This window comes from Rissa tridactyla, chromosome 2, assembly GCF_028500815.1.
Source record: "Rissa tridactyla isolate bRisTri1 chromosome 2, bRisTri1.patW.cur.20221130, whole genome shotgun sequence".
Taxonomy (NCBI): Eukaryota; Metazoa; Chordata; class Aves; order Charadriiformes; family Laridae; genus Rissa; species Rissa tridactyla.
Window position 1 is genome coordinate 115,247,514 of NC_071467.1, and position 144,179 is coordinate 115,391,692.

The window sequence follows — 144,179 nt, forward strand, 5'->3', positions numbered from 1 at the left end:
TCTCCAAGGTATTTTTTTTTTAGTGACATTTAAAGCTATAAAATCTGAGTACTTCACAAATATTAATGTATTTTTTCATAAAACTCCAAGGTGAGTGGATGAAAAATGGGAGAAAAGATAAATTAATTTTTGGCATCCAAACCTTATCATTCTAAGCATTGACATTACATTTTTTGTATATACTAAAAACATAGCCCCTATGGACTTTAGTTATAGCTCTGAACACTCATCACTTTCTCACATTTTGCATCACGTTGCTCACTAAGGAAATGAGGAGCTTCCAGGTAACCATATGCAAAGTTTGCCTGGTGTGCAAGGAGTTCTGGAGCAGTGGGACAGAGTCCAAGGGAGCATATAAACCCCAGGGGCCAGTTATCCGCACCACATCTCCTTGCCCTCAGCTTTAACTCCTGTACCTTTGATTGAGCCAGTCCTCACCTCCACTCCGTAAACTTCCTACCCAGTCCTAATCTTCTTGCTCAGCAAATCCTAGGCCCTAGTAAATCCAAGATAAGTGGACTGCAGACAACAGCCCCACGCACAGCTCGTGTCCTGGACCAGCGCCGTTATTCTCTCCCTGGCTCAGCATCGCTGTCCCTCTTGCCTTTCTGCTTTTCTCCAAGACCACTTCAGGAGGGTTCAGCCCCAGGCTCTCCTCGTGGGTACTTCCCAGGTCCCCCAGCCCTGATGCTCCCTTCCCAGCTCCCATCTGACTTCTGCCTTGCAGTTTGCTTCAGGCACCAGCTTTCTGCCCCATCTCTGCTGCCAGTTTAAACTTTTCGCCCTTCCTCCTGCCACCTCCGGGTCCAGTTTCCACTGCTCTGAGGCTCCTTGCCCCCAGCAGCTTCCCCTCCCCTCCCCAGTGCCAGCCAGGGGATGCTGTCTGGAAACCAGGCTGTGCCCCCAACTCATTAAGCGTGACCTGCCACAGGGACCCATAACAACTGTATGGGGCCGGGAGGAGAGGGGGGAATAAGTCTTAAATTTGGAATGGGGTGTGTTCAAGGCAGACAAAATCATTGGGCAGGTTAGCAGCTAAAATTGTAAAGGTTTCTGTTGAACACGTGTGAGCTGCAGACTTTCAAGGGCCTCTCTGCCTGAGCTAACTGTGGCTGAATTTGCTGAAGGAGTGTGAAAGAGAGAGCCCTTTCAGAAAGACCACTTCCTCCCTCCTCCCCCCACGCCTCCTGACTGCAAAGGCCAAATCCTCACTCCAAACCCCTTTGACCCGAGCAAGAAACACGTTTTCACTTTTATCCTGGATCTGAAAAGTCCAGCCCCGTGTACATACGTGTACCCAGTGCCGCCAGACAGGTCTGAATGGCTCAATTCTAGGAGCTGGACTCAGACGAAGTTATAACCGGCTGGAAACAGGGCTCTGTAATGAGATGTGCAGACAACTTTAATAATACCTGGAGCCACGGGCCTCACCACCAACAACCGATTTCATTTGGAGAAATCTGTACCAAAACTGTTTTGGGGAAGCCTACAGTAAAGAGGCTTTTGTTTTATCCTCCTCCTCCCCATGTTAATTGTGACAGATACAGCCTGACATCATTGTAATCTGGGAAACAGATAGTTAGGAGGGGAATTACAGTCGCACCAGCACCTAGCTTTCATCTGACGACTTTTTGCTCTTTGATCTCTTTAGCTGGATAATTAAGAAGCTTGAATCAGCACGCTGCCGAAATATGTTATGCCTTTTTCCATACCTGTGACCCTCAGGAAGAGCATCCAGTCTACTCGCGTTCAGTAAGAAATTTATCACTTGCGAGTCTTTCGGCTCTGTTCATTTAGGTGACCATATAAATGTGCTCTGTGTTCTACTACGGACCCTCCTCTTTCTGCGTTTCCTATTTCAAGACGAATTGAGGGGGGAAAAAAATATAAGCCTTGACATCACATTTTGCAAAGGAAGCAAATGCACTCCTCCCTAAAGTCTAAATGAATGGCCTTTTAAGGTGACTGCTGAATTAAATTCCTGAATGATGAAATCAACGGGCATGAGAAGGTTCTTATTTCCGAAAAAGAAAAAAGCTGCAGGAAAAAAAAACCCACCCAGTAGTGTGATTGCAGGGCTGAGAGCTGAATAGGGGCTGTTTGCACTGCCTCAATAAAGATACTTTACTCAGCTTTGGTAGTAATGCAGCTTCACAGGCTGAAGGGAAATGGGGATATACGTATTCTGAGCCCGCTAAGCTCCTCTAATGTAAGACATGTGCATTTAGTTGAAGTCCTGAAATACCTCACCAAGAAGAAAGATGATCGAAACCCCAAGCACATCTTTCTGTTTATCATACGTTATGTATTTCTGACATATTTTAGGCAGTACTGTACGCAGACAACATTGGTCGTTATATATATATGTAACATGCCTGTAAGGTATGCAGCTAAAACCCAGTTTCTGTGAAGACCTAAAATACCCTTAAGACAGAGTAAAAATAATCTCATTAGGGGTATGGGGCATGTCTGGACATTCTCAGGATAGAAGCTCTACCCAGGCACAGCCTGTCGCTCTGCCCTTTCAGGGGGAAATCACAGTGAATCAAACCACCATGAAAGACAACAATGAAACAATCTCCCTGTAATCTTGAAAAAAAGAGGTCTCTACCTCTGTGAAAGCCTTAAATTCCCTAGGAGCCCATTAGTGGTTGATTAGCACTACCTGCTCACTTTTCTATCATTTTTCACAGGGATATCGGAGAAAGACAAGAACACAATGGACATGACAGCTAGTTCCAGTTTTTTTCCACTCCTTATTCCTGCTGCCCCAACATAACTCCAAAACCTGAGTCTCCATCAGACTTTCTTCCATAACATCTTCCATTTTTGGGGCTTCGCCTGTGGCTGGAGTGTCGATAGCAATATGAGCTTTAGGGCAGGAGAGGTACTGTTAGACATTGGTTGCTTTGGTTTTTTTATTACTACATCAACCAGACTTGCTTTAAGTAAGGTTAGACCACACAGTGATAAAACACTGATGTCTTATCTTAATTGTTCTCAGTGCTGCTACAGGCGACCGTGCTACACCAGTGATAACTGAATGTTAGGGGAGGGTGGCTATTTTAGACAAGCCTCCATCTGCAGGAAGGAAGGGAATGTGACACCTCTGTAGGACTTTAGTTTTAAGATAAATTAAGCAGAAAGCAGCAATTTTCCTTTTTTGAACATAATTCCTCCTACTATTGCAGATTTACAGGTGGTAAATGAATTCCTTAGTTCAAATAGGGAATGAAGAGGGAGATGAATGATGGCTTGAAGACCTTACGTAGTTTAGTCACTTCAGTGGACTAGAAGGGCGTTAGGGCCAGATTATTATGACAGGCAGGGGAACGCTGCAGTCAAAGCTACTTTCTGTGTCATAATCTGGAGCTAACCCTGAACTGGATGTCTCAGCAGGGGATGTGACAGCACTACACTCTTTTAACTTCTTCTGTCTTCTTTGCTCCCTATCTCCTAAAAGAGTGAATTCTGAGTTTTGGACCCAACATATATTTTATCCATAGCAACCACAACACTTCCCTCAGATTTGCTAAAACGCAAGTCTTTAATTTAGAACAAGGAAGATGGATCTTCCCCCTGATACTTACTTCTGAGCTTGCCTGAAATTTAGAAGTAAGCATCTTTGTCAGCATCAGGCCTTCCTGATGCCCCTTCCCATCTTAGAGCCTCCAAACTCTGGCTTAGCAACCCATGACCTTTGCTAGCAAGCACTGGGAAAGCACTGAAGAAAAATTGTTGAGTGATGACTCACTCTACCACAGTTTGGTTGCTTTATCATTTTCTAATGCTGCTGATGGGAAGATATTTTCTATTGTGAGAGGCTTGTTTTCCTGCTCCATAGGAACAATGATCCATAAGGATTTCCTGAGGAGTGACTTCTCCTTAGAGTGAGATTTCTTGTCTCTCAGCTCCTGGAAGGCTAACTGAATTAACCATCACCCAGTTACTTATTACCTTCCTGTTCCCTCTCGCCTTTTCAACACCTACTTTAATGCAGAGGGCTCCTCATAGTATGCAGGCACTTGGAAACAGGGTGTGACTAATGAAAAACCTTCATAAATCAGCAGTGGAGGAGGAAACGCGTAGGACCAGGCAAGAGCAATCAGGGGCCGCATGTGGACGACAGCATGGGGGATTGCACATGGAAGGGAGCAACGCTACGGGTTCAGTCCTGGCTCTGCTGGCCTTCAGTGTGAACGGCCACAGCCGATGATGAGCATCACAGCAGAGGACTTTTTTCTCCTCTGATCAGAAACAGCACTTGGGGCTTCTTAAGAAAGCAAAGGCGCAACAGCAATCAAGGTTTATCTGCTTGGGCAGAAGGCCCAAAGCCTCTACATTTTTCTCCGTTTATTTACAGCCTTCGGCGAGGACTCATCTCCCCTGATGATCACAGACCGTAATGTTTCAGTGCGAGCACAGCTGGCTGTTTTGGGCGGTTTACAGGCAGAGCTGCACCTGCTAGACTGGATGCTAAGAAAAAAACACGTGTTCTGACAGATACAGGGAGATTGTCTAATCAGTGATGGATTGCGTGGCCAAAAGAGTATGTTAATACCATCCTGTGTGACCTCCTGCATTGACTATCCGTTGACTACTGGCTGGGCAACAGAAAGTCTTTTAAGATGGCACCAAACCTACAGAAATGACTCTGATCTGATGGTGAGTAGGGGTAAATATGCGTGTGTGCCTTTAGGTTGGTGGGGTAGAAGAGATGTCAGTGACGCTGCGTAGCTTGCTATTGTCCCTTTTTCTGCTCCCAGGAGGCCGGGAGAAGCAGCTGTATTGCAGGGATGCCAACCATCAGCAAAATACAGCAATTGTTTTATGAGTTTAATGCTCTTTATCTCCTAATTTATTTACCAGGGGCATGTGTAATGCTCAGTGAGAGCCAGTTTGCTGAGGAGAACAGTCTTAAAAACACCCTTCCATTTGCTAATGTGTTTTTTCTTATTAAATAAAATTGTTGTGTTTTCAAAAATTAAAGCTTTATTTTAAAAAAAACAAATAACAGAGGGTGAAGTACCTCCCAGCTCATGCTGAGAGAAGGCAGCAGCAGTTAATGGAGAGCAGGTCAGCCAGATCTTGTCTTCTTTTTCTAATTACCCCAGCGAGGATGGGGACCCCATTGCCCTGGGAGTGTACAGTCCCTGCCCCAAAGCTCACACGCCAAAGGGTGAACGGTCACCTTGTGAAACCATATTCTGAAGGAGTTCAATCTGATCTTCATGCAAATGCGAGAAAGCTGCTGGCTTGGTATTTGCTAGCTCAGGTACCGCTATCTCCTTCGTGTCTACGTACAGGTATCTGGAATGGCTGGGACCCCACGGCGAGCGCTGCCAACCTCTGTACCAACCAGAATTAATTACAGGATAGGGGCCCACTGTGGAGCTGATAAGAGGGATCTAGAAATGCAACAGCGGCCAGACAGCATTAGATAAATGGTGGTGAGAAAGCCTGCATTAATAGCACTAATGTAGCTGTGTTTCCTGAAAAGAAATTCCCTAGTGTAGACATACTTCTTGTTGGCCAAAAAGCATTCTGAATTCCTCAACAATCAGGCAGGAAGTGGTAAAATCCGTCACACAAAATGACCAATATGTTATTTTTTCCAATATCAAAAATATATTTTAGGTCATAACTATTAGAGAAACACATTTTGTGGCCAATCAGATTTATTTTTTCAGCCATACTAAACTTGTCAGTGATGTACAGCAAATGGAATTTCTGTACACAAAAATGTATTTTAAGAACTTTGTTTCAGTCCAGACCAGTACTTTACCTTATAGGTGCATTATTTGTAAGCACTCACTGCCCTTTCAAAAATTTGCACAAACAGAAGTCATGTTTAGGTATTTTCCCAGTCAAGTAATCGGAGAGAAAAGCAGCATTATAATAACCCTGCAGTTTGTGCTGCCAACAAACAAACATCTGGAGTTTTTATCACAAACCGACACAAAACATATAAGGTAATTTCTGATTTAACGTCATTGCTTTGTGTGATTACTTCTGTTTAGTTTCCTCCGTGACCAAAGTCAAAGTGTTGACCCTGTATCCCAACAGGTCTGGAGCCTAGTACCTAGCTTCATTTCGGTTGGCCGTTCTGAGAACCTCCTACCAAGATTTCCCGTTGTCTCCATTTTAGAGGAGCTCTGTCTCTTCTCTGAGGAGTGGAAGTCAGTAAGACCCCCCCAGTGCTGCTGCCTGAGTTCAGTCAGCAGAGCAACACCGTGGTTCCTTCCAGCTTCTTTCCTCGTAGATAAAGAGGAAGGAGGATGCTAACTTAATAACTTCTCCCCATTGTGCCCCAGAGGTTAGGCGCCTTGCCAGATACAGATGTTATCAAAAATGGAATCATTTTATAAATAAACTGTGAATTAACAGCAGTCTGGATAAATGTATGCTTTGGTTCAAGACTGATGTATTCCATTCTTTGAGAACATTCTCTAAATAAACGGAATGTTTTCATTTTGTACTTTGTTATGATTTATCACATTGTGGTTTATTTAAGTCTTTCAATGCTCTCTCTTCCATTTGCTGAACTTTAGATATGGAATTAAAATACCCTTGACTGCACTGTCTTCCCTCTGTGTTTGAAGGAGAAGCCATGTAGCTAGCACAATGGATTAAGATGTCCTACACTAAAAACCTGTGTCACTATTGCAACTGTGTGCATTTATGTAACAAGACATCAGTAGCTAATGGGTCCATCTAAGACACTAACTTGAATGGACACTTTTTTCATAGCTGTGGTAATTATGAATACTCTGAAAAAGGCTTCTTTGCCAATTGTAGCCTCAGAAAATCGAATCCTGTTTTCTTGCAAAAAAATGCTCTGCAAGTATTCAGCCATCTTATTCCATTACACGCCATTACAAAAAGCAGTGGCTTGTTTATTCATTGGAAGCTACATGCACATACACTAGATCTTTTGAAGGACGATAAATGCTGCTTTAGCCTGCTTTCTGTCAAAGGCATAGGCTCAAACTAAGAACCTTTCTAAAGGGTTACTTCTCCATTTATCTGCTATGGACAGTCCATCGCACTAATAGATCCATAATCATGAAAATTCTATGATCCCCAATTCTTTCATAGTGAATTACAACAGCCACCTTTGCTCTCTGGACTCAGCCACAACAGAGTTATGGATGATCCACCCATCTACAGGGAAAGGGTTTCTTTTGGGCAACATCCCCCAAAACATCAGGACCAAACTCTCAAATGTGCCCAAACCTACTTTTTTTGAGAACTAGGGCTTTCCAGGAAAGAATATTAATAGTGTTGAGGAATATTCACAATAAATACCTTCTGCTGTTATCAAACATATCAACTTCCATTTGGTATTTAGTTATGCCTTAACCATTTATTTACTGTCTAGTTATGATTCATATAACTATACATTGCTGCCAAGTGAATTCCATTACCATGGGGATATTTGCAGACATTTTAAATAGTTGAGATAAATACAATAAACTAGAAACACACCGAGAAATAAATGGATATAAAATGGGAGACCGTTGGCTCGCAAACTGGAATTCAATACACTAAGTTTTTGGACCAGCTAGACAACACAGCAGTAACTGCATGAGCTGCATAATAATATGCTACAGGTAGAACAATACTATGATTCTTTTTGCAATAAAAGTAGTCAAAACACTTTTTAAAGAAGGATAACCTAGGCAAATATTTGCTTCCTACACAACTGAACCCTCTTTCAGTAATAATTCTTCAGCTAGGTATTTCAAGGAAATAAAGAATGCACGTAAAGGTAAATGTCATGTCCAATATAAACGTCATGTCCAATAGACTACTTCTATCACAGTGTCTTTGCTGAAGATGAGTAATATCCGACAACAGGCACGGGCATTACCAATACTAGTGTGTTCATAAAACATGAAGTCATGCAACTAGTCATTCCAGGTATTAAAAAAAAAAAAAAAGTGGTTTTATTTAGTATATTATATAATGGAGGTGTTCCCGTGCACTCTGTAGAGCACAAGATTAACTATCAAAAAATGCTATCAATGTATAACCACACAGTACATGCTTCACGTATATTCATCCACCGTTTTTAACCACATTTTTTACAGAACACTGGGCATTACATTAGACTGTTAGGAAAAAAAAAGAAGAAATGTTGGCGAGGAGCTCAGAAACATCCTGGGTTGGAAGAGTCCATGCTGCCAGTTAGTCCAAGGACATTTAATGACCCCATGATCCAGAAGTGGGAAAAAACTGTTGTTTCATAAAACATATCTATGATATTATGCAGATAACTCCAACCCTAATTTTTCTACACTAACACAGATTATGTATGTTGCATTAAAATGTATACACTGGAAGAACTGAGCCTGAAGTCTGGCTCTGTAACAAGCATATAATTTCTTCAAAAAATCTCTAACACTCTAACTTTCTGTTATTACAATAATACAAGAACTTTTCTTATCTGTAAGACCAAGGATATGTCTTGGGTTATGCTAATGGATCTACTTTGAAATAAGCTCTTGAAATATTCTTGGCTTATATAGTAGATTCATCATCAAAAAGACCATTATCTTCCATTATGAATCCCAAACGTCTACATAACAGATTCTTTCAGAACTGTGCTCTGTTTCTAGTATTGCTCAGTCATCATAGCAAAATCACTAAGTACTGTTCTCCTTATGTAAAAAAGCAGTTCAGCATGATGTAATTCAGAATACAAATATGAAGAAGTAATCTGAATTAAGTTTCAGCGCTTTCCACTTACGCACCTATAATTTAACTAACTGGATTGAACTATAATGTGTTTTGAGTACTTCTGTACTGTCACATTCATATTTTAGCTGTTCATGGTTTTCTTAGAAAACATAGTTTTGAGATTTTTTTCCTGATAACAGACAAATCTGACTTGTAGGAGATTGTATAACCAATTGCAAAATTCCCACTGGCAACAGTGGCAGTAGGCTTCAGTCCCACGTTTAAAAAGACACTAATCCTTACACGTGGCTTAAAAAAAAAAGGTTTTGCTTTTTCACTTATTCCTAAGTGTTTCCTATGACCTTTTGTTGCAAGGGATGAGTACTTCTATTGCATTAACTAGGGCTCCATGCCTAGGTGTGTTCAGCCTAATGGTTGCTGCTAGATAAACTATGACCAAAGCCCAAAAGACAGGTACAAATAAACCATATTCTGACAAAAGCAGGAGATGAAGTGGTGAATGTAAAGATTGTATTCATTGATTCCAGACCAAGGGATCAACAACTGTTTTTAAGCTGGAACCTAAAGATCAAAAGCACATGGAATATCTGAAATTGAAAAGCGCAACTGAGTATCTGAAATGTGACTTTCAAGAAGTGTAGGGTGGATGTTCTGGTGCCAAGGCACCAATAATTTTGTTCATGCAAAGCAGCTGGTCAGAAAAAACAGGAAGGATAATCTGACAACCTTGGGCGAACAGGTGTGGAGGTTCAAGTCCTCCTCTCTGTGAAGTGCTGCACTCCTGGTATGGTCGTGATAAGCAATTCGTTTTGCTTAATCGATTCACCGAAGTGCCAGATGCAGCCTCAAAGGGTGGATCTGGGAGCCAGGTCACATGCAGGTAAGAAGAGTAAGCACAGTGGGTGGACTCGGGACCTTCCTACCCAGAGGGAGCAGGGTCCAGGCTGGTCCAACCTGCAGTACGAAGGGATGAGTTTGGAGAGGACTCCAGTTTGTAGGTAGCTCAGTAATCATGTCAGAAGCTAGAGTCACATTTTCACAGGTAAAGGAACTGGAACACAGTGAAAAAGTTATTAAAATGCCAGTAAGTAGCACAATCTGCAACACTTCGTTTCAGTTGTTCAACATCTGTACCCAGGGCCTTGATGTGGCATACTGCTACCTCAAGTCTAATGTCAAGTACTAATCACTTCAGTGTTTGCAAGGACAAAGCCCAATTCATTGTTCCTAGGGTGATGCAGATGTCCTTTAATCGAAAGGGGACAGCTGGAAAGTACAAAGACGGACTGCTGGGACTGCAGTGGCACAGGGTACACAGTACTTCTTTCGAATCAAATCCGGCATTGACTTTACTTTTTGTAGAAACAATGTTCAGATATGAGTGAAGAGAATAAAGAGCTGACTACTGTATGTACAGTATTCATTTGTTTTCATTCTGTAATATTTTACTATTATTTATTCCATAATATTTTACTTCTGGAATGAAAAAAAACCCTGCGAGCATTTATGCAGGAAAGTAATTTTAAGCTCATTGGTTCATTTTAAGAAAAATTATTTTTCTTTTGGAGGGCCTAACTTCTTTCCTTAAATAATAAAAAAATAATGTAATAAACATCACATTGCATTAAATGCTTAGTATTTTTTTTTCTAATGTAATATGCAAAGTATGACAGCAGTACTTTATGCTACGCTAGGAAGCACTTGCTAATGTAAATAGGCAATAAGCCTGATGCTCTGAAGGCCTTGCTCTTGCAGTGGTGACAATTTGAGTAGACCCTTTTTGCCCATGGGACTCTGCTCAGACGCAACGGTTCGTCGGTATATGTCCGGCTGCAGCAGTGGTTATTAATGATTACACATCGGGATATACAGAAACCCTCATAAGGATTTACCGAGACCTGCCCAACCCCAATGGGGTTTACTTATTAACAAATAAACAAACGGAGAACTGGAATTACAGGACGCGCGCTGCACACAATCACCTTGCTCCTGGTCCATCTGAGCAGCCGCTGCCTGCAAGTGGAAGGGTAAGAGGGGCCTTTTGCTGAAGGCTCCGACTCCCTGGCGCAGGAAATAGATCTTTCAATCTGACAGCTCAGCGGCTTGTGCCTGTGAATGTTGCACAAGCGACGTATTAGATGGAGCATTTTTCAAAAAGTTAAACATTACTGGAAATCTGCTGTGTTTCCCAAGCCACGAGTCCTTCTCGCGAGGATGAGGGAAACTGCCATGAAGGTTCTATCTCACCTCTCTTAAGGAAGTAATTGTTATTGGTATGGGTACATGACTAAGGGTTAGGCAGCCTTCCCGCTTCTACTGATCTATATTCTCTGCTACACAACTGTAACTGCACAAAGCAACCATTTTCTACCTTAAACAATAAGTGCATGTGTGTGCCTCTCACAAAGATCACATCATTGGGTCATAATCTATCAAAGCCTCTTTCTTTAGATAATTGAAGTAATGGATGTATACCAGGACGATACAGTAAACACACTACAAAACAAGAGATGCTGTATTTTTCCCATAGCAATTGTTCAATAGAAGCCTGTGTTCATAACTTTTACAGCATTTTATAAGCATTTGCTGATGAATGTAGCTCTTTCTGATTGTTGCAGAGCATTTTTTTTAACAGCAAATGGCGACACTTAAAAGGGAGCCAAGAGGTATACATTTTATGTTGCTTCATTTGCATATTGGTAGAATAATGTTGTAGGTAGTGGCCAAAGACAACAGCTGTGATGGCAGGGACAATGATTGTTAGGATAGTTGGTTATTGTGCCGCTTGTGAATTTTCAATGTTTTTCTGCTTCCTGACAGCCCTCCTCTGAATACAGAAAATACAGGCCTGATTCTGGAAACCTTTATTCAGCCAAGCAGCCCTACTGACTCGGTATAGCTCAAAATAGGAAAGGGCTGATGGACAAGAAGACACCGGCGTCCAATTAGATGTGACACCAGATGCCTCATACTATTGTTAGCATTTGTGTTACCATTGTGTCGGGCTGCTTCTTGTACTAGCGAACACAGCAAAATGGCAGCATTTACAAAAAGATCATCCAATGTAAAGGGCAACAGATGTCCAATAGGCAAAAACTACATGGACAGGAGACATTACTGGTCAGCATGACAAGCAGTGGTCAAAGAGTGGTCAAGACGCTGGCAAGCATTACTGCAAAGCTGATTTAAGGATGCATTTGAAGGAGGATCCTGTGCTTATTATTCACTGTTGAGCATCCTCAGCCTCCTACCTTGCAAGAGATAGATTATTTACAGGAGTGGGAGTTCAGGACTTCACACAGGTAGAATGAAACTAGTTGTTTTGGCAAGCCATCGCTTGGTATGCAAAGATCTGTTACACTTGCACAGCAGCTCAAAAGGATGCTGCATACATTAGACTGACTGAGCAAGCACGATTTAGTCTGGAGATCACCACATGCCCTACAAATCCACGAGGTATTGGAGTTTCTGTGCAGGAGCAAGTCAACAGGGTACAAACACAGTAATTCCACCACGTCCCATGCTGGAGCTAATGCTATGTGCAAATTCACCTAGTGAGTCACGTCTGCTTGCATTAAAAAAAAAAAAAAACAACAAACCAAACCCAAAATAGTCTTCATATGTCTCACTGGCAAGAAGACACTGAAACTGGCTTGGCTGGTTGGGAACCAACCTGGCGGCAACCCTAGTTAGCAGATTTTGTAAATAAGGTGAGTGGGTTTTGTTTCTGCATCTGAAGACAAGAAGGACACAGATGGGTTCTGAGTTGTGGCAGGTAGCGCTCTACATTTACCTTTGCAAAGCTTTTTATTAATTTTACAAGAAGCAGTCACAAACTGCATCTTCTTTCAAAATCATCAATTTAAATAACATCTGAAGAGTCTTGAAAAGTACTTGCTGAGTTCAGTTTTTTAAAGTTTAGTAACAGATTTAGTCAAGTCTCTTCCTTTTGAAAGACGAACAGCAGATCGCTACAGGAATGGAAAAGTTTGGATTTATTACATTGTACACAGAACACAGTATTCTTCAAACCTTGGGGACCCATTTGCATTTGCTTTATTTCTTCTCAAAATGCACAGAGTTTTGCAGAATCTTCCTAACCCCATAAATTACCCTATGAAAGGAGAACCCCCCCTGCTATTCACAACACAGAAAAATGGGACATTAACCTCACATAAAACCCACTGGCTTGTATCTTGCTTCCTCATTTAAGCCTGTGCCAGTTTTGCAGTAGATTTTAAAGGTGCAAGCTCACTTTTGTTTTTCCGATGATCAATCAACAAAGTAATGTCTTGCTTAAAAGGAAATTACTTAAAAAGCATGATTCCCATTTTGAAGATATCCTCATCAGTTACATACTATTTTCTCAACATTGCATATCTGAAAACCAAGATAAATGTTTTTGAGCAACTTGAGCCCTTACTACAAGACAGAAAACAAGTATTCTTCTAATTGTTTATTTTCCCACAATGTATTTTTATGGGAGAGCTGCAGGGACCATATTTTGTATTCAGTGAACAACTTCTGTGGTGTAAAATGTCTCTTTTTGGTATTCAAATAACCACGAAAGCAATGTAGCTATATCTTATTGCCATGGACATTACCACCTAAACCAACCAGAATGAAAAAAGAGGTTATTTCTTACCTCATCCATTGTGAGAGACACAGATTTATGAGATAACATTTGGCAGTCCTGTGACCAACGATAATAAAAATCTCTTTCCCTTGGGCATCCGAGAACCGCAGTATATTGTAACGCCACCACTTCTTAAACAGTGCTGAACCACATTGTGCAGCGCTACATACCTTTCTGAAAAGATGATGCGTTTTCCTTGTTGTTGCGAAAAGTATTTGTTTATCAAATGCACCCGAAAAAGGAAGTCAGACTTAGACAAGAAAGAATTGGGTGGAAATCGAAAACAAGGACAATCTTAGCGTCATCATTGTTGCTTCTGTCTGTCTTGCTATGACTCTACCTACTGAAATACTGCATTATTGAAAGTTTTCCTTTTGCTGCTGAAATTAAAACCACTATTTTCATCCTTCTAGTACCAGGGAACGCTCTTAAAATGTACTCTTAACAATGGCAGAAACAAATTATATCATAGGCACAATAAATTTATATAGTTTTCCCTTTTTGCCAAGTACCTTTCCCTGCTAGAGAAGTATGCTGTGCCTTGTGTGAAATAAAAGGGAAAGGAACGGACCACACTCGGAAATCCCTAACACAAAAGAAAGTATGCTAGATTTCAAATCACACATCATAAATACAGGCATCCAGTATTTCAGTTGGAGCATAAAATATCCCAGAGTTTAAAAGGCTCCAAAGATACTTGTCCCAAACATAAAGAGGAAATACATGTTGAGAGCTGTATCGGAATAGGAAAGGCAAAATTCGTTTTTCTGCCTCCCTTGGAGTCCATCCTTTTCCGGTGTCAATTCTTTACCACAGTGGACGCTTACCCCAACTTGTAGCAGCATTTCAGAGGAGCCAACCCAGGGTCTCGGGAACGTGCCAGACCAGCCCAAGCGGTAGGGCTTGTCATGGTGATTCCCAGGGCGTACGAGCAGCCCTTTGGCCTCCTAGACGGATTTTATATGTGGTGCCTGCCAACAGCAGCATTCAAATGGCATTTTATTTTTTTTTTTAAATGAGTTCTCATTCATTTGGGAGGACTTGGGCACCAAATTATCACCTCCTGATGGCAAGAAGGGCCCGCTCCCCCCAGCCCCGGCGGGCACAGGCCGGGGCGTCGGCAGCCGGGGAGCGCACGGCCGCGGCGGGAAGCGGCTCCGCGATGAGGCGGCGGTTTCGAGCGGGACCCAAACGCCTCATTCAGGGGCGGGACGGCGCCAGGCTCTCCCCTACCACGCCGCGGCGGGGCTCTCTCCTCAGCCGGGCGGACGTAATGGGGAAGCAGAGGGACGGACCGTCAGCCACAGCCGGAGCGTTCGGTGGGGATGAGGGAGGCCGGCGGGCCCTCGCCCCAGCGCCCCCAGCCTAAAAGCTCCCCCCGGCCCCTCTCTTCCCGTTGCCGGGTCTCCCTCTCCTGCCCGCCTCTCGCACGCCAACTGCGTGGGCGGGCGTGCGGACGGAGCGTAAGGCGCCGTAGTCCTTAATGGGCTCCGCAAGGCGCGTACGCACTAGCCATGCTCCGAGAATAACGCCGGGGAAAGAGGGGGCGTTGTAACCGCTTCGCTCAGCCCGTCAGCGCCGGCAGCCATCTTTGTTCCGGGCAAAGCCCTGCGGCCGCCGTGAGAGCTTTGGCGCTCCCTGAGCGTGCCCGGTTCCAAAATGACCACCGAGCGGTCCCTTTTTTCTCTGACACGGAGCGGGAGGAAATAACAGTTCGATCTCGGGCTGGGCTGGGCTGGGCTGGGAGGGGGGCGGGGGATAGAGACGTGGGGACCACGGCGAGACCCACGCTGAGCCGGAAGCCGCCGCCGCTGCGTGCTCGGGGAGGCGGGCAAAGAGCGAGAGTGTGAGGAGCGGGGTGGAGGCGGCGAGGGAGAAAGAGGAGGAGGAGCAGGCGGTGGAGCCGAGCCGCTGAGTCCGTCTATCCGGCCCGCCAGAGCGTAGGCGCTGTGCGGAAGGGCCGCGGCCCCTCGGCGCAATCGGCGTAGGGGGCGTTGGAGAATCGCCGCGGCGGCCGCCGGGTTGGCTGGCGGGAGGCGCGCGGGGAGGAGGGGGCGGCCCGCTCGCTACCGCCGCGACTGAGGGAAGGCGGGGAGGGCGGGAGGCAGGCAGGGAAGGAGGGCAGCCAGCCGGAGCCCAGCGTCAGCAGCGGCAGCGACACCACCGCCGCCGCCGGCCAGCGCCATGGGTGAGTCTCCAGCCCGGGGCCGAGGCGCGTGTGTGTGGGGGGACGTGACAGTCCGAGGCGGGAGGCTGCGGCCGCGGGGTCTCCATGATGGGTGGGATGGGAGGCGGCGGGGGGGTGCACCGCCGAGACCCCCCCCATCCCCGCGGCGCGGACCGGCTGCCAGGCGGAGCGGCGGCCCCGCTGCGGGGCCCCCCGTCCCTCTCGTCTCCCTCCCCCCCCCCGCCTTCCTCCTCCTGAGATGCGGCTCCAGCGCCCCTCACCGCCGCCTTCCCCCCCCCTCCTTCTCCCACTCCCCCCCCCCCGCAGTCACTTCCTGCCTCGCCGAAATTGTATAATGCCTGCGCGGAGCCGGGGAGCCAGGCGGCCAGAATGCCGGAGATGTTTCTTCTCCCTGGCTTTCTCCCGTTCCTTCCCTCCGCCTCCCCCCCCATTCCCCATCCCTCCTCCCCCTTTTCTCCTTTTGCGCCCAAATTTGGGAGGGAGGAATTCGCTGCAGGAATTAAAGCAGCCTTCAAATATGCGGGAGAGGAGCGGGTGGGACTGAAATCACGGCGCCGAGGGGTGGAGGAGGAGGAGGACCGGGGAGGAAGGGGGCGCCTGTGCGTGTGCGGCGGCGGGAGAGGGCCGGAGGCACCGCGCCGTGCCCGCCCGCCCGCCTCGGTAGCTGCTTTTCTTTTTTTCCCCCTTTTTTTTAAGTTTTGTTGTTGCTCCTAGGGCTTTATGCCGCTCGGGTCTGGCTTTTATTTGGCGTGCACGGGGCTGGTCGCCGCCTCCGCGGGGTGCCCGGTCCGCGCCCGCTCCGGCCCCTGCCGCAGGAACAGGGCCTCGGCCCGTCGCTTTTAAAACAAAATAAAGGTTAAAAATTGCGACTTGCGAGCATCCGTATGCAATGCTTCCTGAGCGGTTTCCGTGTGATCGCCTTGCTCGGCCACCCAGTCCTGCGGCATAAATTAGAGGGGGGGGTCAGTGTTTCGGGAGGGTGACTGGGAAAAGGCGCGATTCCATACGGAAATTTTAACGAGCGGCTTAAGGAAACGCAGCTCAACTTATTTTAGCGTGAAGTTGTTCGGCTTCACGCTGAACCAGTTACGTACAAATGTTATTCTGTGAAAGACAACGTTCAAGAATCTTCTGCGTGCAGTTTGTGTGCCGCCTCCTGCAGATGAGAAAGCAGTGAACAGAAGACTGTCAGAAGTACCCATTCACTGAATGTTGTTTTTTTTTCTTGGCCGTTGGAATCTCTCTCTGACTGACAGTGGCTTTAGGTTATGTTCAGTGAAAGAAATGCTTCCGTATGTAGAAATACCTACGATCTGTATAAAAATCGGGGCCAAAAAAAATGCCAGCTTGTGTGAGTATGCAGGCTCAGCTCCCATGAAAGTTAGATGGGCCACTGCTGTATCTTTCAGCTAAAAGGTAGACCATACCTTCTTATGCAAGATTTTTTTTTTGTAGTAGCTTTTCAGTGCTCAGTGATAACTTAATTTCCGACTAGAACTTTCACTGAAATATCAAACTAATATTATTGTGAAGTATTTCTCCTTTATAATTCCTTCCATATATTTGAAAATTCTTGCCTGCTGAAACATTAGGAAATTGGGGAAGATGTATTTTTGTGTAGTGTTTAACATCTTTCACTTGATACCTGCTTAGTTCGTAGTGTTGAATTTTGTTTGCTCTCTGAGATTGCTAGCATCTTTGACCGATGACTTGTGAACATGAGAGCATTATTTCCTTCTGGCTTCAGATGACCGCATTTTTTAATTTTTTTTTTTATTTTTTCTTAAGCTAACACTTGAATAACAAAACCCAATAAACAGAAATTTTATTTAGGAGAGCAGACTTCAAAAAGCCATTGCTTTAAACGTTGGTTACTGCCTTGTCTGTGTTGAAACCTGAATTGAAATGCAAGGGCATCACCTGTTCTGCATTTGCTACTGTGGAAGAAAGGGTTGTTATTTAGTCATTATGAAATTGAAGCAAATGCACCCAGAACTGCGCATATCAGTCTATGTGCTGATAATAACTCACAGCATTTCCTTCAGTTTACCCACAAGGACAAGCGACTAGTCTCAGTTAAAATGGTGCTTCAGATGTATACTCAGTGTGACAAACAAACGTGGGTTTGTTTATAAAGGGATAAAAACTTGATTGTTTATCTTACATGGAAATAAAGGATCAAATTTGTTTTCTTTGTAAGCTAAAATGCAATAGATTTTGCTTTCTTTTTGCATGAAAATGTCTAAACGGGCACAGTAGTACTATCTTCCTTTTTTTTTTTTCCTCTAACTGACTGGCATCTTAGTGGTATTACTGTCTTCCATGGGTCAGGCTCATACTTCTTGTACTTAAATTTCTGCAGTTTTAGTAGCTTACCCAATGGTGCAGTAGTGGTGTTCTTAATACTATCTTAAAATACCCATTAAGACAACAAATAGTTACAAAATACAGTGGCTATAGATTCAAAACCTCTTTTTAAAGATAAAGTCAGTGAAGGAAAATCTGCCTCTGAGAAGGTGTAAGAGAGAGGTTTCCACTTGGAACTGTAGTGTGACATACATTTTTAGCTTTAATTTATGGCCAGACTATTCACTTAACCTGTCTAGACCAGAGATGCGTATGTATGAGCGACGTTCTGTTTTCTGTAAGTTGGTACTCTAACTCCTGAAATAAGCTAGCTAATTGCAAATGTGTTCTCTGTAATTAGAATGGCATTTAGTCACCATTTAAGTAGTTTAGTTAAGTCTCGTTTAAATTAGTAATTCAAATTTGGGGTAGTGTTAAACCGTAGGCGGACACAAACTATTCCCTAGGAGGGTTTGAACGTCTTGAGATGATGTTTATAGAATAGATGTCTTGCAGAGGTGGGGATGGTGGCATAGGTGAGGTAAAGACATTTCTCAACTGTGAGGGCCAGAAACTTGGTTCACAGAAACCAGTGACTTCCTGCTCACCTTGCCAGCGTGAGTTTCACATATGTCAAGGGTGAGTCAAATTGAACTTTTTTCCAGTCCTGGTTTAATGATAGCATCGTGATAGCTCTGTAATGTCATCAGTTAGCTCTTTTATATTTGTATTTTTTTCTTTAATATGAAAGAATCAAATCAATATTTACTTACATAGCTTGTAGGTTTTGCCTCCTCCTTTAGTTTAATGCAGCTGCCCTGCAAAACTAGGTATCTGCTGCATTGCACAAGCATGGCTGTGAAGCTACTATAAGTTATGGCATTCTTTGTGTTACATTAAAAATGGAAAAGTAACCAGTAGGCTCATAAACACTTCAGAAGGCAATATGTATCCACTTTCCTTTTGACAGAATTTGAGCTAGAGGTATGTGAAACACACGCCTGACTAAACCTTCTTCTGATGTACATGCTGGACTTCCTTCCCGCAAAAGCCACTTAATCTTACTTCTGGTTTTTGTGCATCAGTGCCGTTCCACGCTTCTCAATGTGCCTTACAGAAACCTGCCAGTCGCACACCGACTTCAGTGTCTGGACTGGTAGCGCTGCTGTACAGAGTAGCGCGCTGGCCAGTAGCCCTTCTTCAAGCTGCTTATGGGGAATCCGTTCTTTAGTGGCTCTAGCTCTGTATCTTATTTTCAAATGGCTCTTTGTGTGGCCTTTTTCATGCCAGATTTCTATCATTTAGCGCAATGATAGTTCAGAATGCATTTGCAAATAATTTTGGAAGCAGTATTACAGAACAATAACACTATGGGTGTTACATTCAGAAGCACTTAAGCAACTAAAATAGAACTGAATTACTTCTTAGTAGCACAGAAGACATAGAAATTTTTTTTTGTCAACATTGAAAATTGCATCTGAAGATGTAAGTTTTTCAATTGCTTTTTTCCCTGTTTTCCACTTAACAGTTGTGTGCTTTTCTATTGGTTATTGTTTTCTAACCTGAATAATGAAGATGTTAGGACCTACAGTCAGGGGGAGGATTGATTAAAACATTAGGAAGATTTCTCCCTCCTTTGACTCACTGTAGCTTTAGGGGGATCGATATGAAGATACAGCACCTAGGTTTGGTGTCAGCATTTTTAAAATAGAGCTTTTTAAATGGAAAATTCACATCATACACACAAAAGATGCAAGACCTAAAGGAAGAAAGAAAAAAAAAAAAAAAGGCTTTAGACTCGTCTTTCATTTGACCACAAAAAAGACCAAGGGGTGACAGTGAAGCATGCCCTCAAAGGAGAGAATATCACATACTAAGCCTTTTCCAGTGCTTTGGGGTAAAGCATGATGGGAACAATGACCAGAAAGAGAAATGCAAATAGATATATATATAGGCCGTACTCTTTAACATTGTTGGTGAGTGTTGAGCTACAAGGTAGCAGTTTATCAAATTCCAATCAAAATAGTCTTATTATTTGTAGAAATCAGCCTATCATACAGTAACGTTATTACAAAGAGACCTTTGTAATAGAGAAAAAGAGAAAGGCAGCCAAAGTAATGGGTGGCAGAATTTCTGGTGTGACGTTTGCCTGAAAAAGCATTGTAGGTCATTGCAGTTGATACTGAGAAAAATGTAAGATGGTATGAATGTTGATATTGGTGCCAGTGGTTGTCACTGTATTATGAGCAGGCAGATTATTAGAAGAATAATGTATGAAATAGTACCTCTTTTTATATCTCGTACATTAGAAGACCTTCATGTAATGATTCAAGTTGAACTTTAAATAAAATGAGATTTGACCTAGTGAGGTGGTCAAAATTGCCAAGAATGCTTAAGTTAATGTTAAATAAAGCTTAAATAAAACCTTTTCCAGTGTTGGCCAGTTGGAGTATTTTAATCTCATTTATGTGTAATTTGTTCACAGTTTGATGGAAGTTTTAGTATGCCCAGCAGCATTTTCAAACAGCAGCCCCTGCTTTCCTTTTTGTTCTTTCTTAAGAACCTTATCATGCAATTCCGTAGCTTACGCTGACATAACTGGACTGCAACTGAAAAACACTATCTTGATTGTGTGTTTTTCTCTTCTCCTTTGTGTTACCTCTAGTGCTCATGTACTCGTATGATGAGATGAACTTGCTGATGTAATGGAAGGTTAACCTTAGGGTAGAGTAGTTTTCAGCTGGATATGTGAGCTAATCTGGCTGGTTCCCTAGCTGTACAGTTACCAGAACTGATACCCGGGAAGCCTAAGCTCACCCCTGATGGTACAGTTGCTGGGTGAATCTTTTGGCCAGCTGCTTGAAAGGAAGCAACTCTGCTGCTCTCCCAACCCTTGCAGCGGTGCCTTTTTGACCTGACAGACAGTTCATGGAGCTCAGCTCACAGGAACTGCCTGTTTTTTCTTCCTCAAGATTATTTTTCTTTCTATCAGTTGAGCTCCCTGAACCTTTCGTAGCATGAAAAAAGAAACGCAAGTGTGCTCTAGGAAGAGTTGGAACTTCAGCCGACCATTTCGGCAGTAAACAGGTATGCAGAATCCTGGTTTCGTGCCTGTTTTAGACTTGTGTAACATGGCACTGCTGCGAAGAGAAGCAAGCTTGATGTTCTGTTCCTACCCTAGCACTGAATCTTAATGTAGGCTGAAAGTTGTGGTATTGTGCCCAAGGCACAAGAGATACATGGTAGTTGATCTAGTTGTACAGCTTGTTTATTTCCACTCTACCAGTGGTTAAGATAGGGAAGAGGAAAACCCCGTGCTGTTGGAGGAATGAATGCTCATGGTTAAGAGGTTAGTATTCTCCCCTTGGTGCTGAGCTGGTGACTTCGCTGAGGATAAACACAAGTGGGCAAAGTTTAATGGCTCTTGTTTCAGCTGCTGTCATTTACTGCTTGAGCACTGAATGGGTGAGGTGACTTGCTTTTTATTATCTGTGGTTACGTCATTACCTAAGATGTTTATGGTAATACTAATATTACCATTAGGACTCTCTTGAGTGATTTGCAAAACTAAAGCCCTGACTAATGATGGCTGCAGAAATCTGGCAGTGCAGAGGGTCTTGTAGTCCTGACTAGATCCTAACTGTGCTGGTATCTTAAGTAAGTTGAGATGCCAGTTTTAGCTGATTTGTCAAAAACAAAACAGTTGCAAGGCATTAAAATCTAATGCTGGAGAAACGCAATTTTTCTGGAAGCTTTCTGACAGCAAAGTTTTTTCTGGCTGTGCAGCTTTACCAATACTCACTGTAGCTTTTTAAAACAAGAATGCAAACCTTGGAGTATATGACTCAAAATCTGAGTTCCAGATGCTGGCTTAAATGTAATTGAATGGTTTCAAGTTTGGGACAGTGAAAATTTCCAAAGTAGAAAGAGGCCAAGAAACCCATCTTCTCATTTCTCCCTCCCACCCCATGCTTCTGGAAACAAATGCTTCCTAACTGTAGTTAGTAAAGGTATGCTAACAAACCAAGAGATTCAAGACTAAATTAGTTTCCTCTTGGGAGGCTTTGCCAGATGGTGCAAAATCAAGGTCTGAGTTAATCTCTTGATGATGGGTAAAGGGGAGCCGTGCTGTTGCTGCTTTCTGTGTTCTCTGTCTTTTTAGCACTCAGTTGAGGAAGAACTTGCAGAGGAGAATAGCCTGCAAACTGCTGCAGTATTAGTTACTGAAGCTCACGGCCCTACTGTTCAGTGGTGCCAAGTATTGACCTTCAGTGCTTTTATTTGGAATTCTGTGGGCATCTGCAAACCTATAAGTTTTCAGAACAGTGTAAGGAACCTGCAGTTTGAAAGTGACAGGCTGAAGCAATGGGGAACAAGACCTTAAAGAGACTGGGGCAAAAACTAGCGGATATGATTGTTCAGTCCTTTTTCAGTTCTTGTAAAGTTGTGGTTGTGATTGAAAGGAATTTCTTTTTTAATGAGTTAAAGGAAACATTTCTTCATGTTACAAGTTCGAAACAATACTGAAGACTAGATGCTTGAAAGGTGGAGAAGGTAGGGGTAATGAGCCCCCACCCTATAGAAATTTGCAAGGAAAGCTGGGAATTTCAGCAGGGAGTTTTTCCTTACTAGGAGTTTCAAATTTAATTAGGAAGTTAATTTTTGAGCTTGTTGATGTTTGTTCCTTTTTGGGTGTTTACCAGGGCCTCTGTAAAAGATCTTTAAGATTTGTTGTGTTTTGGATCCTTAAAAAATTGAAATTTTCAGGGGGTAAGTTCAAAATTACATCGGTACTCAGTAGTTTATATAGACCAAGTGAAGTTATTTGGGCGTTAATACCTTAGTAATGAAGGGACGCTGACATCTTGTTTGTCCAAACATATACAAGTATGAGTTGATTTTGGAGAAGATTTTGAAAGTGATAAAGACACGGCTTCTCCAAAGAAATATTCAATGGATGGCCTCTAATCTGGTCAGTGAATGAATTTCACTTGTCCCAAGCTTTGTGTCTCTGACTTCTTGCCTAGCAATATGCCTGTAAACCAACCAATATCCCCTTAGGTAAAGGTGATTCTGTTTCGGTGTGTTCAAGTCTTTGTTGCTGTGGGTAGCAAAAATAGTTCTGGGTTTCTTATTCTTTTGAATTGTGTTCCCACTTGTGAATCTTGCCCATCAAGTACTCTGGTGTGGCAGCCAGGTATGGAGGGGAGTTAACTCCCACTCTGAAATTTCGTGTGGCTGATCATGCAGGGTAGATGCTCTGCTGGTATACATATTGAACCATGTCATGCATGCACTTCACAGCCAGCTTTGTTACTAATGCCAAAATCAGAAGTACTTGGGAAGTTGAGAAACTGACAGGTTTGGTGCTGTTGATCACTGGGATGGTTCACTATCGAGCTGTGGCTTCAGTCCTTGCAGTCTTTAGTTTTGTCATCCAAGGCAATTAGACTGCTGGTGTTCTGGATGCTCTCAAATAGGTTGCCTTCCTATTCAAAAAACATATGCAGGGAATGACAAGTTAAAAATTAATTCCTTGACATGGGATAAGTGAACCCAAAACTTAGGGTTTTTAACTGCTAACTTATACTAGAGATTAGTGGTAATTATACCAATTACGTATTGTTGTAGTCTTAATACTAAACCTGGATGATACATTTTATTATCAGTATGGACCATTCTTTTGTATCAGTTGCCATTGCAACCCGCAGGGGAACAATCTTAAGTTTCGCTTACTATCTTCCTTACATAGTAATTATAATGGGAGCTATCTTTCTGTGGTATCTCTCTAGCTTAAAAATAAAGACAATTAAAAACCATGCAGCCAGCCAGCTGTGTTTCAGAACATCTAAGTTTACCATATGAAGAGTTTTTATTAGTTGGCATAATTCTTTAAAATAGCACCTGTGTCTCTTCTTTTAATCTTCATCTCATTGGAGTTATTTGTATTATAAATACAGAACTCCTCAGACAGCATGGAAACAGTTAAAAAGTAAAATCCTCTAAGTATTAGTAATTTAGTAATATCCCTAAGGACCTCTCCTGGTAGTGTTTGACGAGCCTTGTAGTAGAAGTATTGAAACAAAAATAAACATGATTTCAGAGTATCCTGAAAATTCAGCTTATAATTAAAGTCTAACTTCTGTCTTTTAGTGTCATTAAAATATGCTGTCATGGGGGAAATGAACGCGGTGGGAAAAATACCTAACCTGCTTCAAGTGATAAAAAGTACAATAACTTAACTTTGAACTACCACAGTGCTTTTTTTCCTGAAAATGTGTTTTAAATGATTAGTTGGTAACAGCTTGTTAATGATGAGATAATCTCAAGATATATTTTAATTTTTCTAAAGGAATTACTTGTCTGAGACAAAAGAATCAGTGCTTTCAGAAGAACTTGGGTTTCGCTGTTTTGGGGTGCTAGTTTGCTACAGCACAGAAATACAATAAGCCTTAAAGGACAAGTGGCAGGGACATGTCTCTTAGACAATTTTAGCTTAAAATGACTTCCTTGGTGAAACCTACAAGGCTTCTATTAAGTCAAAGCTTGAGGTGTTCAGCATAGAAACTAGTATGGGAAAACAAGAGAATATACAGAAAAACACATGGCTTCCATATGGGAATGAGTTGCATCCACCATACAGAAATGTATGGTGAAAGCCCTTCACCCTAGTTACTTTAAATGAGAATTCCTCATGTTAACAGAAGCACCAGAGGTGAAATACTGTAATTTCTCTCGTGATTTTAAGGGGAACACACTTCACTTAAAGTGTGTTGAACATACTCGAGTATTTCTGTGTGAGTGATTCACCTCTCGTTAGCATTTCTGCATCTACATGTTTGGGAAATCTTATTAGATAGAATAGTAAGCTCTTTAGGCTAGAAGTGTAGCAATACTGTTTCTTATGTTGCCATCCTTACAGTTGCTTGCTGAGGAGAATGGGATAGGATATATAGCAGGGGAGTTCACTTCTGTTAGTATTCAAGGCGTAGAACAGAAGGGAGCGCAGAGTCCACACCTGCAAATGCTCTTTTTTGGAGTCTCTCAGTTGAAATACTGCCAGTTGGATTGCAGGAATCTGCTCTTCCTGAAAAATTCACTGCTGTGCTTGGGCAGATGTGAGATGCCCTTGCTGTTGCTGCTGCTCCACCCAGAGATTTGGGGTGGGAGAGGGAGGGAATTAGTTCATTTGGTTTTGTTATCTTGTTTTTTTTTTTTTTTTTGATAGATCTAAACCTATAAACCATGATTTATCACTACCTGCTGAGTCTTTGTGTTAACTGACCAATCTGTATGCAAATTTTGAAGGAAAATGCAATGTTAAGGTGAATCTAAAGGAACTGAAAAATGCTCAACAGTAACTTAGATTAAAAGGAAATGACAAAGGAACTAAATGATACGTGATAGCATGGTACTTCAATGTATTTCTTAATATGCTTCATTGCTTCTTCCTACTATGTTTCCAGTGCTGAGTAAGACTCTTGAAATGGTCTCCAGGTTGAGGGACTAACCTACTTCGTGGAGAATTTCTATTTCCTTAAAAATGGCTCTTTTCAGACCCATGGTTTAATTGATTTCATAGGAGATGAAACTAGCAGGAGATAAAAGTGCCTGAAAATTCCCACCAGTTGCTTTTTTTTAAAATTCTCTTAAAATCTTTTATTTACATCTCTTTGGGAAGCTTCCACAAACTAAATAGACAAGAGATTTGTTAAGTATGAAGTCCAATACAGATAGATACTTTTTTAATTTTGCTTGGGTTGGTGTGTGTTGGTTTTGTGTTTTGTTTTAGTTGTGTTTTTTGGGTTTTTTTTGTTTTTTTTTTTTTTTTTTTTTTGTTTAGTGTTGTTTTTTCTTTCCCTTGGAGGTTTTGTATCCAGGAATCTTTCATAGGTTGTTTCAAAATATTTTTCCTTTGCGTCTTCAGCACTCCTCTCAGTGTGTGTATTGGAATAAACATTCAATGATAGCAAAAGTGAGGAGGAGGAGTTAGGAAGGAAGGTAGGTTAAAAGTGGAGATAGACAAGTGAGGTGTGGTTGATGCTCGATCTGCTGCTGTTCCTGACACTAGTTCCCGGCTGCTGTTTTGATGACCTCTTTCTGTAGGCTTCCCTGTTTTCTATGCCATTTCTTACTGTAGTCATTTTGACCCCTACTTTATGGAGTGGAAGATAATTGGTCACTTTACTGTCAGATTTGATTTTGAGTTGGTCATTTCAGTTAGATGCAAGTTGCTGTGTGATGGTCGTTTGTGTGCTGCTTTCTGCAGGCAGACCAAGGCTTTCTTAAAGCCAGAGTAAAGGAGAAAATGCACAAAAAGGACAAGCTTTACAATCGTATTCCTGTACTCTTAAATTGTATTTAAAATGCACAAAAAAGGCTTACTTTTTCTTCAAGGAATTAGATGTCTAGCTAATTCTAGCGAAGGATGAACTATTACATAAAAACTGTCAATATGGGTAGCTAGTATAAATGTTTTAAAGAGTCCTCGTGGATAGAACTTCCTTTAATACTGTGTGCTGTAGTTATACAGGGCTGCTTTGGTAGTTTGACAGCCTTTTATCCTCCTCCCCACATCTATAATTAGTTTTGTTTTTCTAAATAGTTAACTGACTTCATTTTCCTGTAGTTGTCTGCTTTCTTGGACTACTTTGGCCGCTGTAAGAATTGTAGCACTGGCTGTATTTGCTATGTCTGCTGCGGTCTGTGCACAGTTTGCTCAGCCTGCCCTTGTATATTGTACGCTGGCTCTGAAGGCTGGCAAATCTCTTTTTAACAGGCAAGCTAAGGTTTACCAGTGTGCCTTCTACATCCCCTTTGTTTCTCTTCAGAGTTTTCTGCTTTCCTTCTGGACGTGCTGCCTGTAGCTCAACAGATGGACTGTGCGGTCTGCTCTTTCTGATCTTTTACAGTGCAGAATCCTTCTTGCAGAACCTCTTTGCTCTTAGACATCACGTGTGTTTTAACACTGTCCTTAATAAACCAGATGATAGTGTCTGGCACAGGAAAAGAGAGATGGCCTAAAGCTCACTCTTTGCTGATACTGACTCACTATGCCCAGTGAGATTTTCAGGAACAGTTGAATTGAAAATGCATTCACTGGATCAGCGATTGAAATTATTGATTGACTTAATCATCTTTCTCCTAGAGACTGAGAGATCCTGATTCCTTAATCATGGTTAAGGATCATCAAAACATCAAAACAATTTTATTTTTTTGGCTCCTTTTTGAGGATAGTTTTTTTTTTCCTAATGTAGGCAAGACCCTAGGTTTGCACTTGAAAGCCAGGTTGTCTAATTATAAAAGAAGGCTTTTAATAGGTTTCTGCTGTCTGCAGTTGATGCCTGTTTGAGGGAATAAAAGTGTTGATGTCCTTTCTATCAGTACTAGACTTCTACTGTGCAGATTACAGTAAACTTTATTGAGCTGGCAGAAGTTTTTACTTTACTTTGAATAGTGACAAGAGAAACATGTTTGTAGATGTTCAGCATAAATTTAAGTTTACAGCTAGAGCTGATGAGTTTCCCCCTTTTGTATTGTTATTTACATACTTTAATTTTTTTTTTTTAATGTGGATTGCATATATCTTTATTATATTAAGAAGTGCTCAGGGCCTGTAGAAGCACTACACCAAATACTGCTACCTAAAGCTCCTGTTTTAAGAAAGTGGCAACAAAAAAGTCAGTTGCAAGACATGTGCAGTTGCAGTCTGCCTCTGGGATGTGACAGGACACAATAGGGATATGTTTTAGCTTTTGTTTTATGTATTGCCTCCATATTGAAACATTAATATTTTGTACTAGTTTGGCTGTGTCATAAGTCCTTGAAGAGTTCTCATAACGTCATGTAACAGGCTGCTGGATACTACCAGTGCGCTGCAGCTGCACTTACCCATGTAGAGCGTGAGCTGAGCTCTCAAGTTGTGTGTGGTAGAGGCAAAAAGTGGCTTTAGCTCAGCTTGGATTTGCATCCCGTCTTGTTAAGAGGGTTAAGGTACGCTGTTTTGTCAGGCAATGGACCTTGTGCCACAGACTGATATCTTTTGACCCACATGGTAGTACCTGAAGAAGGAATTTTATCATTCCTGGTCACAGCACAGAATGAAGGAGAAATGTGAATTATGGTGTGTGGGCAATAACAAAGATGATAGACAGGCTTGATAGAAATCAAGGAAAAGAAGATTAGGTTTTTTTTATTGTCAGTGGTCTTCCGTAAAACTCCTTAGAAAGCCACTGATGGTGCCTCCTTTCTCTCTCTTCATTCATTTACGTAGTTACAGCAGCTTGCTGCTGGCTATTAATCCACTGGTTCAGATGATGGATCTAAAAACGCCAGCTCTGCAGCTGGTTTATGTGGGCTTTGACGTTTTGCTTGGGGGAGACCTACATTAAAGTAATATTGAGTGCAGAGAGTGGATGCATGAAAAGTCATCTAAGGCCAAATTGATAATTGTTTGTGTGGCTTGCCTTCATGTGTGCCATTAGAGCAGAGATGATGGCAACTACAGGGTCTTAAAAATGTTAGAAGACTTGATATAAAATGGTAGCTGAAATGCGGTGTTAGGTGAATGTAAAGTGATATATACGCAGCCTGCTTTTCTGCTGTGTGCTCATTAGTAAGCTGTGAACATCTGTATAAGCTCAGGAGCAAGGTCTTGGGCCTGTGTATAGTTGACTGTATCATCAGCTCAGTACTCGGAAGTAGTCAAAAGAAAACCAAATTGCATGTTGGGAATCAGTAGGAAAGGGTCAGAGAACAAGAGATACCACACGTTCAGACTGTGGATCTGTTTTGCCTCTTGGATACTGTGTGTAGCTCTCACCCTGGCCTCTCCAGAAGAGTAGGGAGCTAGAAGAGTGTTGTAGGAGAGCAGCAGATGTATGAATCAGCTTCTTCTCAATGAAGTATGCTGGTTTATTAAGGCTGTTTTCCAACACAGGTAGTACTGTGCAGCAATTACACTAACAGGCGGTGATTTTGAAACGATAACGTCCTCCCTTTAACAATGTACCTTTAATCAGAGGGAGTCCTTGGTAAAGGGGCTCTTGTGGATGCTCTATTTAAGTGATGCTAAGAAGAGTGTATGAGTGCACAGAAAAGAAATCAATGAAATGCCGTTTAACTGGAAAAATGTCCGCATCTTAAAAATTACTTGAGGTAGATTTTTTGGTGGCTGCGGAGGTGTTTGGAGAAATACTGCCATCTGTTTACCCAGTGGTATGCGCTACCTTAGATGCATGTTTTTGGCCACTGTTGAAGGCAGGAGCTTTGGTCTGGCCCACGTGGCTGTTCTTGATGGATGGTAGTTTTAAAATCACGCAGTTCAGTAATACTGCTTTTCTGTAGGGAACCAGGCCTTCCTGTGGGCTTGGTGAACTGAGGTAGAAGTCATCTGTGCTTGACAATGCTACATTGTTTCAAAGTTGAAAGTAGTGATATAATAGCGTGCTTAGCGTGGTTGATATCAAAACCTTTGGGCATTCATACTGCCGCAGGATCTGCAGTACTAGTTGTATCCCAGCTTGTACAGCCTGCTTCAGTTCTACTGCACATGCATCTGTCCTCTTCCCAAAGCTACATGGAGCATCTTGTGCCACCTTTCTTGTGCACAGGGAGGAACTGGAACTGATCGGCAGTGCTTTGCTTTTTTGTCCTCTTGGAAGAGTGCAGCCGCAAAGTACCCAATGTGCTGAATTGTTATGGCTCGGGACACTGATAGAACATGAGGGGGACTGTGAAAACAGAAAGGTCATACCCCGTTAGGTAGAAAAGGAGGAGAGGACCCCAGTGCCACTTTGAACTGTAGTGTAAACTTTCTAAAAATAGGCTCTGAGCCTCTGGGAGTACAGGACTGATTAAAAAATTAGATGTTAGGGTGCAGAAGCATCGTTGACTGCTGGCCTAGAACTTGGTATTGAGATGATTTTTTTCCTCTTTTTTTTTTTTTCCTGTATTGGTTGCTTGAAATACTCAAGCATGAGAAGATGTTAGTGAAAAACAGAAATTTAAAGGGCCTTTGTGATAAGGGTTTGTAGTTAAAGTATTTTAAGTGCTATGTTGGAAAACTAGCATAGGCCTCTTGTCATCCACAGGATTAGGCGATGCTGAACAGACACTTAACTTGTGCCCCCTAATTTGTTATTTATTTTCTGGCTGTTCAACCGTGATAGTTATGCCCAAATTTGTAGCAGTGCTCTAATGCTCAGTATTGCAAGTGAAGTGAATTGCCACTGTTCACTGAATGTATAAAGTGACATAGAAATACAAAATCCTGAGAGACATTTATGATGATGATGGCTTTGATCTTTGTACCTTTTCCACTCTAAAATAAAAATATTGTGCAGTAGTGTGGTGAAATGAGATTACATGTTCTGGTGAGTGTCTCTGAAGAAAATAAATACCCTTGAACACATTAACAGGTTCAGATAGCGTATAGTAAACAAAAAGCACACTGAATATTTAGAGTAAAAAGAACTATCAGATAACTAGCTGTATTGATCATGAAATGGTGTGGAGGTCATGTAGTGTATTATCATGAAACAAAGCTGTAATATATATAAACCAAACTAAATTAAGGTTGCATAAACCACTGTATGCCAAGCATTGTGTGTAACTTTGTTGGTCAAATGTAAGTAACTTTTTCTTTCCTTTTCATTCTTTCTTCACACCACCCCTGTTTCTCTTTCTGGATTGCTGCTGTACCTGCCTGGTCTCGTTGCTGCAATGGTTCAAATTCATCGTTCTACTGGACTACTTTTGGATGTATTCTATCGATATCTTCAACACTGGAAATGATGGAAATGTGTTGTTTACAAAGTAGCTGTAAGTATTACTTTGATAAGGATGTATTACAGTTATTGTGGAAATAGAAAAAGTGTTAGTGTTTTAGTAGGCGAGCTGAAATTAAGCTTAAGTAGCAGCTGGTTGAAAATCAAGAAGGAATAAAATTTAAGGGGAAGCCGCTCTAAGTATTAGAAACATGAGATCTCACCTGGCACAACGATCGATACAGTGGAAGTCAATGCTTCAACAAAAAAAGTAATAAGTAACTTATTTTAAAAACTGTTGCAGGAATTTAAGAAACTCAATTCCTAGATTGTTTTGGTCCATTTAGAAGTAGCAAGTTATGATTGAATGCAACCATTTAAAATCAGTATGTTGAAAGCTTCAAATTTAATTGGTATTGGTATACCAGAAATCTGAATCTGTCATTTGACTTCAGTTTTTTAAAAGGCTCTTTCCTATGGAGTATAAATGCTCACATTAAATATAGCATTAATGCTAAGTGTAACACTTCATACATCTTTCAGGTTAGTAATATTTATATTTCATTATCTAAAATTGTGGGTGTAAATGCTATAGACCCACTTAACAGAGCAAATGACCCAAAAGTTGCCATCTATTCTTGTTTAGCATTTCATACATTCTTAAAGTTCTTAGTAGTAAAACTATCCTAAATGTGAAGCTATATGCGAAGGGGAAGGGAAGAGAAATAAAAATAATTTAAAAGAAGAATTATATGTAAGCCCATTCTTTTAGGCAAAAGAAGTATTACCTAGGTTTAATGAGGGGTTGAGTTGTTTCTGGTAAGCATGACATGCATTAAAAGGTATGTAGGCATTAAAAGATGCAGGTAGTTGACAAGTAGAACTATAAGGAGGGTCTGGCTGTGATTAGATATTGCATCTGGTAGGATGAATAGAAATTGCATATCCTTAATAGTTATTAAGGACCTGCACTGTTAAGGAGTTCTTTAATATCTTAAGGAGCACCTATCTGCATGTCAGGTAATATCTCTGAAGCACTGGCTCCTGTTCAGAGTTTTAGATTGTGATAGACTATTCCTTGCATGTAGTTGTAGCAATAGAGTGGATAAGTAAACAGTCTTTGGATTTTTAAATTCCTGCCTGATTTTTTTTTTAATCCTTTGAAACCTTTCAGATGAGACTATTGCTGCACCAAAGGCTGAATTGAAACAAAAAGCATCTTAAAAAAAGAGTTTCTTGATGACACAAGGCAAACATTCCTACATTTAGAGAAGTAATAACATTTGTTGCATTGTGTGTGTTTGAATTTAGAAACTATTAACACCTAGCTTTAGCTGGCTATCATTAGGTGTTCCTCTTTTGTTCTGTATGAGTTAATGAGTTCAAAGATACTGCCTTTTTTTAAACTTGAAGGAGAATTAATGCAGTGTATTGTCACTAAATGAGAGCTGGTACTAATTTGCACTAGGATTAAATCTTATCTTTTTCAACATAGTCCTGCTAAGTTTGGCCTTCTCAGACTTATTTAAATCTGATGATGGCACCAGTATAATATGCCTTTGTAGCAGTGTAGCACTGCTTGAGAATAATGGTTTGTTTGCCAAATTGAGATATCAGTTATGTGACTTAAAGCAGAGTCAGTTCATTGACTGGTGCTGTTGGATTGCAAAGAAGCCAGTTCTTCTTGCATTTAATGCTTTAAAAGGGATAGTGTTTTTATATTGTTGCAAAGAATATTTGTTTTAATTAAAAAAATAATTTTAAACTAGCAGCTATTACTGTTTATTCTGTGAATTTTAGAAAAAAATCCAAATAAGCATGAGTAAATCACATACCAAACTTAAATCAACCATACTGTATCCCATACAGAGAAGTTCTGAGTCAATAGTGTGTGTAGTAGAACAGATTATTTTTTTAATTATTTTTTAGAATTCCTCTATACGGAATATATCTCTATAAGATAGGGAGGGGAATTTAAACTTGTAGAGTAGATAGTGCTTCAGCTCTGTGGATGTACATAACTCTCTTAAGCTCTGAAATTGAAGTAGTATCAAATCACATCCTCTCAACTTTGGATGGACATAAAGCCTAAAAGCTGAAATCACTGCTCCATGAGAAACAGTAGCTTGTCTTGCTTTAAGCAGGCAGTTGTCTCCAAAAGTATTTTCAGATTCTCTGTAAAAGAATTAAACTGCCTTGTCTCATAAGACAATCCTCAGACCTGCTGTGATATCAAAGACATTTCTAGGATTCTACTGGAGGAGCGGTTTAAAAGTAGCATAGCTGATCTCTGGTGTTTTGCTGGGTCTAGTACAGTGAGGAAGAGGCACTTTGATATTCACATCTTCAATATTTTCATTAATGTGATGAGAAGAAGTAATGGCTAGTACCCTGAATTCTCCTCTCTTTTAGTAGTAGGCAATATTTTGAAAAACTTCATCACAGTCCAAGGCAACTGAAGTTTTGCCTTTATGGAGGGTTTGTTGCAGTGCATTCTGTGTTAGTGTAGATCTAGATTTAACATGAAGTCCTCCAATTGTGTGACCCAGAAGGAGAGGGTGTTGAGTTAGTCCCCCTCATATTGGGGCAGTACCACCATGACTCTCAGGAGTATAGGCGAGCTACACTCGTACTACTTGCCTGTGTTTCAAATGGGCATTGGAACAAAGTTTATTATATTTTAATCTGTTTGCACTTGTACACTCTGATGCTTGCAGTTATAATGTGGTAATTATACTTGCTCAAAATACTGTTAGCATAGATAACTTTCTGTGCCAGTCTTCTGGCTATCCAGTCAAAAATAATATTTTTTTTTTTCTTATTTATTGTCACAGTTCATTGCGCTGTCTTTGATTTAGACAGCTTAGGCTATTGACAGGTTGGGTAGATAGCACCTTTCTACAAATGTGAAAATGAAGTGAACATTTAAATAACTTAAAAAAAAAATAAATACAAGCGAAGTAAGAAGTTACAAGCTTTTGTTTTAACATTTTTCCTAAATATCTCTTGCCTTAGCAACAGAAGAACCTTGAAGGATATGTGGGGTTTGCAAATCTTCCAAATCAAGTTTACCGGAAGTCTGTGAAGAGAGGATTTGAATTCACACTCATGGTAGTAGGTAAGTTTCTTTCTTTGCTTTGAGTGGGGTTAGGGGTATATAGACATAGCTCTTAAAATCTGCGATGATGATGTAAATATGTTTTGCGTGATCTCGTGAGAAAGTATGGATCTTGCTCTTCTAGACTGTTAAATCTAGAGTGTTTTAAAAGAACATGTCTGATATGCAAGTAGGTGAGAAGGACAATAAAGAATGAGAACTGTATTGTTCATATGGTCTAAGAAAAGAGTTTGGTGTGGATGTAGTCTAAAATGTGACTTGCAAGTATGACATAATAGAAGTAATTTGAACCTGGATTTTCATTTGAATAAAAAAATCGACCTGCTTTTTCAGTTGAGTGCAACACGGTAAACTGGGATCCAAAAGTAAAGCTGGAATCTTTCCTTGCACATAATCATGCAGCAGGATCCTGTATATCCTGCACTTCTGTGGCCACAAAACTGTGCTACAAAATCAAAGCTTTAATTTGAACAAACCTTTCTAGTTTGTATGGTTGCAAAGAAAACCAAATGTAAACAGTGCTTTCCCTATGGACTACAGAGAATGGGAAACTATAGTTAGTATGGACAAATAATTCCATGCAGAACAGTTCATCACTCTCCTGCTAGGACATCTGATTTCCTCACCCCTTCCCTTCCCTCCTCCCCCCATCTTCTGAGTACTTGTATGATAGTAGATTGTTATTAAGGTTGGGTACATTTGTGTGTAACTAATATGTATATATTGGATATGTGACTCAGTTTTGACGTTGTAATGGTTAAAATAATAATTTAAAAGATGTTTTGTTATAGCCAGTTGTCTCTCTGTTGATGTCTGCCTTTATCTCTTGTAATTTGGCTAGCTTGATAATGCTTTGATGTTTTGTCATCAATACAATGGATATCTTGTGCAGTCGTTGTGTACATGTAGCATGTTACATAATAGTACTATTGATGGAGTTAGAAATCAAGGTCAAATTGGTGAAAACTCATTGTAGATCACTTACAATTTTCTTTTGATTACAAACTGAGTTAAAATTTTAAAATTTGAGGGTTGCTTTTTTTCTGTTGGAACTTGATTACGGGTTCCTTTGTAGTCTAGCATCCAAGTACATAAATCATTATTTGGTACAAAACTGTTAATCTTAAGTCTTAAATAAAATCTAGTTTTCTGCTATCTCCAGGAAAAAGGGGGGAGGGAGGGAACTGTCTTCATAAAGTAGTACTCCAGAATGGGGTATAATTTGTACTTCAAAGTTTAATTCTTGCAAAAAGCAAGTCGCTTAAAGCACAAGTAGTAGGTGTAGCATTAGAACTGGAGGAAGTGTGTGATGTTACCTTGGTGTTCTTACTTTTGCCTGTAGTGCAGTCTAATGCATTTGCACTTAGGAGGACTGTAGAAAATTGTGGCCATCGAGAAGAAAGGTTGGTCCAAAATTAGATTGGAAATAAGATCTTGATCTGAAAATTTTGTTACTAGTTTTAGTATTTTTGCACTTAATACTAGGACTTAAAAATGCATCTAATTGTCTCCTCCCAACGCTCAAGTATAGAAATCAGATACTTGAAAGTGAGCATTTAAACAAAATGATGGCTGATCTTTTAGTACTCAAACATCTGGGGAAGGGTGTGGGGGGAGAAATTAATTTGTTTCAGTGATGTCTGGTATTAGTATATCCTGAAAAAATGCATCTATTTTAAATATGAAGGTGAAATAGCTTGTGTTTTACTGATCACTTGTTGGTAAACATCATAATGTGCAATTAAATTCTTAGACTTCTAATTATTTATTGTTGCATTCATCCTTTGAGAAAGTGTACTCTGACTTGGTTTGAGATCTTTAGTTGACATTATGTTACAGTTCTGTAGTAGTAAATGCAATTATCTATACTTACTAAAACTTCAAAGTTTCAGAATGTAGTGCTAATCTGTATATGGGCAGTGTTGGCTGAATAAGAATATTGTATATATCATCTCTTGGAGATAATCTAAAACGTCCTCTTGCTCTTTCTACTACCAAGAATCATGTGTGCATGGCTGCCTTTTACTGTAGGTTGGACAATTACTAGTCTGCTGGCTATGCTTTATTTACAGGTACTTCAGTGTCAGTATGTTACCTGTTTGTTCTGAAATGAAAAATGAGAAAAACAATGCTTGTGGTTGCTAAACAAGTACATGGGAGAAAGCAAACCGTGTTTGGGATCTGTGATCTTTGTGTCCAGCTATTTTCAGGTGTCTATAAGGCTTGGTATCGCAGCTAGTGCATTTGTATAGAAACTATTTTTCTGTTGTCCATTTAGTCTGGAATTATCAGTTAAACTTAATAGATGCACATAGCGTGGTATCTGGCGTCATTACCTTGAAATGTGTAGTATAAAAAGTCATCAGATCAGCGTTTTGGGGGGATTTGCCTGTATGGTTGTACAGCTGCCCTAACTGTTGTAGAAACAATTCAGTTTTCAGTTTAACTATTTGTCACTGAGGAAGTAGTAAGTACAGCATCCAACAGAGCTGACATTGTTTCCAGTAAAAATTTTTGCAGGGAGATAGGTCAGTTTTACAGAACCTTTTTTGTCCATAAAGCATGAACATACTCCATAAAATGCGTATTCCTCAGGCTGCCACGTTACTGCCATTGCCCTAGAGATGTTGGGGCTGCCCATAGCAGTGTGTGGTGGCTTCCTGAACTTCCATTGTGCCAGTGAAGTTGGAGGGGGGGCTTTTAAATTTGGGCGTGCATAAGGCCGAGTAGATGTTGAATAGTCTAGAGCATGGTTTCTGGAGCAGGTTCGGTATATAGGTGCTGCTTATCTGAGCTGATCTAAGCTGGTTGGAGGCATTGTTTTGGAATTGGCTTCGTTTCAGCTGTGTGGGCAGCGCTCTGTCCTGTAACTTGCACTTTGAGTCAGGACTCAATAAGATTACTTTATTTGAGACTTTTCTGTAAATATAGTTGCTAATTTCCAGGTGTTCTGGCATTTATATTAAATGTAACTAAAGGGTGGAGTGTTTATGAACTACACATATGTAACTATAAAAAGCTGATGTTAAAGTATCCTTTTCATATGTAACATTTTAAGAATCAGTGAAAAGTTAACCTTAATGGGAACTGGGATTACTCTATAATATTCAGCCATAATAAACATTTCAATGTTTCTATAAAATTAACTGTGTTTACGTTTTCTCTAAGTTGTATTGATTTGTTTGGTAGCATTTCTAAACTTTTCTTAAGAAACTGAAGACTGAGATAGCCCTTTTTGTTTTCCTTATTGATCAGTTGTCATTGGACATAGATTTGTCTTTAAAAACTTCATGAGACAATGAATTTCATATTAGTCATATTCAAAAAGGCTGATCAGTAGTTTAAATCACGCTACTGCTGAAATGACTTGGTTTTATAGAATAAAAACTAAGAAGCACCTCCTCTGAGGCTAAGACATAAAGTAGGCACTAATATGCATTAAACCGAGCTTCATTCTTGATGCTTTCAAAATAAGACATTTAAATAGCAGTTTAAAGCAACTAATTCTACATCTGAAATATTAAAACTTGCCAGTGGAAAAAATGTCAAGTTTCCCTTGAAGCAGCAGGGAGGCTGCTTCCTTCATAATCTTGTGTAATCTCTTCAAGTATAAGACAGTTGTTGAAATGCTTGAGAACCCAACATAAATATTTGGTCTATTTGAAATCCAAAGTGTATTCTCTGTATTTCTCTGCTGTATGGGTTTTTGGAGGAAAGTACGTGCTTAAGTCAAATGCTTAAGTAAAGAAAACTTCCAGAAGTATATAACTACCATGGTTAGTACCTCACAGTTAAAGAAAATCTTAATTGTGAAGTTGTAGTTATGTCTGTTTATTAATATAATTACACTTGCTTAAGTAGTGGGTGTGTGTTTTTCTTCTTGTTTTAGTGTGATGAGGTATAGACAAACAGTTGCTTTTCAGTGTGTCTTTTTTTCTAAACACTGAATCAGGAAATCCCGCTTTTGTTGTTCTTGTATTGAAATTGTGCTAGTAAGGTGTGATGTGAATCAACACACAAGTAGATGCAAAGTCATAATTTTTAAAAATTCTTTTCTCCTATAGATTTTATGTACTTAAGAATAATTATTTGGGGTGGCTTTTCTTAGAGCTATATACTTTGAGACGTTCAGAGTTCATGAGCCTTAGTAAAGGTTGGACTCCTAAATTTTTTTTATTTTTATTTTTTTTTAAAATCGTCTGATTTGCAATGTGCAGATCGCTTACAGTCAAGAGACTTTCCAGAAGACCTTTCTACAGAGTTTCTCTTTCTTGAGCAACTGTTTGGTAGCTTTGACTCTGAAAGCTGTTTTGAAACCTCTCCTATAGTAAATTGTCTGTTTTGTTTTCTAATTGTCACTTTAGCCTTGTAGATCACCTGTAGATTACAACTTAAAGGAAAATGTTGTGCAGTACTGTCATAGTATTTTGTTTGTAATTATATGCATGCTCAAATGTTTTGGTTTAAACATTGCTTTTTGGCATGGCTGAAAAGGAAAGGGCTGTATTTTGCAAGGCTTAAAGAGAAAGCACACTATGATTTTAAAATACTTTTTATTGTTCACTGAAGAAAACTTGAACTGGTTTAATACTGGTATCTTCTGGTGATGGATCATGTTCTGATTTGAATTACTCCTTTCATTTGTTCACTTTCTGGGTCAGTTTATTTATCAAGCCAACCAGTGGTACCAGAAGCCTCAGATGCTCACAGCTACTTGTTCATTGCTAGTCTGATACCTTCCCCCCCGGGTTTTAAAGCCATGAATAAAATCATTAAGCATATGGCAAGATACGAAGAATAATTGAGTGAAAAATAACATGTGGATGGGCAGTACAGTTTAGTAGAAACTGTCTTGGGGTGTTCCCAGTTCTTGTCGACTTGCCGGGATTTGAAATCCTCTTAATTAAGGTTTCTGCAGTGACCCTACTACCACAGTTTCTGTGCTTGGTCTTTGGTGTGACCTTCATACTTGGTCGCTTACAATCAGTGAAGTAGCGTTGCTGAGTATTCATTGCCTAACTTTGCCATTATTTTAGAGGCCTCTAGGCTCTACTACCATACAAATAAATATATCTTAAATTAAAATGTGCTTTCTTTTAAACCTACTGGAGGAAAAAAAAAAGTGAGTTTTGACATTTCCAGTCAGTTCTTCGCTTCCCTGGGATATATTGTTGCATTATTGGTTACGGAGCCTTTCCTATGTATACAGTCAGGGGTGCACACTGGCATATATCTGGAAAAGAACTAACAAAGCCTTTTTTATTTCTTCAGTGGGTCCTGCCTCCTTTTCCTCTGTAACTTCACTTCTTCAAAATACCTCAATTCCTCTAATTCCCTCATCCTCCGAAAACTGTCACATGTTCCATGCTACCACCTTGGCTGCAGCCCATTTTGAGCTACTTGCATGATGGTTGACCATCTGTCTGGTGCTGCTGTGCCAGTGGGCTACGGCCAGGTTAGACAGCACGCTTTCCATTCCCCAAGTACTCTTTCTGTGAAGAAAAGTAGTAGTCTGGGTTCAACTGTTGTGTAGCAGATATGGCTCCCTCAGGAAACTAGATTTTAAAAAAAAATATATATTTTAAGTTGCAGATATTTTGTTGACAGGGTTATGTTTTAGTGAAGTATAGAAATAAGAAAGGTACTTTGAAGAATTTTGTAAGCTTAAAAAACAAAATTTACTGCCTTTCATGTGCTGGTTCTGTGGATATGCGTTCCAGCGATGATGTCTACAGGGTATTAAAAATGATAGCTTAATATTACATGTACCTGATGGGGATGCCAAAGCAAAATATGTTGAATGCAAGAGAATGGGCAGAAGTAAAAATGAAAGAAGCAGAAAACTGGTGGAACTCAGAACAGAGCCAGGGTATTCCTAGAGATGACACATTCCTCTGGAGTCATCTCTATTGATGGACTAATGCTTCACCAATAGCGTATCACTCCTTTTTGTGGAAAGAAGTAACTAAATGTTTTTTGAGAAGGCAGAGTAGATGAACTCTAAAGATCTTTCTGTGGAAGAGGAGTATCTCTTTAAGATGTGAAAGGTCAGTAATCTAACTGTGAGTTTACTGGCCTGCAATGCATGATTTTCCACTGAGTTACTTTCAGGTGACAGCTTGAAGCGTATATTCATGTGACTACTTGGCTTCAATTAGAAAAATCTTCTCTCATACTTCTTTATTGGTTGTATGGATGGGTTTTTTTGACACCACACCCTCCCCCCCTTTCTTTTATAATGCAATGAAATACAGTTTGGAGTGTGCTTGCTCTTCTTGCCTCTTTGGTGGTATTTTCCAGTGCCTTTTTCTAGTGTTGGGGAAAGGAACTTGGACAAAGTCTAAAATGTGATGGAGGAAGAGAAACTTTTTACAGCATATTTTCTTAATCACTCAATATGAAAAAAAACCCTATTTTTTAATTTTATTTTTTGCAAAGCTCATTTTAAACACTTCCCTCACTGTGCAATAGCTTAGACTTGTACTGAAGGATGCTTAAGGACTCTAGTGGCCAGAACTGAAGCTGGTATTTAAAATAATTGCTCTTCAATTTTCAATTTTTCATTGTTTGCAACTGCAACATTAATTGGAATTGTAATGCTTACTGAAAAACTTTTAAAGAGCTTTTTTTATTTTCTCTATTAACTGTTTGGATGCAAAGCTGCTTGAGTAGAGTATGAAAGCCAACTTCAGTATGGTATCTCTTACTGGATGCTTGCTGCCATATGAATCTTGAGTTCTGACAGCTAACCTCAAGTATCAAGTATTATTATATTAAAATATTGCTTTGAAAAATTAAGGAAAGGTTTTGTAAAGCCTTGGTGGTTGTATTTAAACTAAACTGAACTGTTTCTTGTGTGGCAGCGGCTTGGTCGGAGCCTAATTTCTCTTTTAAAATTCTTGGTTTGTTTCCTGGCAAAAGTTTTCAAGGGAAGAGACCTTCTACCTAAGTGTGTGGATTTGAACCCACAATTTGGCAAAAATCTGCCAGCAACCTAATTGGCTTTTATTTCTTTAAACAAATGAGGATTCTGTTGGAAGCATTTTCTTTTTTCTATTTTATATATAATTTCCTTGTCAGTCTCATAACAAATGGTATGAATTCTTTTACTTCTCACTGTGTTTAAAACTGGATCTCTAATAGATGAATTCAGGGAATTTAATGAAAACCATCTAATAAGATACTGTGCTCTGCATTGTGTAGGTGTCATCTTCACTGTCTCTTTTTTTTTTTTAAGCTTTGTGGAGTTTTTCACTATTTACCTGTGTAATTAATCCTGTCTTCAGGCCGGTTGTAACTTTTGTTATGTTTCTAACTACATAAATATTCTTGTTTTAGGTGGTTTTTTTCTTATCCTAGCTTACCAGTTTTTATTATATCTCTAAATAAAAATGTCCTTGCTGATTTTTATGCATCTGAATGTGCACACATGCACACAAACACAGTTACTCCATTGGTATTTCATATATTACAGTACGCTTGTTCATTATGGGGAGATAACATTTGAACCTGGTCCTTGTTCCTGTTGGTGACAGCTTTGTAGGTTGCAGTTTAACTGAAATGAATGAATCTCAGGGTTTTTTTTGATATTAGAATAAGAATAATCACTGCATGATGTTCTAGTTATGCTTTTGTGGATGCTCAGGCCTAACTAATGTATACGTTTTACTTCTTGAATTGGTTATCAGGTGGCCGACACTTGTTTTGATTCTCAAAAGTCAACAGGTTGTCCTGAGCTCTCATGGTGCATTGGTAGGGCGTGAGCTAAATGTTGCACATCTTGTAAGTGGTAACCTGTTAGAAGTCACACTACTACTGTTCCCAGTCCCTTAGCCCTAGATAACCAGGTGCCAGTTTACTACAGGACTGTTTTGGGGACCATGTTTGCTACAAGCTCAGAGTGAGATTTAAAGTAGAAGTCAGGTTTTTGTATAGATAAATGCTGTATGAGTTGAAAACTGCATCTTTCTTCCTCTTGGCTGAAAATATTAGGTTTGCCTGCTGTATCAATAAATGCTGACAATTTCATGAATGAAAAGGTTAATATCGTAACCAAAGTGATATTCTTAGATGGACTATTTGTGGTCTAAACTTCCAACTGTAGTAAAGCCACAGTGACCCATTAAATGTGACTCTTTTGATTCAATATGCATGTTTTCCCTCTGGCTGATTTTGCAATTGTTAGTTCAGATCTTTGCTGTGAATTCATTTGAAGCTGTTAAATTTTGTTCCTTTTTCCAGTGTTTTTCAATATGTAATATTGCATGCAACTGTTTCGTTTTGGTTTTTGGATGTTTTTCTATTGAGCTTCTGAGCGCATTTACTGACAAATCAGAGTTTATACCATAGTCATGTCTAGAATTTTTTTTTCTACAGAGAATGAACATCATCTGAGACGAATTTTCTCTCACTTCCGTTTTGGTGTTGTGGTGTGATGTTTTTTCCAGTCATTTACTGTAATATAATACTTAAGGCAGAATATGTAGACTTATCAGTGATTGGAAGTGAGAAAGACTGCTGAAGTTGGCTATTTCATTAAATTGCTGTTTCTTTTTGAGTTCTTGTCAGCCTTTGCTTCTTTCCCAGTTTTTCACTGTAGGTAGTATTGTTATGCATACCAAGAGCTCAAGTGAAAGAGCAGTCTACCTTGGAACGGTGCTAAGTTTCTGTCAGTGTTGATATAAGCTGTATTAAGTGTGTAATGATGACATTCAACATAGTTCCTTCCCTCTATTAAGCTCAAAGTGAAAACTTTTTGGAGGGTTCAGACTTCCTCATTTCACAAGCAGTTCTGGCTTTCTATCACTGAAGTTTTGACTTCCATCATTGATGAGGCTTTAAGCCAGAAATTCTGCTAACTATCTTATAACCAAAACTACAAGTGTGTCAAAGCTAATGCAAAATGCATTATTCTGATACTTCTGTTCATGAAACTTCTGCTGTGAAGGCAAATGAGTGTTTTTCACGGGGCAGATGCTTCTCTAGAAGGGGAGAAATGGTCTGTGATTTAAGGGAATTAAACTCCTGGTCTTCCGCAGAATGAGAAGCAATGCAAAGGAAGGGCAAATTTAAACGTGGGCCAGATATGGGCAGCAAGAGTCAGTTCTAACAACATCTGGCTCTGGTATATTACTGCTTGGGCTGTGTGAAGTAGTGCTGCTTTCTATGTAAGGTGACAGCTTCCTTATTTGAAAAGAATCTGAAGCATTCCCAAACAACATCTCTAACTGCAAACAGTAGTGCTTTTTAAAATAACAATTTTGCAGTCTGAAGTCATTATATGTTAAGTTTTTAATTTATGGGATAATCCTGAATCTTAGGTCCATTTTCTATTGCCAAGTCAGTTAAAAAATAGTAATTCAGTGGTCTGAAAGCAGTTGTTGGATGTCTGTGGAGCACTTTGGAGTACAGGCTGATGAGCATTGTGTTAAAATGAAGAACTGTGAAACAAACCACTGCTGAAAAATATAATTACCAGATAAGCGGTTGGTGACACTTGGTAAGCTCAAATGGCACGGAGCAGCAAAAGTAATTCATTGCAAACATGTATCAATCATTTATTACTGCCTTGATCCATGTTGCCCATGTCTTCTATCTTTCAAGATAGAAATACTATACTTTGTTTTCAAAAACATGGTAGGGAACCGTGTATTTTAGAAGCAAGTGACATTGGTCTTCAGTTTGTTCCATTGTTTTGGAACTTACTGTCCTTGATCTATTCTCATTTAACACCTGTATTTTTTGACCTTAAATGTTACTTACCAGTGATAGAACAGAACGTTGTGTTCTACTGTGATGGAAATGGCTGTTATCAAGGCTCCGGTTGTCCCCAGTCAGACCAATAGTTCACTAAACTAAAGGATTTTGAACTATTGCAACGGGTGTAGTTGGATTTGTATTCTTTTGGAATAATCTGATTTTTTGTGACAAATGAGGCAATCTCGTGAATATTCTGAAGTTGTCTCATGAAAGGTCTGAATGGTTCACCTATGATACAGTATTCCGGTAAAAAGCTAGTTAAGCTTACATCTATAAACATGATATAAATCTGTAAAACATTTACTTTGTATCTGTATTGAACTGTGATCCATTAATTTGCCTTCACATCTACATGATCTTTCTGATGAGGAAATATTGTTAAAGCTTCTGTCCTATACTGCAGAGTTAAAAGGGAGCTGTAGGTTTTCTGAGAGTAAACGTTTTTTTGTTTGTCTTGAAACTCAGCAATTCTCTTTTACCATCCGTTCTTCCTTGTTTTAAGGTATGAGAAAGTTTATTGTCAGTTTCCGGTTATTTTTGTGTCACTGTTTTCCTTATTAACTGTTACATCTGCCATTGATGAATAGGATTTGGTTTGTTTTCTTTTTTTCACCCCCAGAAAATGCTTTACATGACAAGTAGCACAGTCTGTCAAAGAGGCCTTTGAGCAATTAGTGTAATACCCTGAAGTAAAAATACCATTGTCTTCATGTAGAATGGCAGAAGTAAATAGCACAAGGAGCTCTTTAAAGGACCTGAAGACAAGCTTAACTCTGAACATTGGTTTTCTTGGGTCTTGGGTAATGTGTGATGGTGTTTTGCTTAATGACCTGTGGAGAGGTTACCAACATAAAATAGTGTTCAAGTTTAATTATTTTTAGGAGGATTTCCCTTCTGAACTTACTACATTTTGGTCCCCAGAATTCTAATCTTATGTCTCCAGACTTCTGGCAAAAGACTCGGGAAATGTTGGAACCATCTCCAAGGTTTCTAGGGTTTGTGGCTAACCATTCTGTGCTCCCAGCAACAGAACTGAGGTTGTGAAATGAAATTATATCATCTTTTTGTAGACATTTAATGTATGGCACTCCTTGCTCTGAAAAAGCCAAAGGTAACCTTGTTAGTATGAGTCTTCTGATGCAGAAAAAAATAGAGTTAAAGAAAATCCTAACCACCTTGTTTCTACGCGCTCTGAAGCCTGAGTGAAGGGACTAATTCCTGAGCAGTATGAGTGATGCCTCTTGTCCCACAGCACTACTATTTGTGGCCCATTGATTAACTTCAGTGAAACCCTAGCGAAGTCAGACTTTGAAGAGCACAATCTTGCCTGCAGCACCAAATCCCCTCCTGTATGTAGATTACTGTATCTATAAAATAGAATTTTACATTCACTTGTTCTGTAAAGTTTTGCTGTAATTTTTCCATTGTTATTCTTTTATGGTCTGGGTGCTTACAGAACATAAAAATTTTATTTGAATGATTATTTGAAGGGTATATTTTGTCTCCTACTTCTTCCTGAGTAACTGAGGCTAAAAAATGAAACCAATAACCACTGCAGGGAAATGTCTTCTGTTGGTGATTTTGCAAAATCAATACCCACTTCTGTTATAATACAGGTAGAGCTTAATCCAATAATGCACATTACTTATTAATTCACTTAATAGACTAACACAATCTAGTGGTTGGAAAACTAAATCCGTGTACTTTTCTTATGAGGAAATACACACTGTGTTTCTGAAGTACAGTTCTTGCTCTGTACACTTTGATCCTTTTACCTCCTGTTTTTGAACTGTTTAACAGTGAGGTCACTCTGTGATGAAACTGTTTTAGTGACTGAATGAAAAGAAATGAGTTGAGACTTGGATGATCGGGCCAGATATTAGCCTTAAGTATTCCTTGAATTGGAACAATTCGCCTTGAATTATGACAGCGATGTCAGTCTATACAGTAAGTATAAGGTTGTGATATTTATACACTGTTAGACTGTGGTTTGAACTGAGGGCAGTGTCCAAATTCTTACTTGATTGTGAATTTGTCTGCTTTGGTTGATTTATGTCAGGTGGCAAGTATTCAGATAACTGAATAAAATAAAACTGACTCAGAGGAAGTATTTTATGTACTTTGCAGATATTTGGACTATTTGAGGTTCTACTCAAAAAACAGTTTCTGCTTTAAGTAACAACAAACGCATTTATTCTACAACTAATTGCAAAACATTTTTATACACCTCTCTAATTAGAAAGGAGTTGAAACCCACGAGTTCGAAACATCAACTGTACTATGTAATCAACAGAAAAACTTCTATGTGGTGTATGTGTATATATATATCTCTCTATATCTTCATGTCCCTCAGTTTTGGCACTCTTCTGAAGTTTTCTATCCATCTGGTTTTTTGCTAAAAATAAAGTTAATTTTTTAGAAGTAACTTGCTTTTGGGACACAGCGTAGAATGCTGTAATTGTATTTTCTAATGCCCATTAAATTGTGTTGAATGTCTGACTGAGACCAGGCAAGTATACAGACAGCAGGATAAGTAGGAAATACAGGAGATTAGAAGGAGGATCAGCATAATGACAGTAGCTGAAATCATGATGTGGTACTCATTTGGAGAAAGCAGGTATCTGTAAAGATGCATGAAGAAGTTCCAATTGCCTGCCTCCTGCAGTTTCCTGACTGTACATCTGTAGAGCTCTTGTAAAAGGCTTCAGAATAGCCCTCCTGCTAATAAAGAGTTAACCAGCCTTTTTTTTTTTTTTTTTTACTCAGTTTGTGACCAGCTGAAGTTGGTGCCTTTGGTTTTTGAGAAATAAATTTTGAGATTAATAGCATCAGGGCCTGACTATAGATGATGCTTGCTTTCTCGTTTACTGTTTGTAACTTCTCATAGGCACATGTCATTAAGAGGTCAAAATAAAGATCTCTATCAACTACTACCATAAACTTTGTGAGATAAATGGTATTTCAAGGAAATATCACTGCTTGGTTGCATGCCTTTTCACAGAATCATGGAATAGTTCAGGTTGGATGGAATTTCTCAAAGTCGTCTGGTTCAGTTCCTGTTCGAAGCACTTCCATGTGTTTTTTCTTGGGCTTCTGCTTTTGTCCTTTGTCAGGAGGAGAATATTGGATTAGATAGAATAAGCTAGGTCCCATTTTGAAGCCACAGTTGGTGACAGTTTATGAGCATTTTGGGAAGATGCTGGTATGGAGCACTTGGTCAGACCAAAGGTTTTAAGTTCTGTACGTAGCTTTTATTGACAAGGCTTATTGAATTTTTTTTTTAAAATGTTAGCGAGCAGTTGTTTGACTTTATGTTGATGCTGAAAGAGCAGTTGTGTTTCAGGCTAGATTTTTTTTATTTTTTCTTGTACTTGGGGGCACAGTTAATACTTGAGTTTTCTGAAAGGTCTTTTGTATGTTACCGAGGGCTATGTAATATCTGGAGAACCAATGTAGGTTTTAAGTGGAGGAAGACAAGGAAAAAGCAAAATCCTGAGTTTGTTCGAAATGTTGGTTCATTTTTCTATAGGTTATTTATTGCTCTGCACCACTGTTTGGAAAGCCAAGGGTCAAATCCAGCAGAACCATCCTGCCGATGTTCACTGCACAGTCATACTTTAATACTCTAGGTATGGTAGAGCATATTTGGTCCAACACATGCAGATGTCTTATTGAATAAATTAATGTATACAGTGGTCTGGTATCTGCTGTGTTCTTGAACTTCTGATGAAACATAGGCTCTTCAGTTTCGTTATTAAAATTACTTGACAAATGTTTCTGTCAAATCACTTTGTGATGTTGACTTGATTGTCCAGCTGTTTCTAGAGACAGACAACATCATAATCTAGAGATTCATCGTATGGATGAGATGCTGCATAGAAGTCTTAACTATTCGGCTTTCTCATTTTACCGTTTAGGCAGATTCATTTTGCCTCAAAAAAGACTGAACTGTACAAATGCTTTTATATAATTTCAACGAGAAGTAGAGTTCAGGAAGACAGAAGACGCTGGCAATTTTGAAAGGACTCAGAAATCTTTATGAATCTAATACCCTTTAGAATTTTTCTCTGGCTAAATCTGTGTCCTGACATGCTTTGCAGTTGCTAGTCAGATGAAGTTATGCCATTCTCAGTTTCTCATTAACCAGATACTGCAAATATTTTATTAAAAAGTCGTTTTTTAAACCAAGATTAAATAGGGTTGCCTCAGATAGAAACTAGAGTTCGATTAAATTGCATTCAAACAGTTCTTGTTTGAATGACACTAATTTGAGTATGCAGAGTGTAAAACCTTTGTCAATGTATGTGAAACTGTTAAAGAAAAGATGATACAGTTTATGAGAGAACCTGTAGTTGATTATCTTATTCCTTTAGCATTTTAAAACTGATAGTTATTGCATCATTTTTTTAGTGCTATTGGAAAGCGGGGCAAGAAAGGCTTCTCTGTTACTAGTAAGATGAGCTTATGGCAGATGCAGAGAATTTTTTCTGCTTATTCAAATAAGGTTATTCAGATAGGTTTGTATTTACCAGTTTCCTTAACTGACTGCTGCTGTCAGCTTAAACAATAAAATCAATTTCGTGAATGTTGAATATGATTAAGATTTAAATAATAGCTTATTGAATGAAATAATAGTAATTTTTAAAAAAGCCCAACAATCATGCTTCAATAACGATGTTGTGTTCTTTATGTGTTTGCATGTTTCTAAGTGGTTTAATTTAGAGATGTCTTTCTAAATTAGGTTATCCTCAACACAAAAATAAGCACTAAAATTAGGGCCCTAGCCTCAGTAAAGACAAATTCTTACTGACTGTATTTTGTGGTTTTGTGGAGGCATTTCATTAACTTGTTCTATGTGCTGTTCGTATTCGTGCTTTATGGAATGCTTCCTCTTGAAGTTGCCCTCTTTCCCCAGGTAAGTCGTTAAAGGCTTAATATGCATTTTCGTCCATATTCTCGGCTGTAAAATTTCTAATTCTCCAGAACCACCTTCCCTATGCAATCAATAATAAAGTGGTGGGATTTTTTTTTGTTTTGCTTTTTTTTCTCATTGTTTTTTTAGGTTTTTGATAAGGAGGAGAAAACCGTATACTGATTGTCCAGCTACTGAGAACTAGACCTTTGCAGGTATACTAGAATTATATACAGTACTAACTGTACTTCCTAGAAAAAGCATCACATCTTAAAAGCTGTTAGTTTTCTTCAGGTAGACACATTGTTCTAACAACACCTACTGTCCGTGTACTTTAGATGAAGCTTGAGGCTGTCTCTTACTAGATAAAAATTTGAGAACCTTTAGCACTTTTAACTCTACAGAACAGATAAAAGATTAACTTTGACACAGTTAGAAATATTGCAGATTGCAATATCTCTTAGAGAGGTGGGTGTATATGCCAAATTTAGGTTGGCAGTAATTGCTGTATATTTCCTCCCCTGAGAATTTTCCCCATTTTCTGTCTTTTTAAAATACCTGTTTTTTTCACATATTTCTGGTGCATATACTGGTACATGGCCCCTTCAATGTTACCTATTTATTATGAAGAGGCATAAATATGCAGCTTCTCTTACTTGTAGTGAACTGCAGTCTCAACTTGCTGTGTAAGATTCCTCTCCCCCGCCCTTTCTGCCTTTCAGATAAAGCCTCTTCGCAGCTGAAGTTTTATGACAGATTTTGTTACGTATAGCCAAAACGATTAAAAAAACCTCATCTGGGTTTTCTTGATACAGTGAGAAGCTTTTAAATGAGGTGTCTTGAAAAAAAGAAATAAGCAACTGAGAAATTTTTATTTTCTGGCTAAGAAGACTAAGATAACTAAAAAGACCATCTTTGTTTCTGTAGATGATCACATACAACTTTTAGTTAAATTGTGCCTTGATTATGTTTATGCTTCTGAGAATGGAAGATCAAGGGCCATATCTTACATGCCTTTCTACCTGTTTTGTTCAAGCTGCTGTGTCATAGCAGTACTGTTGAGTATATTTAGCATCCTTTTATGTCCAGTAAATTGTAGAGATCTTGTTTCTGATGTTTCTGGCTACAGCTTCTTTGTTGATGTATTTTGGACCCTTTCCGGAAGGCTTTTTATTACTTACTGTTCAAAAACATCTTTAGCTCTTTCCACATATTCTAACAAAGTGACTGCATATGTCGAAACATATGTATAGCTTCAGAGTTAACTGCTTGTAGGAGCAAGCAAAAGCTGTGGTTCTTGAAGCTATTTTGGGAGAAAGCGAGGACTTGATATGCTGGGTGTGAAGGTGGGAAAGTACAGAAAAGGACGGTGAAAAAAGAAGACAAAGGAAACTTCTATTGCTGCTTAGTCTTGAGATGCAAATTTTGATTTGCAAAAATAATTAGTAATTGAATTTCCATGGATAAAAAGGTGGAAAAATGTGATTGGGACAGATATTCCTGCTCTGTACTGCTGTCTTGGTTTGGATCCCACAATTCAGATATAATGATGGGTGCTGCTGAAGAAGTGTGAACCACCTTCGTTGGCTGGTGATAAGGTAGGCAGAGAACTGTGGTTCGTAGAGAAGTTTCTTTGGTTAGATCTGCTAACAAAGGCGAATTTCTGTTCAGCCTCTTGCAATATGCCACAAGAGGTTGTCAGATGGTACCCTGCTACCCACAAGGATTTCTCATATCTCAAACCTGCAGAATACCACAGCTTTTTGTCATCTTTGAGGTGACTGAAGTGCTTGCAAATGCGGGTGAGGACACTTGGCAGTCATGCAGTTGAGTGAGGTTGAGGTGGTATACAGTGTTTCCCTAAAATGTTAGGATAAATGCGGTGCAACTTAACATGGTTTGTTACAGAGCAGATCTGTTGGGTGAGTCTTCTTTGTCTGGCGGAGTCGGGTGGGTACTGTGCCTGGGACATTGTGCATAGACACTGTTCAGAATGAATGTAATTGCCAATGTTCCATTCAAGCTTTTGGAATTGGTCTGAATGTTGTATCATGGGGCCTTTTTATAAGCATAAATTCTCCATACCTCTTTCATCAGGAGCTTATTTGCCATTTTTGTTGCACGTGAGCTCATTGGGTGTTTCCTTTTGAATGCTGAAACGTGTTTTGGTCCTGTCCTTTCTGTCGTAAGAGTATCACTACATACATTCAGTAATCCTCTGGGTACCTCTTTTTTTTTTTTTTTTTTTTTTTTCTGATTTACATGAGTCATGTCTAACAAAGACACCTTAAAGGTTAAGTGCAGAATTAGTTCCTGCACAGATGTGGTGGTCTGAATCATGGTATGGATCTATTAACTTCTGCCATTATGAAGGATTTTCTCGCTTTTTGCCTTGTAGCTTGTTGGGAAGCTGAGTCAGTTTACTGGCTTCAAAGGAGGATGTTTGGGATAACACTTTAATCTGAAGTCTCCATCTAAAACTATAGATCATAATAAATCATCTGCATCCAGAACAGCAGAACATACTGGTTTTCTTTTCAGAGTCCAGTATGTGTGTAGAGAATGCAAAAGAATTACATGGAAGCTATTCCTAAGTTCTTTGCTGCCTTCAGCTATTTTGAGACATTTCATTTCATTCTAAGCTAGTTCTGGAGACCTTCAGTATAGGAATATGGAGTTTATATTTTTTCATAAACAAAACCTGCATCTGGAAATTATGTTTCTGTGTTTTGGCTGGTTTTGTAAGAGTCTTGCAAAGTAGCAAAGTCAAGTCTGAATACTTTATATATTAATTATATATTAAGTATAAGTTTTGATAAAATGCAGTAAAATGTTACCTTTTTATTTCTGTACATACTTGTTGTGTAATGCTGTTTTTGAAAGGAGGTGTGGGGATTTTGGTGGGGTTTTTTTTGTTTATTTTTAACATCTCTGTATTCCCTGTTGGCTATATTTGAGTTTATGCATAGTGACTGTGACTTGTACTATGTTGATAATTTAACTACTCAAGCTTGTCGAAACTACTCTAGCTTGCCTTTCAGAACAAACTTCTTAGTGTCTCAGTTCTAAGCCTGTTAATTAGTAGTTAGCATTGGTCATGAATCAAAACTAAGCACTGTTTGTGTATGCTATGGACAGGATGAATTAATAGAGCTTTCTGTCTTGTTATATGCATGTTTTCCTTGGCGCTTTTTGTTTGAGGGTATATGAAATGTAGTAGTTGTTTAATGTTGATCCTTCTTACTAAGATGCACTGAAGTTCTAAAATAATCCATGCTTTGGGTCCAATAGTGCTTTTGGAAAGAAGCAAGTGAAAAAGATAGGGACAACTTTAGGGCTGCAGTGGTGTGGGGGTTTTTTGTTTTGTTTTTCAGTAATGCTGATTTATTTAGCTTTACATAAAGCTTGTATGCAAAAAGGTTCTCAAATATGTTGTTTTTTATAAAGTCTTATGAGATCTAGTGCATAACACATGCCGGGTAGGAGTATGTGTGCTACGTACTGTGCCATCCTTCATTTTCAGAACTGTGAGGACAGAGATTGCATTAAGTTTCCTCCCCTATGATCCAAAGGTACTAAATTCATTTTCTTGTAAGATACTTATATATACTTGCCAAAATACTACTCAAAATAGTCTGACCATATTCTGCAGCTTGTTGCTTCCTGGGTCAATGGACTAATGTTAGAATTGTGAATAAAATTTATTCAGTGGGTTATGAAATCTCTGAGAGTAGGAGTGTGGTTGCAAAAATTGCATGGTTTTACATAGGCTATTTCAGGTTTGTTTTCTTGGGCGGGATTCCTGAACAGAAGGTTAAGAGAACTAATTTCTAGTCTCTGTTTGATAGTGGAGTTCAACTAGTGTCTCCCAAAAACTATATTCCACTTCCAAGGCACTGACATTATTGTAATTTTCAGCTTTGGCTCTGGAAGGGGGAGCATCTCTGCTCTTCTGTGTGAATCCTTCTGCCTTGGTTGGCAAACCACCACTGACTTTAGGTGGGGTTGATGAAAGTGGCTTTTGACTCGACGGGGGTGGCTTTTGGTAGTCTGAGAGGATGAGGACTAGGAAGTACTGCTCTACTGTAGAGAAAATAATGCTTCTGCACTTGAAGGGAAAAGGAGTAAACAGACCAACAGCAAGGCTCTGTGTAAGGAAGCTGGAGTCCAAGAGCATTAATACAGACGTATATGAAGTATAATATAAGGAAAAAACTGTTTTGGGTGTGTTCCTCTCTTGGTTGAATAAAAGCTTACTTCCTCACTTCCTTCCCTGAGTGTGGGAAGACAGAGCCTTAAGTTTTGAGGAAAAGGGGAGAAGGGAAGTTTGTTTCCTTTCTGGATTGAATATAAATTATGCCCCTATAATTGGATAGTTTATCTCGGAAAAAGCTTTTAGATAACTAAGGCCAGCAGTGATTATGTGAAAGAGCCCCTTGAGACTGGGGAAGTATTCTGCATTCAGATTTAAAAATTAGTGCTTTTATAGCCTACCTTGGGTTTGCAGATGTCTGTGTAAAGTATCAATGCTGTTTTTTCCTCATGCCTTTTGTCTGGCACTAGAACACTTGTTTTTCTTCCTTATGGGTGGAAGACCAAGTGATCATGCTGCCTGTTGTTAATTCCCTTTTACTCCACCACCTCTCTAGATGATACTGGGACCTCTTGAAGAATTTCAAAAGGTGCCAAAAACTAGAAATGTCATGTAATTATATAGACACTGTTTTTTCAAAGACACTGATTTTTCTCTTCTTGAGGGACAATATAAATAAGCTTATTCTATTCTACAGTTGGTGTTAGTTGGCTGATTTGTTAGCAAAAGTATTACTGGCCAGCAGGTCTCACTTGTGTTTCTGGTCTGGCGAAACAGCATGCTGTATGGTTGCATCTACAAGGGAGTTTAAGCTCTGGGCTTAATTCCGTTTCTGAAGTGAATCTCCCTTTTTTCCCATTTATGGGGCTTTCATTCACATCATGGGGCAGTCTGGCAGCATATGAACTGAATTTCTTTCAGAAAAAGTATTAGATCAGGAGATTCTCTCTAGGATTACATCTAATAGGGTCCATTTGCTATTTGGCATTCAGTCTGTCTGCCTTGAGGCTTATACTGAGGGTGCTTTACAGGAAGAGAGAGAGGCAAGAGGGCTGAAGGAGGAACCTGCACTAACTGCTTGGTAGAAGGGGATTGCCACTGGTGTCTAGAAAACCAAACTCGGTTCTGCCAGTTATAGCACAACTTGTATGGTAATAACGCATAAAATTTATAAATGTTTTTGTAAGTGTATGGTTGCAATCAAGCCCATATTAAACATTTACAAATGAATACAATTTTTCTGATTGTAGTGGTTATTCCAGTAAAAGTGTAAATGTGGCCTTAGGTGTAGTCAAGTCTTAATTAGTTCCTGTAGTACAACTTTTTATGCAAATTTTGCAGTATTTGGCTTTTCTTGTATGTAGGAAGTAGTTCATAGTTTCTGTGAAGGGATGCTGATTTCTTTAAAGGGAGAAAAAGCAGCAAGATGTCTAGTAACAAGTTTTAGATGTCTGGTGGATTTTTTTATGTAGAAACTCTGAGAATCCATAAAAGCATATAACTTATTTAACACACGGGCTGTAAGCCGTAACTTAAACATTTCCAGTTAAATTGAATTAGCCAGAGTAGTTCCGACTGCATTTTAGTGATAGATTGCTTTGCCAACTTTTGCGAACTTGTCAGTGGTAAAAACTTCGAGCTTGTTGGTCTTAATTCCATAAATGTCAAGGTGTTCAGCATAGACAGACAGCACCTGAGGATCTGCAGTGGGCTTGCTGTGTTTGCGTTTCCTAATGAGGAAATTACCAGGTAGTTCTCTTTCCTCTTTGATGGATGTTGGGATTTTAATTATATTTTTTTTTCCCCTCCTGTTCCCATTTGTGACAGAAGATGGTCAGTTAGGCATGTAGAAGCACACAGGAGTGTAGGCATGGTATATCTGTAGTAGACTCAAGGGGCTTACAAGCATTTGATGAGTAAAGGCCAATAGCTGTAACGATCATTAAGATCAGGAAATTGATCCTAAAAGCAAAAAGAAATGAGTGAAATCTCTTTAAAATCTGGTTGGTAATAAAGATATGACCAATATTTTTTTTTTGTGCTTCTGCACAAATGCTGTGAAATCAATGTAGCTTTGAGCAAATCTGACCTGACTTGAAATAACAAATTTAATGCTGAAGAGTATCTTGTATCTGCTATCAGAGGCACTGTAGCTGAAAATGACCTTTATCTTTTTTCCTGTGCTGCAGACATTACTGTTGTCCGATCATTTTAAAGATCTTAATGTAACTCCTTATGGGCTGTTTATATTTAAATAAATAAATAATAATTTAAAAAAAAAAAATCTATGCTTTGGGACGGGAAGAAGCCATACAGGTCACTTTATCTGATCTCCCTCACTCATGGTAACTAGCCCTTTTAATCATTGCAATGAAGTCCCCCCAAAAACAAACAAACCCAAAAAACCTCAACTATAGCATATGCTTTTTGCTGAAATATCTTCAGTAGGCCTGGTACAAGGACTTCAGGAGTGGCTGGTTGAAATACTTCATTTTTAACGAAGCATTTCAACTTCATCTTCGTTGAATACGCTTTAAATGACTCCTTTCAGAATCATAGCTAGGCATGTTTTAGGAAAAATTTTGACCCAGAAATATGCTAACTTTGTGTCCAGTCCTTCAGGATTGTTTTAAGCAGCAGAAAAGACACAGTTCATGGTCATGATGGGGAGAGGGGAAGCCCTTAAATCTAAGAAGATAAGAGTATGCTTCTCATTCTTTTTGCAGCAGGCTTGAAGCAGGAGGATGCTCCTTTTCCAGTAATCAGGAAGTTAGCTAGTAAAGAAGGATTTTTTAAATTTTATTTTTCAAATTACCTGCATAGTTGAGAGAAAAAGTACAGCATCCCAATAGAGATTGCAGTGCTGCATCTCCAATTGATGGAGAGGAGAATATTGTGAAATGTAACTCGGGAGGTAAAATATCAGGTTATGTCGAATTACAAATAACTCTGTTGGTCATTTCAGTACCTGAATTATCTCTGGAGCAATTTAGGCCTATAATTCAAATGAAGCATTATTAGAGATGACTGGGGAGAGGGGGGGAAAAAAAAAAAAAAAAACACAAAACACCTTCACGGAAATTTGGAAGGAAAAATTATGTTTTTTGGAGGGGTGGTAGTGACAACCTTGATCTTTATTTTACAGTCTAGATGAGTTTAGATCAAACTGTAAAAAGCAGTTAACCTGAAAAGCATACTGTAAAGGGGAAGTCTGTTGTGGTTGTTTATGGTGAGTTTATTTTTGGAAGGAGTATTCTTGGGAGAGCAGAGGGCTTATTGATGTACACTGTAACACAGGTCAGTGCAGCAGAGATCTTTGCTGAACTCCGAATCTTGCCTAAAACCATTTTCCACAGCTTTATGATTGATTTTGCTGTAGGACTATTTCACTCAGGCATAATTGGGTGCTGGGGTGTCTAGTACTGCTCTCCTGGTATGATGCTCTCTTTAGGACTCTTGTCCTTGCATTCTCTCTGACTACGATGCGTGGCTTAAGTGGCTCACTGTTGAGATGTTTTGTTCAGAAGCAGCACAGATAGGGGCTGCCTGCGTATAGGTATTGTTTTCAGACACAGATAGCAGCTTATTTTTCAATTTTATTCAAAATTCCTTGTACTTTTTGACAACTTGCCAGCTTTCTCTTCTCCCAGTTCCCCTCATCCTGACCCCAGGTTTTCTATTGATTCTGGTGTGTGCTTACGTGTTGGGTTACCTTCTGATGAGTATTGATGTTTGAGACACCTTATCGTGCAACATAACCACTGAATCTAGTGGCTTCTTCCTTTTCATTGCCTATCTTTTAGGCTGCTTCATTTAGGCCTTCATGTTTGTGAACTTGAGTTGGCTGTTGGCTTGCCTTTGCTTTTGAGAACTGAGTTCCCGATAACACTCTGGATATTCAAGTAAAAAACTTGCCATGTTTTTTTCATCATAACAAGTTTGAACAATAACTGACGTTATTGAAACTGTAAAAGTTCCCCCTCCTTTTTACAAGGATGTTGTACCACACAATGACCTATTTTAGCCATAGCATTTGGAAACAGCTCAGAAGAATCCAGACTTGCATCTTCCTTTTCAAAAATATTAGAATCAATGCAAATTCCTTGGCAGTTGCTGCCTTAACCATGACTCTGTTTTGTAGGTCTTTACCTCATCTGACTGCTTTTTTTTTTTTTATATTGATACCAGTGGATTTCTTTGGCATGGCTCTTTTTCCACCAACCAATCTGATGTGGCAAACTGTCCTTCTCCAGTCCTCCTTTGATCATGTTAATGTTCGTAGATCTGTAAGGTGACCATCATAAAGTTACCACTGGAAAATTAACTAGAGCTGCTGTCTCCAAGATTGCTGGTTCCTTTGAGAGGTTTCCCATCGGAACATGGCAAGGACGACTAGCGTCACAGATGTTAATGGATAAAACACTGTACAGAAAACCACTTTTTTTAATGTGGCACTGAAGTCACTATTAGGCTTGTTTATTTCAAGGTTTGTGTTTTTCTCATTTTTTTTTCTATCTCTTTAGTAATTGTATATCTTTAAAAACTGTAACATTTTAGTTAGTATTTTCCTTTCAGTATTGTGTGCTTGCCAGCTTTTTTTCCCAAACCAGGTTATGGTGACTTTTAGGAAAATGAGATGAGCGCTTTTTGTTGGGGCAAAAAAACAAAACAAAACAACCCCCAAAACTTTAAGGGTTTATTTTGCTTAATGAAAAACAGAACAAAGTGAAGGGGAAAAAATTAAGCTGTGTGTTCCATATGTGGTCAGCCTCTTTTCAACTCATTTTTCTGTAGAGGTTATTTTTGGGGTGGGTGGTTTTCGTTGGTTTTTTTTCTCTCTTTTTGTTTTTTTTTAGTGAGTCGTCTTTTTTTACGGATTCTGGAATTCCCTTTTCACGCTGTTTCTTAATATAGTTAACAACCTTTTGAAGATGCTTGGATGGGAAAGTTCGGTTGATGTAGAGGGTGTTAGTTGTGTAATTAAGAGTACAGAAATGATTCATCGTCATTTTCAAGTACTTGAAGAGACATACAGGCCTCAACTCAGTGACATTTATGAAGTGTCATTCTGGTTTAATTAGGAAAAACTGTGATCCAACAATAGCAGCTGTTCCTCTAGGCTGAAGTTCAGATTTTAACCTGGCCTAAGTCTGTGCTGTTGCTGGAAGAACTAATAGCACTTGGCCCAAATTGGATTAGTGTGCGAATCCAGCTGGATAGTTCTCTGGGAGCTGCAAGGAAGGTTAGTCTTCAGTCCGTTTGCAACATGGCAAAAGAAAAATCTTGTGTCAGCATAAAGAAGGGGTGGCATGGAGGCTGGTATTTTATTTTTTTTGGTAGCAGTACTGGTTGATATGACAGTGACTAGGCATTTGTTTCAGAAACTTGTCAAAATGAGCCTTGGTTGCATTGAAATAATGCTTGCTTTGGCTAAAAATATTCAGCATTGTAATTACAGACTATACTGAGGTGGTTGTAATGAAGGATCTACATTTACGTCTGAGATTATTTTTCCTTGAAGAATTTTAAGACTTCTATAGTTGGAAGAGCAGCTTATGCTGTGGATACCTTCATACTAAAAATATGCACAAGTCAGTTTTGTAGGATGTGATTGAAAAATAATCCTGGGTAAGTGTTTAAAAATTGTATTTTGTGGATCTATAAGTGTCTGAAATTTTTGAGAGCTCAGAGGAAGAGCACAACATATAGCACTGCTCAGCTAAGTCATGCATCAAATCAGCTGATGTTAATGGGTACATAACTACACTTTGGCAATATGGTTTTGAGTTAACACTTTTTTGAAACGCTGGTTGTTGCAGCTGCCCAGTGTGGTGTAGGATGAAGGCGAGTCTTTGTTCCTTGTTTTAAAAAGCACAACTGAAGGTTTTGTAAATGACGCATCGTTTAGCATACATACAGTCTTGGCTTTAAATCAGTTGTTTAGGATCTGTGTTTCAAACAAAACATTTGTGGGGTGTGGAAGTCTTATTTCTATGTATTTTCAAATGACTCCCGAAGTTTTTATTAAATGGGGAGCTTTCACATATCTTAAACTGTAAATAACTACATGTTAATCATATGTATTTTATTTGGACTTCCATGCATCACTGAAGCTTTTCTTATTTTTTTAAAGTCTCATTAGTAGAATTACTGTTTCAGTATGAACAAGTATATGATATACCACTTTCAACAACAAACTTGAATAAGAATCTGATGATTACTCAAGCAAATTCTTAAACATGGCACATGAGGAGTGGGAAGCTTTTTGCTGTGGGAGAGTAACATGACACTTTTTAAATGCAGATTTTTGAAGTTCAGATAAAACGAAAATCCATAGTGCTGCAAAGGTGGTATCCTCATATTCTACCTTACAGAATGTAGAAATTATTGGAATATTTCATGTGCTGATAGCCCTACAAAAGCAAGTAACTTTAAAATCCATGGTTGAAACTCAGATCCTTAGAGTAGCACAAATACTGAAACAGGAGACGAGGTGAGATTTTGTAATATTTAGTATTAAAAAAGGCTAATTTAAAGGTATGCCATTACACTGTAACGAAGGAGAAATTGCAAGATTTCTTAATTTTTTAGGTCTTGGAGGCACACGCTGCTGACAAAAATGTGGGATATTTATTTTTTATTTACTTAATTTATCAGGGAGTGGAGCAATAGGATCAGGGGTAAAGGTTTTAAACTGAAAGAGGGGAGATTTAGATTAGATAATAGGAAGAAATGCTTTACTGTGAGGGTGTGGTGAGACACTGGAAGAGGTTGCCCAGAGAAGTTGTGGATGCCCCATCCCTGGAAGTGTTCAGGGCCAGGCTGGATGGGGCTTTGAGCAACCTGGGCTAGTGGGAGGTGTCCCTGCCCATGGCAGGGAACTTGGAGCTAGATGATCTTTCAGGTCTGTTCCAACTCTGACCATTCTATGATTCTGTGATTTGAGCAGCCTGGTCTAGTTGGAGGCGCATGGCAGGGGGGTTGGAACTAGATGATCTTTAACATCCCTTCTAACCTGAACCATTCTATGTTTCTATGAATATATACAGAATCGCTAATTTAGAGGAAACTGGCTAATGGCAAGTATTTATTAATCACTTTTCTGCCGCATTGGTGCCAGGCATCACAGAAACCAATAGCTGACCACTCAGCGATGTTGAGAGACTAGAGAGGATGTCAGATTTTCACTAATTTACTAAGTTAGTATTTTTCTTCTCATTGCATTTGACTGAATGATTTAAGAATTTATGTAAGAAAATACTTTAAGAATTATGTTTTGTATTTCTCGTGCCTAAACTCACTGTATATCATCCTCACCTTCTGTAAAGGACAAACCTGTGACTTGCCCGATTCTACATCCTTGGCTCTGGGTTGTGTCCTCCCTAGCTGGCAGGAATTCCAGAAGGAGTCCTGATCCACCTCCCGCGTCTGTCCTTCATGCTCATCCACTGCAAAACATAGCAAGCTCATTAAACAGGTCTTAAGATATCACCTGTCAAACCTATCCATTTTCCTTTCAGCTTTGTAAATATATACTTCTCTTGTTGGCTATAAAAGCAGCTCAGTTTTCCTCTAAGTAATTATTAGAAAACTAAATAGTGGTGGCAGCAATGGCTTAGGGCTTAAGCAAACCAGTTTTCTCAACATATTAAAAAGCGTATAGTCTTGACAACACAAGCTTATTCCAACCTATCTCAGCCTTTGTTAGACATAAAACAGCCACTTTTATGACTACAGTGGAAGCTGTCTTATGGTAACAAAAACATGTAACCCACCCCCAAGTAACTGAGTTATCAAATTTGTGTATTTTGCCAAGGTTACATAGAAGTGGCAGCAGCATATCCAGCGGAGCTCATCTCTCGGATCCTTTTGCTTCTTGAATAACACTAGACCAAATACTAAAAAAGCAAAATTATCCTAACTTGCAAATGACGTTCCCCTAACTTTTCATTCCTTATTGCCCCAAAATAACATCACTGGTGTAAATTTGCAGAATCCTGTCAAGCTATCTATAACTTTTTTTTGCTGCTTGTGCCAGTTAAGTGTCTTGTCCTAACATAGTTTCCTTTGTGCTGCCTATAATAACAAGTGCTTCTAAAGACATTAAGAGGAGAAGGCATCAAGAGACAAGGTATAAGATGTTGAAAGAAATTTGGACTGGCACTAGGAATCTTCTAAATTCAGTCCTCTGACAGATTTTTATGGTCTGGTTTAATAGCCGAATGTCCTACCTGGCATATTTTGAGAGTGCTCAACACTTACTTCCAGTAGGTTTTACTGTGTTCATGCGTAAATTTTCAAGGGAAGAACTGATGCAGTATTGAGTAAGTCAATCTAGGTGCTCTTTGTACGGTTACGTAGAGACAATAGTTTCCATGTAAATAAAAATAATTTTCTCTTTTGTCCTTTTGAATATTTCTGGGATATTCATGCCTTAGATGTATATTGTTGGGTGGTTTGTTTGAGTAACATCCTGCCTAAAGTGTCTCACCTTTATCTCCTTTTGCTTGAGTTGATCTGTAATACTTCTTAAGTGAAATGTGAGTAATGCAAGCTATACTGTCTTTAAGGTGTTGAACCCTGTATCTGTGTCAAGTATTTTAGTCTTGCAGTTAATCCAACCGCACTTTTGTTATTTTCTCATCAGCATGTAGATAGCTGTGTGGGTTTTATTTCTGCTCAAGTAATGAAAGATCCTGCTGTGACTAATTAATCTGTGATCTGCTGATTAAAGTACCTTTCATTCTTCAGCCAGCAAATATTAGAAATTATGTTGTGGAAATGCTGTACAATTAGTCGTCAATAGTGATGTATAGATTGTATAGATGACAATTTGCATGTTCCTATCATCTTTATCTCTCTATATTTTTTTTAATTCATATAATTGGGGAATTTAATCGATTTATTTGTCATTGCGTATGTCCCCAGAGAGCAACTCCAGCTCAGCAGCTTTCTCTAGACAGATGATTCTTCTAGACCAAGGAGTGGTGGTCTCAGATGTACGCTTTCTTAGGCTTAAAAAGAGCACCCTCCTTTAGCATTTTCACAACTGTTGTTATTCCTCTTTCATTCATTTTGAAGTAATATGGTTTTTTTTTTTCTTTTCTTGTGAAGGCTCTTTATTTTGGCTTTGTCAAAGCCTGTGAAAACTCAAGGTATATGCCGATTATGGGGTTTAACCGTAGAAGATTTGGTGTCCTGGAGCTCTGCAGCTTCTGTCATTTCTAGTTGAATCCCTTAACCCAGTTACTTCACAGATAGCTTTGTGCATTCAGATTTTCCATGTAGGTCAGTTTTGACAACCTCTTGTTGTTTGTAACGTCTCAGAAACTGCATTGCGGTACGACTACAGCTTGATCAGACATAGGAGTTTTCTTTTAACTAGTATAACTTTGGCAAGCCTGGGCTGCAGCTGCTAATTGCGTATCTATAGTTCCATGCAAGCTTGGATGCTGAAGCCCAGGTTGTCACATTTAAGCTGTTGGTACTAGATATGGGTAGACTAATGCTGTGGGGTGTTTTTTTTCATCTGCAGTCATGCTGAAAAACTAAAAATGAAGAAACTTGTGATTTCAGTTCCTTGGTTTTACTAGACTAGAACTTTTTTTAAAAAACTGAAAACTTGCTTCCTTTGCCTCATGATTAATTAAAGAACATATCGTATTTTAAATGGCTACTTTGCAGACATGCTATTTCTCAGGAGGAAAGCCTATGTAAGTAATTAAAGCAAATGTGACTTTCTTCATGAAGTGCCACAAATTTTTTACTTGTGAATTGGTGGTGGTTGTTCTGTTGCGGAGAAGAAGTCTAGTTTTAAGTAAAAAATTTTTACATTTACCCTCCTCTCTTTTTGCAAACCTGTAGATTTGACTTACCTCCTCTGTCTGGTGCCTTTTTTCCCTTCATTTTCTCATCCTCAAGCCCCTACTGCTCTGGTTTGCTGGATCGCTTTTTGCCTCACTGTGCTGCCTTATGAATTCTAGTGCAAGTGGTGGGCTGGGAGTAGGGGACCATTTCTTTTGGCAGCAGCCATTATCTCACCTGTGAAGTTAAGCCATTTTTTCATGGCCATTTATTCTGTCAGTTGTAGAAAGCTGGAACCTGCTTTTCCTTTGAGGGGAAATAATAGTACTTGAAAAATGCCATCTAGAATCTATTACAATATTCTTCTGAAGTACTTCTCTTCCCTGCTTTTAATGGCTCTTCTGAATTATTTAAACGGCATCTGTGACAAGAACCATATGCCAAGAATCTGTCTTCAGTTATTGCACTTAAAATTTAAATTTTGCTCTAAGAAAGCTGATTAAGTTGTGTTATTGTATACTGAATGCTGAAATTCTGTTGCTGTTGATGCAGTTGCTGATAGACAAAAGTGAATTTATCACTGGTAGACTTCCCTGTTATTCTGTCTTGCTAGGATCAGCTTTGTGGTTCTAACAGGTGTTACTTCCATAATTTATGCTCCAAATTCAGGTTGTGAATTGGTGGAGCTTTGGCTTTCTTTCCTTTATAAATGTCTGTAAAATACAAAGTTGAACTTTTTGCAAGATTTTGCATGACACTGTCCTGTGTGGAACTTGTAGATACATGTAGATACAGCGGAGTAGCACCGTGCTGCTCCCACCCCTCCTCCTGTTGGGTTTCATTTGGATGTACTTGTATGTTTATCGAAATGGTGGTTCGTATTTTGTAGAGTGCTGAAGACAGGAACTAGCCTTTACGAAAGCTTCTAAAATCAGACTTAAAATTAAAAGCATCTTGTAGTCTCCATTTTTGTGGTCATCTATAATGACATGGCAGAGCATCATTCCCCCTCAGCAAGAGGATGGTTCCGTCATACCATTTGGTGTATTTCAGGCTCTTTGATTATTCATGGAGCTTCCCTTCTGTATAAAAGCAAAAAACTGTGTCTGACGGTGCCATCAAAGCCATTGCACATTTGCATAAAGCTGCAGGTGCTGTCGTGCACATAAACTGTGAATTGTACAAGGATGAAAGAAGATGAAATGCAGTATTTTTTATGTCTTCTGACAAGCTTTCTACCCCTCTCTGAGTCACCAGCATCAAACTGATGGGATTATATTTTAAGCAAAAACTGTCACAATAATTACAATTCATACAATTGAAAAAATTACATGAAGAAACTGGCTCATCTGCTAAAAATAAAATATGCTTTGATGTAAACATACTGTATATATAAGTTGTGGAGAAGTACAACATTTTTTTCTGTTGCATTTGATCCCTTTATAATAACTCTCGGGGCTATCTAATGCACTAAAAATCTGTTCCCTCACATTCTAGAAGAAACCTATTGTTGGATATCTTCATTCTGATAAAGCAGTAAAGCATCTGCAGCTTGTGTTTGGCTGTTTATATCAAGTAACTCTAAATACAGACTTCTATTTAGAATGCAGCGTAAGCTTTGAAAAAAAATTGTGCAGTTTGTAGAAAACTCATTTACCCTGGGACATTTGGTGTTGGTGGCTTCTCTCTAATAAGCTACAAGCCCTACTAGGATGAGTTACCGTCTCTCACCCACCAGAGCTGTTAGCAGTTAAAGCACCTTCTGAATCTGCATTTCCTACCATTCTTATTGAATGGATACAGTGACGGAGACTGGGTCGTCTTCTTGGTGACAATACATGAAGCATAGTTCTTCGAGCGATTTAACTGAAGCCTCAGTTTACAATGCTGTGATCACCAAAAGTGTTTTCCTTGCAGATGGGTGGCTCCTAGGCAGTCTTGTAGTCCACCTGGAGCTTGGGAAAGCAACTTGAAATTCCTAAGTACAGATGGCACATGTGGTCACTTTCCCAGTGGTGCAGTTAACTGTCACAGGGCATGAGCATGAAATACTGTTTGACTGATAGATAGCCAAGTAATTGTTAGTGAAGAATAGAAAAACTTCTGGTGATTTCTGCAAGAGTAATTTCTTTCTTACTTAATGAAAAGGTAGGAAAATAAGACATGCAGAGAGCACACTGAGAATGTTCTGTATTGGCTAGTGATCTTGATCACTTGATGTATTTCCTGAACTCTCACATGGAATCATAAATCTAAGAATGCAGGTCATGCCTTTAAGTTCAGGGTGTTGATTTTTAGAAAACAAGATCCTAAAAATACTAGGAGATCACAGCAGAAAACTGATCCTGGTTTTTCAGAGTGATATGATAGGTAGAAGATGTAGTGTGGTATGTTATCAGGGGATGCAATATGAGAAGACAGCAGTCTCCAACAGGAGTTAGATATAAGGCTGGAAGCTGGGTTGGACTGGGCTGCTTGTCCATTTCTTGTAGGTATTTGACTAAGAATGGCGGAGGCTGAAAAGTTGGAGGAGGTTGGAAATATGCCACGTTCTCAACATGCCACAACAATGAACGGTGAAAAAAATCATCATCGTTAAGATTTAAGGATAACAATTCACTTCTATTATCATAGGGAGGAGATTCTTGCAGTTTAAGTTTCTTTGTAGTAATAAAGTCAATGAAAGATCTGATGGATAGGAGTTGAGCTAGAAAAAAACACGTATTGAACACTTGCAATTTAGCTGTGGGTAGATTCTATAACAGGTTATCACAGATTAGGATTTCTGGTTCATTTACAGAGTGTGATTTGGAAATGAAGGTGAAAGATTTATCTAGTTCAGTTGAGAGCCACCCGAGTTACTTATTTTGTCTCTTCAGCATTGCTTTCCCCCCATTCCCATAGATTGCACTTAATTGTTCCGTTTTTTTTAATTGTTAATTCTCCGTACTTACGTGCTTTAATATTATTCTGGAGACTATAAACCAAGCTTTGCAAATCATTTCGGTGTTTGCTGGTGGTGTCACTGACACACACCCCTACCCCGAAATGTGTCTGAGATATAAAAGAAAAACCTGTGAATGTATTGGGGTAGGCTTTTTTGTCTCCCTTCTCATGTTACAGATAGTCTCATGTGTGTAGAGAAAAAGGGAAGTACCGGATCAGTGTTTTGTTCACAGAAGAAGGAATTTTGCTATCCAAGGTTGATTTTTAAATTGCATGTCATGGGCCATCTACATGAAGAGGCTAATTGTTGACAGGTCAGTGTTAACCCAAGTGTATAAGAAAAGCTCCAAGATTTGTACAGACATTTAGATAGACTTGAGAAGAGTTGGAATTCTTGCTAGCCCTGTAAAGGGCTGACAAAAGATTCTGTCCTTTGCAAGATTGACAGGAGTATGTTAGTAATAGTATATGCTTATTTTTAGCAAAAAGAGTGGCCACCTCCATGTATTTGAATGAAAAATAACTTCAGAAAAACGTTGAATTTTTTAAATACTAATTTGTTGATAAACAGGAGACACAAAACAATGAAGAAAAAGAACTGTGTATTTGTTCAGAAGAACTTGGGAGTATATATGAAACATTTAGTAGGAGGGTGAGGGCAAGGTAAAAGCAGTAGCTGGATACCAAAAATAATTAAACTCTTGGATTCAGGATTACCCTGCAATGTCAAAGTATTTTTTTCTTTCTTTTTGAAACAAAACATTTCATGCTGAAAACAAAGACATAGGGTATTTCTAAAAATCACTTGCTCTAAATTAGGCAGCTAGATCAAACTGCATCATGACGCATTGAGTGATTGAACGTTATTACTGCTGAAATGATTCTATTACATTGTGTCCTTACGCCACTTTGTATAATGGTGAAAGGGCAAAATCTCATCAGAAATGCTTACTGAGAACGGGAAGATGCATTTTATTTGGGATGCACTTTTTTGCATTTTTTCCCCATATTAAGGCAAAGTAAATTCCACTTGTTTTCCCTGTTCCTTGGTGTTTTGTTTGTTGTATTCATAGCCCATTGCATCCTTGGAAGCCGCATTCCCAGCCTTTCCAGTAGGGAATCCTTTCAAGTGAATTTGGGTTGAGCAAGGTTCTAGATAGGGAAGAACAGAAGGTTTTGTTTGTAGATTTATTTTTTTTCCTTAATGTATTTCTAGCTAAGATCAGAATATTTTAATGTGTCCAAAAAGGCTGCTAGAATTGTTCGAATACATTTGGTTTCTCTAATTCTGCTTCCCCTGTAACCAGCAGAGAAATTCCTGTTTGATTACAGTGGAAGCAGCATGACTCCCCATAGTACAATATTCAGTGTTGCAGTTATGTTTTTTTACCTACAGTTTCAGTATAATTGTTTTATTTGATACTACAGCCTTTTACTATGATTGTAAGTGTTGACTGTTATGTGTTCTAAAGCGCAACTGCAACCAGGGTTGGTGTATTAATGCAAACACATGTAATACTGCTAGCAGTTAAGCAGTTTAAACTGTTATAATCAGCACTGGCTGATTAAAGTTAGCATGGGTATGGGTATCAAGGGTGATGGACGCCTGTGGGAACAAGGTGGTGCATAAATACCTTTTTCACTAAAATAAATTGTCTTCACTAATTCCAGCTCAAAACTGCCTTCCCATCCTTGCTACTGTAAGCAAGGGGGGGGCAGGGGAACAAACCTGAAATCTATCAGGGCATAATGCTTCAGCAGTTCAGGAACTACTTGGTATGGAGTGCCACAGCTGCAGGAACCATCTAGGGCAAGCTGCTGGTTTTCCATCACATTCTTTCAAACCTGAAAATCTTATTTCCATATGTTCAATTTCAATGGCAACTTGACAAGCGCTGTGATTTTTCAGGAGAAGTGGTTTTTCTGAGCATTTTCCACTTCAAATTCTGTAGCATGGTAAGACAAGCAATAGCCCTAATAGAAGGGAGAAGAAAGGGCAGCCCTTTTTGTATATTGAAATAGAATCTGATACACAATTTTTTTCAATAGTGCAGTGGAGAGCCTTTTGCAAGATAATGGTCGACTAAAAAACCGATGTTTGCTGAAAGGATATGAGTTGTACATTGTGAAATCAGAGCCCTCCTCTTGAGAGGTTCAGTAGGGTGGATGAAAAACTCGGCAATTTAACTGGAATGATATGTGCGTCTTGAGCAGAGTTGTGAGATGGAGAAGTTTAAGCTTCAAACTGGCTGCAGCTGTGAGTTTGGAAAGCTGTGCTTTTCAGAAGCTTCTTTCTATTGCAGGCTGGGTAGGGAAGTCTTTCAGCTGCAGCTGACCCTGCCCTAAAGATTTTGTGGTGCAGAGTAGAAAACGTGCATCCCTTACAGTGCCTAAAAGTGTCTGGTTGTATTTACCACGTAGTTCTGAAATGTCTATTGCATCTGAACACAGAAAAAGGCAAAATTTGCAGTGGTAGTAATGAAATACTTGTTAGCAAACCTGTCTCTTCTTGCTTGCATATAGCTGTTGTGTTGAGGTTAGTTGTTCTCAGCACTGCTGTCTTGAGGTTATGACATGAGCATCTCCTTGGTTCCTTGGCTGGTGCAGCCCATCTTCCTGGCCATAGCCAGAGCCTGTCTGCAGCATGGCTTAGCTCATCTGTCGCACAGGATGGGGTTTGAAGAACAAGCACTGCTAATAAGGTAGGGAGCCAGCCAGCCTGCAGGAGCTCTGGTTGCAGCATTTCATCAGCTGCTAATCCGTTTACAGTATAGCTAATCAGATTGCTGTGTTCGCTGCTTCAGAGACTTTGAGCTACACTGTTGTAATCGAGATGGCTGATGTGTATAAGCTAGCTTGTGTATGAAACCGAGATGGCTATTACAGCGGAGACAAGGTCTTGTCTGCTGAGGTCCATAACTACTTTCTGTTTTGTAACTTTCGATTATTTGCATTAACCCAGGACATGTATCTTAAGACAAATTGTGAAGCTTTCTGAGTTTTGTCTTTAAATCAACCAGTATTTGGGGATGGGGAGGTTTGGCAGGTTAGGTTTTTTCTTTTCAAAGTGTGCAGGCAGTGCAGCTCATTCTTCCCCCTCGGTGAAAGTATGTTACCAGTACTTTGCACTCAAATTTGTTAGTTTAAGAGCAAATTTCTGTGTGACTGTTTCCGTTTAGGTCAACATGCTAACAGCACTGCATACAAAAACTTAAACAGAAAGTGTCACTTTTGTATACTTTTTTCATTAGTTCTTATGCCAGTGTGAATTCTTGTGTTGAAGTTGTTTCTTTAGAATAGAAAACTAAGCCAGAGACTTGACTTTTTAAATACCATGGTAAGTAGTTCACCTCAAGTTCTTGCTCCTGTCTCTGTAGAGCTGTAAATGTGGGATGATTTTTGCTGTAGGAATTTTAACTGTATTTGCTTTGGTTTGTCATGGTAGTAGTGTCTCCAGATTCTTTAGCAAGGCTGACTCACTGTTGCTCATGAACAGATTACCAAAAAGCAAACAAACAAAATGCAATCCCCCTTCCCCGCCCCAACAACAACAAAATTCCCAGGCAAACCACATAGTTCTGGAACTTCATTTTAGCTTTTTGTAGCTTTAGAAGTTAGACCAAAACAATCTTAATCTTTTTTTTGTTTGTTTTTCTCCCCCCCCCCCCCGACAATAAGATCCTCAAATAATACTTGAAATACAGGAGATTGCTTAGTCTGCATTGGTGCCGTGATAGGAAGCAGTACCAGGAAGGTAGCTTGTTTATAAACTTTAATGTGAGGCAATATCATCTCTGTGTGTTGTAATGGGGGCGATGGAGAAGTGCTAAATGCATGCGTTCAGTACTTAATGTGATCAGAAACATGAATGTCTAAAGAATCCAGCAGTGCCAGTTGGATTTGTAAGGTTTCCCTTGAAATTAGAAAAGGTGATAGATTCTTAAAGCCTTACAGTGGAGCGCATGTCTTCAGGTAGTACGTTTCAAGAGTATTTGAAATGTAGATGTAAATGTTTATACTCAGTATGATACTTCTGGTTTTACTGAAACTGTTTTGTTTTCTTCTAGGTGAATCTGGACTGGGAAAATCAACATTAATCAACTCATTATTCTTAACAGAATTGTATTCCCCAGAGTATCCAGGTCCTTCACACAGAATTAAAAAGACTGTACAGGTATGTCTGGGTGAAAAACCTGCAACTTGAACTATGTAACTTGCAATTTAGGAACATAAGGGGATACAGTTGTCACATAAGCACCTACATTTCAAAGAAGTTTAGCCAGGATGTGAACCATTAAGAAATATTCAGTGTGTCTTTCAGTATACCTTAGCTATGCAAAACTTCCGTGTTATGAAGCTTGTAGCCTGTTGAAGTGTGAGAGCCCTGGTGTGAAGTACCTTGTGTGCAGTCCTGTTCAGAAATGGAATGTTTTATTATCAATTAAAATATTGAGTATATCTGTAGAGATGTGTAATGTGCACTAAACCCTGTATGACAGGCTGTTAAAAAAATGTGTATTAAAGGATTTGACATAAATGCAAGGACCTAGTGTGTACAAGTATCCAACAATCATCTTCAACTTGCATACTTTATGGTACCTTTTTTTTTTACCCCCTTATTGTAAGTTGTAATTCTGAAACATATCTGGGACTAGGGTGAACCTGGCAGACTAAACCCAGTACTTACATAGGCAAAAAAGGTGTCCCTGCAAGCGCAAGAAACAAAATATTTCATCAGACTGAAAAGCTGAACTTTTTAATAAGCTATAAAAAGGTTATTAAAAAACCAAACAGAACCCTAACACAAATAATTAAATAATGTTGTGGGTAGTCTAAGAAATCATTATGTTTCAGTGGGGTATTTTCTGCCTCCGCGGCTGTGCAGCTGAATAAGGGTGCATGAGTTCCATTCATCTCTCTTGATGCTTGTCAGACACTTGCTGGTGAAGATAGATTGTGATAATCTAACTTGGTACAGATGAGGACCAAGTGTGCTCACCATTGTTACTGTTGTCCAGCAGAGTTCCTCCAGCTGCAAAATACGACAGTCTTAGACCACCTCAGCTGTGGCAGAAGTGACTGAAATTACAGGGTTGTCATAAAGTGATTAAACCTTCCTAAAGTGATACCCTCCTAGCATTGAGTTAGGAGGGTATGCAAGGTGCTAAACAGAAGCTGCAAAATTGAATGGGTTTTTTTGTTCAATGGAATTGAATAACTGTTCCGGTGCTATGACCCACTGACCTTACTGTTTTGTGGGTTTTTTGGTTTGTTGTTTTGTTTTTTGTTTTTTTTTTGAGGTTTTGGGTAAGACTTTTTTTAATCCAATCTCAGAACACTGAATAATGACTGGAGGGCCAGGACTAAGTTAGTTATGCTAACACTAAAAAGGTTAAATGGCATTGATGTTGAGCTAACTGACAAGCAAAGTCTTGAATACTAATACCAAACACATTTGTTACATAATATCAATTTTTTTAATTTGGAAGACATCTTTTGAACATCCTGAGTTTGATTAACAATATTTTATTTTTTTTCTAAACTTTGATCATGTCTATTAGGCTATGTTATCGGTTTAATGTAAAACCATAGTGACTTTGAGAAAATGGACTTAAAAGCTTGTTAGCAGGGGCATTAGACCATTATTTGAATTAGAAGGGTTGAATTTATGTACCTGTTTCAAATAGATGTTAAGTGGGATGGAAAAGATATGCAAATAATTAAGCTCTGGTACAATATACTTATTAATGAAATAACAAGTGACTGTTGGAAAAGCAAGTAGAAGGGTGACTACTTTTTTATTGGAAAAGAGGCGTAATGTGACTCCATTACTGCTGGTTACTCATTGGTTTAGCAGAAACTGAACCAATTCAGGTTATGTTTATTGAATTACAGTTTAAAGAACTTAACAGTGCATTGAATTTCTTGTTGTTGGTAGATTTTTTTATTTTTTTTTAAATTGAGGAAAATCATAGGAAGGATTTACATACAAACTAACCAAAAAAAATAACACGACATCTTTCCGATAACTCAGTCCCACCCTGGCTGAAGGTGGACCAGTGTAAGAAAAATTAAGCTAAAACTCTGTGTGTGGAACTTCTGGAATCTGAGTTAAGTATTTTCATCTGTCAGGTGCCGAGATTAGATGATCTGTTCATCCTGACCTTTTGAGTTCTTCAGAAATGTTTTGATTTTTATTAACTTACTGGTTGAAGAAGAAAACCCATACTTCTCAGGAAGCTTCACTTAAATTTTTTTTTTTTGGTTTTTATTTTTTTTTTTAGACATGTAAAGCTATGGGGGGGAGGGAGGGGAGGGGCTTGAGCAGAGCCTGGCTGGAAAGCCATTGCCTTTTTTCCTACTTCCACTGTGTGGGCTAAAGCCTGAGGGTGGCCTAGAGCTAACCAAAACTATTTTCATTAGTGAATTGGGGTCTATCATGACTTAACAAATAATATGATTGGAATAAAATATATTAAAAGACCACCTTCCCCCATAGAAACTATTGCTTACTTTATCTAATGAGAAATTTTTTTGTTTGAGTATGCTCGTAGTGCGGCACTGCTTTGCTTTCAATTACTTGTTGTGATGAATGAAGAATCAGTAAGCATAACATTTTAAAAAGGAAACTGAAACTGGCATATTTCAGTGTCAATGGCTAAGTGAGGATAAAATTATTTCCCTCTACAACCTTGAAAATTATGTGTGCTAGCAACTGTGTGTATGATGTGGAGGCGATTCCATTCAAATATTAAAGAATTAAGTGGGAGCTGTTATTTGGATCCGTGGGATTTGTACTTTTTGCCAGTGTAAACCTTTCTAAGTTGAGAGTGTCAAGAGTTTTGTAGGGCAGAGATGGGACAGACCACCAGAGCATCCTAAAATCTCGGTGGTAATAACAGTCTGCTCTTACATGGTGGGAATAACTTAACTGATCATGAATCATGTAAGACAGTCTCACATAGATACATACGAACCGTGGTTTTGGCTTGAAAACAATTGCAGTTTGAAGTTGTTTTGTGAGGCAGGTCCTTTGTATTAATTTAAAGGAAAACATAGAAAACCAGTTAATAGTAAGTCACTTGATGTCAGATGAATTCAAAGGAAACTTCTTCAGATTTGATGGGATATGAAATATGTTTTCTGTGATCATTATTTGACAATCTTAAATGGCATATGGTAAAGGCTCGTTTAATTCATTAAAAGTAGTCAAGCTGTAACAAGCATCAAGTCACGAATGCTGTGTAGGAACTGCCAAGGAGACCCGAGTGACCCAGTTGACTGGAGTGCATGGGAAAATGGCTGTTTGGAGGAGACTTTTAATAAAAAGTTCTAAATTCCGAAACTTGAACTAATGTTTTCCATGAATCCCTTGGGAATACTTGTAAATCAGATGATAGGATGCAGTTGGATGCTTAACTGTGAATGACACTAGTTTACAGTGATTTTCTGGATCTTTTCCAGATGTTGCTGCTTTCTGTGCCTTTGACCATGTATGGACACATCCAATTTGGTTAGAAAAATGCAGCTTTACAGAGGCTTTATGTCAGGTCCTTCACATACTGCCTCTTACCAGCAGTCTCTGCTGCTTACAATACGTGGTGGATATGGTCTGATTGTCCCCAACACGAGTAGAGGACATCTAATTTGATCAACTAATGTTTCTTGTTCTGTAAGGTTTTGAAAACCCTGCTCTGATAGCAAGATACCTACATGAAATTATAAAACGTAAGAATAAATTTAAATCCTCGCCACCCAGTAAGGTATTAGCACAGTCTGTAGAGATTCAGTTATTGCAGGCCGTTTGTCAGAAGGTGACTTCACAAATTCAGCCACGCTGACATTTTATAAGCATACAGAATCGGGGAAAAATGTTTGGTGTGGCATTTCTGAGGATCTTGTGACCTTCCTTTTCCTTTGTTATAAACACATGTTCAAGATAATGTTTTATTAATTGCTTCTTTTGTAAAAGCACTCCACTGTGAGCATTTAATAATTTAATGGTTCTTGCTGGGAACTCTTGTGCTGGAGAATAAAGCTGATACCTTGTAGCACTTGGCAAGAGTACAGCTCTTAACGTTATCATCTCTAGTATTCTGAAAGTGTTAGGGGTTTCTTATACTTGCAGAGAGCTTGGTTATAGGAGCACTCTGTGGATACTATGTGCAAGATAGCAAAAAGAATGCGAGGAATCAGAAGTTAATCTCCTGTGTGCTAAAGCTTGTGAGTAGTAAACTCTTGGCTGAGTTGACTGTGTGGCTGGGGATTACTCTCTTGAGAGTTCTGGCATGGATTGTGTGCAATAAAATTTCTCCATAGAACTCTTGAGGAGGGAAAGATACATGCACCACAATTAAAACATAAGTTTTTAAACCACTGCATGTATTCCTCATGGTTCTCATGGCTTTGGACTGGACACTTTTGGAAGGATAGGAGCTGTGCAGTTAATGAAAGGGTAATTTGGTGGTGTCTTAGGCTGGGCTGGGGTTTTTTATTTCTGTAATTTAAACCTTCCTAACCTTGCAATAAGGCCTGCTCAAGTAGGAGATGGATCTGGGGGTGTGTGAAGTCCGCTCCAACCTGAGTTCTTCTGTGACTAGCATCCAGGTAGCCCAGTGTAGGGGACTTTTGTTTTATGAAGCTGCCTTCCCAATATTTTTTTTGTTGTTGTTGAGTGAGGAACCACCTCATGACTGTTACATGCTATAGGCAGCCATAGTGTAGCTGAGTTGATTTTTTGAGACCTAGCAGTGAAAGGGGTTGATCTGGCTCAGATGGGATCCCTACTGGTGAGTAGATAAAAGTAGCATCATGAATACTCCGAGGTTAAATATGTAGCTTTCTTTGCAGTTAGTTACTGTTTTCTGTGCTTCTGTATATTCTTTTCTGAATTAGAATCAGTGTTTTGCTTGTGCAAGAGAGATTTTGTTTGACTTTCTGCAGAGTATTAATTTATCTTATAGATTGACATTGCATCGTGTAACCAGTGATTTGCAAAGTGTTTGCAACAATGTTCAGGTGTGACTGTGAGAGAGTCTGTTTCACCTTTATAACTAGGGGTGTGCAAGCGCTTAAGCAGCATTGATACGATCTTGCAAATCTTGAACTGGTCAAGAGACCCATCCAGATAGGATTTTTTTTATCCACATTTCTGCTCTCTCAAAGTTCATTACTGAATGTTCTTGTAGGTATTCACCTAGTTAAATATAACTTTCTTTTCTCTCCCCGGTTAGGGTTCAGGAAGCTTAAGAAATGTTTAGCAATGAGCAACAAGGTGGCATCAATGTCTGCCAACTTTTGTGTCGCTCTGAATAAATGGCTTACATGGTTGGTTTCTTGAATCTGTATCTGGAAAACGGTGTCACTAGTGATTTAATAGATATTGTCTTAATATCAAGGAAGAAAACTATGATTAAACGTGTGAGCAATTGGAAAGAGCCAACCTGCTGACATGAGTTCGTCATTTCTTACTATTGTGGATCAGACTGATACGACAGTGGTGTACAGCACTTTCTCAGGCAGATACACCTGATGTTGGCATTATCAATAATTACTGAGCTATTGGTAGAAAGAAGGGAGTAGCAGTTTACTTGCTGTTTAGCCTAAATTTTGTGTGTCATGACACGCTTAATCTGTTTGACGTGTTTACTGCAAGCTGACTGAGCTGCGCTGCAGATGGGTGGTCACAACTGGAGGCACGCGTTCCCACACCCAGATCTTGCATCACGCCTTGCGCTGATGCGGTTGCCTTCTGAGCCAGGTTTCCACCAGTGACCTGAGCTAACAGGAACCAATCCATTACGGTCACATGAGGTCTAGCTCAGCAGATTGCAGCCAGATTGTATTACCTTCCAGTATCAATCTGTTTGTAAAAGGAAACCATCACTTTCTATGATTCCTTTCCCAAGCATTATACTAGCTGAAGAATAAATGTATTCTTCAAAAATATATTAATAGGACTAGAAATGTGGTGTCTAAGGTGCTTGAGGAGAGGTTAGTTTTGAAAAATTTAATTTTCTTTGAAGTGGCCAAAATTCACAATTTCATCAAGTATAGTGCCTGTTTTATCAGAACGTCTGGATGTCTCAGAACACAATTATTTTAATTTTTTTTTTTTACTACTGGCATTAGTATTATTGTTTAGGGTTTTTCCTAATTTGACAGGAGTTAAAATGTTGAGATATCCTATGTACTTAGATGGGTTCTTTTATCACTAACTTCAAATTATGACCCTTTTTTTCTTTAAAAAAAATAAAAATTATCAGATTATTGGGATTTTATAAGCAAAACATGGACTCAGTATCCCTCTGAAGCAGGAAAGTTAGCGATTCTTTGTCAAATTTATTTAGTATTCATTTAATGTTTTTCCCAGTGTTTAAGATTGGTGACTAAATTGCTAAATCTTGCCTTATTTATTTTACAGGTTGAACAGTCAAAAGTTTTAATCAAAGAGGGTGGTGTTCAGTTACTACTTACAATAGTTGACACACCAGGATTTGGAGATGCTGTGGATAATAGTAATTGGTAAGACATTCTTTATTCTTTGTATGTTCTCCCACAATATTTCTGAATTGTGTTGTGGGTGTGCGAGATATAATAGCATGTGACTTTTTTTTAAATGCACACTTCGATCTTCAGTTAAAATATTAATGCTTTTGAACTTTGCAGTTAGGTGAAAACTTTAACTACTGTAGTTCCAAGTACCTTTATAACTCGATGGAAACGCTACCAGCTTTTCCCTTTAAAGCACATGGAGCATTTGGCTCTTTATCCACACATGCAGTGTGCAGAACCAGCTTCTGTGCTGTCACAAGATGTGACCAGTAAAGCGTATTCCTTTGGCAACTCTTAAGTGTTCTATTTAATGCCATTACAATGAAGGTAATTGTGTTTGAAAGGGTTTTTCAGTGAACTCACAGATTGTATCTTCAGAGCTATGTAACTCTGTTGTATTTGGAAGAGCTGGTCACTTAAAATGTACTGTCTTGAAGTCTCTTAATTGAAAAAAAAAAAAAAAGAAAAAAAAGGCAAGCCATGGGGAAATAGTGTACATCTGTTTCATAGCAAAGACAGACTTTTTTACATAAATGATGTAACTTACAGGTTTTTATTCATGTAACCTCTGCAGTTGGCAGCCAGTTATCGACTACATTGACAGTAAATTTGAGGACTACCTGAATGCAGAATCTCGAGTGAACAGACGTCAGATGCCAGATAATAGAGTGCAGTGTTGTTTATACTTCATTGCTCCTTCAGGACATGGGTTGGTATTGGTGTATTTTATGTTTCCTTTCTCTGTCTTTTATCAGATAAACATCCAAATTTCGTATACTTAGTTATGTATAGGATTTTCTTAATGGCCTGCAGACCAGGCTTAATTTCAAGATGAGCTTACTTTGGCTTGTCAAACATCAGCAAGCCAGACAAGCAATAAGCTAGAACACCAGAAAATACGATTGCACATTAATTACATAACAAGAAAAATAGTATTAGAACGATTAAAAATACATAGATGTTCACAAGTGCCAGGTCTATTTGTGATCTATATGTCTTTTGTTCACACACTCCGATTAGAAGGAGAAACTGGTTCACACTTCAAGCAACAGGGTATTTCCTTTCCACTCTTCCTCCTTCCCTTTGATTTTAATGATAAATTGAAGATGGGAAGTTTTATGCATCCTTATAAGCATGCTTTAATTCACCTGGGGTGTAATCCTTTATCTGGTGACAATGCCAATATAGGCATTCTGGATTTTCTTCAATGATTATGCAGTCTTCCACCCCTGCTTAGTTTTTAACTTGATCAGACTTCTATCTAGTGGTAGAGAGAGAGAACTGCATTTCCAAGGTGTATTAGATGCAGATTTGACTATATCTGAAATTGGTTGCTTAGCATTTTATCATTGTATTATAACTGATTAAATTTGTCAGAGACTGCTAAGTTGCACCTTCAAAACCAGGAGGAGGAGAGGATAAGCAGCCTATTCTATTGTATGGGTCAAAAGTAGTAAAACTTGTTAAAGGAAATAACAAAGGAATTGTGAGGAATATTCCTCAGGCAGTGAAAAATGCCAATTGTTACACTCAGCTTCTCTAGCTAGCATTGGAATGGTTCTAATAATGTTGAACTAGATGACAACTTCTCAAATTTGGAAAGAAATATTGGAGGGTGGAGAAGAGTTTTTCTTATGTCGACTTGCCTTAACTAAACGTTTTTTTTTTTTTTTTTTTGGTTGTTGTTCAACATGAGTGTTTGTAATGTCAGTTTTGTTCAACATGCATGTCCATTTTAAATGCAGATACTTGAATCCTTGGCATGTACGGTTTTATTAGTGTGCAGAATCAAAATGTCATTTAAATGAAGGGAAGATTATCCATTCCTTGTGTTAGTCAATTTTTTTTGAGCTAACTTTCAGATTCTTAAGAAGCATTTGTCTTCTCTCCACACCCCCATATCCTCCTTTTCTGCATTAAAAATTTCTAAACCAGTGGGAGGTATAAATTGTTCATAAGGAAAAATAAAGGTAAGGCTTCAGATAAATTAAGTTTTGGTCACTAAATTTGTGAGGCTGAAAGCTGGAAAAGTATGTTCCTTGTACAGTATTTCATCTCATTCTTGGTGGGGGGGAAATGTGTATAGTTTAGCTAGGTTTTCATAGTATCTTTCGATTACTGGAATAAATGCTTAGAATTGTCATCTAATTAAGGAAATGAATGAAATTGGTGCTGGTGTTAGTGTTCACTTCCTCTTTTAAGATACTGTCTTCTCTGAGAGGACATTGCACACTTCCTACCTGGTTTTTGTGGCAGTGCAGTCATCGGTCATGTTTCCTGTGCACACAGCAGCGTATGTAACCAACCCATCGAGTAGTCTACTCCTCACTCTTGATAATGCGTGGTTGTATTTACATTTGAATTAAAGCATTTGTAGGTGGACTTACTTCTGATTGTCTTTATGACTTAATACATTCATAAAAGCCAGCTTGTTACAATTTATAAAGAAAAAAATATTGCAGATTGGGTGCTTCCATTTAATGCCTCCCACTGTTTTTTGCTAGTAAGCCCACAAAAACCCGAACTGTTGGTTTTGGGGGGAGGGTAGGGAAAGAGAGTGAAGGGGCAGGGGGAGCCTTCCAGGTAAGTGAAGGGCGTGATAACGAATTGCAGCCTCTTTCTGCAATTCTAGAATCTTTTATGCAGAGTTCCCGCTTCAGTCTTCACTCTGAACTCAAGACCTTGAGGTGTTCTGAACTATTCTACTTCGGTAACTCTCCTTCAAGCTGGTGTTGCCCTAGGTAGGTTTTTGAAGCGAGGAGAGGGAAAGCATGTTAAGGTGAATGAATAGCCAAACCAGTGCACTTAACCTAGAGGTGCATTAATGTTAGCTATTTAATGGAAATATGTTGAGAAACTGAGAAATTCAGTGGCATGTAGAAAATGTTAAAGTAAAGTTTAGTATGTGTTCTTTAACTTTTTCTTTATTTTATGTATGGTTTGGAGAAGAAGCTAAATTTGAGTACCAAATGAATCTGATTTTAACGTTTCTAATCCTAATTTCTTTTATATGAGAAATAATCTTGTTAAATCCTTCAAGTGAATCCTTTAAGCCTGACTAAACTTGCTGTAATTCTGAAGCATTAATGCATCAAAACCTCCGTGGGTTTTCTTTAGCAAGCAGGAAATATTGACCGCTTGGACCCACCCTTTTGGGTTTTATATACCCATATGGTGAGTGGTTTAGTTTTTGTCATTGTTGTCCGCTTTCATAATGGTCTTTTTGTTATACATAGCAATTTAGAGATGAGATATTTCTACCTCGTTTGTGCACAGGCCACAGATAACTGTCTTCAACAGTCTAATGTATAAAAAAAAACACCATCTCACAGCCCACTCTTAGGAAGAAGCATGCAAATAAACATGACTTTCAGAAACGGAAACTGTGTATGTTCAACAGAGCACGATTCATAACTGTAAACTCTTACCAGTCAGGCTTTTAATGGGACTATCTTCCAGCTAATGACATGAGTTTTACTTCCTTTGCAGGTGAGTTCTTATCACTTGCTTAAATGAGTGTCATTTCAGCTAGCAGAAGTCTCATGACTAGTAGTAATATTAATTTCTTCCTCTGGTATTCTACAATTCTAGGGGTTTTCCTATAGCAGTTGCAGGTAGCCTTCTGAATTTCATTCAAGCATCTATCTTTCAGAAATCAATTTCTTAAAGAGTAGTGGTCAGGACAAATCTCGAATCATTTGTGTGTTCTTGTTTAATTAATATAAATTGCAAAGCTCTAATGCTCTCTTTCAGACTTAAGCCTTTGGATATAGAGTTTATGAAACGCCTGCATGAAAAAGTGAATATCATTCCACTTATTGCCAAAGCAGACACACTTACACCTGAGGAATGCCAACAGTTTAAAAAACAGGTGAGTTGTAAGATTAATATCTACAACACAGGATAGTTTAGTAAGTTAGTCCCTATGGAAATGGTGAGATTTAACTTCTTATATGCAAAGTTTAAACCCTGAAGCAACAACTGGAGACAGCAAAGCTAAGTAATTTATATCTCTAGATTTAATTATATTTCTTGGTGAAATAATTTTGTTTCTATCCTCAGGGGAAGAGGTTTCAAGTTTAGTGTGATTCTTGGCAAGTGAAGTAATTCACTGCTGAGATAAAAATCAGTAAGGGAAGAAGGGAGCTTGCAAGATTTAGGTGCTTAACAGAAGTTGTGTTAGGTTGTTTTGTTTTTTTTAATAAAAAAAGGTATTTAACAGTGTTACAGTATTATTGATTGTGGCATTCACTTTTGTGTTGACACACTGTATTTATTAAAGATGCCTCAAGTATTAGATGAGAAACAGTATACCTGTCGTTCAGTCTTGGGCTATGGCAATGCATTTTAAAGATGGTGAGATAATTCTAACATTGATACAACTGATATAAGACCTTTGTATGTGTAGAATAAATTTGGTATTAATGGCTTAGAGCGGTTTGTGTTTTATTTCAACTACATGATCAGAATAGAACACTTAAGCTTTGCTGTACTGTATGAGGACGATAAGGAGGACCCAGAACAGGACAAGACAAGGCATGAAGTTTGTTTTACTGAACAGTGTCCAGTCATAGTTTAAAAGAACACAGATTCTGAAAAAAGTTGGCGTTAAGAGATGTTGTGTGCAAAACCGTTTATTTAAAATTAAAGGACGTTTTCTGTCTTGAGGAAACTTAGGCAAGATGCTGTAGACCTGAAGTCATGTTTTGGTTGCATTTAGTTTTTTTCTTTTTTTTTTTTTTTATGATGTAACTCTATATGGAGGGGAAAAAATAGTAGAATGCAGGATATTTCTTAATATATTAACCAGCTTTATCAATGAGTTAATATTAAAATAAGGGAGACTTTCCCCAGTCAAACTTTGAAAATTAGACCTTGCATGAATTGGAAACTTATGTTCTTATAAGATTGCAAACCCCTGAACCAGAAATATTCCCCAAGGCTCTGGAGTGTAGCTGTCAGCTAAATGGTCTAATATTTTTTCCGTTCCAAAATTCTGGAAGACTAATCAGCTTGTTTTTAAAAATACCCTTCAGACAAGTTGAGTACCATACCAGTACAGTATCATTTTTGATGACACTGTTCTTTATTCTTAAATTTTCAGTAGTGCTTGCAAATATTTTTCAACACAACTAACCGCTAGAGTCAGTCCATCAGTCACAAGCTCTATTAAAATAGGCAGGTGATCCTGCTTCAAGCAACTGACGCTCAGGTGAGCTAGAAACAGAAAAGAGTAGGAGTGACAGTAGTATCTATTGTGGGAACCCAAAGGGCTGACGTATGCCTGCAGTTATCTATTCAAATCTTTTTTTTTTTTTTTTTTTTTAAGGTACTCAATTGCAAGAGTACCTTGCAAGAGTCTGAAAAATTTCAGCTGTATTGTATTAATTTTTGCATGTGCAGCTAGAATTCCCATTAGTGTAAATCTCTGTTTGCCCTGTTGTAAAAAACTGAAGTTCATTTTTGCTGCCTTGTGTTTATGGAATAGTACACTCTTAGCTGTGAGGCTCTGGCTCCGATCCTGTCTTCTCCTGGCTAAGAAGAGATGGTCATGCTGATAATCCCTGGGGTGACCTGATGGTGTTTAGCATGTGCAAGTTTTCTGATGTAACTTAGTCACCTTAATGTGCAAGGATCTTGCATATTAAACAAAAGGAGGGAGAATCAGATTGCAGCAAGAAATAGGGTTGTTGTAAACTATGAATTCCTCAAACAAGTAACTTATTTTTGGTTTTAGATAATGAAAGAAATCCAAGAACACAAAATTAAAATATACGAATTTCCAGAAACAGATGATGAAGAAGAAAATAAGATTGTTAAAAAGATAAAGGTAAATAATTTTCTTTTGAAAAACTGCTTACAGGGTGGGGTGGGGAGAGAAAGTAGAAAGTGAAAAGCTTTTTGTCAGTAATGAAGAGCCCACCAAAATATTTAGAAGGTAAAAATCAGATGTAAAGTTGTTCTAAGAGTCACTGTTCCTCAGCAGAGGCAATGGATGACACTCTTAGATTAAGTCCGTTAATGGCTAAAATTCAAATAAGAGCACTAGATCACATGCTCATTTAAGAAACTCTTAAAAGCTCGCTCTCTTTTTATTCCATCCGTATTTGACTTTTATCCACCTCCCACATTTTATTTCCTTCTGAGCTTTGAATGAGGCTGGGGTTGTCTTTCAGATAAAGATGTGCAGTGGCACAGAGTGTGTGCATTATAGTTAATAGCTGTCTTACTAATTGATATACTGAAACCTTAATGGAGACAAATGGCTAAAGAAAATCAAAAGGGCTGTCAGGCTGTTGAAAGGCTTTTTCTTTGTTTACTTGTGTTTTTTGGTTTGTTCTTCTATGTTGGAGTCTATCTTGTATATGTTTCTTGAGCTTTGCCTCTGTTTGTTCAGTATCTTTAACAGCCTGTAAGAGCTTTTAAATTTTTTTGTTACTGTGGGAACCACCTAGGATAGCTAAACAAAAATAGCACAAATGGAAGGTATTCTGGTACTAAGCCTAAAGGAGAAGAGCATAATAAAAGCAAAGACAAAAGTCCCAAATACTTAGCTTTGTACACTCTTCCTTTCAGCTACTTAAAGCTGCTCTTGGCTCCTTTGTTGCTTGTTACACTGGAGGAATTTTTGGTTCAGCTAAAAACAAGAACTTGAAGTAATACTTTGCCAAAGCTTTGAAAACTAAAACTGGGTACAAGGTGCAGCCTAAAGTAACAGTCCTTGTAGCCACTGGGAAAACTAATTGATAAATAATTACTGTGCAATTGATTAAGTAGGAAATGGTTTGCTTGTTGCTTAGCTTACTAAGTAACAGTAGTGTCTCTTTCTTAACTAGATTTACAGAATATAACAGTGTAAGGAATTTCAGAGTAGGGGGGGTGTGTGTGTGTGTATATATATATATATGTTGTTTAGCTAGACAGAGGTCAGTAAACATAACTATTCTTGCACTTTGGGTAAGCTGCATTGCAGTGTTACAGCATCAAACTAGCTTACATCAAGTTTATACATGGGCTTGCTTTCAGTATCTTTTGGCAGTTGAATTTTTGGTTTTTAAAGTAATACTTTATCTTGTAGGACCGTTTACCTCTTGCTGTGGTAGGTAGTAATACGATCATTGAAGTCAATGGCAAGAGAGTTAGAGGAAGGCAGTACCCGTGGGGTGTTGCAGAAGGTAAGGCTTTCTCATGATTTTTATTAATTTAAAACTTATTGTACGTTAGTCTGTATTCAAAATGTTTGAAATGCTTGATTTGAATGTGCTTTGGTCTGGAAATTTATTGAATATACCATTTTGTTATTCTGACAGTGTTGGAATGAGGTAGAGGTTTGGCAACATGTAACTTTGCAAGCAGATTCCTGTTGAAGCCTCACTGAGAAATTGTAAAACTTGTAGTAACTTACTGCAGTTGATGATGAGGCTTAAATTACAACTGCTTGCCAGCATTCTTATTCTAATTTTCTTTGTATAAAATCTATATATTTGTTAAATTCTTCTTTCTAGAGTATTTGCATTATAAATGTTAATTTGATCAGCTTGACTAGCATAAATTCAATTTAAAGTTTCTTGACGACTTTTTTTTTTTTCCCCAAAAAAACATCTGAGTCTTAATTGCTGGGGTGTAGCAACAGGAAAGTACCTGGTAATGAATTGAATACTTTTGATAGTTTCCTTTTTTTTTCTTGTTTGTTTTTTTTTTTTTCTCTTTTGTTTTTTTCATTTAAAGCTTACTCTCTAGGGTTATAGAGGCTTGAAGATAACTGTACATTCCTCTGGCAAACATTGCTTGTGCTTTAATGCTGTTCACTTATTTCAAATGGCACATGAAAAATAAAGCTTGCGCCATGCTGTATAGTGACACAATCGCTATTAAACTTTTTTTCCATGATCATTGAACGTTTTCTTTATAGTGTGCATGTATTGAATAAAGAGAAGATCTTCCATCCCCCCCTCCCACTATTTTGGCCTTCTGAGAGCAATGTGATAATAAATGTGATACAGTATAAAACAGACAAAAAAAAGTCACCAACCAACAAGCAGAGTATGGACCAATGCTTTAAAGAAAAATGCTGCAGCACTTTGAAGTGCGAGTCTGGCAGGAAATGAGGTTTGGCAGAAAGTAAAAACCAGCTGCACCAGAGAGGATCAAGCTTTATTTTAAGGCTCTTGTGTTAGCATTTGGGAATGTACAAGATGGTGCTGCTTTTCTTTTATTTTAAAACAAACTTCAAAAATGTTTCACACTCATGTGATTGTACAACTTTTGGAAGGGAAGAACTACAGCCAGACTAAAAGGAACCACTTAAAGTGGCTTTGAGTCTGTCAGCTACAGACAGAATACTTGGAGACAATGCTTTTTTGGGAGTGTGACCTCATGTACTATCCAAGCGGAACTTACCAGTTTGTGGAAAACCATAGAATAAAATAATGCAGGAGTGCAGATACAAGATGGACACATGAAAAGGCTACTTCCTTAATTTTTCAGTAGAATTTGCTGAACTTACTTGGGTTATTGTAATTCTTTCATTCTGTTTTTCTTCTTCCTTCCCATGAAAATGGCCATCTCTATTTCAGGGGCACATTGGAACCTACTTCGTGCCTTTCTTTTGTGTGTGCTAACAGCTTTGTGTGTTGCCTTCTCTGTCTGTACGCCAGAGCGTTCTGGGGTGTGCATTTTTCTCTGGTGTCATTTCATTATCTGTTGGGGAAATGTCACTCCCGGCGTCAGCCTCCTCTACCGTAATGGGATGCTAGGCACGGCTGGAATAGGTGGCACTTAATGACAGCTGCCAACCCTCTCTTTTGGTCCATAGGCAGGTGCATCAAATTAAATACGACTTTCCTTTGCTTAGTTAATAAAGAACTAAATCCACATTAAAATTAAAACGAAGACTTTTGCAACTCGTTTGGTGAGGCAAGGAGAAATAGATTGATCTAAAAGTTTTGGATATGGCTGGATCTAGACTGAGGTCTTCAGTGAGTGTCTGATCCTTATACAGCTGTGCTGGCAGGGCCTCCAAAGGATCGTAAAGGTAGTTAAACTTGCAAAACTGTGTTTCTGTTGTAGTAGCTTATTCTGCTGTATTGACTCAGAGTACCCTTTGCCAGTATGGCTTAGGGGATAATAGGAACTTTGCTGGTAAGATCCATCTATACAGTTATATTGTTAACGCTCTCCTACTGTTACCACACATACTATTTAAGTAAGGGAAGCCTGGAAGTAATCTGATGTTGGAATGAATGTAGGAGATGGGTGACATCTAAAAGTCTTACCTCTGTGTAAGGCACATACCTTGGTTGGCATCTCAACAAAAATTTATCTCTTTCTGTAGTTGAAAACGGTGAACACTGTGACTTCACAATTCTGAGGAACATGTTGATAAGGTAAGTGATTTAACAGGTAACGTTAAGTTTTCTAGTATGTCTGAAAGATTGGAAAGTCCTATATTGGAGAAAAAAGGATTTGAGCTAGTGAGTTCATATTAATCCCCATATTTTTAATTGTAAACAGTATCTTACTCTCTGTGGTATCTTGTTTAACCACATATTTAGCAAGCAGTGGTGGTGATAATTTTTTAAATAGTTCTCTTTACTTTCTGGTTACTTGTTCTTAAAAATTGCGATAAACCATAGGAACCTGAGTTGTCTGTTGGTGCTGATGTATATTTAGTTGTAGACTTTTTTTTTTTTAATTTCCAGTGCTGTAATTGTCTAAAGCAAGACTGCTTGTGCTTCCTTATGTTAGGTGCTGAGTCCTACCTATACTTACAGCAGTTCAGTAAGTGAAACCTGCTGTAACAACTGTTGGTTTGATTATTAAACTTTGCTTTTCTCCAAGTAGCCGGTGGAAAATTATTAAAGGAAGCTAATGTTTGTGTCTTAGTCTTGAACTTTACATTGCAGACTTAAAAGATAGAAACTAGGAAGTTTTTGCTTACTTCCTGTTTCTTGCTTGATGTACTTTGGTGCACCTACTACAGTAGTAATACACAAGTTTTCATATCTATTCTCCAAATACTTGCAAGTTTATCCACAGACCTCATATTTTCCAAAGATTTTGTCTGTAAGTTAATGTTTTGAATATTGCAAACTTGAAATAGTTCAGTGCAAACTGGTATTTCTGTGACTTTGCTGTCTTGACAGCTCTAATTTAAATGGAAGAATGACAGCATTGTGGGGAATGGGACATTCATGGAGGGATATAATTTAAGTCAATTTGCAAAATGAAGATGGACCGATTTTTCAGATACTATTTTGTGTTCGTGCACTAAGCTGATAAATTACACTTATTGGCAGAACTCATATGCAGGACCTGAAGGATGTCACTAACAATGTACATTATGAGAACTACAGAAGCAGAAAACTGGCAGCTGTTACATACAACGGTGTTGACAACAACAAAAATAAAGGGCAGCTAACAAAGTAAGTTCTTGTTAAGGTTGTATTGCACTTTAATCTTTTTGCTATGGGTTTGGTGATTGGTTTTTTTTGTTGGTTGGTTTTGCGTGTGTGTGGTGGAATTTTTGTTTGGGGTTTTTTGGGTGAGTGGTAGTTTTGTTTGTATTTTATCCTCCAGTCAGTTGCCTCTTCATTGCGTCCTGAACACTGTATACTTCTGGTTTACTTATGATTTGGGTTTTTTTCTGTTTCACTAAGGTTTACACTAGTTTGTCTGAACACGTTAAATAACTAGAGTTTAGTTAGATTCAGTTCCGAAGAGAATGCTTTCATTTACTATTTCCGTAAATAGTTTTTTGCAAAGTTTTTGTGCATTAGTGTTTCTATTTTGGTATATATACTATTTTTGGAATTACTGTCTCTTTCAGTATGAATGCTCAATATTCAGTGTCAGGATGATTTTGAGAAGAACGGGTTAATATTTGTTTAGAAACTTTGAAAATGCAGATGCACTACTGTCATCTTTGAAATGCTGCCCTGGCTACTTCTAGGGTTGCTTATCATGGCAGGGAAGTTATTGCAACATCTTTATCTTTTGTGAGAAGAGAGTTGCAATGCTGGGTTTTTGGGTTTTGTTGTTGATGGTGGGTTTGTTTTGGTTTGGTTGGTTTTTTTGTTTGGTTTTTTTTTAACCCTAGTATGTCAGCAAGTTGTTTGTCAACCTGATGGAATTAATGGAAAATTTAAAAGTAGGCTCTACTGTATTTTTAATTTTGTAATGCTATTTGAGAATAGCTGCACTCTTAAATTTAAGTATTTTTCCTGTTCTGCATGTGTCAACTCTGTAAACAATAATTAGTGATTAAATAATTAGTACTTGGTGACAGTCTTTTTTTTTTTAATTGTACTGTATTTAAATACAAATTTCTCAACCAAAATAAAGGGTAGTATTCTGTTAGGCTATTGATATGCCAAATTATAGCTGTTCTTCCTGAAAAAGATCCCTGAAATCAGGTGGAAATATCTGCTGTTCCCATTGGTATGATAGCTACAAAGCCATTTTTCACTATTGGAGTGCCTATTCTACACAATCTTAATGCTTTGAAAGCGCCCGTGAGGGGAATGATTTAAGTGGATCTGATTTAGTTGCACCTAGTATGAGCCCACACGCTAGGCTTCCCTCCTCAGTGTTGACAAGAAATATAATAGTATATGTCAGTTACATCAACTTTTCAAAAGTGTACTTAAATTTAGGTAAAGTTTATAGAGAGGTCAAGTCTTAAAGTGGATAGTCCTCAGATATGTGTATCTATTACGCAGTGGTTACTTATTCTCACTGTCATGTTTTTTGCCATCACGTTATCCCTGACTCACATCACTAGGCTTATATAGCAAGTGTGTTAGAAATTTTTCCCAACCTACAATTGTCCTCATAACAGTACAGTGTTGTTGGTAGAGAGGGGAGGAGTTTTAAGAAATAAAATTACTAAATGAGGTAGTAAGTGTGGAAAAATCGGGGTGGGGGGCATGTAAGGTAGTTTGCACATTTGAGAACAAAGCAGTGCAGGTGGGCACATCAGAGAAGAAAATGTGCTTAAGCACAAGAACTTGAGCCAACTTTCTCTTTGCTGAGGTGATACTGTAGTAACAGTAGCGTAGAATAGAAAATTGTGCATTTCCTCCAGGACTTCTAACTCGCTATTACTACACTTCTTACCGTACTGTTATTTACTATTACTGTACTGAAAAGTGAAACTTTTTCATTGCAGTTTTAGATATCAGAGGAAGCTGTTGTGATTTTATTTTTTGTGTGTTGTTTAATACCATTTTTTATCCCTTTCCAAATCTTCCTAAGTTTTCCTTAGATTCAGAAAAATCTTAATTTTAGTGGTAACATGTTCACCACTTTTCGTTTGTGCCTGCTTAGATTTGTGTTAGTCTGCACCTACAGACTTAAGTCTGTTACATAGTTCAAGTAAGGATCAGTTATTCTGCATTCTTCTTAAAAAGAGCAACACAACGATCTATTTTTTTATTTATTTTTTAATACCGTATTGCAAACATAACAAGGTCTGTTTTTGTATAAATGCCTCTACCAGACAGTTTCAAAACTTTTCATGTTGTTCATTCTCCCCCTGCCCTGCAGTCAGTTGTTGATAGCATTGCTGAGATTCCCTTTTTAGCTAGAATTTATGCTAAGAGACTTTGGAATTACTCTGCTTTCTGAAGCATGCTTACTTTTGCATCTTCTGCCATCTCAGGTCACTGTGCTATCCACCTGAATATTTCTAGGTAAACGTGCCTTTTGGAATAATTTTCTCCATAAAAAAAATTATGTGGCTCAGAACACTGCAGTACTGCAGCTTGGAAGGGAATAAGTACGACTGGTGCTCTTAGCTATCAGGTTTTCTTCTTTTGAAAAAAAAAAAAAAAAAAAAGAAATAAGTTATCACAGTTTGCTTGATTCAGACATCTGAAAGGTGGCAAAAATCTATCACAAACTTGTGTTTTGAACCTTTCCTTGGAGTTAGTTCCTCCAAACACAGGGTGACTTAATAAGTAAATAAATAGAATTCTTGAATGCGTATACTGGTTATGAAGCAGATGATGCTATTTTTGTCTTGTTACCTTGTCCATATGTTGAATTGCAGCTTTTTTTTTTAAGCTTTAACATGCTTTTTTGGCTTCAATGTGTTTTCATAGTTTTGAATCTAGCATATTGAAGCAGCATGAAAGGAATTTTCCTAATAACCATGTATGCTCCTGGAAATTAATTAAAGGGGGGAAGAAGAGATATTAACAATTTATCTGTGCATCCACTTAAGAATTTTATGCTTGCCTCCTTGCCTTTTGAAATAAGTGTCTGTGTCTCGAAGTAATATTTGACTTGTCCTCTGGAAATGTGATTCTTTGATGGGAGACAGATCCAGTGCCTCTGTATGAGAATGGAGATGTGCTCTGATGCTATCTGCTGGTATTACGAGCATACTGTTAAGCACTGAGACAGCCTCTGGGTCTGGAAACTCTTTAAGCTGCTCTTCCTTTGTAAGCTGGGAGCGTACACGTAAAAGGAGATGTATGTACATGCAGTGATTCTTGCACTTTTCCAAAAGTATCTCCTACTGGCAGCTGTTGGAGACTGGAGTGACCTTTTGTACCTTTAAAACAGCTGTATCTTTGTGATTTTAGCAGATCTTTATTTTTCATGCAACTGTTAACATTTTTGTGAACAAAAATGCAAACGTTAAAACAAATAGAAGTATGTGCTACAAGTTTTAATAATACTGTGCAAATTAATTGAAGCAGTTTCTTTTGTTCAGTTGATAACTGTCTCTCTGATTTGTCTGCTTTGGTTTGGTGAAACTATAATTGACTGTTCTACAAGTAAGTTATTGACCTAAGAGCAATCCAAAGCATGTATTTTCCATGATTATGTAGCTTTTTTGTATTTTAGGTTTAGTGTCTGATTTCTTCATGTTTTCAACATCATCCCATCCATTAAAAAAATGAAATGAAATGTCAAGGGTAATCTTCACATATATGGATAACTTGTCTCTTCAAACTATGTGGTAATTGTAATTTCACACGTGTACTATGTGACATGTGCGAAAATTGATATTTGCTCTGAAATTTAAAGTTTTTAATTTGAGAAATCTTTTCCCTTTACTGTATGAAGGTGATATCTTCAGCGAGTTTAAAAGTAAAACCTTATTTTATTGAAAGCCACATTGTATACTGTAAAGATGGGCCTCACCCATCTACTGATCTGTTCAATAACCTGTCACACAGGGTAACAAAATACACAACGCGTAGGTCCTTCTAACTGCTTAGTTCAGACTGCTTCTAACTCCTTTTGCCGATATTCTTAGAGAATTCTGTGAAATGGTTCTAATGTTATTAAGGCCATCTTACTATATGGTGAGACTTAATATCAGAATCTTGTTTTCAGACTTTTTTGCCCTTTCTATAGTATTAGTGAAGTGCTAACAACGAGGCATGCTCTAGTTAAGCATCAGGCTCTGGGGAGGTGACGTTGCAGCCAGACCTTCTTCAGAGCTGAGCTCAGCCGCCGGTGAGACCTCTGCTGGCCATTGAAGTCAAGTGCTCTTTTTGTAGCACAAGAACATTCATGGGTTTTTAATACCACGCCCTTTACAGGGTGACAATTTTTAAATGAACAGATAGGCCTCGATATGGCATTGGTTTCCAAAAACTTGTTTGGAGCAAGTGGTCGTTTATGTCACTAAAATATTTAAAATCGCTTTGAAAGCATTCATATTCTAGGGAAACTATTCCTGAAAATATCTGCACATCAAACCTGCATTAATAGTTACGTGGTGTGGTGATTTACTAACGGAATTTGAAATAAATATAACCAGCTTTAACTAACAGTCTTTACTTTTACTGTGAAAAATTTGCTTTTGGGGGAGCACATAAATAGCTTTAGGAATCTATTAATAATGACTTTACTTTTTTAATTATTGCTTTTTGTTTTTGTGGTTTTATTTAAGCATGCTAAGCTAAGCCTCTGTATTTTTTGTTTTTTAGATTTGACACAGTTGAAGGCATGTAAGTGGTCATTTAAATTTTTCCAAAAAACTTAAAGACAAAAATTTTATAAACACAAAAAGAGTTTCACTGTTTAATGTTTCAAATTTAAAACAGTTTCCTGTTATCCCACTCTTAGCATTGTTTTTTTTTTTTTCCCTAGCAGGTTTTTTTTTGTTGTTCTAAAGCTATGCTAGTGTAAACTTTAGGAATTTATAAATACTTTCAGTGACAAATACCTCTGTAAAAACCCATTCTCTTTAGAAACTTTTTGGCTAAGTCTCAAGACAGATTTGTTCAAATTTCAACAATGTAGATCCATCATCTTTATAGAGATGCTTATAAAGAATTAGTGGAATTTTGATCCTTATCTGTAAATCTAAAACTCTTCGGTGGATTGGGGAATTAGTTACTTTAATCTTTTCTGACCATGATTTTACCTTATTACTGGCTCGCAGAGGTTCCACTTTGCACATATCTAGAATAATTTTTAATTTTTGCAGAATAATTTAGAGGGCTGTTTTAACATACATCCTGTTAAATCAGTTAAATGTTTCACACCTTTGTTTAGTGGTTTGGGTTTGTTTCCTTCAGCTCTTTTTTTTGTTCAAGTCCCTTTTATCCTGAAATACAGGTATGTGACCCATGTCACATACCTAAGACATAACAAAATCAGTTGTGACCTGTGTTGTAAAGCTCTCAGCTGTAAATGCTCACTTATTAGTTTATCAGATTTTCTGTGCAGACTGATTTTTACCACTTTCTCAAATACAGCTGGCATGATCCCCATTAGATTATTAGGTTGTCAAAAGAAGGACTATTCTGCTCCCCTTTCAATTCTGTAGAAACTGAGCAACGATTCCTCAGTTTTCAGATCTACCTCCCAGGTTAATTTTTTGAAGAGCAGATATGATTGAGAACTTTACAATTCTAAAAGGTAACAACAAGAAAATAGTCTTGTTTTGACAGCTTTTTAGCTTCCACAAGTACTGCTACTCACCTCTTCTTTCATTTTCTTCTTATTTTTGTGTATTATTGTATTTCACCTGTGTTTAACCATTTATTTTTCTTCCTTGACAAAAGTTGCTAGCAGTTGGCCTTCTGAAGGGCTAAAGTAAACATTGGACTGAGGATCAGTTTCAGTTCTATATATTATACAGGATTTTACTCACCAATCCAAGCTTTGCAACTATTAGTTCAGATTCAATTTAATTATTTTTTTTTTTAAGTGGAAATCCCATTTTCCTCCTCCTTGCCCTGTGCCAGTTGTCATCATTAAATACTGGTATTTGACGAAAAAGTTCATATGGCCTTGAGTTCATATGACATTGATTCCTTTCACTCTATGGTTAGTTGGTGTAAATGGGCAAGCAGGAAGGGTAAAATGAGCCATTAATAGTCAAACCAGATGTTTGATACATCGCCTCCATTCCTTTAAGAATGAATGGCAAATTCTGAATCAAAATAGACACTGCTAATTATGTTTCAATCATCAGTGATAGTCAATTCTTTTCTCATTTTAGAATACTACTTCTGCATGATTTGAATCAGAACAAGGTTTTTTTATTATGTGTGGGGTTTTAGGGTTTTGGGCTGGTGGTTTTTAAAAAAAAAAAAAAAAAAAAAAACAAGAATTGAAAGCAAAAATACTATTTTTGATAGGGCTTAGGCTTGCCACCTCTATTTAAAAATTTGCTAGTCTGTGTGACTTTTGCATATGTTACAGTAGATATCCTAGCTGGTTGATTGTAACAGCTTCAAATATATTTAGTTCTTCATTTTTACCAACACGATAGTTAAAACATTGTCATTTTAAGCCATATATACTCAAAACTGAAACAAGAGGCCAGTGATTTGTTTTGATTGCTCTTTGTTGAACAGCAGAAAGGTCTTACAAGACTGTATGTAGCAATCATCACTAGATCAAAATCATCATGGTTCATAAGGTATTTAGTGTGAAACTTGCTATTTAAAACCTGTATCACCTGGATAGCAGGCTTATACAGCTTTAAAAAAATCAGTAGAATCCAGGAAAGTAGTTACCATATAGTGTATAGGAAAAATGAAAAATCATGTACGTTATTTTTAAACATTACATTTATTAATAGTATTCTAAAGGCCAACTAACACTTTCATAAACTACTGATGTTCAGTTGCCTGAACCTTTTTTTGTGAAGTCGCTCTCTCTTCAGAAGTATGACCACGGCGTTCAACACAGTTATTTATGTTAACTTACTCTTGGCTAACTTTGAACCGTGAAGATTTAGAGAGGAAATGAGACTTTTGTCTGCAATGCTCTTAAAATTTTTGTTTTGTCCATTAATTTTTTTATATATTTGAATGGGAAAGAAAAAGACACATGAAGATCACTCAGAAGATGCTAATTTTTTTTTTTTTTGTAACTTTGATTTCCTTTCATCCCATGACCAGGTTCTACTAAAGATAGTGAAGAGTTTCTGTTAACCTAAACGTAATGTAAATCAATTGTGGGGGAGGAAAAGATATTGTATGAAATGTCTTTTTGAGGAACGCTTACCTCAACAGTTAATATAATAATGCAAGTTGAATTTAAGCTAGCAGTGCATAGAGCGACGTTGTTTATCTTAATGCTTCAGCATTTTTATTTTGGTTTTTTGCAGATGCCCTAATGTAACAGATAGGGGAAAAAAGTTCTTATTAGCTAACTGCTTCTTCTGGATTTATGGCAGGAGCCCGTTGGCACAGATGGAGGAGGAAAGGAGGGAGCATGTAGCCAAAATGAAAAAAATGGAAATGGAAATGGAACAGGTGTTTGAGATGAAAGTCAAAGAAAAAGTTCAGAAACTGAAGGACTCCGAAGCTGAGGTAATTGAAATCTCTTAAACCCCAATATGCTTGAGGCTTAACAAATGTAGAGATGGCTCTTTTTGCCAAGACTTTGCAATATAGCCTCTGTCTAGGAATTGATTTCATAGTTAGATTTTATGTTTAAAGACAACTCAGTTATTCTTTCGCAGCTTCTTGTCTTTGCTGAAATGGTATAAACCCAAACTAAAACAGTATTTTAGTGTTCATGTATGTCCTCTTTTTATTTTCACAGTCACAGTATGTTAAAATACTCCTTAACTTTCTTACCCTCTTTTTCTCTCACTTCTTTTGAATATTTTATGCCTGTTTTCTTCCGTGTGCTTTAAAAAGTTCTTGGGACTTTCATGGTTTACATAAGATAATATCGTAAACACAATTTGCTTTGAATATTAAAGAAGCATTTCAGGGACTTGATATGATGTCTATAAAAAATCATCTAAATTAGAATTATTAGACTAAGGAAGAGGCAGGGATGTGTTGTTGTCAGTGTTCTGGTGTCATTTGAAGATATGGAAATTGTAAGGATTAATTTCTGACATCTCCAGGTGAAATCCTCACAGTGAAGCTGTTTTTATGGGCTTCAAGCTGCTCTTGAAGTCTCTTTTTAAGAGACTATTATAAAATTACATTTAAGTAGGAAATTAATTTTAAGTTTTGAGAAGGCAGCTTCTCACGAAAAGCCAAACAGAGAAGTTCAAAACTGTCCTAAAGAAAGTCTGGCTCAAAATTTGAGGGAAAGTGAAGAAACTTGGAAGGGTAGTTGAAATGCTTGGCAGCCTGGGCATTGTAAGGAGCCAAGGCATACTGGATCAGAGGGAAAAAAATGGATCAATCTAGATATTTTATTTTTTTTTTTCTTTTGGAGAAGTAAGTAGATAAGAATATACCAGTCATCAACTTGAGGATTGTAAAGCTAGTTGTTTTCTCTGTGTCACAGTGTTTAATTAGTCATTGGATTTATCCTTCCTCGATTTCTGTCTCGAATCTTTTTAAACCCATTTATACTTCTGGCCTCCACACTCTCCTTGTTACATGAAAAACAAACAAACAAAAATCATTCTTTTTGTTTTTTATGTACTACCTCATGACTCTCTGAGTAAGTGTGTCCTGTGATACCAGTTTTTAAATGTTCATGCAATTAATTCCTTTTTTAGTTCACCATTCATGTCTTCATAACCTTCTGTTTTATTTTTTAAAATGTGGAAAGGTAGGCAATAGACAGTATAAAGCATTTTAAAAAAAAAATCTGTAAAAGGAAATATGTTTATATGTTTTGAAGGGTTTGTGTAAGAGAGGAACTTGCAAGAGAATAAAGAAAGAGTAAGTTTTATTTAACTCAATTAAAAAATGTGTTACACCAAACAAAAGGAATCACTTTTCCTGACAGTGTCTGCATTCTCACATACAACATGATCGATTGTTGGTCTGTCCTGTCAACTTGCAGGAGACTTCTTATACTATTCTGGCAGTGTAAACAGTTCACTTCAATAATACTAATAATGATTCATTTAATTAGTATTAAGTGTATTAATTTATTCACTAATGTTTTCCCAAATAGATCCTTAATATAGTTAATGCTATCGGATAAAATAAATGTTTGGGTGTTCTACCCACACAAAGTCAAAGGTGCTCATAATTTATGCATTACTGATACTCAAACGCTCTGCAATTTGTTTCTTAAACATTTGCATCAAATATCAAAGTATGCTTGAATTTCCTTTTGTTTGCAACATGTAGCTGCTTACAAGTCTTATTTGTAACTCAGGCAGCTTTTGGGGTGTTTTCTGTTATCTCTAACATGAGGATTAATACCCTTTTCTATTATTGGCAATAACCATAACCTTAGAGTTTTTGGTCTAAGAGTCTCTCTGAAGAGAAAATATAATACTGTATTTTCTTGCATTAGTATAGTTGCTGATGGTTGTTTCTACAGCTCCAAAAGTCGCTGTGTTTTCTGTGCGTACTGACTCTGTTCATAACTTTTTCTACAGCTGCAGCGACGCCATGAGCAAATGAAAAAGAATTTGGAAGCACAACACAAAGAATTAGAGGAAAAGCGTCGCCAGTTTGAGGACGAGAAAGCAAACTGGGAAGCCCAACAACGTATTTTGGAACAACAGAATTCTTCCAGGTAAGTTGGAGTCTTGTCCTGCAGTTCACAGTAATTGTGTAGCTTTCTGCTAAAAGACAATTTCTGTGGTAACGATGGTCAGTGGTGGTTGACCACTATGAAAGTGTCACTTAAAAGCCAAGAAAAATCTTGAACTGCTTTTAGTTACAAATGAGCATATATCAGAAATACTGGGAAGATTATTAGCTTCCAAAGCAATTTTTCATCTGCAAAAATACTGTATCTATACATGACTACATCTGTCTAAAAAAATTGTGTTTTGAAACTTTGTGTACTTGTGTAAAAAGATGGTGTATTTGAAAGCTAGATTGCATCAGACTTCTGAGGGATGAAGAGTCAAAGCTTTGAGAATGAAAGCGTTTTAATTCTCCTGGTTCTTGGAAGGGGAAATCTAGTGATAAATGCATTGCTTGACTTTATGTACTACAAGTACTGTGTACATAGTAAGTTTCATACATTGTATTGCAAATGGCCAAGCTTTATAAAATGCATGTTTTAAAGATGTACACTAGTGATATTTTGTTAAAAAATAATAATCAAAGCACATATGCATTATTCAACAAAATTTTTCTTCTATCATTTTTAGAACCTTGGAAAAGAATAAGAAGAAAGGGAAGATATTTTAAATGCATCATTTTCACCACCAGTTATGTATTAGTTGCCAATATGCCAGCCTGGACATCAGTGTTTGTTGGATCCGTTTGACCAATTTTGCACCAGTTGTATCCATAGTTATGGATTTAACAGCATGACAAATTTTTGTTAATTTTGATGGAGAATGAGATGCCTTGAATTGTCTAGGGTGTTGTGTACTTGGAAAAATAACAGCTCTAAGTACCTTATTTTTTTCCTTTTTGGTTTTTTTTTTTAAACAGATGTCATTTTAATGCAAAAGAAAACATTTTACTGTTGTACAATCATGTTCTGGTGGTTTGACGGTTTACAGGATATTAAAAAATGCAAGGACTCTAGACGGTTTTTAGTGAGGATAAATTGCCATAATATGATGCAAACAGTGCTTCTCTATTATTATAATACAGGAATTCCATTCAGTGCAGCATATACAATAATGTAATTTAGTCTAACACAGTTGACCCTATTTTTGACACTTCCATTGTTTAAAAGTACACATGGAAAAACAAAAGTTGTAGGCTTACAGTGCACCTAAGCTTTTTATAACAACCCTTTTATGTTTTGGATTCTTTAAATATATGCTATTCTCATTTAGTAACTTCTTTAGCCAGAAGGATCTCATTACTGCTTCATTTTTTGTAATAACATTTAATTTAGATATTTTTCCATATATTGGCCCTCCTAAATAGAATATAGCTTCTTTCATATGGTAGGAACCAGCGAGTAAAACTTTTCCTTTAACTCCCTTTTTACATTTTATGGTAAGTAGCAGGAAAACGCATTTATAGGTCATTTCTAGGCAAAATTGTGGAGTTAACTACCAACCTGTTTCTACCTGTGTGCAGTCTTTCTTTATTTTACTAGAAATGGGAATATGGCCTCAAGAAAAACATCACCATTTCGCATTTAGCTGTATTCATATACTGCATTTCTGTATTTTTGTTTGTATTGTAAAAAGTCACATAATAAACAATGTTGTGATGTAACACGCTGCTGTGTCAGAAATTTTGAAGGAGATAGACAGCCAAGGACTTCCTTGGCTCTGACTCTTCCTTGACTCTTCCATCTGGACTTGATTGACCTGTGTCTTTGATTTGTCCGAGGAATTGGTTAAAGGTATAGAAAATGCCTTTCCATTGTGGAATTGTTAGAAAAATCCCTTTTCAGTGTCTGTGCTCTGAATTGGCAAAACAAGGTTCTGTCTTGCCCAGGAGAGGGCACCAAGTGTCCGCACCGCTGCGCTGTGTCCCACCAGCTCTGGTTTCTGTAGTCAGGCCTTCTGCGAGCTTTTGTGCGTATCTAGTGAGGCTGCTGCGTAACAACACATTTGCAGCTTCTTCGGGTACTTCTCTTAGGCTCGTTGGCAAGGGAGGTTTTTTTTTTTTTGTCTTTGGTTTTAGTTAATTCTGTCCATTCTAATAAATGTAATAGCCAGGAACTTGATATTTAAAATACAGCCTAGAAGTTGTTAAAAAAATTGATGGGGGCTTTTTATGTCTGTCTTCGCCTCTGAAACAATGAATAATGTCTCTTTTTTTGCAGATGTCCCTTGTATCACCCCAGCTGTCATTCAGTTTCTGTTCATTTTTCTTTTACATGAGTTATGCTTGTCAGAAATATCATGTATTCAGGTAGCTTCCCAAAGAAATGAAGACATTTTCAATAGTCTATATAAAGGCCTCCTTATAACTCATTTCAAATATACTGCTTATCTCTTTTCAGAGAAGGCACCGATGGCTGGTAAGTGAACATAGCTTTCCCTTTCAGTTAAACAGAATTGCAAAATCTCATCTTTAAATACATCACAGAGGACGTACACTGCTTGCCCCTGCCCCTCGCCCCCTCAGGTTTCAGTTTAATTCAATAAATTGAATAGTGTAAAAAAAACAGGCAAGAGTTACTATCTAGGACAGAAGCTGCAGATTCTGAATTGCTTTTAGGACTCATCAAAATTCAGGATGTACTGTCTGTGGATATGCTGGTGCTTTAGTGGTCCCATTTGCTCTGAAATAGGGATTTTCATTTATCAGGAAACTCGTTTTAATCATGCTTGTCTTCTTTCTCCCCGCTCCTGTTCTCTGTCCTCCCACCCACACACTCAGGATAATCAGAAACTAGTATAAGCTCTTGCTAGATCTCTTGTATGAGGGCCCATAGATATTCTATACCATAGCATTTGTATTTGAATGAAAATGTAGAGCATGCAGAAATCAAGTGTTCCGAGTTCTTTTCTGAAATGGAGCATTCTCCTTTTGGGAAGACTTTTGTCACCTCTTAAATTGTTTCTTAAAAGCTTTGGCTTTTTATGGTAAGTTCAGGCTGCACCAGAAGAGTATGAGTTTGCCAAAAATTAGAATTCTTTTTCAAACTTTCTGCATTCTCTAGGTGTGTGTGGGTTCTTATTTAAAAAAAAATAAATAATAAAAAATAGGAGGCATGAACCTGTGCAGCTCGCAGTATAGTAGCTGCGTAACCAGTAAAAAGTCTGTAAGCTAAAGAGATACTATGACACAGCTCAGGATTTTTTTTTTTTTTCTTCCACTGAATAAATAATAATTTAAATGTGTGAAGTCAAACCTCGTTTTTCTTGCTAATAAATAGGTATTTAAATTTCCCTGTATTTGTGTCACGACTCAAAGAACATGCAGCAGGGGTTTAGTCATGTGTATGCTAGTTGGTCAGAAACCCGTTGCATCCAGATGTCACTGGACAGCACTAGACTTGTCTCATTTCCCTGGTGATGCGCTGTGAAACATTACCTGCTCTACTGAGGCACAAAATAGAAGGTATTAAAGAATTCTATATATCTGCTGCATGTTTCTATAACAGTAGTTGTTAGAATAATACGGTCTAGATTACAGGCAGCCATGAGGCTGGAAATTTTGCTGCTCTGTTTTGGAATGAAGATCTCAATTCAGCTTATCGAGTGTGTCCTGCTAAAGAGGGAGTGAGGAAGGGAAAATAATCCTGGTCCTGTCAAGCACGGCACTGCAAACAGCCCTGTTGAGTGTGCAACCACACTAGGCCATACGTTTATATGGGGGTGTGGGTATATTTACTTTTATAGAGAGATAGATAGGAAAATGCATCTATATTTTTATCTATGAAAAAGTATGAATAAAGACTGCAAACTTGAGACTTTCTTCTGTTGTAAAATACATTCCCATACTCTTCACAGAAGGAGTGGTCAGACACTGGAATAGGCTGCCCAGGGAGGTGGTGGAGTCACCATCCCTGAATGTGTTTAAGACTCGTTTAGGTGTGGTGTTAGGGGATATGGTGTAAGGGAGAACTTTGTAGAGTGGAGTTGATGGTTGGACTCGATGATCCCAAGGGTCTTTTCCAACCTAAATGATTCTATGATTCTATGATTGGGTGGTTTATCTGGCTGACCATAATTCAGGTTCAGCATCCTAAGTATCTGGATGCTGATATTCCTGCTTCCAGCCTGAAATACGAAGTGTCAAGTTTTGGTGGCGTGGCATTGTGGCTCTTTCTGTTTTCACTGTAGTTTCCCATTTGGTAGTCAGTGACCAGCTGCTGCCCTTTCTGACTCCTTGGAAAGGCCACATGTTGGACCTCTTGAGTTCGGGTGACTTTGTATCACCTGACTTCTCTTTGTGGTCTGGCTCAAGCAATGCCAAAACCATTCCTCAATTTGGCACCCCAGGGAGTGAGGCAATCTACGTTTCCCCTTCATGATTTCCAGAGTAAGCATAGAGAAGAGATCCTTAATTGTCTGAGGACTGGTTTTGTCTTTGTTGATTCATGAAACCCCTCAATCTGATTTAAATCTAAATGACTTAAAATATTAACGCTTTTAAAGGTTTCAATAAATCAAATAAATCAATATGGAAATCAAAAATTGGGCTGGATTACCAGTTCATGCTTTGGAAATGAGCAGAAAGTGTAGCTGAACTTGTGGAGCAAACCATTGTAGGAAGGGTTCATCTTCCTACTTGTGCAGCATTGCCAAGCTTCATTTGTCTTTGGGTGGTGAGGACAGGCTAGGTTAGGTGCCCAAGGTAAGGACGTGCTTTTCCCTAAGGGCTCCCTGTGGAGGCTGCATTTGCATACAGTTCTTGGGTTTCCTGCCAGCTTAACCTTAGTGTTTCCAAGCCTGTCTTAATGCAGTTTCCATTTCTCCACTGCCAACATCTCTGTTTCCTGACCTTATGCTGTTTAAGTCTCAGCAAAGGCAATTATTCCTTTCTCCACAACCCATGCCTGCTTCATCCTGTGTTCCGCTGAGTATATTGCTCTGGCGGATGGCTGGTGGGTTTGGTGGCCGGCCACCACGGTAGCCTGCCCTTGACAGCAGGATGTGCTGTGTCGCGCTTCCTGAAGTGAGCTGCTCATGCCAGCCCCTTCAGGAGTGGAGCACTTCAGAAGCTTTGCGCTGTGGTGTGGTTTCGCCCACCCCTGCCTTCCTGTTGGCACATGGTCACTTCTCCCAGGAGCTACTCAGCTGTCGCCTGTGGCAGCTTCCTTTGCTTCTAACTAGTCACAAATGTTCATCTTTAGAAATGGGCGCTAGACCCTGGTAAAAATGGCAGAGGTCTTCTTCAGAGGGTGCGAATGGGATTCCTCCCCCACACCTGGATCTGAACACCTGCTGGTGCTGGGACAAAGCACTGTTCCCATCGTCTCAGTTTGTGGATACAGGTGGTGGCCATCTTTGGCTGTGGATGGCAGTGAGGAAGCAGAGTAAACAGAAGGTCTTTCCCTTCCTATTGTGTTTGGAAGTGAATGAGAGATGCTGTCACCCACCTCTCTCTGTCCAAGGAGAGGAGGGAGAGAGAGACAGAGACTTACAAGTTTAGAAAAAAACTAAACTACTGAAATATTAATAATAAAAGAAAATAATGAAATACAATACATACAAAACAATATCAAGCTCCCAGTATGACGATCACATCACCGGCAGGCACTGGGAAAGTCCCAGACTGGACTCAGCAAAGGACGGGAGCTGAATTCAGGGTCTGGATTCAGGAACACATGGATCAGGATCAAGGGCAGACAAACAGACAGAGTCCTCCTCAGATGCCAGCCATTGAAGAAAGAGGCTGACCCTCAGCTTTATGCTGAGTATGAGGCAGATGGGATGGAACAACCCTACGGGTCAGTTTTGGGTCACCTCTCCTGTCCGCTCCTCCCCGCAGGTGGGACCGCTCCTATGCTCTTCTGCTTCTGACCCTCCAATGGGGCAAATAACAAAGTTCACTGACCTCGGTTGTTATAGCAATAAGTGTAAGCAAGAGCCTCTCTGCATACCATTCCTTGGTATAAATAATAAATAAAATCAGGTCTTACCACTCTGACAGCAATCAGCGTCTGGACAATAGGCTGTTTGTTAGTTTCAGAGAGTTCAGTTAATTAGAAGAGGCCCAGCTGCAAAGTAAAATTACTGAACAGAAAATTGGTTCTGTTTTACCTCAAACCAGGACACCTGGTCACCAGGATATACAGCTGGGAGATCAGTTTGATCTGTTCACCAGGTATCCTGGGGCATCCCAGGAATTGGGCAGCTGGAGGGGATGCAGGAGGGCATCTGCGACTACAGGTGGGGGCCCAGCAGCGGCACGGTGGGACCTGCAAGCGGACTGGGATGGCGGGCAGGGCTGCTGCGGGGGCTGCACACCGTTTTCTTGTAATGAGCTTTTAAAATCAGGTGACTGAGGGAAGAGATTTTCAAGCAATATCACAAGAAGAAACTGCTGACCGACACAGCAAACCAAGTAGAAATCTTTATCCGTTCCCCTCATGACTGGGGAGGCAGCTCTGGTTCTCCTTCTGTAATGTATCACCGCTGTGCTGTCATCTGGAGAGGTCTCCAAGGCAGCCAAGATGCTTGCTTTGTGCAGCCAGAACAATTTTTTAACGAAGGTGATCATCTTTCAGCTTGCCCTGGGACAGCTAGACCACGTAAGTCAAGATAAAACTTGCGGTTTTGCTTTATTAAGAGAATATTATTCCTCTGGCTTCTCTGATCCCCCTCCTTGGCATGCTAGCAATAATCTTCATGAAAGCCAATGAAAGGAAATGGAAAAAGCAGCCATGTCGCAATGACCAAGCCACATTTTTGTAGTTTATCAGGATTACTGAGAGGCAAGAGGAATCCCTTTCCCACTCTCAAGAGCTTCTCATTGAGATGCCTGGGGAATAATTTGCTCCTCTCCTTCGGGAGCTGCTGAATCACTTCTCCCCAGACTTGACTCATCCGTGTGGTTCTCACAAGGCGAGTGTGATGGTGAAGCTTTGAAATCTTTGCTGACTTGACCTTCACTTATGCCTGAGGAGATGTTAAAATCCAGGAACAACATGGTATCACCCTCTTCTACCCAGCAAAAGCTGCCCCAATCTGTGGGCTTTAGCCGAATATTAACTGGAGCAGTATGAGAACACCAGAGGAAGGCTTTATTTTGTACATGCCAAGTCTGAGAATCATGGTGACAGTCTTCAGGCTTTCACCTGGCCAGTAAAAGCCTCTGCGAGCTTGGGAAAGTCACCTAAATTGTAGTTTTCTTCAGTTTCCATCTGGAAAACAAATTCTGCTCTCTCTCCAAAAGAAAAAAATACCTTTCTTCGAGAGGATGGAAACAGGGGCATGAGTCTTAGCAAAATGGATGAAATGGGTTTGGCCAACTTCGGTGGCTGAGTGTCCTGCCACCTGGTACGGCGTGAGCTCCTCACCTTCCCTCTCTGCTGCTGCTGCTTTGGTGGTTTTAGACCCCGCATGGAGCTCATTCAACTCCCAGAAAAAAAAAAAAAAGCAAGTAGCTGTGTAATTTCATCCTGTCCAGAGACCTTACAGAAAGTAGGTTCAGATTGAATCAGCGCAATTCCCAAGCCTTCACGTCTCCATTCCCCCTCAGGACTGCGCACCAAACTCCGGTGGGGCTTCTCCCCTGACCCCACGGATGGATGTAGCGTGGTCACCCCGGGCTGTCCCTTCCCAGCCACGGCGCTGGTCTGGTGGCTCAGCCCTGTCCCCAGCTCTGTCCTGCCGTCCCCTCTCCGGCGTCACGAGGGCATCTGCAGCTAAGACGCTCTTCCAGATGGTTATTATTAATAGATCTTTCCCCAGAGGCGTTTCACCGGGGGGGGCAACAGCAATCCAATGCTGCTGCTTCACCAGCTCTCCCCGCAGAGCAGCCCGGGCTGGTTTTGCTTCGTTTCTCTCCAACTGCCAAGCTGCTCTCCAGCAGAGACGTGGGCCTTCTTATCTAATCCCGTACAAAGCATGCACGCTCTAATCCTCAATACCACCACCTAATTCTTTGAATTGCAAATAAGGGCGGCGGTTCAACACCTGTTCCTAGTGTGTTTAGGTTATGCACTTCTTGCAGTTCTTTAAAAATAACTTTAAAAGCTCCTGGATGATTAGGAGACTAGAATATCTCTCGGGGTCTGAGGGGACTGAGGGACTCGGGTCTTTTCAATCTGGAAAAATGAAGACTTGAGGGGGGATTTTATCAATGCTCATAAATACTTAAAGGGTGGGTGTCAGGAGGATGGGGCCAGGCTCTTTTCAGTGGTGCCTGGGGACAGGACAAGAGGTAATGGGCACAAACTTGAACACGGGAAGTTCCACCTAAACACGAGGAGGATCTTCTTTACCCTGAGGGTGGCAGAGCACTGGAACAGGCTGCCCAGAGAGGTGGTGGAGTCTCCATCTCTGGAGACATTCAAAACCCGCCTGGATGCGTTCCTGTGTAACCTGCTCTAGGTGACCCTGCTCTGGCAGGGGCGTTGGACTAGATGATCTCCAGAGGTCCCTTCCAACCCCTGCCGTTCTGTGATTCTCTCTTGAATTTGCTTTTGAGTGCCCAAGGTTTGGCCACCCTGGATCCTCATTGTCCCCACAGACTTGTGCCTTGTACTAAGAGGCACCAGGGAAGAAATGTCAGCTGAGTACCTACCCAAGCTCTTCTGAAGACTTTGCAGGTGATGTATGCTTGCTGTGGTAGCCCACCTGATTTGCAAACCTGATTACGGTGAAGAAACTGCAGAGAAGGGAGCGTTTCATGGTCCATTGTGTTTGCCAGCAGTACGGTGGAAGAGGAGTTGCTGACAAGTGAGTTACAAGCACAAAAAAACAGCTGTTAGTCCCTGGAACATGCTGTACTACTCCCTTCTACCCCGCAACCAGGCTTATTGGGCTACAAAACTGTTCAAACCCCAGAAATGACCCAAACCCCAGGGAACTATTGTCTGCCTGCATTTAAGCAGCAGGTGGCAACATCCACTGCCTTATGAAATTCAACTTACGGGTTCATGAAGGGTTTATTTCTCCTTCTCTTGGAGCAGGGGAAACCTCAGGCTCTGTTTGCAGTCTCTGCTTCTCTGAGGAGCACCAAATAAAGTCTTCAGTAGCACAGAAGGGAAGTACCTTGAATTTAGAGCTACGGTTCCTGTTTAGAGAAGGTGTTTTTTTCCCCCTGAGGTCTTTCAACGAGCACAACCTGAAGGGAGTCGGTGGTGTGTGTGGGCATGCAGGAATGCCTCCACAAGTACTGACAAACGCTTTCCCTACATGGTGGCTTTAGTAGATTTGGGAAAGATGCAGAAAAAATGCTTTTCCTGAATACAAGGATGTGCACGGGTATGTGTTTTAATGGCTTCTCAAGGCGGCAGTTTAGAAAAACACCTCCACTTTCCTATTCTCAGCTTTTCCCTGCAGGGCAGCTTAGTGACAGCTCGGCTCTGGGACCTTCCTCCTCCTCCTGCCCTTGTTTCTCCAGCCTCCTGCCTGCCTTCCCCACGGCCATGGCCTGCTCCCCCAGCCCTGGCTTCTCCTTCTCCTCTTCCTACTGTGGGAAAAGACCCCATGGAGCATCCCCCACCCCAGACCCTCCATGGCCTCATTCCTGCCCTTCTCCTCCACCTCCCCATGGAGCAGCGTTCAGCCCTCATCCACTCCTGTTCACAGCTGTTCCTCATGCACTTCAGAATTCCATGTGCTTTCTCCAGCCATCGGGCATGGGGACTGCTCGGCTGCCCCCTCTGAGGCTGGCTGTGGCCTGCAGGGAGAGGTGTCCCCATGACGAGAAGGGGCGTAGCAGAGCTGTAGTCCCACGCGTTGGGTTGCATCAGATCGCAAATTGGCCATTCATCCTGAGTGAATTTTAAAAGCATGACTTGGTGTCTCTTGCTCATATTGCCTTTAACGCCTCATCGAGTTTCTGGTTTAAAGGGTGTTGCTGCTGCTGTTCTGTTTTCTGGCTCCCACTGGGAAATCTCAGCGTCCTCCTGAAGTCTTCTGTTGGCCTTGGTGGGTCGCAAGCAAAACACTTTAAATATGAATTCAAGCTTTACTTTGAAATACCCTGGCACCCTGCTGGTGTTGCAGCAGTTAGACCTGAGATACGCTGGCTCCAGCAGGCGTGGCTCTCCGGCTTTGCTGCCATCCTTGGGACCACAAACTGGTAGCCAGGCCACAGCTGGTAACTCAGCCTTATTTTAACCTCAGCATCTGGAAAAGCTGCCGTAAACCCGTTGAGCCACTTCACTGTTTGTTTCTGTGTGCTTCATCCACTGCATCACTCAGCCTCGCACTGGTGGGATGGGGAAGGACATTTGGGACGAATCCCAAAAGGGAGAAGGCTAAAGCTCATTTTTAAATGGGAACTGCATGAAGAAGCCTAAAACCGTGGTACTCTTGGCACGGGAGGATACAGGCAAAGGGCCCAGGGTGCGGACAAGGTCGTTAAATGGCATGATTTCTAATTAATTAGAGAGAACGCCAGTTAAATTCTTCTATGTGCTGCCTTCACCTTACATCTGTTGTTCTTCTGAGGCATGCTCGGTCTCTAATGTCCAGCTCTTCCATGCCTCTGGCTAGCAAAAGCAAAATGGTCATGGGTATGAAGCGCGAGGTAGCTGTTGATGTCCAAAAATGCAGTGACTTTAAACAGAAACGCAAAAACAAGAAAAAAACAACCCCAAAACTGCTGACTAAACCCCCTTCTGACTGCAGAGCAATTCTGTCTGGCACTTCCAGATTTCAAATCTGTGAGTAGCTGCTTATGGTGAAGAAGATGAGCTGCTGCACAGAATGACGCCAAATCTACATAGTGAGGCTGAGCCCTAAAAAAAAAACAGAGAAAAATATTCTGTAAAAAATATATTCTGTAAAGTGGGTGATTGATGGATAGTGTTGAGCACCAGAGGTAAGGTCACATTGTTTAAAACGCAGAGGAACTAACAAAATAAGGGAGCCTGTTGTGGAGAAAGAAGCAGCCAGAAAATTGTCAGATCACAAGATTTTAGTGCAACAAAAGACCATCTCTGTAGCTGTGCAGACAGTAAATGCTAGCCCAGAAATTCCTGGAAACTGAGGAAGAGACACACGTGACGCTGACTTCAAAGATACTAAAATATTTCTGTCCGTAAAGACAGATGGTCAACAGGAGATGCCTGAAAGCCTGGGGGATTTCATTTGATACGGGTGAGGAGGACAGTTTATTAAGTCACGAAATGATTATACGTAGTGGGCTTCATTATGGGAATTGGCAATAAGCGTACTTCCACTTTCTATTTCATCTTCTGCTCTTCTCATGGTCGTCCTTCTGGCATGTGATTCGTATTACTCTTTCATCAGTTTTCCATTAGCCTCAAACTCTTCCTTTTAAAATCTGCTCTTACCATTAACGTTGTTTTTCTTAAATACCAGGTTTACATGCCTTCCTGTCTTTCCATCTACAAGGACAATCCCCATCCATGTGAAGCCATGGAAATGCGGTTGCATGGAGAAAGCAGGCAAACAAACAGTCCCATTTGCTTAGAAATTTAATTTTCCATGACCAGAAAAGGTGTGAGCTTAACACCTGCTCCTTCCTACTTGATGATTTCAGTTCTGCTTCCACATGCTCTTCCTGCACCGGAATTTGTAATTCATAGTCCTGGCTGGAGGTGGTGGTCCGGTTGGTGGGAGTCTGGAGGAGCTGGATGGAGTCTGGGTTTATGGCAGAGAGCGTGACCCATGGATGTCCACCTGAGCAGATGGGTTGTTCGTGCACCTGAGGGCATGGCGAAGGCTGTCCGCTGTCTTTGCAAAACCCCTGTCTGTCACCTTTGGAAGGGCCTGGAGACCAGGGGAGGTGCCAGTGACTGGAGAAAGGCAAATGGCACACCTGGCTTCAAAAAAAACCACTGAAGTTCTGCAATTCAGCAAGGCCAAGAGCTGAAAGTGGGAAGGATTAACCCCTGACAGTGATACTGGGGAAGGACTTGCTGGCAAACAGCTCTGCAGGAAAGGCCTGGGAGTGGTGGGACAGGAGCTGAACATAAGCCCCAAGTGTTCCCTGTCAGCGATGGAGACCAGCAGCATCCCACCCCTTACCAGAAGCATGGCTGGTAAGTCAAGGGAGGGAGTTATCCCCCTCTAGTCAGCACTTGTTACACCACGTGTGGATACTGCATCCCTCCTAGTACCTGATGGATGTCAATGAACAGCGGCGAGTTCAGGGGAGGTCCCCAGGGTGGCTGTGCTGGTGGCCAGGAGGCTCTGCGAGCTCCTACCCTGGAGGTTTTGCAGCCCGGCTGGATACAGCCCTAAGCATCCAGCTCTGAGCTTTGAGCGGGAGGTTGGACCAGAGCTCCTCTCACGGTTCTGTCCCACCTGAATTATTCTGTGCCCTTCAGCTTCTCCAGTGGCAGTGGAAAAGACAAAACCCTGAACTAAACTGGTCTGAAATCCACAGCCACGTGGAGCACCCCGCACTGGTGAGAGCATCGCAAAATGCCAAGAAGGGACCAACCTGACAGTGTTGCTGCTGCCCCTGTCTGCACTTAGAAGAAATAGAAATGACCCAGAAAATGTAAGTGCCTTATAAAGGTATCTCGTGACTCAGAAACAAGGATTTTTAACGCTGCTTAAAGTGCTACTTGAGACTGATGTCTCCAAAACAGCAAGCTGTCTTTATTGATGTGAGCTTATGTAGAGATACTGTGTGCTTATATATGGCATACAAAAAGCTGGTCCTGGTTTTGCACAGTGAACAGGAATGTGCCTCGGCAGCTGGTGCCCCCGCTGGCCATGGCCTCATCCCATGACCGAGATGGGTTTCTTGAGCTCCTGGGGTATATCTCAGCCTTTTCAGATAATTAATTGCCTCATTACTGGCAGTTTCTCCTGGTTTCCTTGGGGAGGTTTGCTTGCCTTCGCTGCTGGGGTTCCTCCCACACCGCCCCGCAGTTGACTGACCCAGATGCAATGTCCACTGTGGCCATGGCTGGGAGAGAAGCCTGGGATGGATGACCACAGGATCCCTCCTCTCCATGTCCCCGGAGCAGCCCCCGAGCCCACGGAGTGGAGAGAGAGCACAGATGTTTGGACCCGCCAGCATCCACGAGCCGCATCCCGGGGTATTTCCGTCACAGCGTCCGAGCAGCGCTTGTGCCTAATCCCTGCAGAAAGGCAGCCACGTCGCCAGATGTTACAACTCCGCTGACCTAATTCGGGATCCGGGGGCTGGCACCTGCCATCCCCGCCGCATCTCCCAACATCCTGGAGCAGCAGCCTCCGCCACGGACAGGAGCATCCACCTCAACTTTGGGACCCTGCAGAGCACCTTGTCCCTGGGCAGTGCTGTGCTGCCTGTGTCTGCACGGGGCAGCCGTGCCCAAAGTCACAGCTGGCAGCATCCCACCTGCAGTGTCAGCTGTGCTCCGGCCCCGGCTGAATGCTGGAGGATGGGCACATGACTTGTTTTTTGGCGTGCTGAGCAGATTTGCTGCACGCCATGAAGGGAGGGCACACTGGGTTTTCATTGAAGGCTGCTCTCCCAGAGGAGGGAATTCTGTCAGGGATATTAACTCCCTGCTGGTTCAAGCCGAGTGCTTCAAGTGGCTCTGATTGATGTCTTAAAATTTGAGATATCCTTATGAATATATCCCAAAGGTCTTTGCTCTCCAGCAAAATATGTTGTTGCCCACACACCAAGCACTGTCTTCCCTACCACAGCCTTGCCAGCATTTGACTTCGTCCAAAGGAGAGTCAGGAGGTTGCACCCTTTTCCTCAGATGACCATCACTTTGTCAAAGAGGAGTTTGGGCTTATTGACACCCCAAGGGATTTCCCATGGGTTGGATTTATTTCCATGCCTCTCAAGAAAGCTGATGAGTTATGTGGCACCCACTGAGGTGTAGGTGTGCAGGTGGACCTTCAGACCTGGACTACTTAGATGGCAAGCAGATGATGAATAAGCTGTGCTCAAGCTCCAAGCTCTGCGGGGGATGGGGTGGTGGTTGGGGGCTTGGTGAAAATGTCACCCGCACCGAAGGGGCAGAAGACCCAGTGACTTTGAGGTTGCTTTGGACATTCAGATGTCTCCTCTGCCTCTGAGCTGAACCAATGCATGGAAATTAAGTCCCTGTCACACACAAAATCACCTTTTGAGAAGAAAGCTAAAGACTCTGCTTGTTCTTTGCTCCTATAAGACTGCGATTTATTTAATTTTCTCTGGAGGAAGGGAATGTCCTGTTGCCTTGTCCCAACCTCAGTGTAAACGATGTCTCTCCTGCCTGCGTGGGGACTCAGCTGAAGGTCTTTATTCCTTCTGTACTAATGCAGGGTACTACTGCCACGTGTCCCACCAGCTGTAATGGGTCTTCTGCTGGGAAGAGAAGTAGCTCCAAAGTCCACAGGGAAGATCCCTGGACCCAGGCTGGACTGTGGGACACTTTTGTTTCAATTGCCTCCTTTTCTGTGTCACCAGAGCAAGTCACTTCAGACCAGGTTTCCCAGGTCCAGAAATGCCGGTGGATGAAAATGCCTGGTGTGATTTTCATCAAAGGCTTGGACAAATCAGGTCATGCATTATCACTGGAAGATGTAGCAGCTTCCAGACGTGCCCACCTGCCTCTTCCAGACCCACAAAACCCTGCACACCCCTGCGTATTGATGCCAGAGTGCCAGGGATGCCTGTGGAGATTTTTCTGCATGAGAACCGAATTGGATGAGGGAAATGCATGTGAGGGTCCCAGTCTCTGTCTGAGAGGGATTGGTCCCCCAGTGACACCCCCCAAAGTGTGGTTTTCTCTTGTCACATGAGGGAGGGCAGCAGCATGGGGACGGGGAGGCCGGGTTTGGGGTGCTGAGTGCTGCTGGAGGTCCATCCCCCTGGCTCTCACTTGCTGTTTTTTGGCCAGCTCTGCATCTGGCTGGGTCCTCAAGAACATGACTGTGGGTTTAGGGGCTTGGGCATGCACGGGAAAGGACTCTGCAAGCAGAGGCTATGGACAGCCTTCATGTGTCGTTTATCTGAAAAAAACTCCAGGATTTTGCATTGGTTTTGTCCTCAATTCACATTTGCTGTCCCTCTTAATCTTCTCTGCTGTTGTTTACAGAGGCACCGGGGTGGGATTTCAAGCACTCAGCTGTGGCTCTGACCCTGAAACACTAAACCCCGTGGAGAAATGCCGCAGTTGGGTCAGCCATGGGCTCTCTGGGTGTCGGGAGCTGGAAATCAGCAATCCTAGCCATGGGCCCAGCTGCTGTTCCTGGCTCACCACAGCCCCCGGTGACTGGCTCACACTGGAGACACCAGCTATCCTGCCTGGAATGCTGAGGGAGGGAAGTAAAAGTACCTCCTTGGTCACACACTTGTGTGATTCCTGGATGGAAGATGCTAAAAACAGCATGAGGGTTTTGCACGGTCAGGCTTCTTGGTGATGCTGTCCACAATTAGGCTACTTCCTGGCTTTGCACCCTGTTATGGTTTAAGAAAGCCACAACAATTTATTGTTGTTTAGACAATTATTCTCTCACCCTATGACCCCTCCCCACCCAGAGAGGGGAACTGGGAAAAAACAAGGAAGACCTGGCATTGAAATATAAACACATTTAATAGAATAAGACTAGATAACGAACATTAAAAATACTAAAGAATCAATATTGATCCCGATACCAATATAAAATACACCAGGCTTATACTCAGCCCATTCTATCAGCAGGAGCTGTGCGCTCCCAGCCGTGGACAGCAAATGCCGGACACTGCGAGCGTTACGGCTTCGGGAGGAAGGGAAGGGCTCAGGGGTCCGGTGCTGGGGCAAGAAGTTCTCAGGATTGCAGCCATCGAGGAAGGCAGAGAACTTCACAGCAAACTTTCTAATCAATATTGAATGTGACGTTCGTGGTATGAAAAAATCCTGTTGGCCAGCTTGGCTCAAGTGCCCGGGTCTCGTTCCTCCTCATCCCTGCCTCTGGCTGGGCTCGAAAACACTGAGACCTTGAAACCCACATACCATAGCTGGCTATAAAATAAATATTGTCATGGATTCAGACGCTAGAGTCTTCTAAAAGTGCAGTTTTCCCAAGCAATAGAAGAGAAATTAATCCTGCGTTGCTCAAACCAGGACACAGCCAAATGGCAGTGTAGGGTTGGGGCTGGGGAGAGAGCAGCACTGCCCTGGGTCTGCGTACTGGGACCTGGGTGGGAAAATGTGCCTTTTCCCAGCTTTCTTCCTGCCAGGAAATCTGCTTGGGCAAAGAGGGTGGTGTCCTGAAAGCAGGGCTCTGTGCCTCAAAATCACAAGGCTGGCCAGGAGCAGAGCAGAGGCAGGGCTGGACCAGCCCCCGTTGGTCTAGGACACCAATGCTTTATAGGAGAAAGGGCGTTTTAATGGTAGAAATGGTCTGAACAGACTCGTCCCACACGTATAACAAAAGGAAACTTCCATGGAAATAGTGTAGTGGGGAAAAGCTGGGTTTTTTTCCCCATGGGGAAGGGGAGGGGAAGGGAGTCTCTGCCCTCCCAGAGCTGCTGGTGCTTTGCACTTTCCTGAAGCAGCACACCAGCTTGTGACCAACCCCCAGGAGATGCCTGGGGATGAGGGGGAGCTTGCCTTGCCCAGGAGGAAAGATGCTCGACAAGTGCAGAGGCTGTGCATCTCTGAGATGTTCCCTAAAACAAAGGAAAACGAGGGATGCTCACCCATTACAGTCAAACCCAGAATAAAAGTTTGGGAAAATCTTTTATCTAGGAAACCGAGAGAGCTGTGAGATTTCTTTCCTGTTGTATAAACAGGCTTTTGTAAACCACAGGCTTCAGCCATGTTTATTTCAGTTGTAAATACTTTATAAGAACACCCAAGGGAAGACGGCAGGAGAAGGAAAGCCAGCCTCTGAAATAAACGTGAGCGCAGGCAGGAAGACTTGCGTGATCCCACTCCGATGAGTTGCAGGAGCTGTCATAGGCGAATGGGCCGTCCCGCAGCCTCCGTCTCCATCCGCAGCTCCTCGGGCTGGATGTGGTGGGGAGGCCAGGAACCTGCGTTGAGTAGGATGAGTCCTGTAATTAGAGCAGAAACCCTGTTGCAGCCGTGGTCTTGGCTTCACTTTAACTCCCAGCTTCCTGCAAACGCTTCCTCTGAGCCCTGCAGCAGCTGTGTTCCTCCCCAGTATAAATGCAAAGGGATTTGGTAGGTGCTTAGACAAATAAGCGCTGAAGGAGTTGGATTGTGCTGAGATCTCAGTGGCCTGGCCATGGGCAAGAGGTGTTGTCTCTCACCAGTGCTGCCCGAAACCAGTAATGGCTGTTGAACCCCTCCATTAATGCTGGTGCGTCACCTGCAGTCACTTCCCCAGTCCCAGCAGGGACCACAGAGCAATTGGGAGCCTGATTTATTAGTAGTCAGTGTCTTGTTAACTCCTGGAAGAGGAGCTTGGCCTCTTCCCCAGCCGGGGAGGGCAGCAGGGCTGCAGCCAAGGGAACAACAGGATGAATCACAGAACGGCAGGGGTTGGAAAGGACCTCTGGAGATCACATAGTGCAACCCCCCTGCCAGAGCAGGGTCACCTAGAGCAGGTTGCACAGGAACGCGTCCTGGTGGGTTTTGAGCATCTCCAGAGACGGAGACTCTACCACCTCTCTGGGCAGCCTGTTCCAGTGCTCTGCCACCCTCAAAGTAAAGAAGTTCCTCCTCATGTTGAGACAGGATTTCCTGTGTTCCAGTTTGTCTCTGTTGCCCCTTGTCCTGTCGCTGGGTGCCACTGAAAAGAGTTTGACCTCATCCTCTTGACACCCGCCCTTTAGATATTGATGAGTATTGATAAGATCCCCTCTCAGTCTTCGCTTCTCCAGGCTGAACAGACCCAGGTCTCTCAGCCTTTCCTCATAAGAGAGGTGCTCCATTCCCTTGATCATCTCTGTAGCCCTCCATTGGACTCTCTCCAGTAGTTCCCTGTCCTTCTTGAACTGGGATCCCAGAACTGGACACAGTGTCCAACTGCTGTGTCCTTGGCAGCTATGGATTTTGAGTTACTACCTTAGGGAGGCATCAGCCTGTGAAACACACCTTTGAAACCCAGTCGCCTGATCAGGTGAAGCAAGACATAACTTGGGTTGCCTGTCTTGAAGTTGAGTACCAGGGCTTCTCTCCATCCCTGATCCTCACCCAGCAGGCATGCAATTCCCCTTCGGTGAGATGGTGGTGTAGCCAGTGCTGCTGAGGGATGCTGCACTCACAGTGGTGCTGCTGTTCTTCTGCCTCCACCACCTCCTCATGAGCTGAGCTGGCTGCTCCTCACGCAGGGAAAAAGGTCTCTTCTCCCAGCTGAGGTGGCTGAGATATCCATAATGGGGCAGGGGGGAGACAGCACCCCGACCCTACTCTATGCTTAGACCTGAGGTATCTCGGCAGCACTCGCCCATGTTATCTTAGATAATGTCCAAGGACGGGGGAAGCCAAATAACTTTAAAAATATCTATCTGCATGCCATGCAATGTCAGGTCACCGCTCCCCGGGAACAGCTGCTGCGGAAAGCCATCCCATCTCACAGCGCAGGCACGAGCCCAGAGGGTGGAAAATCACAGGAAGGAATAGTAAATTAGGAACCAGCACCCTTCCCATTTAATTTTAGCAGCAGACAGTGGTGTTTACAGGAATTTTGTCTTTTTCCTCTATATTCCTGTTGACTTCCTACTTGTCGATGTTATGGCTTCAGTCAGTGTGACCCACAGGCAGATGAAAAGCAATCAACAAGCCCTTGCCTTGCCACAGGGAGGTGTGGGACGAGGGGCTCTGGTGTGGCTACTGATGTGAGATGCTCCAGTCTTTTGATTGCCCACGCTTAGCCTGAAAAGCTTAATTCTCAGCGAAGCCGATCACATCTTTCCTCAAATCAGACCTTGCCAAGAGTTCAAATCAGCCCCATGAAACTGTAAATGTCCCCAGATCTCCAGCCTCATGTGCCCGCGAGGAGCAGTGAGCCTAAGTGAGTGCTGGCTGCAGGACTTGCTCATGCGCTGGCCCTCAGTCCAGTGGTGGCAGCAGGGGATACTCCTTGAGGATGCTCTCTGCAGAAAAGCAATCATGATTTTCCGATGTGTCAGACCCTGCTGGGAGGCTATCATGCTGCTCCAGACCACGCATCTCCATTACCGTTTAACGGCACAGCCTATTTAATTAGCCCACCTACTCAGCAATGGGAAAGGGATGGTGTTCCCAAGGCTTGTGCATCACCTTTCCTGATCTGAGCGGGGCAGGGGCTCTGCAAAACCTTCAGACACGAGAGCTGACAGGGAACATGTCAGGCAGTGTCCCACTGTGTCCCATGGCAGGATGATGCTCCTGCTTTCCCGTCACCAGCAGGTGACAGCAAGCCTTGCCTTCCCCCTCTGCCAGCCCCCCCTTCCGCTTCCCCGCTGCCTTCTCTTTCTGGGGGAGCCTTGCCCCATTAGAAACACCTGCTACAGGCAGGGGACTTGGGGCCATCACTGTGGGCAGGCAGGGCAAGGAGGGCAGCAGGGCAGCCCTGCTCCCAGCCCAGCATGCAGACAGATCTCCCTGCACAGTGCTGGTCGTGATTTGCCATTGCATCTACTTGATCATAGGATCGCCTAGGTTGGAAGGGACCTTTCAGATCATCTAGTCCAACCATCAACCTAACATTGACAAAAAAACCATCACTAAACCATATCCCTAGGCACTACATCTACCCATCTTTTAAATACCTCCAGGGATGGTGACTCAACCACTTCCCTGGACAGCCTGTTCCAATGCTTGACAATTCTTTCAGTGAAGAAATTTTTCCTAATGTCCAATCTAAACCTCCTCTTGTCCTATCACTTGTTACTTGGAAGAAGAGACCAACCCCCACCTCTCTACACCCTCCTTTCAGGTAGCTGTAGAGAGTGATAAGGTCTCCCCTCAGCTTCCTTTTCTCCAGGCTGAACAACCCCAGCTCCCTCAGCCACTCTTCATAAAACTTGTTCTCCAAACCCTTCACCAGCTTCATTTCCCTTCTCTGGACCCGCTCCAGCACCTCAGTGCCTTTTTTGTAGTGATTTTACAGATCGGGTAACATAGGCTCACTTCACCTCCTGGTGGGCTTTGCTCCAGGTGCTGCAGAAGGGATGGGCAGAGTCACAGCAAGGAGAAATCCAATCCAATCCCATCCCATCCCATCCCATCCCCCTGAGGCCAGGGTGCTTCCCTGCCACTCACTGGTTCAGGACATTCCCTCCTAGCACAAAGATTCCTGCACCTTTCTGAGGTGGTATTTGTGAATTACTGCTGACCTCCATCAGCTGGGGCTTAATCCCCCAGCTGCAAGTTGTGGGGTCAGGTTATATAGGGACCTGAAGGCCCTCTCAGGTGAGGAGGGTAGTTTGAGGTTGTTTTTAGTGTTGTGGATAAGTGTCTAGTCTGCTCAGTGCATTGTTGTACTGGGATCCTCAGAAGAGGTATTTCAGCATCCAAGAGCAGGGGTGGCAGGTAAGTCATGCTGCAGCAAGTGGGCGTGAGGGAGGAAAAGAAGGGTTTTAGCCCCAAAATATTGCTTCTCGTTTTTATTCCCTATAGGCTAAACCTTAAAATTTTAGATGCTTATATTCCTGCTTTAAGTATTTCTTTGTGGAAGATTTGGGATCTAAGCTGTTGTGTTAAAGTTCCTCGCACAGTGTGTTTTATCTCCTAAGCGTGCCTGGGGGTGGTTATCCCTGCAAAGGAAACCACAGCGCAAGCCGATTATGGGCCTTGGTGGTAAAATGGAGAAGTGAGGTCTAAGGTCTTAAATCCCTCTGCTGTGGGGCAGCTGGCAGGCAGCTCTGTGCCTGGCCCGTGGGGAGCAAAAGAGCAGCCATCGGGAGGGAGGGATGGATGGAGGGTGCGATGGGATGCTTTGTGGCTCACCAGGAAACCATTTCAGACAGATGTAAAGAGCAGCAATTTTCTGCCTGTGAGAGAGGTGGAAAATAATTTCAGAAAACAGCCTTTGGGGATAGATGAGGGGTTTCTTTGTGTGCCAAAGCACCTGTAGGAAGGCAGCGTAGCTGGAGGAGTGTTTGAAGAGGGTTTGGCATTGGTTCTGAGTGAGGGGTGTGTGAGAAGCTGCATACTTGGATGCATATTTCTGTGCAGCTGAACTCGGGAAGCCACTCGTTCATCTGCTCTGATGACCTGGCCCAGCTGCTTCATGTGGCTGTGTAAATTCCTGGTGGCTTTCTCTCTTCTGGTGGTGTCTTCCTTTTCGCCCCGTCTTCCTTTTCGCCCCGTCTTCCTTTTCGCCCCGTCTTCCTTTTCGCCCCGTCTTCCTTTTCGCCCCGTCTTCCTTTTCGCCCCGTCTTCCTTTTCGCCCCGTCTTCCTTTTCCTTTTCCCCTGGTATTGTGCAGAATGAACCCCCACCTTTTGCCCAGTATTTTGGGAGAGAAAAGGGAGCAGCAGTTTGTCTTTTATTCAACTATCGCGATCGCAAAGCTCAGCGCTGCAGTAGGCGATGCTCACATGCCACTCTTGCTTGCTGGAGGACGAGGGCACATTCGAGTCGTTTCGGTGGGAGATGCTGGTGAGGTTACTGCCTTTCCCTGAAGCTGTTCGGCATCATCATGTAAGAAGTTGCTACTAATTTGAGGACAAGGGACTTCAAAAGCCCCCGTGCTGAGGTGAGCCACCTCCTGACCAAGCGGGGTGATGAAACGAGCTGCACCAGAGCTTGCTCAGGGAGGCTGTGATCAAACATTGCCTCACCCGCCATGCCAGGGGGGGTCTCTGCTGTCCCTCTCCCTAGAAGCAAGCACAGGGCTCCGTGTGACCTTGCATCTTTTATTAGGAGCAAAAAAAAATCCCCCCCTGCAGTCTTGTCTGGGCAGGAACCAGAGTCTTTCCTCATCTGCCCCGCTTGCTGGCTTCTGGCATCTTCCCACCTTTCCCACAAGTGAGCTGCGCAGACTTGTTTTTCGAAAAACGCTGGCGTTTTGTAATTTTTTTGGCAAGTGAGACAAGTTCTTTACAGTTGTCTGAACTTTGCATTTGTTTAAGCAATTCATAGCTGTGTCCCTCGGTAGGGGTCACTTGTCCAAACCTGAATAGCCGCGGGGCTAGGGAATAGCCCTCGGCCTCTCCACTCTTGCCTCCACCTGGGTATTGGCTGCCCGCGGGTGATGTGAGATGGGCTTTGCTTCACCCTGTTTGCTTAATGAGTCAATGAACCCTGTATCTCTCCTGGCTTCTGGGACGACCTTTAAAATGAAGGCCGATCTCCCTGGCCTGCCTTTCCCCCAGCTGCAGGCCAGAGCTGTGGATCCATGCCCTCACTGCAGCAGCGGGGCAAATGGAGAGCCTAGCCCTGCAGCCTCAGTGAGGGACAAGGCTGCACGGTGACCTGTCCCCAGAGGGCCTGTAACAGTTGTTTTTCTTCTAAATAAAGCCTCTTTGGAGATGGCAACCGACAGCACCGTTGGGTGCTTGCAGGCAGGATGGGCTGGTGCCAGAGCTGGGACTGGAGCATCTCTCTCCCTGTTCCCAAGCCAAGGCTGATTTCCTCTGGGTCTTGTCGTCATCCTTGTCTCACCCAGCAGCCTGTAAAATCTGGAGTAAATCTCTTTTATCCCATCCTCCAGGCTGGAAAAAAACCTCTGCCTCTCCGCGTAGGGTTGCTCAGGATGGGGCTTTTTCTGAGACCTAGGGTGAGGGACCAGGTGAAACATCAGTGAGATGGAAATAGCATTAGCCAGCACAGGGGTGTTCACTATTTATAGATACATAAATAATTGCTAATGTCGTTGAGCACTGTTACTACTTCCTAGAGGTCAGGCAGCTTCAGGAACGGTGAAGTGTCCTGCTGTTTCACCCCAAAAAGAGCTGCATCAGCTCAACAGCATCTCTCAGAGCCTGCAGGCAAGACTCCCGTTTGTTTGCAGTTTATAACTACAGCGGAGCCCTCATGATAATGACTTCTGGGCTTAAAATAAAAGAGGGAACAACCTGAAGCTAGCAGGCTATGCTTCAGTGGTGCAATGCACCTCGCTGGCTGGCGAGAGATGCATTTGCTGGGTTGGCAGCCCCTGCGCATCCCAGCCCCGCTGCGCAGCCTGATTTGGGGGGTTACACTCTGCGGGTGAAAAGTGAAAGACTGGCTGCCCGAAGCACTGCCACGATGCTCGGCTGATTTGCATGCCAAGGGGACGTTGGGCTTCCCAAAAATACTTTCAGTGTGTCTCTCGGCAGCCACTGCAGGGAAGTGAAACCTTTCTCAGACACCTATGCTTTCACACGTACAAATACACATGTACATGTGCATCTCCCGCCTGCTGCAACAGCGAGCGCCCCAGCAGCCGGGGCTGTGTGAAACATGAGTCAGGCCTCTTGCTTTCTGCTTCTGCTTGGGCAAGCCCGCATTTCTGGCTTTCCACCATGTTAGGTAGCACTGCTCTGCTGTCTGGCTGGGCACCCGAAACCTGCAGGGCAGAGGAGAAACAAACCCAAAGATGTAAACCCCTCCCAGCTGGCCGATGCTCTTTGCTCACAGTTTGGCTTCTTTTGGAGTTTATGAAGCAGCACGGTGGCAACATCTCTGCAGGCACCTCTTTGATGGGGCTGTGTGCTGTCTGCAGTGTTATGCCACATGTGTTTTCAGGTTTCCCATGTGGAGTGGCACGACTTCGCTGCAGATATGCTAAAACACGGCAGAAGCAGCACCGTTTTGTTCTCTGGAATTGCCTTGAGATCCCTGTGATGGGCAAAGAGGAATTTGTGAGGTGTTGTTGGCTCTTGTGGCACAGCCATGATGGCACTGGGGGGCACATAGAGCTCCCCACGCTTCTGGCGACAGGGTTAGAGCCTCCAGCATGATTCAGGGCCGTGGAAACAGCCCGAGCCACTGGCTGGGTGGCAGCTCAGACTGTGTTGTGTGTTGCTGGGGCAAGAAGGAAACAACACAAACACTCACCTCATTAAAACCCCCAGAAAAAGTCCCGGATTTTTTTTTTTTCCTATCAAAACTGAAACCCCAACATGCAGAGCGCAACCCCAGCCTGGCACGTTACCCCAGCGTTGTGTTGGCAAGCCCTGACCTGGCAGAAGAGCCCCGCTACCCTGGAGCATCCCTCCATGCAGATGAATGGTCCAGCCAAGCAGCCTTTGACCTGTGGGCAGAGCGCTGCCAGCCTTCCTGTGGTCCCTGTACCACGGACACATACCTGCAGCACGTGACTCCAGACCTCCAGCCTCCCATGTGCCACAAATGGGAGCCCTTGGCTTTGCCAAAAAAAGAATGCTCTTTTCTCTTCAGCTGGGGTTTCTGTTCCAGCCCTGATGAGGCTGGTGACTCATGATCCTGCTTTGAAAACTCTGTCTGGATGAGCAGCAACCGGCTAGTTGTTCTCACTTGTCCTTTGTGCCTCATTTACAGTTTTATCGTCTACTTTGAGGCTTTCCCTTTGTTCCCTCCTCTTTTCCCCATCCTGAGTCCCACAGAGGCCTTTGCCTGGGTCTTCCTGCCTTGGCTTTGCCTTGAGAAATCTTGTTTACTCTTTTCAGTCCCATTTGCTGACTCTTTCACATCATGCCCTAGATCATTCTAGTCAAAACCCAGTTTGCGGGCTTCTAGGGATCCTTCTAAGATGAAAGAGGGAGCCAGGGTTCATCTGTCCACCTCCGGCACCACATGGGGACACACACGCGCCACCCTGCAGGCAGTCCTGGTAGAGAGTGAGGGGTGGCACATGGGGAATCGTATGGGAAAAACAAGCTATGACGTGATTTGGGAAGAGGAATCAGACATTGCTCAAGTGAGTATCGCAACCCCCCAGCATGAGCAGAAGCTCTCAGGGAGGCTGAGGCTGGTCTGCTCATGTGGGGTTCACTAGCAAGCACCACCAGGCTTGCTCTGCTGAGGGTAAATTGTTTTTTTCGCCCCCACCTGTCCCCCTTGCCACCTCTTCTGTGGCAACGGTGGTGGAACAAGCTGCCCTCTAGTCCTTCAGATTTTCCTATGTGTAATCGTCTGGGAAAAACAAGCTATGATGTGATTTGGGACGAGGAATCAGACATTTCTCAAGTGAGTGTTGCAACGCAACTGCCCTTCATGAGCAGAGAAGAAAAAAAGAAAAAAAAGAAAGTCAAATGCAGTGATGCACCTGGTGCCCACAGATAGCAGCAAGAGCCAGCCCATGCTGTCACCCCTCTCCAGGACCAATGCTCCCAGATGTTGAGGAATGTCCCTCATCAGTGGCTAAGGCAAAGAGCATGGAGGTGGTTGCTCAGGCCGTCACCGGGACGTGCTTCCTACCTCATGTGTACTTGTGCTTGAGGTCCCCTGTAGCAAATGGAGAACAGATACACTTGCAACAACCTGGGAAGGTCTGAAGCAGAGTCAATGGTCAGCTGCAGATGATGAATGAGCTCTTCAGGAGATAAATGTGTGATTTGGTGTCTGGCCAGCTCATTATTTAGCATTTATGCAGGGAAAGTTCAGCCCTGCAGAAGGCAGTACATGACTGGCATAACCAGAAGACCTGAAAAGCCTGGCTGCTGGCTCTGCCTGCAGGAGGGTTTTCTCTGAGCGTGGCTGGCAGAGCTTGGGCGGCTTGTGCTTCCCAAAGGACTGGATCAGAAGCAGTGAGACACTGGATCTGGAAACACAGTATGGGGGAGCAAAGGCCCTTCTGAGCTGAATAAAGCTGCAAGAGAGAAGCCAGATGCCCGTGTTACCGCAAGGCTTAGTGAGCTTATGTTTCAGGAGTCCTTATTTCATAAACCACGTGCTACCCTGCCTGCGCAGCAAGTTAGGAATGCACCGGCCCCTCACTGGGAAGACCCACCTATATCGTAACTGTTACTGGGATTATCCTGCATAGTTACCAGCCACGTGTAGTTCTGCGCTGAAACTTGGAAATGCTGCGAAAGAGGAGAGCTGTGTTTCATAGCTGGGGAAGCTGAAGCAGGCAGGAAGGCTGGTACTCAAGGGTCACTAAAATCACCTCTCTCATGTGTCTCCATCCTCTGCTCCGGCTCATGGGCCCTTCTGCTGGCTGCTGCTCCAAAGCAAGAGCAGTTGTTGCCTGTCAAGGGAGCAGGAGAGTGGGGCAGGGTATTGATGCTTCTTAATTAACGGAATTGTCCGAGTTTCTTTGCTGGCATTGAAATGTATTCTTCACATAGCTGTGCTCTCTGCATTGCAAAATGGTTGCTGCAGCTATTTTTATATGTGTTTTCCCAACCGTTTTTCATTTTTCTGTGCATCTGCTCCTCGCCTGATCTTGCTGGTTAGCCAGGAGGGAGGATGAAGTAAGAAAAGGGAAAATGCTGCCGTTTTCCATTTGGGTAGCTGTCTGGAGGTTCTCTCAAAACTTTAAATGCCCCCTGAAGCTTTGATCTTTTTGCAGTGTTTATGCTGGGCACCCCCCAAAATGGCATCATTTTAAATCATCATGCTCTTTGGAAAGTGCGGGTCAAGCTGTGGTGGCCAGCAGAGGTGTCTGGCAGCAGGCATGGTAACTGGTGCAAACCTCCCCCCAGAGCCCCTCTGCTTCTCCCAGTTTCTCCATGCTCTTGTCCATCAGCTCTTGTGTGGAGGGGTGGAGGTGAGGAGAATTGCGTGTAACCCGTTTAATTTTACCTCCTTGCTTGGAGTGACTTCAATGCAACGGCTTGCCCTTGGCGAAAGGAAGAGCTGTGCAATGAAGGACCTTTCCATCTGCGTACAATGTCCCTGCAAGATGATGGGAACTGGGCTTGAGTTGGGTGGGAGATGCCGCCTTGCAAAGCCCTTGAGCTGCCGCTCATGGGAAAAGCAACCCTAGGAGAGAGGCTGTGGTACTTCTCTCAGAGCAGAATGGCAAAACCCTGGTGGGCCTTCTCCCTCCCTCCCTTGTTCTTTTTCCTAGTGAGGGATTTTGATTTCTTGGGAGCAAACAGTATATGATATTTCTTCAGCATGATGGCCCTGATGCATTTTGTGGCTGGCAGATCTTGACACTGTCTGTGCATGAGTGAATCTACCTTACATGCATTTGCTCATCCCGTGCAAACGTTTCCCAGGCAGACACTTTCCTCACAGGCTGCCTTCAGGCATGAGGGACACCCAGGTGCCCTCTAACTGTTGGAGACACCTTCCTTCTGAATTGGATTCCTGCTCAAAATTGTGCTCTGCTCTTTTTTTTTCTCTTCAGAAATTATAATCTTTAATAACAGTGACTAAAAATAATCTTCAACAAGAATGATTGAATCATTGCCTTGGTCTCATAGGTTAATTCAGCCTTCATGTATTCAGGAGGTGCTCTTTAGGAATTCAGTCTCAGCAAAGCGCTGGTGGGGAGCCATTGCAGCAGGGGCTGTGGCACAGAGCAGAGCCACTTGGCTCCTTCCACTATGGGGTGGCAGAGATGCTGATGTGCAGATAACTGTCTGGCAAGAAAGACTGAAGAAACTGGAGGTGAAGGTTGGTTGTGTGGCAGTAGACAACACCTAAAGTTGTTTGTGGAGTGCAGGGAAGCTTTATTTTTAGGCAGCAGTGATGATACCTGGAGAGAAAGCACTGGACTTTTCTGTACAACTCTGCTGCTGTCTGACATCTGATGGGGAAGCTATTTCTTCACCCAGCCTTCATGACCATCTAGGCTTGGGCTTCAAACTTCATTCAGAGTGGTGGGAAACCTAAACAAAAAACTGAGAGGCTTCTTAGCATAACCCCCATATCGGGTGAGCTCAGAGATGGACTTTTTCCCCCTGCTCTGCCTTTAAAGGCTTTTTTTTTTTTTTTGGCGGAACAGTAGCATGCTTGCGTTGCATTCTTCCCTTGTCTCTTCAGAGCTGTGCACAAAGTCTGGTTTGTTCCCTTAGGACAAAAGGACAAAGAAACTAAAGTTCCTCAACCACAGACCATATACAGTGTCTGTCAAACTCAGCTTTTCCCTTGCTGGTATTTCCAGTGCTGGGTTTGGGCTGGTTCACAACCCAAAGCTTCAGTTTAGGCTTTGGTCCTGGAGGACTTCAGCAGTTTAACTTCTCACTGTCTTGGAGGGAGGGAATAAACCCCATCCTCTGAGTGCCATGCTGTGTAGAGCTCCCCACGTTTGGGGTGTAAAGACAGGCGGATAGCATGTTTCTAAACTCAAGGAAAGAGTTTGGAAAGCACAAAGCATCAGCTCGACTCCGGTCCCAACAGAGTCAGGCATAATACTCCAGCTGACCTTCCTGGAAATGGTGTTAGGCCAATGCCCAGTAGTTTCGAAAAATCCCACTCCTTTAAAACCATCTTCACTGTGGACATCTCTGGTCATCATAGAAAGTCATTCAAGCCTTTCCAGTCTCAGAGTGGTGAGCACCACATGGTCCCCACGGTCACGGGAATGTTTGAGGCTGGTGGGCTTATGTGCTTGTCTCCATGCAGCGTGTCAAGAGCTCAGCCCTGCGTGCTGCATGGCTGGTGAGGCTGAACAGGCTCTGCACAGAGCTGCTGCTGAGGCTTTCCGTGTCTGAAAGGACATGAAGAGCTCGCTGTATGGCCCAGATCTTCCCAATAAACATCGAGCTGTTGGCCACAGTGGGTTGCCCTGGGCTGTTGTGAACGTGCCCGCTTTCGTGTGGGATGGGGATGCTCTGAAGGTGGCCTTCCACCTGGCATTTCTGTTGGTAGCAAACCAATACAACATCTAGAGCAGGAAGGAGAAAAGGGGAGACCTTGCCTATTTGAAAGGAAAGCTAAGTTTCACTAGGCTTCATTTAATCAGGAATGATTAATATTCCCCTGCTGGTATAGCTCCTCTGGGGCTATTCCTCCCTGCCTTGATTTTCATTCACTGTGTTTTTAATGCACTCTTTGTCTATCTGCTATCCATATCAGAAAGGCACCCCTGCAATATATAACAAACAGGCGAGCAAAGGAGGGAAGAGGAAGGAGGATGGAGAGGGACGAGCACAGATGCCTTTTCCGCAGGCACCGGGTGGCTGGCTCTGCTGGAGAGGACCGGCTGGCAGCCAGTGCTGGGAAGCTGGCGAAAGGCTTCCCGCACGGCACGCTGTGCCGTAAGCCAGCAGGCAGGGAGTTGGGAGGATGGCAGGCATTTCGGCGCATCCCAGCTGACATCTGGTGCAGGGAAAGAGTAGGAGGGAAGGAGGGGGGAAAAGGCAGCTTGATTTCTCAGTGTTAGCTGCCAGCTTCTTCGCCGCCTTGCCAGCTCCTAGCGCTCAAAGTCGTGAGGCAGCCCATCCTTTGCCTGAAACCACGAGATGTTTTTACACCATAAAAACATCCTAATCGCCTCAGCAAGAAAGCAATACTAAATGCCTGGTTCTTTCTGGGGTTGGAGGTAAGAGCAGGTTTTCAAGCACTGCTCTGCCAGCAGGAGGGCCAGAAAGGCAGGGGTGATGAGCGAGAGCTGGTGACCTCCCAGAGCGGTCGTGGGCACCAAGCTCCCGCTGCTGGGACGCTGCCTGTCAGCCAGGGAGGCAGCACAGATTTTGGGCAGTTTGTGTCCAGATCCTCCATGTTTCCTTTGAATTTCTTGGGTTTGGATGGCCCCAACCCAAAAGCCTGACATAATGAAACTCCGGAGTCATGCATATATGTATTCCAAGCTGGGTTGAGGGGAGAAATGTGGCCTCACTTCTGTACTTGTGACACCAACACAAGGTCCGACTGGGTCGTGGAGTGTTTTTGCATTACAATTTCTCTTTGCTCTCAATGACAGCTAAAGAGGAGGACCCCATGTTTGGGCCTACCCACCCTGTCGTATTTTGTTTCTAAGTGGTAAACACTGCGCTTGGTCAACTGTTCCTGCCCGCCGCCGCCTCCTCCTCATCTTATGTTTCTAGCACCTGCCAGCTCAGCCAAAATCTGTCAGCAGAAGTCCAAATGCACTTCCTGACCTGTCAGCCCACCCGAAACATCCTAGCCGTCCCAGCTGGCTTTTCTTGACCTTCACCCAGGGCTCACCAGAGCAGATAAATCTCTTTCCGTCAATGACGGGGCCTCTATATCTATATGGGACACCTGTGCGAGCCTTAAAATTATTAGCAAAAAACCAAAACCCAAAACCAACAAAAACAACCAAAAATGTGTTGGCCACTTGGAGAAGAGGGTTTCCTTGGTAATTCCAGGAAAAGTCTGACATTACAATGTTCTCCCTTTGGAAAAGGCATCAGTGGTCAAATTTCTGCCCCCAGCGCAGGGTTGTTAAGTGTCTGTCATCGCCCCTTCCCACTCCCTGCCAGCAGGGACAAGGCGAGAGACTCTCAACCTTCATGTGCAATCTGGGTCCCACCTGCACCTAAAAATCTGTCAGTGTTGTAGCTGTTTTCCTATGGGTTTTTTTCCTCTTCCCCTCCTTCAGTATGTGCTGTGTTTTAGCAGATGCATGTGTATGTTACAGACCACCTTTGTCCACAGAACTGAGCTGCAGACAATACAACAGATCTGTTGTGCAGATATTCATACCACTGGAGTGTAAGGCAGCTTTTGAAAGGAGAGACACCAGGAATATCTCCATGCTAAACCTATTTTGTAAAGGATTTGCAGCTGCCTGTAAGAAAATCAGCAGTAGCCTTATGTTCCCCATTGATTTCTGGGCTGAAATACTGAGAGCAAGATTTGGTTCGAGGGACCATGGTGTTTATAGCTGTTGGCTACATACTGAAAAACAAGCCTATTTGGTCATTCATTAACCACAAAGAAGCAAACAAAATAGAAGATCATTCATTCAAGAGGCAATTTATGCTCACCGAGTTGAAACAAATGTCTTTATTTCATTTTGTGAAGTAATTTTCTAAGCAATTAGTTTCATCCTTAACCCTTAAAGTCATGATACGCTGACAAATATTTTCCCACTGCCCAGATATTTATCATTAGCAAATGGCTTTTCCATAAGCCCCAACACGGCTTTCTGAGGATCTTTTTTTTTGAAGAGATGACAGTTGAGTGAAATGTGCTTCCCCAAAACCTTTTTACAGTTTCAGTTTAGTTGGACACCGTCACTGGAGAAAACAAATTTCTTCATCAAGGCTTTAAGATTCCCCACAGACACATGAGCTTGTGGGATAATGAGTAATTCAGTTTGATGTTGTTGCACCTATCAGAGCTACCTATTGCTATTCTTGTCAGAACTTTGGGATGTGGGAAAGAAAGATTTGGGATTTGTTAATCTGTGCGTAACTTGTGCATTGCATAAGGTCCTGGAGTGATGAAGTACTTGAGTGCTTTCATTGACCTAAGTCTTATTAGTTAAAATATGTAAAGTTGTGTTTAATATCAAGGTGGGCTCCAAGGAAGATTTATTTCTAAGAAATCTGATCAGGGACCTTTGGAAACCCAGAGTCCCTGTGTCTGCAGGGAGGCCACAGCGCTTTCAGGCCTCGTGGCTCTGAAAGGACAAGCCTTGAAGAACATACAGTCCTCTTGCTTTTGGTGTGACCACAGGCATCCTTGAAGGTGTGTGCTCGAGTGCTGTGTGCGTTCAGGGCTGTGCTGGATCTTTCTGAGAAGAAAGAACACTTTTATTACTGAAGACCTGTTGCAGTAGCTCTTACAGTGAAGATGCTTACACCGTGCAATGTGTGTTGTACAAAGCTCATGGGTATGGTAAGGAAAACATTAGTTCTTGCAGGCCAGATACCAGTGTCACCTAAGGAATAGTGGCCTTGTCACGGGCATGAATGTTGGTAGTATAATAGCAGTGGCTTCTCGTAGATCACACATATCTGCCTTTTAAGAAGATTAAATGTGGGCAACTTCTGATGGAGGAAAGCAGAAGAGAAAGGGTTGGATCCAGCACAAGAAACATTTCATCATGTACATTTTAGTTTACTCGATTCTGGGAAACTACCAGTGTTTTAACTGTTGCCTAGAGGCTGGCAAAGATGGTGCCTGAGGGGTTTGAAAGATGCTTTTTTTTTTTAATGGAGAAAATTAGCAAATAAGAATCCCTAGCAATTTCTTAAGCTCATACTGATATGAATAGCAGCCTAAGACAAACGTCTTGGTCCCTTCCTGACATTTGTGGCAATGAGTCACCAAAGGAACAGACCAGCTCCATGTCAGCTAACGCTGCACGGGCAGCCAGGTACTGGTTAGCTGCTGGGAGCCAGCCAGGATGGGTTTAATTCGGTGGCATGGAAAGGGGCGGTGACACGGGCAACGAGGTTTGGGCTCCTTGCTGAAGAACCCCCTCCTGCACAACCCAGCTCTAGCCGTGCATCCCCCAGCCTTTGCTTCTGGTCCCTCTCACTGTGGCCATCGGGTCCCTTGTCCCCACCTTACCCCCACGCCCGACAAACTGAAACGAGACGACGATGACTCCGTAAGGGTAACGGAGATCTATTCCGGGGAAGCGGGCCAGATTTATGAGTTGCGAGCACGTTGGTTCCCTGCGTGCGTCTGCCGTGGCAGAGCCCGCGGATGGGCTGACATTTCAGTGCATCCTGTTTACGCTGCAGCTCAGACAGCCAGAGAAGTATTTTTAAACAAAAATGCAGATCTCATTGTAATCACCCCGTGTTAAGGAAACAAACGTTTTTGCCACAATGCAAAAACAAACATTTGCTCAAGATTTAGGATTCCTTTTCCTTAAGCTATCTGCAAAACAAAAACATTGACTTTTTCCCTCCTCTTCCACCGGTTTCCTCACTGCAGTCCTGTGAAACATCTGATGGAGAAATGTTTGCCATAGGTGACGGTTTCATATTTTTGCATTTTTCAGCATGCCAGGAACTTCATTGCTGAGCATTTCTTATTTTGAAATGTCAGGCGTGTCTATCTGAATCCACTGACTGCTGCTTGCACTGTGAGCAACGCCTGTATTTTGACAACATCTTTATACTGAAAAAGAAAAAAAAAAAAAAACAAAACTAAAAAAAACCAAAAAGGCTAAAAATGACCCTGGTTGCTAAAAATACTGTGGGCAGGAATAGAGAATTCACAGCACTATTTTGCAGACTCACGTGTGCTTTGGGTTTTATTATAGGATTGGAGCTGCCAAACTATGCCGAAGGCTGAGGTCGAGTTTCCATTATGTCTGCTTTTGGCTTCTCCCCCAAACCGCGGAAGGCTTCACAGATGCCTCAAAATGCGTAGATAGGTCGACTTTAGGATGAAGGTGTGGGTGTATGGGACTTGCTTTGCTTCCTGTAGCTAAATTTGGAAGCGGGGTGCCTGGAGCAGCCCAGCTGTGGGGAGCATCACACCCTGGTGTGTGCCTTCCCCGTGGCTGCTGGACCAGGGACCGACTGCTGCCGGCCACCTTGGCTGAAAAGAGCTGCTGTTACTGGAACAAGTACCAGGTTTGAACTGTCCCACGTTACACCCCTGGCTGTTTGTGCAGAGCCATGATGGGGAAAAGGTTGTCTGAAAGCTGGCTACCAAAGCTTTCTCTCCTACCTTTGTCCTCCTAGTGCTGTTGAAGAGAACTAAAAGGCAGTAGGTCTGAAAGACCCTTTTGTAGAAGACAGCTTTGAATAGAAGTCAATGACAGCATCAGCTAATAAACACGAGCACAGATCAAAAAAAGCATATAAGCACGTAGTGAAAAAACAAAAAAGCAAACCTCAATGTTGCTTTTTCACGTGACAGAAAGTTGAAGGAGTAAAAGTTTCAGGATGGCTTCCAAATAGGGATCCCCTCGGGGTACTGTATTGGGCTGATGCTGCCTCATCATCCCTCCTGCTTTCTCTTTTTTTTTTTTTTTTTAATGTGGTTTTATTCTTCAACAAGCGGAATACATTATTTTGCAAGAGCTTAATCTATAAAAAGCAACAAGTACGCTGAAGCCTGCCTCAGCTGGGAACAGCTCTGCCACTCCGAGTTATCAAACTCCGTTTGCAGAGCGTCTGCCAGGACGGGAAGCAGAAACACCTGAGGGGACTGACCCAGATAATTTGAACAGCGCTGTCTCTTGTGTTACGAGCAATGAGAAATACCTGCTGCAGGTCATTACTGTAAAGACCTGAGTGGGAAAACGGGGGCCATCAGCTTCCCCAGTGCTAAAAGTGGACAGAGGAGCCAGCTCCCCGCCCTCGCTTGCACCATCCTGTCTCTTGGTCAGGCTACATCTGCAACACGCGAGGGATTCGAAACACCTTGCAGCTGGCAGTAACGATAATAAGGCTAATAAATAGATCGGTTGCTTGCGAAATGATCATTTGTTCCAAAATAGTCCTTATTAATAGCACAGGGATGGCGGTGGCCATCTGGGGCCCCAGCTATGCAAACCGCTGCAAGAATTTGCTCGGGCTTTGCTTTGCTCTGCGGCTGGCGGGGAGCTGGGCTGCTGCTGGTTTTGTCCTGGGTCAAATGGGTGCTTAAAGTGGGGAATGTTTCCTTGGTGAAATCTATTCCAGTCAAAACATCTATTTGTTGCTCTACATACTTCACGACGTGACCGTGAAAAGCATGGAGGAGAATATTGACCCCTTGAGTTAACGGGTCTGACTCCAGGAGACTTACCCCCTTGACAGACTTGGCCTGCTTTATTTCTTAGTGGCATTTCAGAGCTAATTAAAACTCTCCCATGCAGATAAGCAAGGAGAAAAAAATAAATATACAAAAACAGGACAGAAAAATCCCCCAAGCCTCCCCCAAAGGTCAAGCGACACCGTAAGCTGTGATGAATGTGTCCATTTGTCACCTCGGGCGCAAGGCTGTGACATTTCCCTGGTAAACTCAATAGCAGCTCCTAGGTTTGTAACGCAGCATGCAATTTGCCTGCCTTTTCTCTTTTTTTTTTTTTTTTTTTTTTTTCCCCCCCCCCCCCTTCTCCTATTTCCAGTTTAAGGATGTGATGGTCTGTAGCAGTCCCCACCTCTGCGCCAGGGATTCAGCTGATCTCATGCGGGTGGGGTGCAGAGAGCTGCAGGACCACCCCAATGAGACCTGCTCTGTCTAGGAGGTACGGGGGCCGAGGGACCAGCTGCTGGGAGAGGGCAGATCTGCTCCTGAGGTTTAATTGTGGATGCTGGCACCATTACCTGCCCATAAACAACAGGAGGGAGCCAGGGCCACCATCTTTGTGCTCGACTCTCATTTTCCTCCAGCACAGAGATGAAAAGCTGAGAGCTTGGGGCTGCACCTCCTCACCTCCTGCTTGCCCTGATTTCAGAGCAATTGTGTGTCTGGATGAGAGCACTGGAGGCACCGGTGGGGTGCTTTGGCATATGTGACCAGCTGCCTGCGGAGGAAACCAAACCAGAAGCCGCTTCCACGTGCCCACCAAAACCAATCCATCCCACTCCGGGGTGGCTCGGACCAATTCTCGTTCCTTGCGGCAGGGACACCCAGTCTGGGGGACCAGCCCAGACCTCATCTGAAATAAAACCCCTCAACCACTTATAGCACGGAGGCACCAGCTGCCTAGGTCCATTGACCCATTCCTACTGTGCTGAACTACTTGCTAATTATAGCCTGGAGGCAGACCTTTCCCCCCCTGCCCCGCTGTGCTATGCCAGTCTTCCCAGCGAGCTGATGGTAAGGTTTACTGGTATCTGTTACCGTCAAGTGCCAGGACTTTATCCTAGCGCACAGCTGGCTCCGGCCGCACTATGCCAGCGAGGGACTGTTACATTTAAAGCTTGCCAAATTTTAGTTTTAGAAGCAAAGGCTGAAGCTGTGAAGCCCTCCTACGCCCCTCTCCTTCCCCCTGGGATGTGGCTGTAGGGGTAGCTTGAAGTTCTTCACAGGGAAGCGACGGCACAAGGGGGATGCCATGTGTCCCCACCACTGCTGGTGCAGAATGAGTGTGTGGGGGGGAATAATTAACAGTGAGTCGTGTGCGTGCAAATTCAGCGCTGCTTCGCTTCCTCCCTTCTCTGCACCCTTGGTGACTGCTTTGGGAGATGTTAAGAAGAGGCGCAAGCTCCTGTGTAGTTGAAGTCAAAGCTTCCTGCCAATAATAGACACGTTCTTTCTCTTTCGTTCACCCACACAGGTTGATCTGTGGGTTTTTTTCATTAAATATCAGGGAAGTCATTTTAAAGTTATAATTGGAAAAAAAACTACATAACTGTTCCTTATGTTGTTATTGGATTTGGGGGTTTATTTGGCTCTGCTGTATTTTTGGCTTGGCTTAGAAAGTCTGTGCTTGTTTGGTCTGCTTTGATGGCCTTTCCGAGAATGTATGCTTGGTACGTACACGGAAAGAATTAATAGCAAAATGTAGTTTTCCCTAGGGTTTCTGAACCAGGCAGAAGAGCCTGTGCTTTCACCTGCCCTGTGAGAAGACCGTGTGCTGCAGGTTGGCTGCTGTGGCAAACTGGCAGGAGGCAATATCTTCGTTTTTTCTTCCTTCTGTGGCTGCGCCCTCTGCCACAGGTGTAGGGAGCTGCTTTTGGGCACATATCATCACGAGAGGGGTTGTATGGAGAGGGGTTCAAGAGGTGATAGACCAGAGCCTAGACAGGGATGAAGGGAATGAGAGAAACTGGGGAAAAAGGTAGATGAAGTGAAAAGGAATGAGATGCGGGTGAGAGGATAAAGAAATGGGAGCCTCAGAGCTGTACACTATGCTTTTAAGAAGAGGCTAATAGTGGTGCCAAGTAGGCAGAGATACGCAGGGAACTATATATAGACACACCTACAGACACACACAGATAAATATGTCTCTTAAGAGGTTATAAATGATACGAGCATCTATATACATGCACATCATCTAACAACAAATGACTTCTGAAATCGGTACTTGTCAGTGCTCATAACCGTAGTGATCTATAAATCCAGCGCAACAGGTCCGCTGTTCTCTAAATAGCCTGTTATTTTGATCCTGTATAATGTTTTCAAAAATCAGGAGACAAAATGTAACGTAGGTAAGTGAAGTAAATTGCATAGGAACAAGGATGAATGATGCCCTACAGGGCATGTGCTGAAGGAAACTCGGCGCTCACATCTCCTTGTCTCTGGACACTCTGAAGATGAGGTCTCTAATTGCATTAAATACTTTGGAAGGGAAGGACCTATTTGGGACATTAGCTAGGTGCTTTAGTCTTCCTCACTGAAGTCTGTTCTCTGGCAGCACACCTTGTTCACCTGAGCATCCCCAGGGATTAGAGAAATTAAAATCATTAGGGGAAAAAAGAGTAGCGAAGAAAAAATGCTCTGAAGCACTAGCCAGGCTGAATGTACTTTTCAGATGTCCTCTGGTCTTTGCTGACAAGGAGTTATATTAGAAAAAGGTGAAATATGGGGCTCGAGTACCAGCGTGGGGCATGTACTCTACAAAGAGATACTTGCAATGGGGGTGAAGCCGTCCCTCGTGGTGGGGATGCTCTGCGCTGGAGCAGACAGCCATTTGTAATTAAAGGACAGAGAATTCAGCGGGATTTGAGTTCTTTTCAGAAGGAAACTCCCAAGCCAGTACTAAATTACTACTCAAAAATTCAAAGGTTTATTATTTATTGCATGTGTCACAGTAGAATGTAGGAACTTTGCCAGGCCTCTAAGCAAGAGGAAGAAAAAGATGGCTTATTACCTCCAAGAGCTTACCTGGGGGTAAAAACTTATTGGTGTATGCAGTGTTACCTGCAGAGAGCCACAAAGCCCCAAGAAATGGTTTGTGCAGAGCAAGACGCTGCAGGGAATGGAAAGGTTTTCTGAAAGTCTGGCTTTCTGGGCTATGGAAACGATGTGCCCCGAGGACACGGATACTTGATTTTTGACCAAATGGTTTCACAGCAGTACGTGAAGCAGGGGCTGGGGCTCGGGGCATGCCCCACGCCAGGCTCCCTCGCAGAGGGAGAAGCTTGTGCTGGAGCTCAGGTATCATCTGCAGAGGAGTATGCACTGCGATTTGAATCTGTTTTGCTTTGTCGGTTTTATTTCTTTACGAAGAAACATTCTGATTGAGGACTTTTTCCCTTTTTTGTTACAAACCTGGGTTCTGATCCTATACCTACTTCTGCAGAGAAGGATCCCAGTGCCTGGCTGATGCTTTTATCTCTTTACCGGCTGAAGGTAGCAGTAAAACATTGAAATTGGACTGTAAATCACATGGTAATCCTGACCCAGCATCTGCCAGTTTGTCACTGAGATAATACGGAAGTGCTTCAATTAAATATGAAAGCTCCCTGGTCTCTTTAAGCTTAAGACTCTTTTAATATATACCTATATATTTTTTTATTCTATTTTTTTAATGCCTGTCCAAAACAATCTCTCCCCCACTGTTTTTGCTTTTTGGCCATGGGTCAGCATTTCCCTTCTGGCTCGAGAAAGGCTGATAAGACGTCAAAAGCTGGGCTGCAGCCAGGTAATCAGGTCATTGAGGCAAAATTCAATCAAATGTCTTTTCGGTCAGTGTCACTGTGGCCCGAACAGCCCCCGGAGCCACAGCTGCCTGGCAGCTCTTGTCCCCCTGATAAGCTCAGGGCTGATCTGCACGTAGTTTCGGCATCCGTTTAACCATTTATATCTGGCTGCGTGGGTTTCGGTGACGGGTTTGCCTTTCTCAGTCCATGTGGGTGGCTGGCAGCAGGGGAGGTCCCCATTTGCCCCATTTCTGGTGTAGTTCGTGGCTCTCAAGTGATCTGTCTCATGGGGTATCAAGCCATCCCTTGAGCCCTTGTGAGCTGATGGGATCTGTACCATCAGGCACCAAGAGGCGACATAGATTGATGAGGCTTTGCATGAAGCACCCCTTCCTTTTCTTCGTTTTTAAACCTGCCACCTTCCCTTAACGTCCAGAAAAAAGTAGCAAAGGGGCTGCGTGGCTCATGTGGCTCAACAAATTTCCAAGCGATGCTTTCTTCTGCTGTCAGTGACTGAGTTTTGCTCTCCAGACTGGCCCTGTCAGGAAAATTAGCCGCTTCTGCTAGCGTCTAATCTGGAGCCAAAGCTGAAAGATGAGACGAGTCAATTTTCCGCTGGGTGCGTCTTAATATTTCATTGCCAGCATTGCACAAGCCGCTGTTCCCCTGCATTATAAAATGGCATAAGAAGGATGCAGATCCCAGAAACAGGCTTTCTTAATTTACATCTCACGAGTATTGTTTGTCAAATGCCACTGTAGTAATTGCTTGCTTTCCATTTCTAAAATGTGCTAGCAATAAACTGAAAATATAATAGGATACACATATTTGGCAAGCTCTTTCCAAGGTTTTGTATCAGACCCACGGCTGGATTCAATAACTACAGATGATTTGAATTTTTCACGCAATTTCTTGTTTCTTAAAAATGTCTCCTTTGAAAATCAAACACCACAAAATAATTTGTGAAAACGCTTGAGGTGTTTTTATATTTTCTTCCAAAATTTTTCCTGTTGTGTAAAATTGGATTTTTTTGGTAAGTGGAAAATGGTGTTCTTGTTGGATTAAAACATCTCCAGCATTTCTGGTTAAATGGGTACGTACTGAGCCAGAGCAAAATGGATTAATTTCTTAACACCCTTCTCCTCTGGTGCATTGGAATAAAATAGCCGGTCGGTATCCAGCTGCTCTGCCCATCACAGCTTGAGCACCGTCCAGGCAGATACTTTCCCAAATTAATTCTCACAGCACCCAACGGCGGAGAGAGAAAACCAGGAGTCTGTGATTAAAGGACAGCCTTTTCTAAGGCTCAGGGGATCTTTCGCCGGCAAAAAAGTGGCTGCTGGGATGCTCAAAAGCATTGTAACTTCTACGGAACTAGATAATACCACTGGGAATCGTGCGTTGGGCCACATAGCTGTTTACCGCAAGTCCCCAGGTATGGCTTGGAGGACATCAGAAGCATTACGATCTGCCTATCCTTCTGGTTTTCCTCCTTCGGCTTTGAGTTAAGTTTCTTCCTAAAAGGTGTTGTTTTAAATGAACGAAGCAGTCATTGCTCATCCTAATTGATTGTAGTGGAAGTTAACAGTGCTAATTATCTCTCTCACGCCTTCTTCCTATTTTTATCCGCTGCCATTGAACACAGCAAAGAAGCCATCAGGTGAAGGTCCCGCAACATGGTGGATTTCTCTGCTAAAACCTCTCCTGCACAGCGAGGGGATTAATAGTGGGTGATGTTATTAGCTGTAAATCCAGGTCCGCGGGGCTGGCTCTGCTCCTTTATGTGCTTGAATGTTTCCCTCTCCCTGCTCGCTAATTTCTGACTAATGCCACCCCACCCGTCGCTGTTCCTCTTTTATGATGGGCTGTCTGTCGATGAAGGCAGATCTGACCGGCGACCACCATGATGGGGAGGGCAGCGAGGCTGTTTGTACTCTTCACCCTCAGGATCTGCGTCTGCGTGTCTCTCCAGCTGTGGGCATCGTTTGTCTTGGTAACCCTTCCACGTTTGGTCACCACCACGTGTGCCCCGTGAAGGTTGTGCTGCCATGAAAACCTGTGCTTTGGCTCAAATACTTTTCTCCTTTACCTGTTTCCCATCACTGGCAGGTTGTATTTTTAAAGGTCATGCAGGCACAGAGTGAAATACGAGCATCCTGCCTGTTGCAGCTCTGGGCTGCTGCTCTAATTTCTCTCTGGGAAAGGCAGGGAGAAGAGGGGTGGGCTGGGGGAGGGCTGCAAACTTCCCCACTCGGAGCACAACTGCTTGGGAGAGAAAACGCAGGAAGAAGAGAAGATAAACAACATAGCAGCATTGCGAAATATAGCAGTCCTGCAGAGACAGTCACTTCTTGTTCAGCCTTCATTTGCTCATTGATATCACTAGTGCCTCCCTGATGCGATATTTAAGCTTCCTACGGCACTCCGTGTTCATGCGCCATGCCTTTCTTTACCATTTATCTTCGCAGATGTGGACACAGAGGCAGTAAAAGGTGAAATGCCTTTGCTAAGGTCACGGAGCAGATGTAGGAATTGGGAACAGAAGGTGATTTCTCTGATAGTTTCTCCTTTGAGGCAGAAAAAGGCAATGAATTTTGACCAAGGTCCTCCAGATGGTTTTAGTGGGGCCAGCACAGCAGCTCCAGCTCTGTTAGATGCTTCCCACTTCCATTGTGCAGCTTTCTGAGATGCTGAAAGAAAGGTAAGAGTAAGGACGGTCTCACGGGCACAAAAAAGGGGTTATCACATGCATCTGGAAAACACTACCTTGGGACAAACATTGCAGGGCTTACCGGTCCCACCTGAGCCTTGTGCCCGGCAGGACATGGGGTCCTACGTGGTACAGGGGGGCTCTGGGAGTGGGATGCACCCAGCATACACCAAAATACTCCAATGGACGGATTCAGAGGGAAAAACCTTTGAAGTTTCAGCCTGGTAACAGCAGCAGTTTGACACATCACAGGTTTGGTCTTTAAACTCACTCTCCGGTAATTTAGAAAGGTTCCTGCCTTGAAGAGGTAAAAGTTTTTTTGTGAGATCTTCTTGTTGCTGAAGTTCAGGAAGAAGGAGCACTCCATCAGCCCAAACAGTGTAATCTCTGGCAGTCACTGTGGACTGTGATCGAGGAGAAGGATTTGGGTTTGCCACGGTGGAAAGTGAGCTGTTACAGGGTGAGCAGCTTTAATTAAAAACAAAGGGGAAAAAAAAAAAAAAGCTTTTTTATTTTTTTTTACAGAATCTTTGAAGAATTAAAGGAAGATCCTAATAAAAAAAAAAAAAACAAAAAAACAAAAAAACAAAAAACCAAAACAAAACGTCAAGGAAAACTAAATATTCAAGGAATTAATAAACATTGGATAAAATGAGAAAGGTCTTTGGTTTTCCTTGGAAGAAAAAAAAAAAAGCACAGATGAGTGTGAGGTGGGCAAAATCAACATGCCCTAAGGGGAAGGAGCCCTAATGCCTGTCCCTCTGCAGCCCTGGGCAGCACCGGACCCACCGCCACAGGAGCCTGAGTCGTCTTCCTCCTGCTTCAGCCCGAGAGGGAGGGAAAGGCACCCCAGCAGCGGGGTGGTCTGGGATGCCCTTCTGGCCAGCTGAGTCACGAAATACACTTTGGTTTTTTGCAACAAGAAAATGACTGTTAAAATTTACCTGGCTGACCCACTGGAGCAAATCCCTTGTGTTCGCAGCTACGGCTACTTCAGCTGCAGGGGAGTTTTGCCACTTTCCGTGAGCAGTGAACTGGTCTTGAAGGATGCATTTATCGTGTCCTCTTGTCCCAAGTCCTCTGTGATCTAAACCTTTTCAACCACTCATATTCCATAAGCTTGCACTTTCTTTCTGGACCTTATTTAGTACATTTCTTAGGTTTCACCTTTGGAGGGAAGCGATGCGCATACTCACATAGGCACCTACGTAGGCTTACTTTGGTATGTAATCGAGTCTGCTTTTTTCCGGTCTGCTGTTTTGGAAGGGAGTTAAGATAAACCATAACTGGGCTGCTCTAAAACACATAGAATAACTATTCTTCTACAGTTATATCAGTATGATTTTTATTCATAAAGTTAAACGTATTTAATGTAAGTGGCATAACTTTCCCAGAGAGCTGAGCCTTTGGCTTGTTCCTCCCTGAGGCTGCCCTTTGGTTTGGGTTGTTTTTTTTTTTTTAAGTTCAAAGCTGACACATGAATGTTTTGGGCCACCAGCGAAACGATGATGAAAAGAAGAGGAACATGGAGAAACTCTGTTATCAGACTGACCTTTTCTGGCAGAGACTCTGAGTGACAGAGGCTGGAAGGACTGACCCCCCCCGTGGCTTTGACCAGCTAACCTCGGCGGCTTGAAACTAGATTTTTTGCCACAAATAATGGGAGTAAACTGAGCGCAGGGAAGCCAGCAGATACTTTTCAGCTTTCTGACGGGAAAGCAGCATTCAGGCATCTCGTTAAGCACAAGTATATTTTTTTGCGTAGTTTCAGATGTCAGGGAATTTGTAAAATCTAGTTCATGGATGCATGGGGCAGTTCTCAGGAGATTAAAACACACAAAAAAAAGAAAATAGAGTAGCTTTCTCGCCCTGTGCTTCTTGTGACTACAGAAATGTGCAAAGGAGAGCAGGGAGAGAGCTGAAAAATACTCCCAGGGCTGTGGGATGGTCCCACAGCGTTGCCATCTACGACCAAATTACTTTTCCCCCTTCTTGCTGTAGTTGTACAATAGGACCAATATGTGCCTTGGGAGGTCACTTTATGTGGCTTCATAGTAAAACAACTGCAGGACGCCACTGATGTAGAGCTTTCCACCTTTCGCCTTGTTTCTCAGTCTGGTCCTTGGAGTTGCAGGAGGGAGACGCATGGCTGGAAGGAAATCTTAACCTGCCCATATCTCTGGGCTCTTTGATCCCTGCACACCACACCACGAGGTTAAAGTCTACAGGCTGAACATGAGTCTTAAAAATCATCTGCAATTCCACAACGTATAGATCAGGTTCCCTTTAAAACAGTGTAAAGTATGAAGAATTTTAAAAAAGTAGAGGATCTGCCAGATCAGGCAAAGCCAGCAAAGATTTATAACTCGGTGATTTTTTTTTTAATTTCCCTTTGTTCCTCTGTTAAACTTTCCCTTCCAGCCACTTTCACTGGGCTGCCGGTGCCAAACGAAAGGAATAGGAGCGTTCCAGGGGAATAACGGGTGGTGGTTTGAGTCTTCCTTCACCTTACACGTGCTGAGCTTAAGAAGCGGTGACTTTCCATCGCGGGCCTCCTGGGTCTTTCAGTCGGGTTCAGAAACTTGTGTAAAGTTCAAAGAAGAATGTGGGTCTGGAAGATATAAAGCAAGCTGTGGAAAAATGGGAGTGAGGTGGAAGCTACCCAGCTTTCTATATTTGGAAATCAGAGTATGTGCACTCCCAGCAGCTGTGAGTAATTATATTATAAGGGAAAAAACGACCTAATGGGTTCCAGCCTGCCTGTGGTGGCACCGTGCTTTTGAACAGCCAGGGTATGAATCGTAGGGGTTCCGAAATTTCATTTACAACCCAGGGGCCAGCTAGAAATTTGCAGAATGTGCCGATAATATACAGCCACATGCTGCCAAAAGTGTCCACTGCCCCCTCAACGAGTTGCTGTTGGAAAGTCTCCATTCGCCTCTGGAGCAGGGACATCGGCAGCATTTGCCGCTGCTGCGGTTCTGCGCTGAGCCCATTCCCACCCGTGTGATTAAGGAATTTGAGGACAATTTTAGTGGTGTTGGATTTTTTTTTTTTTTTCCTCCTCTTGGAAAGCAAGTTTTCAGTTCCCACTGTGATCTGCCATACTTTAAAAGTTCAGGAGGCAAAATACTAACAAGCAAAGGCGCAATGTGCATTTTTAGGGGATGTCAACCTGGCAAGTTGAGGTGCTGCTAGTGGGCCCAGGTCTGCGGTGATCTCATGACGCCCACCGTGAGCTCTGGAATGCCAAAGACCTCTGAGAAGCCAAACCCTAGTTACAAAGGAATGGCTCTTGGGTCGGGGGGGGGGAAAATAAATTTAAAAATCCCACCTAGCAGATCACCAGCTGCAAAAAAAAAGTCAGCACTGAATATTATAACTCCCCATAAAAAAAAAAATAAAATCTTTTAAAACATCATAAATTGTATTTGAGTAGGAACCATCCGATGAAAACAATGGGTCCGGTTTGCCCAAAAGCTGGAAGCAACCCCATGGCCCTGCACAGCAGCACCCTCTGCTCCTGCTTTTGTGCTCTCCTGCCTCCTGTCATGGTGAGTGATGGGCAGCATCAGTCCCAACCCCGTGTCCTGGCTGCCAGCCATGGATAACGCAGGGCTTTATTTCGTTTAGTGTGAAGTGAATGTTTTTGGCGTTGAGGATGTTGAGCATGATCGCCCCTGGGGCTTGCACGGGGGGATGCTGTGCCCTCAGCCTCCATCATTCATGCTGCTTGCACTTTTTGCACTGCATTACCTGCACAGAGCCACAGGTCATCCTTTTTCTCAGAGCTTCTCATCAGCAAAATCTGGGTGATCAGCTGCTGGAAAGAGCTGTGCTGAGGGATCATCCTAGCCCCAGAGAGCCTAGTCCTGATCTTTGGATCTTTGCTGAGCTCCCCAGCTCACAACCCAACCCCTACAGCCCCTCAGAGCCTGTAGCCAAAGGCAGGTTGGCTTCTTGGACTCCCTGTAGGAGCTGCTGAGCATCATGCCCATGTAGGAGGAAGGCAGCCTGTGGTCCTGCTCCGTCCCCAGGGCTGGAGCAGCGTTAGGAGCCCCTGGGCCAAGCATAAGGCTATGAGTGTCTGCAGGAGGATACGTTTAGCCATCAGAGCACTGTGGGTCGTTAGAAAAGCAAGTGGGGCTTTAAATACAACGGAACACAAATGTATGGCTTAAAATTAAAAGGTATGCTTTTATCTAGGAAAAGGGTAAGCCCCAGGGAAATTAACTGGGTGAAAAGGGAGGTATTTAGGACAGTCAGTGCTGCGAGGACATCTGGAGAGGAGAATTTCCTACCTGCCTAATGAAACTTTATATACTGCCATCCACCCAGGTAGACCCATATTTCAGGGAAGCGTTAGAGACCAGACAGATCTCCCTTTTAACTTCACTCCAATTTCTTTCATCAGACATACAAGGCTCTAATGAAATATATTTTGGAGAAAAAGATCTCTGGCGTGGCAGAACTGAAGCAAAATGACTTCAATTTTTTATGGCCTATGTTTCTAAAAATATAAATGACTAATAGAAATCATGAAATATTCACGGAGTCAGTAATCCACGTTTACAGATAATGCTGAATTACCTCTGAAGAAATTCTTAAATGGGAATTTAATGGACATCTTTGAACAGAACGAGCAGGTTTCTTCTCCTCAGCCTCAGTCCTCAGAGGAGGAACTTCGGGGAACTGCTAAAGCCTGTCATCATAGCCACTCTGAAAGCCACCACACAGTCCCGAGCAGCATGTTACGCTACATTCGTGGAGCATCTCTGGTGACAGGAGCTGGCTGCCCACTTAGCTGGTGCTGTGAAAATAGCATTTTTCTCTCTACAGCAGCAGATGAGAGGGTCTTTGTGTCAGGGTATCACCAGAGGCTAGATGGTGGCTTTGGGAGGCAGAAGCAGCTCTGGGGTCCCCCTCTGTCCCCACAAAGGCTGTCCAGTCCTGGGGTTGGCATGAGACGGGAAGGGCTGCATTCCCAGGGGGTCCGTGCCGAAGGGTCCCAAGCAGAGGAATGCGTGTGGCTGGCTGTCCTGAAGCAAGTTCCATTTCAGAGCAGAAAGCACTGACCTGGATTTGAAAAGCCTGGGGTTTGACATCCATTTCTGTCCCCAGTCAGATGTGTAGCTTTAGGCAAGTGGCTTCACTTCCCTATAACTCAGTTTTCCATCTGCAAAACCTACCTGACTGAGTTTTGCATCCCCCCAGTGGGAGTGAAGAACTGCCCAGAAGGTACCTGTGACTTGAGAGTGGGTAAGCAGCCGGCACTGCCCTGACTCAGGACACCGTGGGGAAGCAGACTGGTCTGGGACTGCAGATGTTGCTGGGGAATAGTTTCAGGAAGACCGGTTAAAAAACAACATTAAAAAAAGAACAAGTTTTCTATGGTGACAACATGGTTTCATCTGCTGCTGTCTCCCAGAATCCTGGTACTGAAAGTAGATATTTAGGAACACAGGGCTTTACAAACTGCTCAATAAGCTTTTTGAAGAGGTTTGCAAATCTACCTAGCTTTCAAAATGTTGAATTTTAGGGTTTCTGTTGTGGTCCATTAATCTAGATTGAAAGCATGCTCTATCTCTAGGACAGATGATACAGGGATGAAATAACTTTCCTATGCCGTCTGAAAGCCAATATGTTTCCCACCAGAAACAGGCTGTTAGGGGTTTATTAAACTGTTTCTCTTTCCCTTCTGTTTTCATAGTCATTTTTATACTGTTTGCTGCATAGGCTGAGTACCATTTCCCCCTGCATTCTCTTCTCCCTATTTACTTTTCTTATTCTGCACCCAGAAATGCATGAATCTGAGCCAAATTTTCCAATCCATCATACCTAAGGGGATCTGAAATGAGGTCAGACAAGTTCACCCATCCCTACAGGATAATCCTGCTGCTCTACAACGTTGCTGCATGTACTGCAAATGCTACAGGCTGCTGTTAGAGAGGAGGCCCGTTTGCAGGATGGACAAGAGAAGCAGGGATGTATTAAGTGGAGACAGTTCATGCATGGGAAAGTCGGGAGCAATCCTGCTGCTGGAGGGTGTTCGCTTTAGTCATCCCCTCTCTGGGAAGGACGCCGTGTTGGACTTCTCTTCTTGCCTTGTGGTAAATCTGGAAACCACATCACTGTAGCAAACTATTCAGCCAGGTCTTAATGGTTGTCACACCACTGCATGCCAAGGTCATTCAGAAAGTCACTGGTGACAGATGGGGGAAAAGCAGCTCTCCCTGCTCCCAAAGGCATGGGCTGTTGCCATTGGAGCTAGTTTCTCTTCTTCGTGCAGGGCTTGGGTACTTGCCGCCAAGCATGAAGGAAAATCTGCAAACTAAGTCGACGTTTGCGGTTTCAGAACATGAAGAATAATTTCCTTCACCATTGCCAAGGCAGGACTGAAGGCAAGGAGCTGAACAGTACTGGCTCCCTCCAGCCAAGGACAGCAGCAGACATTTACCATTCTTGTTCCTTTGCAAGATAAGCTGTTCCTGCTTCTGATGCTGGGTCTTAACTCCTTCTGGAAATGCGGTGTCAAAGGACAATTCGTAGAATCATAGAATGTGTTGGGTTGGTAGGGACCTTTAAAGCTCATCTAGTCCTGCAGTAAGCAGGAACACCTTTAACTAGATCAGGTTGCTCAGAGCCTCATCAAGCCTGGCCTTGAATGTCTCCAGGGATGGGGCCTCCACCACCACTCTGGGCAACCTGTTCCAGTGTCTCACCACCCTCATTGTAAAGAACTTCTTCCTAATGTCTAATCTAAACCTACCCTGCTCTAGTTTAAAACCATTGCCCCTCGTCCTATCACTACGTGCCTTTGCAAACAGTCCCTCCCCATCTTTCCTGTAGGCCCCCTTTAAGTACTGGAAGGCCACTATAAGGTCTCCCTGGAGCCTTCTCTTCTCCAGGTTGAACAACCCCAACTCTCTCAGCCTGTCTTCACAGGAGAGGTGCTCCAGCCCTCTGATCATCATCATGGTCCTCCTCTGGACCTTCTCCAACAGTTCTTGTGGTGAGGGTTCCAGAGCTGGACACAGTACTCCAGGTATTGCAGTATATTACCAAGGTCCAGTGCTTCCCTTAAGAAAATACGTAGTGTTGAGGAGAGCTTTGTATTGCACCTGACGCAAACCAGAGACACAGATGCTGGCTGGAACAGACCTTGATGTTCGATGCAGATGCACAGAGTTAGGGATGAGGCTGCCTCAGAGGGTCCTGGTAGTTTCCAAATAATCTCTTAAAGAGGCATTTCCATCCCCTTTTCGATGTTCCTCCTGGTGGCCCAGCCTGCTTAAGCCAGGCTCAGCAGAATCCACCACCCCCCCTTCCTCTTCTGGGTAACGCTTTCCACATGCCCTCTCAGTGGGGCTGGTAATACTGCCTACAGGGACATGCATTACCCGTTCATAAGAGTGACGGAAGTTAAAAATAGCCTCCCAGAAAAGCCTCTGGGGAGAGGGAGGCTAATGGAAGACTTGGCACTGAGATTGATCATCATAAACCAGTTCTTATTCACTCTTGGGAGATGGGGAGGCCTCCTGGTCCTTTTTTTCCCGATTTTTCCTTATCTTTTCCTCCTCTTCTTCCTCCACCCCTTTGAATCTAGAGTGTTTATGAGAGGTAAGGCGGTCACCATT

At 41.6% G+C, this 144,179-nt stretch overlaps 1 protein-coding gene across 1 annotated transcript; it reads left to right on the plus strand.

Annotated features, from left to right (window-relative positions):
* The first annotated feature begins 31,500 nt into the window (after positions 1-31,500).
* On the plus strand, positions 31,501-97,371 carry SEPTIN7 (septin 7). Its single transcript, XM_054190580.1, has 15 exons — positions 31,501-31,506; positions 31,890-31,913; positions 33,656-33,758; positions 69,340-69,446; positions 75,696-75,796; positions 76,401-76,535; positions 79,580-79,697; positions 81,564-81,656; positions 82,905-83,001; positions 85,161-85,212; positions 86,125-86,250; positions 90,775-90,795; positions 93,483-93,618; positions 95,613-95,752; positions 96,339-97,371. Exons 1-15 carry the CDS (start codon positions 31,501-31,503, stop codon positions 96,376-96,378), a joined length of 1,299 nt encoding a protein of 432 aa, XP_054046555.1. The 3' UTR covers positions 96,379-97,371.
* Positions 97,372-144,179: the final 46,808 nt, after the last annotated feature.

Bases quoted from the DNA above. Each gene is read 5' to 3' on its own strand.
- SEPTIN7 (XM_054190580.1), top strand. The intron at 75,797-76,400 runs GTAAGACATTCT...TAACCTCTGCAG, and splicing joins GCTGTGGATAATAGTAATTG to TTGGCAGCCAGTTATCGACT. The intron at 81,657-82,904 runs GTAAATAATTTT...TTTATCTTGTAG, and splicing joins AGATTGTTAAAAAGATAAAG to GACCGTTTACCTCTTGCTGT.